The following is a 144179-nucleotide window of genomic DNA, read 5'->3' as shown; positions in this document are numbered from 1 at the left end:
CCATTGCAGAAAGACCCAAGAAATCCTCAGTCAACTGCCTTTCAAACCTGGTCTTATGGATTCGTGAACATCACAGCCACTAACAACATCAATGAGATTCAAGATTAATTACAACAGCTCACTGGATGGAGAACAGTTCCTCAGGTCTTCATAGGTAAAGAAAGACTGCATAGGCAGACACAGCGATCTGATCTACATGCAACAGAATGGGGAGCTGATGACCCAGCTGAAGCAGATTTGAGCTTTGCAGTTAGGAAAGGGATGCATGCAGAGCCCATGACGAGAGCCATCATCCAGCCATTCCGACGGCCAGTGCCCCTGAGAGATGATGTGCATCACAGAGGATGTCACTACTTTTTGGTGATGGGGATTTTCAACAAATTGGCTTTTATTTCTTCTTTTCCTCAGTGCTAAAACCTGTTGCCGTTTGCCTTTAACCATGGGGCTGAGAAGCTTAACAGACAACACTGGCTTGATTTTCCACTCTTCATGTGCTGACATGTCTCTGCCTCTAAGCCCATGTTTCCCATCCAGTTGATCTAAATCCCCATTGAATCTGTTTCTGGTTTCCTGCCATGCTGGTCAGCTCAAGTCATTTTGCAGACGTCCACTTCCTGAATGGTTATTAAATCAATGGATATTGTGAATTTGTTTATGACCCACACTCAGGCCTTTCCCTCCCTCCTGCAAGCACCGTCCCACTTCTGCCTTCACAGCTCTCAGCCAGTGTTCTCAACCTTGCCCTCCCACAACCCACAGAAGTTCACACTTGTATGAGCACGCTGTTTGAAAAATCAGATGAAGAGCTTTAGCATACTTGGTCCTCACTGTAGCCATAATAACATAGACGACAGAGCTGATGGTTCATTCATCTCTATTCGTAAAGGAGATTAAGAAAATCCCAAGAAGTTTTATGTTGATCCTAGTCAGAGTACCAGCAAAGTCAAATATGAAATGCAAAATTGCAGAGCACTCCTACCAAGAATATCTGTATAAAAACTTGTTTGCAAAACACTGTCCTAAATAATTTCCTCCATTCACACTTTGACATTTTGTTTTGATGTCTTGCTATGACACTTAAGTATCACGGAACTGTAGGTCTCTTCTCTGGTCTCCAGTGAGAAGGACACATTCCTAATAATGATGTATCTGTAGATGACTAAAAAAGAAAAAAGAAGATCAGGATTAAAGTTCTGGGTTAAAGGTGTGACTTCCTACCTCAAACATCCAGACTAGAAGTAAATTTGAATTTACATTAAATGGAAATCCCTCACAGATTTCCCCTCTACTTTTGTGGTTTGGTTAATCTCAGATGAAGACAATTCAACAACCAAGAATAACCTTTAGAATCATATTCTCCTCCGCACTAAAATACTTGAACAAATGGCACACTAAAAGATCAAAAGGAAGGAATGGTTAGAATCAAAAGCTACATCTGGGTCAGCTCTAACTCTCTTAGTCAAGGTGACTTTGGATACGCCCCTTAATGCCCATGGATTGCTCACATAGGACTCTGTAGAGTGTTGTTTCTACTTCCTCACTTTAAGCTCTAGGCAGACCAAGCTATCAAACCTGCCCAGGTCTCTTTGGATTGCACATAAAAGACACATACATTAAGATACTTTTGATGAGATGGCTCAGTGGCCAGGTTCTTCTAAGCCTCCTCCAAATAAGATGCCCTCCTTTTTACTCCCAGCTCAACACCTCTAAGTCTGCCCTCAGCGCAGTTGCTCAGTTGCCTTTAGTCATAGCTCAGAGCCCAAATCTGCTCTCAACTTATTGTGTTATAGCCTCCTGCCTGCTACGCCAAGCCCAGTCTGGGAGGCCACCAATGGCCACTCAAACCTAGATCTCAAATGGCTGGTAGCTCTTACTCCCTCTGAAGTATTAAATCCCTTCTCCTCTCCTGTGTCTCCTAGCCTGCCTGGAGGAAAACTAGAAGACATGCCTATGCCACCCAGCTGGTTGGCCAACAGCATCTTTATTGAACTATCAAGAATCAGTGTTCACAGGAAGATTCCTGATCTAAGCATCAAAACCACACCCTACAGGACTCAACGCCTGTCTCTGGTTTAAAGTGGGAGATAGAGTAGTTAGAATTGGATAATTGAAATTCAAATAATAATGATACATATGTTACTAATTATGCCTTGATAAAAGGCTCCTAGAGAGTGGAGATGGGTAACATTTAAGGCAAAAGGGAAAAAGCCCTAATGCAGCAAACACAGTGGACCTGCCAGAAATGCTGGGGTCTTTCTGCACATCTGAATTTGGACTTGAACTTCTTCAGACAACTTCTTGATCACTCCATGCATCCTGAGAAGAATAGAACAAATAGAAAAACAAAACAAAACAAAATAAAATAAAAAAAATCACCAAAATGGAAAAAAAGCAAAAGCAAAAGCAAAAAACAAAACAAAACAAAAAACAAAAAACTTAAAACAGGAGGACTGAGGGAAGATTGCTTGAGGTCTTCATTGTTAACTACAACTACAAGCTACCAATGGCTTTCAATGCAAAAATTATTTATTATTTTACTTGAAGCTTCTGTCTGGGTCAAAGAAACAGGGTTTGGAGGCAGCACCACCAGGAAACTGGAACAAATAATACTATTGAGCTCACCACTGATTATTACCGTGGTGACTGAGGGCACAGCAGAGAATACTGGTGTGAGACAATGGGTCTTTTGGTGTTCTAGATGCTTGCAATATCTATGACTCTGAAATGAGTTAGAGCCATCCTGAAATCATGACTAAATGGACTCTTCCATTTCTTTGGAGCACAAGATCTGTCATCCAATTGACTGACTATGATTAGTACTTGGGACCTACCCTCTGTAGTAAGGCTAAGACTTCTGATGGAAAATCCTTCACCAAAACAGTGACTGGGCCATGGTGGTGTCAGCCAACAACCATGCCCTGCGTCCAACCTGCAGCCTCCAGAAGAGGTTTGAAGAGGTCAAAGTTACCAGCATTTTATTTGTGGCTTTGACTTGTCACTTTTTATTTTAAATAAAGTTCGATTTCTGTCATAATTCCTTCTAATTTCTTCCTCACATGAAACTTCACTTTTGACCTCAAATTCTATTCATGAAGTGTTACTTTTATCTGGAGCAGGCTAAGGTTTGTATTTTCCTTTTATACCTTGCTGTGATGGCTAATTGTAGTTGTCTAAATGATGCATTCTGGAGCAATTGACGCCATCAGAATGGCTGGCAGGCTGTGTCTTTGGCATTTTCTTGATGGCAGTTGATGTATGGGGAATTAGCCCACTGTGGGTGGTACCAGCCCTAGTAAGGGGAGGAGAGGTCATAGAGAAAGGTAGGTGAGCAGATGAGTAAGCAGAGTTCCTCTCTGTTGTCAAGCTGCTGCCTTTTGTTCTTATCTTGTATTCCACTGATGATGAACTGTAACTTATGGGGTGAATAAAACCTTCACTTTCCCACATTGGCATTTTTATGTTTTACTATAACAATAGGAAACTAACTTGAACATTCAGAATTTTCTTGAGATCTGCTCTGATAGTCCCTCCTCCTGCAGGTATGGAACCTCAGTTTTTAAATCAATAAACACAGTTCCTGGACACTCTAAACTGTTGAAATATTCGCTCTGCCAACCGCATCACACTGCTTAGGTAACTATTAAATTTTTTCTCATGACATTTTTTCCTCCATGTTTTGTTCTCTTTAAAGCTATCTCTCTAAACATGTTAGCTCTTTGTACTTTAAAAGTTGTCCTTTGTCCCATAGTAGAATATTTATAGTCAAATTCATGAGTTTTATAAAGGGGGTGATTTATTGTAGTAAAATTTTCTAATCACTATTATATTAATTTTATTAATTCACCAAAAACTGACCTTATTATATTATCTACTTATCCATAAAGATATAAAAGCTTTGATTTATTCAAGTCTTTAATGTCTTTCAGAACATCAGCTGGAAAGTTCTTAGATGTATTCAGGATGGATCGTGGGTACTTCATATGTCTTCTTACTAATAGTATGCTTTATAAGTGTGCTTATCCAGGGTGTTTTGTTATATATTTTAAGACTATTTTGAGTAGAATATTTCCCTGATTTCTTTCCCATGGTTTGTTTTTGGTAAACAGGAAAGGTAATGAGTTTTGTGTGTTAATTTTGCATTCTACTACTTTTATGAATGTATTTTCAGCTTTAAGAAACTTAAGTTTTTAGAGACATGTTGTCTCTATTTAGGATCACCTCAAACTAATTCATATTTGTCTTTGCATTTCAAGTATTTTACTCCACATTATTTAATTTTATATTTTCAGATTATTATAAGGGGAATTTTTCCCAGATTTTTCTCATGGTATGATTTGGATTGGCATAAAGGAAGGCTAAGAAATTTTGTGTGTTCACATTGTATTGTGCTTTTATGAATGTATTTATCAGTGTTAAGAGACAGTGATACATTTTTAGAGTTTTTAAAATAGAATCAGGCCATCTGCAAATGAGAAGATTTTGACTTCTTCATTTTTCATTTGGGTTACCCAAGTTCAGCACCCACCACTGATGCTTATTGTTATTTATCCCACTTTTCCTCTGGGTTTCTCTCTTGTCTCTTTTCATTGTTGCTACTCCCCCCGCCCCTTGTCCATCCTTCCCTGCCTCTACGTAGGTCCCTCCATCCCTCTGCCTCCCATGATTATGTTGTCCCCCCTTCTAAGTGGGTTTCAAGCATCCACAATTTGGCCTTCTGACATGTTACCCTTCATGTGATCAATGAATTGTATAGTGGGTCTTCTGAACTTTTTGTGGGAGAGAGTAACCGGGTGTCAGGGGGCAGTGAGCAGCATGCAATGTGAATAAGTAAAATATGTATAAATAAAAAATAAAATAAAGTTCTTTAACAAAATGGGACACAGTGTAATGTTGTAGTAACTCTACTATGTTTACACTAGCTAACACTTTAACAACTAGAGTGACTAGACATGATAAAGTAGGATGCCTCTGTCACTTACAAATACTATTTACACAGCAAAGATAAATGCACGACTTGCAGCCCAAAGATCGATTGTTTCCAGCACATCTATGTGACTCTCCTTCCCTTTATCAGGACTCTGGAGGCCTCTGTTCATCCAGGTCTCACAGATCATCCAAAAGGCAGTCCCTTACCAGCTCTGGTCAAGTGCCCTTGTGCTCTTGGCAGACCTCTGCCTCAGGCTGCAGAGGCACTGAAGGGCAGCCTTTTCCATGCGTGGGAAGCCATTATTTCAGCCTTTCCAGACTCTCTGCTACTCAACTGGAGACTTCTGCAGAGGCCTGTCAATCTCAAAACCAGAAGCTTGGGTAATCCAAAACCCTAGGATGCCATCCTGCACTCATGATGTGTTGATTACCTGAGACCATACACGTTAACTCTCTTCTTCATTCCTGTTTTCCTTCTTTGAAAGTAAATAATGTGATCATGTGTGGTGTGGGTGGTATGAGCAAAATCTTTACCATGAAGAATAGGGCCATGAAGAGTGTGGACTTAACATTCTAGGTACAGAGCAAATAGAGGGAATTACCAAAGAAAACAACAGGAATTCTAACAACAATTGCAAAAAAAGAAGAGAAAAAAGAAAAAAAACTTTATGGGTGCTGGGATTAAACGCATGTATCAACTCTGACCAGCATTGTAGGTATTTCCGATAAAATATTAAAAAACAAAAAAACCCGATTATTCTTTTAGCAAGTGCAGCAGAGAAGACTGTGAGAGATCATGTGCTGCTACCACCATGCTATGATTCTGTAGCAACAACTTCCTTGGTGATAGGAGCCTGTATGCAGCAGGCCCCTTGGTGGGCCTGTCATCTCAAAAAAAGATGCTTCAGTCATCCAAAAGATTGGACTCCAGTATACTTCAAGCCAGGAAAGAAGCCAGCCACCAAGAGTGAAAGAACAAAGGAAAAATTACATTGGAAAAATATGTGCCTTATTTGGAAGAAATGACCCTAAACTTCTGAAGCATCCATCATCTCCACACCTCTGTTTTGAGCTTTGTATAGCGATGTTGTCCAACTCCAGGTGGGAGTCAGAGACAAAGCCCTTCCCAGAGAAGACAGACGTGTTTTTGACTCTTATGTCTGTGAGGTTAGGAGGCGTCATAGCACAGATGAGCTAACCTAGGAGAAGAACACAGAAGCCACAGATGACAATGCCAAATGGACTTTCCCCTGAACTTATGGACCCACTAAAATTGAGGTTTAACCTGACCTCAGGCCCTTCGACTCCCTGCCCATCCTGCTGATTCTTATGTTTGCTAGGAGTAAAGTATCAAGGGGCAACCCCCAATATCCTCATGCCTGGACTTGGAAATTAAGGAAGACAGATATTGGAGAAGTGATGGCTGTCGGGCTACAATGTAGGAACACGCACTCCAGGTTGACCTTTACTCACTGATGACCAATTTAATTGTCTGGCTATATTTGAGAAAGGGATGATGTCCTACTTAATATGTAAAAGAAGGTATAGAAATTTATGATTTTATATTTGCCCTGTAGTTGATCCCCTATATTCCAAAGAGAAGGGAGTTTTTATTGCAAAAAGTAGGATTATTAACATTGACTTTGTGAAATACATGGACGTGTATGTGGAAATAGTACTGGCTATCAAGGAATGCACAATAAGCTAATATTATTCAGGTTTTATAAAATTAAAATTATAGGAGAAATATATTGGCCTCTAGGAAACAGGAAAACTTTGGGAATTGGACTGTATGTATGTGCATCGTCTCAGGTGTAGATTTATTATTGATAGAAATCGTCCTCATTTGTGGTCCCTAGAGATTTAGATACTAACAAAAATCTCTTCTCCAATTCAGGGTTGTAATCAACTCTCCCCATCAAGAGCATTGATGACATCCGATGAAGCAGAGAGAAATATCTAACTCTGGAGGAGAAGTTGCCAAAGGATATTCCCTGGGTCACAGGAGAGGCTGCAGAAAAGGGCCCCATAGAAATTGGTTGCTTTTGGGAGAGCTGGGTAGCAGGTAGGCCATAGAACTTCCCAGTGACATCATCAGTAATGTCTTCCTTGGACAATCTCTTGTATCTAAGAGAGCACTAGAATCTTCTGTGATGTCACCAGTGTTGTGGTGACACCAACTGCCTGTGGGATTCCCTCAGTGCCTTTTGGGTTCACAAACAGGCATGTTTCACCAGCTGCTCAAGCTAGTTCAGAAGGAGAGGGGAGACCAAGGAGAGACCAGAACGAGGCAGAAGAAAGCTGGCCTCCTGTCTTGTAAGTACAGAAGAATGAAATCATTCTGGGGAAGGCACAGTGAGTACTGAGTAGAGTCGGGGAACTTCCTCCAGGATGTAGGTTTGAGCTGTGCCTTTCAGGAGTCGGCCTTACAAGCAGGAGCCTTGGAATTTGTCAATTGCAGACCAAGAGTCAAGAGTCCTGATGAGTAATTTGACAGAGAGCCAGGAATTGGCAGGCCTGCAGCTTCTTTTCTATGAGCTTTTTAATTTCTACTGCCAAGGAGTGCCAGGAGGAAGCCCTATGAGGATAACAATGTGCCCATTCATGGTTGGGTGCTGAAGCACTTCATCCTCTAGATTCCTGTAGGTTACTAAGTCTGTTGTGACAACAACAAGGAAGGATGAACCCCCTAGTCATGAATTGAGGTCGCAGACACTTTAAGCTTGAACACACGATTAGGGTTTGATGGTGCTGTGAACTCCAGGATTTACCTGCTCCACGTCTGATATCTGCTGACAATGTCCCAAATCTTTATGTCTGAGGTAGATTCTATCTTTCAGTATGAGGGATCATGTAATAGTGAGTGAGGCTTATGTATGGCAAAGGAGGTTGGGAAGAGGGAAATAGCTTAAGAGTCCACATTAGAGATAGCTTTTCTTCTCTTTCAGGGATTCAACAAGTCTCCAGTCTTTCCTCTTCCTCAACCTCCTTTTTGAGACTCAGAATGGTCTTTTCTGCCCATGGGCTATCCAATATGTACATTCACTTGTGTTTATCTATCTACAGGGTTTATTCGGAAGGCATCATCAGAAAATTTCATCAGTAACCATGAAAAGCGTATAAAGAAATTGGAGGAAGTAAAATCTGAAATCCAGAAGTGTAAAATCGAGGGGGATGAACTTTCTCGAATCCTGGACCTTTATGTCAATGATGGTTTGAACTACAGGTAGTCATTATGCCCTGTAACCTACTGACTGTCTGTGCTCTCTCTGCTAAGCCAAGATTTCCTCACATCCAGAAAGTGTTTCACCTCTCATCCTGGACTTTAAGGAGCCTTGGCAGGTGCTGGCCTGTGAGAGAAGCTCGGTGCTGTGTGTTTAGGGTCAACCTCTCTTGTACTTGACCCTGAGCTCCTTGGAGTTGGATTGGATTTTTTCAACAGCTGGAAGGACCTGGTCACACTTGCTGCATCTAAGTGTGTGAATGAAATGCCTGAATGTCATCACTCTTACTCTGATTTTGGTCGTTATACACTGATTCTATGGCACCACTATGATAAAGTTGGCATTCTAATTATGTTTGTATATGGGTTGGGATGTATGGATGGATGTGAAAGTATTTGTGTGTGTTTTGCTCAGGATCAGGGAGTCTGGGACCTTTGATTGGGTCTGAGGATTTGTTTGATGAACAGTTTGCAGGTCATGATAGTGATGAGTCCATGGAGGCCGTCATTGATCAACAGAGCACTTTGCTCCTTCTGTTTACCTTGCTGGCAAATAGGACTCTCCTGAGGGGAGGAGGTGTTATGAATCCTCTTCCCTGTAAAAAGTAGTTTCGGCCTCTGGGAGTCTTGTAACTAGGATTGAGAATCCCTGCATTCAAAACAAGAGAAATGTCATCACATCTTTCTGTTGGACCCAAGGCTATGACACAGACTGGAGGAAACATCTTATACTTCTTACACAACTGTTCAATTCCTTCATGCTTACCTGGCCAGATCTTGAAGGTCTGTTCCCTCCATTTGGTCCCCTGGCTCTGCCGTCCAATGCCCAGGATAATGAGTTTAACCAGCACCAATAGGAAGGAGCAAGTTTGTGTTATATACTGGGCTTAGGTAGGCCAGAGAACAGTCTGATTTCATTTATTTATTTATTTATTTATTTATTTATTTATTTATTTATTTTCCTGCTTTGAACTTTATTTTCTTTTTTTAATTATCCAAGGATGGTTTACTGTGACCTAGAAAAGGTCACTGTGGGAATAAATTCTTGGCACTTGTTATTTCCAAACATGCAGCTCTCAGAATTTCCCCCCTCCTATACAGAGGGTCTTTATAGGACCATACTTCACCAGCCTTTTAAGGATTACTTATTTCAAAACAAATGTGTGCTGACTTGCAGAGAAATATTTTCTATGGAAGAGTGATGGTTTGAGTCTCACTGTTGTGTTTTTGCTGTGGTCTTTGAGTTTTCCACTTTCTTCCCTAGCCCCCATTCCTTGAATTTGAATTTTTATTGAAAATTTTTTATTTACACTTCACCTAATTGTGAAATCATGAGTTCAGACAGTTATTTGTTCCTTGGGCCATGTTCTAACACAGGCTGAACATTGAATTGCCAATGCTTAAATCCCAACATGAGATGAGAACGATGGATATGCATAAGATGACCAACTGGATAAGTGATGCCATGGAGAAGTACAAGGAGCTCACACAAGAGAACAATTCCTACCGGTGAGTCACTGACAGAAAGGAGACCCCAGCACTAGGCGGGGAATATTTCTGTCCAGCTATGACTTTGAAAAAAGATCTGGGATCCATGAGAAACACATGGGAAGATTCTATAGCTGCTGGGTCTTCTATCACCCCTCAGAGGGGATTGGCCCTCTACCTGCCAATGACTTTAGAATACCATGAACACATAAGCACCCGTATGCACCATTTCCTCTTCTTTGATGTATATATACCCTCTAGTGTCAGGATTTTCTGAAGTACTTTGATTCCCGTGGAATGCGGACTCGGGATTTGACCTTCCTCTAATTGGTGCTAACATGCAAACTGTGGCTCTAGTCTGGCTATGCCTGGGGATGGGGCCCTTGAAGGGATGATTGTACTTGCAGGAGTGGCAGGCAAACAGAAACTGCCTGGGATTTACCATTATTTGTTTTTGATTCAGCATCAGAAACTTCCACCTCCTGAATGAACGCAATGAATTGAAGAAGAATGTAAGGATTTTGATGAATGAGAACAGAAAACTGCTGGTGGAGCAGACTGAACTGCAAGCATCCTGTGAGGAGGGAAAGAGGTTCTGTGAGGAGGCCAGCAAGACCATCTACACCGCAGATATTGAATCCTTGTGTCCTGTTACTTTTGAGTAAATCGAATGTATCCTTGTGAATCAAACAGTGATCTCGAACTCGTCACTCTTAAGAACCTTCTTTATTGAAGTGTGATGTAACCATCTGAAATCCCACAGCTCTCAGGCAGGGATGGACCTCTGCATTCTCACAGGGATTGGGCATCATAATTACTTCCCAGTCAGACTGAGATACAAAGACAATTGGACTTTCAGTGTAGACTGTGTGTCCAACTCTGAATACCAGCTTCATGATGAAAAAATTATCAATGCTGTATCCTTATCAAATATTTAGCGACCGCTAAAATATACTCTTTTGTGGATGAGAGTGTTGAACATATTAATGGAATATTCATCAGGCTTTCTGTAGTATATCCCAGGAAATAAAACAATATTATAGCGAGTATAGAAGCAGTCATGAAACAGAATTGCTTGGTTTTGGTTTCCTTCAAACATGATATCAATTATAACTGCACAGAAGAGATAATAAATTGCAAGACCTTTCAGGGGATAGGGTTTTTATGGTTGGTTGTTTTCTTGTTCTTGATTAGGATGATGACTTTTGTTCTTGACAATGTACTATGTTCCATTTGGGATTTCAACTCAAGCAGACCACATAGTTTACAATTCAGTTTCTAGATTTCTTTAAAAGCTGGACAAAATATCCAGGCAAAGGTGCCCTATGAGTTTTCTCCTTTGGTTTTCCCTCCTTTGGGTGCTTTTGTTTTTGTTTGTTGTTGTTGTTGATTTATTTTACATTTATGAGTGTTTTGCCTTCTGTAGGTCTGTGCATGCTGTTCCCCAAAGGCCAGAAGAGGTCATTGGGTTTCACCTGGAACTTAAATGACAGAGGATTGCTAGGTGCCTTTTGAGAAACAAATTCTCAAATGATGAGCCATCTCTCCAGCCCCTACCATGGACGTTTGTCCTTCATCGTGTTCCTTATTTGTGGCAATGGATCATACCTGAATAAAGTGTTTCTTGAGATATGTAGGGACACATTTATGGGGTCTGCATGCTAATTATCTAAACTTCCAGGCATCTATGTGAAGTTTTTAGTTAGGGTTTCACTGCCGAGAACAGAAACCATGACTAAGACAAATGTTATAAAGGACAGCATTTAATTGGAGCTGGCTTAAAGATTCAGATCTTCAGTTCCTTATCATCAAGGTGGGAGCCTGGCAGCATCTAAGCAGATATGGTCCTGTAGGAGCTGAGAGTTCTACATCTTCATCTGATGTTTGCTAGCAGAATCCTCAGTTTCAGGCAGCTAGGATGAGGGTCTTAAAGCCCAGACCCACAGCGAAACACCTGACCCAACAAGGAAATACCTACTCCAAAGGAGCCGTACCGTATAATAGTACCGCTCCCTGGGCCAAGCATATACAAACCTTCACATTCCACTCTGAGGCTTCCAGGGGCTTCTTCAAACATATGAGACTATGGGGGCCACATAGTGGTGTTTCTGAGACTTCCTTTTTCAATTCAATTTATCTGATTTTCTTAATCTAGGTCTTACGCAGAATCTTCAGAGAAGTGCAAAAGGTAGCCACATTCTTTACCATAAAATCTCCCCAAAGAGTCTCTAAGCAAATATTGAAATTCTTCACAAAACGCTTGGGACAGAGTCACACAATTTAAACCACTTTCAGTAACAAAGTCTTCCATATTTGTTCTAGGATAGCCCATTAAGCCCTATTTAAAGCATTTCCACAGCTTTCCAAATCCAAAGTCCCCATGAAAGAGCCCGAGTTGGAACAAATCTGAGGCCAGTGGGAAAATTCCACCACCAACCTCTGAGCACAGAAGGACCCCTCCCTTCCAGGAGGAGTAGAGCTAGTGTAGTTCCTGCAACAGCTGCAAACCAGACTGTTGAAAAAGCCTCCTGTGACTCCCCATCCGACTCCCTCAGAAAGTCCCAGAACAGCCCACTGACTGCCAGTCTATTTGGAGGTTGCCTCTCCCCCCTGATTGTACCCTATATAGTTACCTTTGTCCAAATTCTGCCCCAATTGTTTGAATTCTACCCTAATTGTAAGTATATAACTCCCTGGTAGACTCTGCTCAGGGACTTCTCTCTCTGAATGGGATGACCCCGATATTTTGGAATGACTAAACTCTTGCCTTTACATAGATTTCCTCCTCTGTGAGTGACATTTCAGGAGGTTCAGGTAGTGGTTCAATTTGTACCTCATATTTTGTGTATTGGCCAGTAAACTCACCTCTTGGAGGAGACCCACAGGAGAGTGGTGAATCGGGGAAGTGACAACTTGAGCAATGTACCACAGTTGTCTACGTCTCCTCTATCTAGCTTCCATGTGTTCTGCTTTTGGTTAGATTCATATGTGCAAGCTTAAGGAGGGCTCGGACAGCCTCAGTAACAGGACTTTGATCTGGCCAGTGGCTCGAGCAGAAGGCCTGAGTTATCCTGTCCGTGGCATGGACAGGCTGGTCTGTGTACTTCAGCTGCGAAAGAGGGCGCTTTGTGTTAGTTGTTCTTTTGTTTTCTGTGTTCTTGGACTTGGACTGATGAAATTTTTTGACATGGGACAGGTTGTTAGGACTAATGACCACTTAATGTAACTTAGAGTGGCCTGCTTTTGATGTTAAATGGCCACAGGACCCCCCCCCCCAAGGTGTCAGCAGTAGAGGATATAGTGTTTCAGAAGTTTTCCCTCCTCCTTCCTGCTAACACTTCTTTGTCAACGGGAACAAAATCTGAGTCCAGCCTAGTGGTTAGCTCCATCCTTGTTGACAGTGTTAGCTTTGGGGCTAGAGAGATGGCTCGGTGGTTAAGAACACTGACTGCTCTTCCAGATGTCCTGAGTTCAATTCTCAGCAGTCATTTGTTGAGTTTCTTTTTCCCTCAGGACCAGCTCCAGGTTTTACATTTCTCACCGGTTTATCCCCTCTTCCCCTCTCCTTCTGCCTAGGGCAGACACAGTGCAGTCTGGCATCCAGGGTCCATGACAGGAGAGGCCCCAAGTGGTCATATGTATCCATTAACAGAGTTTGCAACTGACTCCTGCTCACATCTTTTGTTCAGTAAATGAATATCCTTCTTGCCAAGAGAAATGCATGCTCCCTGTCCGAGTAAATGTGGTCTCTGAGTTTTTAAGATGAAAAAGATTTATTTTATATAAAGAAAGGGGATGCCTCTGGTAGGCTCATGTTGAGGCATCTCTTCCCCTGAGGGACCAGCCACAAGATGGCATAATGTAGAGTAAACTGTATTCAGGACATGACACCAACTCCCCCGAAAAGTTCTTACATTCTCTTCACCACAGACATAGGCCAAGAAACTGGCCCTTGGGCCCACAGGGAACCCACCCAGGTTGGTTATTTAATGGGTGTAAGGGTTAGGGATCTCCTCCAGATTTGCCACCAGGCTCTACAAGCAGGTTTAAACAATAATTGGACAGTGTTTAGATATGATATGAAATAAGAGAAAACAGAGAACTCTAGTACAGGGCGTTCTTCAATTAGTTAGTGCCAAATATTAGATAAAAGTTACAGATACAAGGTAATAAAAGTTGCAAAGATTATAGAAGAGTGCAGATTAGACAAGAAGAATGAATTAGAGCCCCTCTAGCCAACAAAGCCCTGGATCCAGGAGAAAAGACTACCATAGAAATGGCCAATGGCTTATTTATCATAGAAACTGGACTCAGTGACAGCAGGATTGCCTGCTTATTATTGTTGCCACAGCACTGTTGGATAAAGATGCAGATAAGTTAACTTTGCGACTCATCACACACACACACACACACACACACACACACACACAAAATTCTGATTGTTGTTCAGTAATGCCTACAGGCTTCATTTTCTGACTTTCTCAATTTACCATGGCTTACATATTTTCCAGCCACCTGTTTCCCCGAACCGTGCATTTCTGCTGCCCGACCCTGACTTGGACTGTCCACTCCATCAAAGTGATTCTCCTCTGCCAGAGACAGAACAGATCTGGTTTATTAACAAAAGCAGCTTTACCCATGAGGGTCAGAGGAGTGCAGGGGCAGTGGTGACACTGGAAATGGAGGTAGTCTGGACTCAGTCTGTTCCTCCAGACACTTCAATTCAAAGGGCCAAGCTAATAACATTAACACAAGCCCTCATCATGGAAAAAGAAACCAATGGCTAGAGATAACACATGGGCTAACAAGGCCGCTAAGGACATAGTCTTAAAGAAAACAGCATCTCTAGATTGGATACTGTTCTATCTGAACCACCTAGATCAACTGATATATGGAGAAAAAGTAATTAAATGGGATGGTGATGATCGACTGAATGTAAGCTAATATTATCCATCTCTTTAACAAGAACTCTTCTCAGAAAGATCCACAGAGTCACTCACTTGGGAGTAAAACGAATGACAAACTTTAAAGCTTATCAGCTGAGCAACACTCCCAGCCACCCCAAATATCCAAACTCCTGACTGAGAGGTAAGAGCCTGGAGGCCTCTACTGGGAAAATTGATTTTATAGAGATTAAGGAAGAAAGACATGGCTCAAAATACCTGCTGGTTTTTGTGGACATTTCCTCCTGGATAGACGGATAGAGATACTAGAAGAGATTTTCCCAGATTTGAAGCACCTAAAGTAATAGGACAAGATAATGGGCCTGCCTTCATATTTCAGAAATGTCAGTGACTGACTAAGATCTTGGGGACAAATTGGAAGCTTCATTATGCATATCATCCCCACAGCTAAGGGCAGGTAGAAAGGATAAATAGAACTCTAAATTAGACCTTAACTAAATTAGCCTTAGAGACTGGTGGGACTGGATGATGCTCCTTCCCTTTGCCCTATACTAGATGTATATGGCATTCTAGCCCCCGTTGTATCCAGCCTACAGTTGGCAGCTATTACAGAACTGAAAATGATAATTTAATACTTAAGGTCAGCGCTACTCAATAGGCTCATGACTATGTTTGCCCTAAATTATGTGCCCTCAACACCCTGGCAGTCCCCTACATTGGGGAAATGATCCTTCAGAGGACCGTGAAGTTAGGGTTTTACTGCTGAGAACATATAGCATGACCAAAGTAAGTTTTATAAAGGACAACATTTAATTGGGGCTGGCTTATAGGTTCAGATGTTTAGTTCAATATCTTTAGGTGGGGACGTGTCACCCTCTAAGCAGGTGTGGTGCTGTAGGAGTTGTGAGTTCTCCATCAGAAGGCTGCTAGCAGAATACTAACACTCAGGCCTTTCTCTGACCCCAGATATCTTAATCAAGCAACTGGCTTTTGAAAATGCTAGTACAGTAGAAAAACACTGTCTCAAAAACCAACCAACCAACCAAACCAACAAAGACAAATTAAAAACAGCAGCAACGGGGTTGGGGATTTAGCTCAGTGGTAGAGCACTTGCCTAACAAGCGTAAGGCCCTGGATATGGTTCTCAGCTCTCAAAAAAAAAAAAAAAAAAGACAAAATAAAAACAGGAGCAGCAGCAACAATAACAACAGCAAATGAAAGAAAGAAAACACCAATGCATACTCTTATGTGACCTTACCACCAAGTTATTTCTGAATTGTAAATTAAAATGCCTATAGTCAAAAGCTGTACAGAATTAAGACAGGTGTTCCCTGGTGTTCCCAGCTTGGGGATGGGAGGAGACCATGACAGACAGGGGTAGAAAGAAGAACATAAATAGAGGAGAAGCCACCATGAGGTAAGAATCTTTAAATAATGGCCATGTGAGTGGTCTAATTGGAGTTTAAAGCATCCCAGACAAAACCATGGCAAATTATATAACGGAATTATTGGAAAAATATGCATAATAGTATAGAGGATAGCTATCTGCCCAGCTCTTGTGCTGATTAAGGATTATCATAGATATAAAGCTAGTGTGAATCTTTTATCCAGAAACTAACTGGGCAAAGGATAGGCAGAAATCCATGGTTGGGATCAAATACTTTCTACACACAAAAGCAGATTCAGCACCTAGAATTACAATCTTCCCAAGCCCAAATAACTACAGACCAGCATAGAATCACAACCAGTAACAGCCAGGGCATTCAAATCTCTATTAGAGCCCATCAACACTATGACAGAAGGCCCTGAATATGTCAACATGACTGAAGAACAAGAATAAAAAAAAGACTGCAAAACAGCATTTGCACATATGGGAGAGGCCTTTAAAGAGAAAGTAAAGAAATGTGTGAAAACAATAACTGTGGAAGGAAATGAATAAAGAAATCCTAAACAGAGAGGTGTGGATGAGTAAAATGTAGGAACTCAAATAGTCTCTCAGAGGCAGACCTTAATAACAGACTCCAACAGATGGAATAGAGAACCTCAGGCATTGAAGAGATGATAGAAGGAATGGATACGTAGATAGAGGAAATCTTAAATCCAAAGGGAGGAAAAGAGTGGAGGGGGGAAAGGAATAAAGGAAAAGCAAAGGAAGAAAGGAAGGAAGGAAGGAGGGAAGAAGGAAGGAAGGAAGGAAGAGAATCCTGGGAGAAAACATGCAAGAAGTAGGATTTTTCTGCTAAATAACAAATATAATCATAAAATGATAAAGACAATAAAGTATATAGGAAGGATGAAAATATGGGCTGGAGAGATGGCTCAGCGGTTAAGAGCACCCGACTACACTTCCGGAGGTCCTGAGTTCAATTCCCAGCAACCACATGGTGGCTCACAACCATCTGTAAAGAGATTTGATGCCCTCTTCTGGTGTGTCTGAAGGAAGGATGAAAATAAACTTGGGTCAAAGGCAAATAAGACAAAAAAAAAACAAAAATAAAAACCAAAAACAAGAAAAAAAACCATTCTCAACCGAAATCATAGAAGAAAATGTCCTTAACTTAAGCAAGAGTCTTATCAAAGTAAAAGGAGCACACAGTATGAAACAGACTGGAGTCGCGAAGAAATTCCCCTGGGCATATATTACCTAAGACAGGAAACATGGAGAACAAATAAAGTGTAATAAAAGCTGCAAGGGTAAAAGTACTGGTAACATACACAGTCAGTCCTCCCATGAGAATTACACATCACTTCTTGCTAGAGATTCTAAAAGCCAGAAGAGCCTGGATAGATGCACTGAAGACTAAGAGACCAGACTAATAAAGTTGGATTTTAGTTGACCCAAGTGCCTCTCTTCTTTTATCACATGCAATATTATTAGATACTTCCTAAAATTGCCTTCAGAGCTTCTTTGAGGAAGCCTGAGGAGCTTAAGACCTCTGATAAAGTATTTTGTACAAAAGGACCTGCTTGCTTTTTTCTTATTTCTACTACAGCAGGATGGAGGCAAAGTTTTTTGCAAACTACTTTTAATAAGTAGCCCACATCATAGGTAATGGAAGAGAAAAGTTATTAGGATATGGGGGAAGAGGACCTGTTCAGCAATAGTTCTTCAGGAACGAGCTTGTTTTTCTTTGGCAGCAGTTCAGTACACAGCAAGCAGCAAACATGACTCCAGAGGGGATTTCACAGGGGAGGAAAGCAGGAGTGTGGTGGAAACATTGTGCAGCGGCTGTGCAGACTCAGGAGCTCCTGCAAAGCTGCAACAAAGCACCCTGTGCTCTGAAGCACAGCAGCTTAGCCAGTTAGCTGGAGACCTGGCTCTCCCACTGCCCGCCTTACCTGGAATCCGCACAGGATCCAAGAGGACAAACAACTGTGCCTAAGCTGAGCCGGCAGGGTCAAAGCGCCTGTGAAGGACCTGCAGGCACCACCTTTGTCAGCTTCATCAGAGCAGAGAGTCTTTTCCTCCTTCAAGCATGGCACCCCGCCCATTTTCTTTCACTCCCTGCCCTCATTTTGATGGCTTCTACCTCCCTTCATAAGTTTGTCGTTTAGTTTCTTTTTTCCCTCTTTTTTTTTGCTTCTTTGTTACTTTCTTTCTTTCAACTAATATAAAGGACCAGCAATTTGATATTTTTTAACATTTATTTATTTATTTATTTATTTATTTATTTATTTATTTATTTATTATGTATATATCATACAGCTTTCTGCCTGCATGTATGCACCTGCAGGCCAGAAGAGGGCACCAGACCTGATTATAGATGGTTGAAAGCCACCATGTGGTTGCTGGGAATTGAACTCAGGACCTCTGGAAGAGCAGACAGTGCTCTTAACCTCTGAGCCATCTCTCCAGCCATTTTTTTTAACATTTATTTATTATAAGTGCACTGTAGCTGTCTGCAGACACACCAGAAAGGGCATCAGAACTCATTACAGGTGGTTGTGAGCCACCATGTAGTTGCTGGGATTTGAACTCAGGACCTCTGGAAGAGCAGTCAGTGCTCTTAACCACTAAGCCATCTCTCCAGCCCGCAATTTGATATTTCTAACCTAATATTTGTTGTGGTTTATGCCATGCATACTTGCACATTAAAATTCTTTTTTCTTACATTTGCCTCACTTTAATCGGACTCATTAGCTTAGCTCAATCTCGGTTCTTGGGTTTTCTGAGGTGAGTGAATGTTGGGGTGACCTCATTTCCAACTCCTGATCCTTCTGCCTCTAAAGTCAAATGCTTATAATTTTCAAAGTTTTCTTTGTCAGTGGATATGTGTGTGTGTCTGTGCACATACGTGCTACAATTTTCAGTTCATGTTTCTACCATGGGTCCCAGGTATTGAACTCAGATAATCACACTAGTGCAGCAAGTTCTTTACCTGCTGAGTACCTTGCTGCTATTGCACGTGTGTGTGTGTGTGTGTGTGTGTGTGTGTGTGTGTCTAATTTTCATATATGTATATACCATATATTGTGCCTATCTCTGCCTCTCAATACCATTGTCCTTCCTTTCCTTACCTCTTCTATCATTTCTTTTTATCCCTCTGGACAGTTTCTCTTTGTTCACATCAGTTTAAAATGTAGGAACACACACACACTGTTTGAAACCAAATTAAAATGAAAAAATAAAAATATGCAGTCTTTTTGATCAGTACTCCTTAGCAATAGCTTTTCTTTGATTTTTTTATACAATTGATATATAATAATTAATGGGCAATCAGCTTGAAATTTTTCCTTAATGATTATATCCTTGGAATTTTCATAAATGTTTCATAAATGTTATTATACTATCTGCAGATAAAAATGTCAACTTTTCATTCCTACAGTGACAGGCCTTAAATTATCACCTTCCTCCATTCTGACCACAGCAGTCTGCTGTCTCTAAGGGCGATCACCACTTACTGCTCAATAAAAGGGGAACAGAAGAGTGGTGTTGTTCTGACCCCTTCTAGCCAAATGGCCCTTATGTGTTTGTCCTGAAGAAATGTGGATATGGATTGCTAGGTATGGGCTGCCACCTTGTGGAAGTGAGAATTCAGTGCACCTGAGGGATGTCTCCTCCCACAGTTGCCTTGGCTGGAGGAGACCTGAATCATCCCAGTCACAAGCACTCCACTCTCAAAAGAAACCCAACCTCAGCCTTAAAGGAAACGGACACTTAATTTCCAGTGAGATTCGTGCACATCCCTCACTCTGGCATAAGTCCAAAGGACTTTCAGAAAAATGATAGGGCACATAACACCATTAGAAAATTCATCGCTTCTCAGCCTTTTGGCTAAGATCAAGTGTAGAAAATTCATGCCAGAGTCTTCTGTCTAGTCCAATGGAACAATGCCTCGAAATACCCAGCTACAAGTTGTTAATCTATACGCCATGTCATGAACCATCTAAGGTGATAGCATATTTCATAATGCCCTAGTATGCCCTAGTAACAAACATAATTGCTTGTTTGTGGATTTAGGACACAAAGAAGAAAGTGCCTTTCATGGTGGTGGTCCACTGTTACTTCAAGAGTTCAAGCAGGAGGGCAGAGGCAGGGAGGAGAACATCCTTGTTTACATAGATAGTTCCATGCTAAATACAAACAAAAAGATCTTGGATTACAAAATGCAAAACCCCAAATGAACATGTCATTGCAGATGTGTGTCCCTTCTGAGTGCACAGGTTAAAATCAAACTTTATCATACCAAGAGAACATTCATAAGGAAATTACTGGAGACATCAGGCAGATTAGAATAGAAGTAATGGTGCCAGAGAGGTGGTTCCACAGTTAATACTGGCTACTGTTCCAGAGGTCTGGAGTTCAATTCCCATTAACCACACAGTGGCTCACAACCATCTAGAGTGAGATCTGGCGCCCTCTTCTGGCCTGTAAGCATGCATGCAGGCAGAATGCTGTATACGTCATAAATCTTAAACAAACTAAAATAAAAATAAATAGGTTTGGAAAGCTCTGTGTGTTTTATGTAAAAAGTGCAACTACATCTACTGCTATCCTGCATAGATATCCAGTGGCCTGCGGCGTCCTCTATTTCTGATCGTTTACTCACCACTTCAATATCTGAGACCAGTGTCACTTATGAAATACTTCATCTAAGTTATAATGCACCATTGTCATTCAAGCCTGGAAATATTAACCCTTTGAAGGAATGTATAAAGCGTTTTAGTCAGTATGTTGTCACAGGATCTGTCAGGGGTTGGAGAGATGGTTCAGGGATTAAGAGTACCAACTGCTCTCCCAGAGATCCTGAGTTCAAATCTCAACAACCACATGGCTACCTACAGCCATCTGCAATGGGACCTGACGCCCTCTTCTGGTGTGTTTGAAGATAGCTACAATATACTCACACAAGTAAAAAGTATGAAAAAAAAAAAAAAAGGGAAAAAACGGGACCTCTCAGTATAATCTGGCAGAACTAAACATCATGGACTTGCTGGGTGAAACAGGGTGGCCTTGATCCTACAGGAATCTACCTACTTCTTTATCCCAAGCACTGAAATTGGCACTTGGAGTCACTATGCCCAGTTGTGAAGAGTCCTTTCATGGTCGTGCTGAGCAACTTTGCTTATCCTTTCCCATCAGCCACTTCTTTCTATGTAAATGAGACCATTTCTGTAGTGTCTGGTTTCAGGTGAATTCTGATTGGCTGTGTGATTCTGACATTTTTGTGGCTCCAGTTGACTAAAGAGGAACCCATCCATGGTTTTCTAGGTCTCTGAGTGTTTTACCTCTTTTAAAAATATTAATCAATCATGTTTATTTAAAGTATTACCATCAGAAATTTTTAATGGTAATTAAAAAAATCAGTAAACAACCAAATCAATTTTCCTATTCTAGCCATATAAGCCAGCTGGAGGGCCCTGGCAATTCCCGAAGGCATTCTGTGTTGGTACATTAGGCCCGGGACTGCCGGAGCAGATTGATGAGTCTTCTCATAGTGCGTTCATGAGAGCAAATACATTCACAGGGATCAAATCCCCCTTCAACCATGGTTGGTTACCAGCTTGTTTTTACTCAACTCTTTAAAGCCACCCATACAAGTGGTGGTGGGGACGGTGGTGGCCTGGAGTGTTCTGGATGCCCCTGTCGCTGCCACTGCTGCTGCTGGCCGCCACCCTCCTCCCCTCCAGATTAGATAGACCATGTCACTATTAGCCACTAGACCCAGATCTGTGTTTTGCCTTTTGTATGGGTGGATGCATCACGAGGTTGTCAAGTGTGGGCAGAATCTGGGAGACAGCTTTGCCTATCGAGGTTGGTGTTAGTCTTTGTATGGTTACCAGGAACCAATTCCAGATCCTCTGGAAGAACAGTAAGTGATTTCAACTGCTGTGATATCTTCCCTGCCCCTTCCTCTATACTTTGATCTTTCTTTTTTTTTTTTCTTTTCCGGAGCTGGGGACCCGAATCCAGGGCCTTGCGGTTTCTAGGCAAGCGTCTACAACTAAGCTAAATCCCCAACCCCATACTTTGATCTTTCTGTAGTCTCTCTGACTCCATCTGCCATAATGAAGACTTCATCTCATAAAACACTGTGGACAATAGCTACTGTGAAAAATACCATAAGTTGACAGAGCCTCCATTTTCACATAAATATATAAACACATAAATACCTAAAGAAACACAGAGACACACATAAACACATGCACAGAACACACAAGACACACAGAGACACACACAGCCCAAGTCATCATATTCTTTAGTAATTCTGTCCAGAGCCAAGTGGTTATAGGGATAGAAGAAAGTACAATTCCCAGCAATTTCAACTGAATATCATGTAATGCATATTTATGAAATGCATACTTCACAGTATTTTAGGATTCGAGTACATTATACTATCTATCCTTTATTTTCAAAAGTATCGAAAGTTATGAAGAGAATTCCAGCCTAGTATCAGACTTGTGTCCATCAGAATCAGAACAGTTTGCTGTTTGAAACTTTCTTTTATTACAACTGTTTCCTAATGTCACATAGGAAAACCGGCTTCAGCCAGAAATGCCTTTAGCTACCACATGCATCTGAATCTCACCCTGGGAAAACCATGAGAATCCATGAGAGAATGTGTGTGGCTCTTTGATGTCCAGTTTTCCTGTAGGTCTCTTCTGGCTTGCACGGATACCACTCCTTGATTCCTCCCTCTAAATGGCCGTGCAACCTTCTTGCCTTGCTCTGCTGCTGGTCACTGACAACTTGAGGAAGGTAAAAATTGCCTAGTGTGTTAGTGAAGCAGGCCTTTGAATGTCACTCTGAGGGGTTTTGGGGAGAGAATCGACGTAAAGCTCACTCTGAATGGTGGTAACACCATAACTCTCAGGCCAGGTGCCTGCACTGAATGGCACAGAGAGGAAGCTAAGAGCTAGAATTTCCCTATTTCTGCTCCCTGCTCCACCCACATGGTAAGAGTCTCATTCACATCCTGCCAGCCAGTCCACTTCTACCAACTGCACCTCTCACGGCTACACTTACCCCTTCTAGGATGGAGTCTGTGCTTCCCGACTCTGAGCCAATGGAACCCTCCTTTCTTCAAATGCTTCTGTGACAGAATGGGAAACACGACCAGTGCAGTCACTGCTTCCTTCTGCCTTTTGCAGTCTCCTCCCGCCTGGTTCCCTCACAGCCTTCGCAGTCCAATGTGTCTCCAAGAAAACAGGCTAAAGATTTCACCTTAATTCTCCTTTGACTTGTCTCTGGGAAGAGCCTTTTGCTACATCAGCCCAGATAGAAGAGTGAAAGAGGAAAAAGAGAAGAAAAGACAGTAGATGGCCTAGGCAAGGGATACCTGAAGTTCTCCTTGTAACACAAGCTACTTCCCAAGATATTACCACTAATCCAGTTTCTGTGTCAATATGACCCCCAAAACCTAACCACCTATCATTAGAGCACATTTGCTGACAAAATTTTGTTGCAGTTAAATTTCTATTATATGTCTTTCAAAACACATCTAAAAGTGGAGTGGGCTTTTCCAGCTAGATTCATGACCTCCTCTCTCCCACTCAGCACCCATACTCAAATCACCTGTGACATCTTGTTTCCTAAACACAGGTATGGCTGTCACTTTTACTTTTCTCCATGGGATAGTTTAGGTAGAGTGACCTGACCACACCTGCCCATCAATGATTGGCCTTCTAGTTTTAATGACTTCGGAAAATTTATGTTTGTTGATAATGGAAATCCTCCCACAGAATAAAGTCATTTGCTCCTGCTCTCAAACAGAGGAAAAGAAAGAGAGAGAAGGTCTGCCTGCTAGGCATAGTCAAGGTAGGTCAAGGCCTGTTGGCAGATTTTTCAGCCTGCTGAGGTATGGAACCTTAAGAGAAGGTGTACTTGAGGCTTAAATTTCTATTGACCTTGGTGGTTAAAAAAGGAGTAGTTTGGGGGATGGGAACGAATGCATTGTTTATTTTAACAATTTGTTTCTGTCAGCTTGTGGTTATGCTTCCCACAGTGCTATAGTAAAATAGGGCTTTGAGAAATGTGCTTGTTGTTTCCTTGTACCCACCAGCAGCCCTTTCATAGCTGTCTCTTTCCTCTTCTTTTGGCCTTTCCTCATCTGCCCCTCAGAGAACCTTTCCACTTCCTACCAGTCAGTCCACCAAAGTATGGCCATGCCGTTTCAGGAAACTGGAATTTCTGAAAAGCCCATTGAATATGGAAAGCAATATACCCCAGGATATGTCCTGCAGCTCAGAGTAAGATGTTGCAAAAAGAGGAAAACTGACTGATCTCCCACTTTGTGCTTTCAAAAAGAACAAATACTTCAAAACCATAGTTTCTTCCGCCTCTCCTTTACAGAATCTGATTTCAGCCCTGCACACTGTGCTCTCCTGGATCCATGGATGCTAAGCTGCAGGTTCTGGAGATGCCAACCACTCAGATGAATTCAATGTCTGCTCAACTCAGTCCATTCATTCACAGTTCCTGGAGTCATTGCGTCCACCGACCCAGACGCCCATCGCCGATCGAGAGTATTCCACGCAGGGATCGAGTTCCAGCAAGAGAAGGATCTTCAGTCACAGAGCACATTGTGGAACTTTCCTGACATGCTGGACAGAACTAAGAGGTTAGTGAGAAACAAGTTTGTGAAAACGATCCTATGTCGCCATCTTCTGGGCAAATACAGAATTACATCCTATTACCTTACTTTGGAGTCTGAGGCTTCCTTCTAGCCTTGCATGGGCCTCTGTTCAAGACATAGATGCAGATATTCACAGCCAACCATTGGACTAAGCCTGGGGACCACAATGAAAGAGTTAGGGAAAAGTCTGAAGGAGATGAAGGGGATTGGAACCCAATATGAAGAACAACAATATCAATTAACTGGAGCCTTCAGAGTTCCTCGGGACTAAAGTACCAACTAAAGAGGATATATGGTCCCGGCCATGGCTCCTGATACATATAGTGTAGAGCATGTGTAGCAACAACTGGCTCATCTGACATCTATGGGAAGGGAGGCAACTGGCCCTGTAGAAACTTGATGTCCCAGAGAAGGGGGATGCTAGAGGGGTGAAGTGGAAGTGGGTGGGTAGATGGAGGAGTGCCCTCTTAGAAACAAAGAGGATTGGGAGGGTATGGGGGTTCAAAGTGGAGAGACCAATGATGGGGATGACATTTGAAATGTAAACAAATAAAATGACTAGTGTATAATAGATAGTAACAGGCGTCTCCATAAGGACTAGATATTCATTATCTGTAGCAGGTTCATTGAAAGTCAAAATCCATAATTGTTGTGACTTACTTATTATTGAAATTTCACATAGATGAACCCAAGCAACATTTTAACTTTTCTCCTTGAACCTATAATAAATCATTAGTTACCTTTATAAAACAATTTAAAAAGCAATTAGGGTTTCTACTCTCTTAGGCTTCGATACAGTGCCTCATTTTAGCTGTCCCTCTCTATGTTCCCTCCATTGCTGCCTCGCCCTGTCTCTTCACATTTCACATTCCTATCCCTGACACTGTCCCTCAGCAATCCATGAGTGAACTTGTACTTCCCTAAATGAGGACAGTCTGGCCCACGTCCCTAGACCCTCACACTAAACTGATCATACAGTCACACAGATTGAAGAATCAACAGCTAACACCCACACCCACATTTCAGTGAATATGTATCCCATTTGTCTCTTTCAGTCTGGATTGTCTCATCCAGAATGACTTTTACTAGATCCATTCATTGTCCTGCATAGTGCATGCTTCCTTTTTGCCTTTTGTAATTGTTAAGCAGCAATGCAGTGTGTAAATGCACCACGTTTTCTTTATGCATTCATCCGTTAAGGGACAACTTAAATATTTCCAAATTCTAAGCATTATAAATGAGCTTCACTGAACATGGTTGAGCAAGAGTCTGTATTCTAGGATGAATCAACATCTGGACATGAGACCTGGAGTTGTATCTTAAGGTACAACAATTTTCACCTTCCTGAAGAACCATCATACTGATCTCCGAAGTTGCTGTAGAAGTTTGCCTTTCCACCAGGAGAGTATGAATGTTCCCCTTGCTCCATAACCCAGTCAGCTTGAGTTGTCACATGTGTTATTAACCTTAGTCATACTGACAAGTGTGAAAAGTGATCTCAGAGTAATTTTGATTTGCATTTGTGTGATGTAGAAGGATGATGAATATTTCTTATGAATTTCTGTCATTTGAGTTTCTTTTATTATGAATGTTATGCTTAGATATGTAGCACATTTTAATTATTTTTCTTCATATACAGTGTTTTAGTTTTTCCAATATATATTTATATTAGCCTGTTGGGCCCTACCTTGGAGTGTTTCCCTTCACCCTCGCTGTGCCTTTCAGCCTACTATGGCCAGAAGTTGTTTACACCCTTGGCAGCTTCTCTCGGTCCCTGATTTGGGGCCAGGACCTTCCATGGCACCCATTCCTCTTGCTGAGCCTTTCAGCTTCTTCTTGTTAAGAAGTTGTTTACGCCCCTGTATTGGGGTCGGGACTTGCCACGATGCAGATTTTTCCTGTTTTCCTATTTTCCTGGTTGGGGTTTACACCTGCTTTATTGTTTTTCCACGGCTTTTGCCTCTGGTATATAAGGAGATCTCAGTAAAGCGTGGACAGCCTTCTTTTAACACGAATGACCCGAGTGTGTGTTTCTTCTTAACTCTTATAGGCCTATGCCCGGTTCTGAGTGTCCTGATGACACAGGCATCATCAAATGGAGGTCCCACCAAGATTGGAAAAGAGAGGACAACCTGACGAGATGGTCCCAGGAAGCCGGCCAGTGAAGGAGGGACGTATTGGGGAAAATGGGCCAGGAAAGGTCCCAGTAAGCAGGATACAGAAGCACCGTGGGCATTGAAAGCACGTGCAAAGAAAAATAAAGATTTGGGGTACTGGTGAGTAAACCTTGTAAAAAGGGACAAGGTAATAATGATCAAATGTTTTTGTGTACGTGTTCTTTTAGAGTTATGCTAAAATCTAGAGAAGCAAAGTTAATTCTCATAGATGCTTTTAGTCTTTGGACCCTGATTAGAGACAGTTTACACCCTAGACAAGAGAGAAAATGGTTTGAGAAAAACATTCCTCCCAGACTCTCCACAGATGCTTTGGCAAAAGAAGGAAAGTGAGATTAAGCTTTTTAAGAGCTCTCCTAGGGACATCCTGCCTCCTTGCTGGCTCCTATTGGAGAAGTGCTTATTTCTGGTTCTGTGTCCTTTAGGTAGGGTATCTGAGTCCTTTTGGTGGGACACCATCTAGCTCCTTCCCTCTATGTCTATTGTCTGTCCTTGTTGCACCAAGCTGTCCATGGATGTCAATGTATGTCTGGGTTGTGCTTCTTGTTGCTTGAATGTTTTGTGTTTCATGTTTAAAAGAAAAAATGGTGAAAACTTTAAATGCTGGTTGATTCCCCCTTGATTTAGTTTTAAGTCCTTTCAAGAAAGGAACAAATAAATAAAACAGTTTCAATTGACCTTTGGAGCCCAGCATCCTAGATAACTGGTTATCTCTGGTGTTAACTGTCATGTGTGTCTCTGACTGAATCCTGCCTCAATGGAGGAATGTAGCTAGGAGCCTAGGTCTGTCCACTGGGGAAGCTCCCCAGGGGGCTGGCTCAATGTCTACACTAGCTGGCCTTAAAGGTGCCAGCAGCTTCAAAGCTTCTATGGTAATGGAGCTGTTAGCTGTTTCTCTTAGAGAAATCTTTGACTGTGATATTTGGAATCAACAGGTAACAAGGTGCTTCTTTTAAAATGACAGCTAAAGAAGTAAAAATGGTGTTTGATCTAAGTACTAAAGATATGTGTAGTCACTTCATTTTTTTCTGTTTGGTTTTAAATGTATAATAAGCTTTACATGTCTTGGCTATAGGTGACTGGCTTTTAAGTTATTGGGTATGGTTGAAAATTTGTAATATTTGTAATAGAATGTTGGCTTAAAAAAGGAGTCATTCGAGAAAACACGTGGCATGTGCCAACCCAGGGAAACAGGTCTAGATTGGGATAATATTTTAATATAACTCTTATCATGGAAACCGGACTTGTAAAAGAATTTAGGGCAATGTCTCTTTGGTGAGGTATTAGAGCCTGCAATATCGATCCTTCATATGCAAGGCTTGGCCGTCATACTTTATAGCATGAGGAATGGACTTGGTGTTTTGGAGAGACTGGATTTTGGAGGATAGTTTGGTGGAGGGTGAGTTTTGCTTTCCAAAGATATGGCTGTGCTCTGATGTTACAAGGGAAACTTAAAGATTGTGGCTAATGATTGCCAGTGTTACATTGACTACAGTTTACAGTCTGATCCCAGACAGACTCGGGATTCTAACTCACACATATCTGTGCTTAAGAAAAAATCAAACAGGTGGAGATTGTCACAAGGGTTGATGAGGCTATGGAACTTATAAGAGCATGACAGCCTGCTTCCTCCAACTGCTATTTCAAGAAATACATATAGAATTATTATAGATTTAAAAGATTGGTCTTTTTTTCTTTCCTTTTCTTTTCTTTTTTTTTTTTTCTTTTTTTTTTTTTTTTTTTTTTTGGTGCTGGGGACCGACCCGGGGCCTTGCTCTACCACTGAGCTAAATTCCCAACCCCTAAGAGATTGTTTTTATACTGTTTCTTGCACTCTTGGGTTGTTGTGAAATATTTCATTTCTTGTGTTTCCTTGGGTTTTGTTTGACTTGACCATACATTTGTATGCCTTTTTGAAAGAAAAATGTACTAATTTTTATTTATTTTGGTGAATTGTTCTTTGGATGACTTTTGTCTGTGGTTCCTCTGAATGCAGTTCCAACGGTGGCCAGAGAGACACCAGATACTGAGTTATAAATGATGGTTAAGCACCCTGTAGGTCCTCAGAGTGAAGCCAGCAGGTTGCCCAGGTCGAACTCCAATTCTAGCTCCCAGTGCACCATGATGTGCTACAGCTTCTCTGCTTCCTCCTGCTCTTCCTTGGCCAGCAGCACCTCTGCATTCTGCCCCTCCATGGCTCTCGCTTGGGTCTCAGTTCCTCCCTCACTTTTGGGGATTTTAACTTTAAGAATGGACAGAAAGTTTACAATTTGATGTTTGTTCTATACCTGAGAAGCTTTTTTGCCAGGAAAAGGGAGTTTCCATTGCACAAAATGGGATGGTAAGACAGAGATTTCAGGAAAAAACATGGGTGAATATATTGAAACCATGACCCCTCTCAAGGCACACTCCATGAAACAACATACTCCAACTTGCATACATTTAAAGGTGAAGGAAAAAAATATTCGCCTCTGGGGAACAGTAACAACTGTAGAAATTGGACTATATGTCACATGCATGGACACTGGGTTTATACATTTCAGGAAGAAGAATATCCCTCATCCACGGTCTTTAGACCTTTGGCTGTTAACAAAGATGTTCTATCCATTTCAAGGTCTGATACAACTCTCCCTCTCCTCAGCAACTGAGTTGTAATGAAGGAGTGAGAACTCTGAAGCTCTGGAAGGAGAGTGAGCGAATGGGTGTTCCTGGCTCAAAAGTGAGTCTCTGGAAAAGCCACTGCAGAAACTGGTCAGTCTGGGTGGAGGTAGTTCGCAAGTAAGCTATGGCATTTCCCACTGACATCACCGGTAGTGTCTTCCCTGGAAATTCTCTTGTATCCAGGAGACACTAGAATGTTCTGTGATGTCAGCAGTGTTGTGGTGACACCAACTGCCTGAGCGATTTCCCTTCATTTCCTAATGGGTTCCCGAGGAGGCATGTTCTCCAGGATCCTCAGTCTCTTTCGGAGGGACAATCATATCCATGCAGGCACCAGACCAAGGCAGAGGGAGGCCAGCCTTCTATCATGTTGGAGAAGAAGACGAATGGAAAGGTCCTTGAGGAGGTCAAGTGAGTACTGGGCAGGGCAAGGGGAGCTCCCTGGAGCAGGTTGGCTTGTGTTGGTCCTTCCAGGAGTAGGACGTATGATTTAGAGCCTCAGTCTTCCTAATGGCTGACCCAGACACAATAATTTCTGATCATTAGTTTGACAGAAAACCAAGAACTGTTATATGTCAAGGGGCTTTCCTTGGATCTCTTTAGTGTCCTGGGCAGTGTCAAAGAATACCAGGATGAGCCTTTATAAGAATAACAAAGTGTCTCTTCCAGGATCGGCTGTTGAAACACTTCATTCTCAGCAGTGTCCTGTAGATTACTTGGGTAATTGATGCCAAGAGGGATACTCTCCTGGTCATATATCAAGGTCTCAGTTACTTTGTCCTTGAACACACATGATTAGGGATTCAAGATGTTAAGCAGTTTGAACTCAAGGACTTACCTGCCTCACATCAGACATTAGCTGAGAAGGTCCTCCAATTCTTCTTGTTTAGGCCAGCTTTAGAATTTCAGTGACAGAGGAATGGCTTTAGGAGGTGTGGTCTATATCTATGATGGCATATGTCATCATATGGCTCTGATGGTGGGAACAGGGAACTAGCTGAGTTCAGCTTAAAGATAGCTTTCTTGCTCTGTCAGGGATTCAAGGTATCTGTAGAACTGTTCATCCTCAGACTTCTGTTTAGAGTAAGCATAGTTTTTCTTGACACTGTGTCCACATATATGCCTGTTTACTGGTATTTATCTACCTACAGAGTTTGATCAGAAGGCATCGTCCCAACCCTCCACGACACCTGTTGAAGAGGAGAGAATGAAGCGTTTGGAGAACATCAAAATTGCTCTCCAGAAGATGCAGAAGGAGAGAGATGAACTCGGGAGAATCCTGGCCGATTACCCGGGAAAGAATTTAAATGACAGGTAGTCACAATGCAAGTTCTGTTAAATCCACATTTCCTCACATCACAGTAGGCTACAACTCCAGGGTGTCCTCATGGTCAAAAGCACTTTCCTGATTGTATCAGAATGTGAAGTTCAGATGGGAATGGGATGGTGGCACAGGCTATTTTAATTCCTACAAACGTAAATCATAGCCTGTGGCCTGATTGAATCACAGGCTGGGAGTGAGGGTAGTAGTGTGTGAGCTCTCATTGTGTGGTTTAAGGAGACTGGACAGGTGTTGGCTTGTGGGAATTTCTAGGTGCTCTGATTATGACCAATCATTGTTGCAATTGACATGGAGGTGCTTTGGGTTCAATAGGTCCTGTGAAGAGCTGGAGGGACCCAATCCCACTTGCTGCCTCACAGTGTGTGACTGGACTGACAACAGGGGATCACTGGTTTTCTCTGATTTTATTCATTGTATTTGGAGATAATGCCACATCCTTATATTTAATTGGCATTCTAATTGTATTTGAGAGAGAGAGAGAGAGAGAGAGAGAGAGAGAGAGAGAGAGTGTTTTGTGTGAGTTTGTGTGTGTGTATGCATGTGTGAGTGTGTTTTGTGTGTATCACTTAAGATCTGGGTATTCTATGTTCTGATTTGGCCTGAGAATTATCCTGTGTCAATTTCCATGGCATGATAATGATGAGGGTGAGAGCCTCACTGTGAGCAGTAGAACATTTCACATCTGCTCAGGTGGACGCACATGGGACTCTCCTGGTGCGTGTTATAAATTCTTTTCCCTGTAAATACTGTTCATGTTCCTTTGGGTTTTCATGTAGCAATAGATTCTATGATTGAGAATTGTTACCTAAGAACAGGAGAATACTCTTCATGGGCTTAAGTTGGAGCCTGGATTGTGACACAGGGTCCTCGAATGTTCTTGGCAAGCTAGTCTATTCCTTCAAACCCCCTCAGGGAGCTCAAGCAAATCAGCTCCCTCCTTCTGTTTCCTGGCACTGCTGTCTCCGTGTTCACAATAATAAACTTAATAAATATCAAATGACCCAGTACCAAGAAGCAAGGGCGTGGCATGTCCTAGGCTGGGGTAGTTCAGGATTCAGTCTGAATTCATGTAATTCTTGAATCCTTCATTCATAATGTTATTTCATCCTTGGACCATGCCTTACCACAGGAACAACTTTGAGTCTGAAATGCTCACGATGCAGCACCAGGAAGTGATGACCGACATGAAGAAAATGAGCGAGCAGGTCAATAGAGCTTTGGTCAAATGTACACACCTCACACTGGAAAATGACTGGTACTGGTGAGTAACTTACAAGGTTGTGACCCCAGCACAGGACACAGCATGTGTCAGCCCATTCTTATCTTTGAAGTAAAGTGAGGATCAGGCTTTTTAGTGTTTGAAGCAGACCAGGAAGCCTGTGTCTAAGGAAGGCTCTAGGACACACAGGACACAGAAAGATTGGCCTCCAAGCGACATTCTAATAAAATGGACAAATAAGCACACATGGGGATTAAGTCCTCTTCTGGGAAAAACTTGAATCAATGGTGTCAGGTTTTTGAGAAGTGCCCTGAGTCTTCTGGAATGTGGCTCTTTTCTCCATTTGACCTGTATCTAGGTCATGCTCCATGGCTACTGTGGACTTGGACTATAATCTGGGACTCTCTTCAGATCAGGACCCTAGAAGGAGTAATGGACTTGGAGACGTGGGAGGAAGTTGGAGACTAGCTGGGAGTCACCATTTTTTCTTTGTGTCTCAGCCGCAGCTTCTGCCCCCTCCTAACTGAGTTGTTTGAGCTGAAGAACAATGCCCAGAGAGCACGGCATGAGAACAGGGAGCTTCTATGGGAACAGATTGCACTGGAAGAGTCTATTAAGGAAACAACAAGGTTCTGTGGGGAAGCCAGTATGAAAATCCGTGTAACAAGCAGCCTCAGGTAGGATGAATGAAGCATCAAGGGCAGGTTTTCCTGATATCTAAGCATAAACCAAGTCAAACCAGTTTAACCTTTCTCCACCTTATCCAGACACTCTCCTAGGTCTCATCCAGTTGTTCATCTCTTTGAACATTTACAAAACTTTCTGTGATGTTAGCTTCATGCAAGAAACTGGAGGATTGACAACCAAATCCTCCTGCTCAACTAGAAAATGCATTTCCTTAAGGGGGATCTGTTGATCACACACTGCACACTTACATGCCATTATGCTAGTGGGATGCCATGTGGTAGCCGTCTTTGTAGTGCACAGAACTGATTAGAGTTCAGTTCAATTGCCAAAAGAATGGCTCTCATTGTCAATCATGATGGGGCTTGTGGACTTTCTCTCCTTTTCCCCGTACATTGAAAATGGTCCCTCCTGCCTGTCCAATACGTGGTTTCTAGTGACAGAGCTTGAGAAGCAGTTTGTCCGTCCTGTTTTATGTCAGTGTTTTAGTGTTCTTTCCTGTGGCTTATGTCCTGGAGCTGACTGGATGAACAGGGATGTAGGAAAGACTTCTCTCAGGGTGAGGGTTTGTGTGAGATATGTGAGGATTAGAGGGATATTTTTGTCCAGCTCTCTCAACCTCGTGTGCCCAAGAAGTGCATTCCCTACACAGGTTTACTCTATAAGGGATGGAGAGCAGTGTCTACGCTCTCACTTGACACATTTCCTTTGCCTAATCTGTATTCAGCAACTGTTCTTCCAGCCTGATGGCCTCCCCATTCTTTTCTGCTTCTCACTTATGATTTCTGTTTTCTCTCTCTCTCTCTCTCTCTCTCTCTCTCTCTCTCTCTCTCTCTCTCTCTCTCCCTCTCCCTCTCTCCATCTCTCTCTGACTCTGTGTGTGGGGGGTGTTTTTTGTGTGTTTGTGGGTACATATATGTGTGATCATGTTTATGACTATGGTGCATATTGTACTTTGGAAGTTGTTTTAATTGTTTGTGATATGGGTGTCTTATATATATAAGTGTGTGTATATGTGTGCTTTTTCACATGTGTGTGTGAAGTCATCAAGTTTCTGAACACAGACACAGACACATATATATATATTTATATATATTGTATAAGTCTATATGTGCATATTTAGAAACATGTAAAAGTATACACACACACACACACACACACACACACACCACAAACACTCTGAGAGAGAAAGAAGAAGAGAAAACATAATCTTTCCAATTACATTTTAAACTGTTCTTAATGGGGTCTTGATCACTATTCAAACTATTTACACTGGGAAAACTATTCATAAACATTGATATTACTTGGAGAAAACTTGAATAGGGTACAGGGATGTGAGGAGAGGCTGCTGTGTGAAATCTATATACCTCAGTGTCGAAACTGATGACTCAGGGCTCTTCTGCCTTCTTTGCTCTCAGTGTATAGTAACACTGGAAGGTCATGTGGCTTGTTGTGTCTTCTCAACATCCTGGTTATGTTAATCGTTACCTGCCACCACTTTCTTTCCAGATTGGCCTAAACTTGGTTGAATATACCTTGGCTTTGGAGTCTGGCCTGGAATTTGTTAATTGAAAGATTAATTTGCTTAGAGTTGAATCTGCAAGCAGAAGATGTCCAGGAGTTATGCTGAGGTGGAATCACATCTTTGCCTCAGACAGAAACTTAGGCTCAAAATCGTCCAAAGCACTCACCCTGTGTTGTGTTGTGGCACTCTTAACCATTGTTATTCAAAATCATTTGATCTGAGTGAAAATCATCTGTAAGGAGGGTTTAGAACAGTGATGACCCTCAGACATTGCTGGAGGTGTCAAATGGGTAGCCCTGTGAGAAGCTGTGTACAACTCTTGTGAAAGTTCAACCTTTTGACACAGCGATTCCAGAACAAGAAGTAGGTGTGAGCAGAGAAACTGTGGCACATTAGTGTTTAGTGGTTCACCTCAGAGCAGCCATGAAGCAAAATTACCCAGATGTCCATCAGTCAGAAAGTGAAAAGGTACAATGTTGTCCAGCCCTTCCATGGACTGCGGCTGAGTTTGATTATACCTGCCAGCATTTGGCTTTGAATTAGCCTTCTCTTACTCGAATTATATCTGATAGCATCCCAGTACAAGTTTTACCTTGGATTGTGATTATGGAGATTTCCTAGCTGTTTGTGCTGGTAGTTTGTTTCCCCTGTCAGGTACTGTATGGTAAAGGGACCTCATATTGAAAAATGCAGCTCACTTTGCATGCACTGGGAAACAGTGAGCAGAGGACTGAAGAGGCTCACCTGCCCCCCCCCCCCAGTGCTCTGTTTCCTGAAATCAGCCTCCTGTGCACGGCCTTGTGACCTTGCTAAGCAGGCTTGGCTAACAGGCCTAGATGTCACATTTCTAATTTCTGATTTTCAGGGGAATACACTTTATTGGCTGAGCTGTCTTTAGGCTATGCTCACTGTGTACTTACCCCACTCCAGGTTTTTTTTTTTCTTATGCCACAATAGTAGACTGGGTGAACCCTTCTATTACCATTAACTGGGAAACTAACCACATTCTGCAAAATACTCTGCTTGTATATGTGAACAAATATATTTGGGTGATTTCAAAAGTGTGTATGTCTGGGTGTCTGTCTGTCTGTGTCTGTATACATGTATGTCTCCATGGACAATATAATCTTCTAATGACCAGGATGAGGAGAGAATGGAGGAAAGTCTGCAGGACCCCCTGAATCAGCAAAAACTGGTCACTGAGCAAAAGGCCTTGTCTGAGAAGATGCAGCATCATTTCGGTGTCACTGAGAGGATTTGAAAGCACAGGATGAGAGGACCCAAGTAGATTCCCTGTACTTATAAACTGTCTTATTGGGTGTGTGACTTTCTCCATAGTTCTCAGCACCTGTCACCTAGGAGCAGCTCAGAATATTTTTCTTGTCCATTTTAAAAGAAATTCCGTCCATGAAGTGTATGTGATCCATAGAGATTCTGGCTATTGTGTACTGATCCCTCCAGTCTGTGCTCTCTTGTATTATCTGAGCCCAGTGCCTTTAGGTCTCCCCACAAATAGTTTTACGATACACATAAACAAAGGAGTGGTATAGTTTATTTTCTGCATGAGTATCTCCTTTAGACTTCAATGCCTACCCTCGGCAAGATTTCCATGCAGCATATTCTTGCCAAGTATAATATCACTTCAGTGTGCATATACTTCTTGAGATATTGTTTCTCTGGATCTTTGCAGATCTTGAGGTTGTCATGTGGACCCCAGGCATATTCCTGCACTGGAGGAATAATAATAGTCTTCATTTCAGTGATGGCCAGACTTCCAAGGCCTTCCTATTGTTTTCTAGTTTGTTCATATCTCTCCTCATCTGACATTGAGACATTGCTACATGATATTAAAATATAATGTATATGTATGATTGGAATTATCTGCTGTTCACTGTTTAATTTTTAGCAGTTTTAAAAGCTGGGAAAATATGCAGGCCTGTGGGATCTCTTACCCTTCTCTCTTGGGCATGAGAGAATGACCTCAGATGAAAGATCATCCTGGATTATCCTGCTGAATTGTGCTGCTGTGTATGGGATAAGTGACATGGCAGGTTCTCACCAGGCCTTTTCCACCCCTAGGTCTGAACACTGCAGCAGAAGCTTTCCCAGGGCACAGAGCAGGACTACAGCTCTCAGAGACAGAACTGTCCACCAGGAGCACTGAGGGTGCAAAGATTGACACCACCTCCCACATCTCAGTCCTTGTAACCATACCAATCTTGGGCTAAATTTGAAAGACCTTGTGATGTGGCCTGGAACACGCCTCATGTTTAACCTTTTGACGACTTGTCCATCAACAACCAACCACTCCGAGTGAGGCAGGTCTACATTCCTCTTGAGGAGATTTTTACCATCTTACCTGCCGTTCTGCTGTGTTTGCAAGGCCAGCAACAGGCTGGAGTTATATGTTGAAGAAACAGCAGTTATTGAATGCTGACTAATTTACTTGTTATATTTGTTTTTAGTTTGAAGTTTGGTTTTATGCATTTGGTTTTATTTGTTTAAGTTTGAAGTTTTGTTATTTATTTGTTAACTTTAGTTTTTTAATTAATATGCTATATTCCTAATGCTATATACATTGAGCTCATTGACTCCCCACTTTAAAATGTTCTTGAATAAATTAATGTTTGCCTAAAAATAACAATGTGACCTTTAACCCTTCACTCACAAGACCGTCCTGAGTCGTGTGTGGTTCTTCCTCCTGTAACAGCACAAGTGTAAGGCAACAGTGGTTTTCTGCAAGTCTCCTGCAGCTTAGGCTTCACCATCAGTTCACAGCCAGCCAGAGCTGCACAGGAAACTGTGCTCTTTATGTAGACAGTTTGTCGTGCTCTGTGGATCCCACATTCATGGCGAAAATTATCCTTGCTTCATCTTGTGCTCACAAATTTAGCTTCCTTTATAATGACAGACAAAGGAGAAACACAGAAGTATTTCTCTAATACATTAGAGGAAATAAAACCATTCAGTAGGGGAATATAAAAAGCGATCAGGACACATGGAGCTGTATGCCTCTGCATTCCTTGTAATATAGCATCGTTTATGTCTGCAGATTTATTGAAATCCAGCAATTTTGGAGGAACGGTATTTTTAAAATTTTTATTAGATATATTTCTTTACTTACATTTCAAACTTTATTCCCCTTCCTTGTTTCCTTCCTTAAGCCCCCATTCCCTTCCCTCTCCCTTCCCCATATGTGTATCCCCTATACATCCCCCTTATTGTTCACCACTATTCCCCTGCACTGCCCCTGGAACATTTTCTTTATTGTTTTTGTTGGTTTTTTTGTTGTTATTCTTTTTCTCCCATTTTTATTAAATTGGGCATTTCTTATTTACATTTTACATGTTATTCCTTTTCCCGGTTTCCTGTCCATCAGCCCCCTAACCCTTCCCCTTCCCGTTCTAAATGGGTGTCCCCTCCCCGTCCAACCCCCATTACTGTCCTCTTCAACATTCCCAACACTGGGGGTTCAACCTTGAAAGTACCAAGGGCTTCCCCTTCCACTGTTGCCCCAACAATGCTATTTACTGTTACCTACGCAGGGTCAGTCCATGTGTAGTCTTTGGGCAGTGGTTTGGTCCCTGGAAGCTCTGGTTGGTTTTTATGGGGTTGCAAGCCCCTTCAGCTCCTTCAGTCCTTTCCCTAATTCCTCCAATGGGTGTCCCGTTCTCAGTTCAGTGGTTCGCTTCTGGCATTTGACTCTGTATTTGACATGTTCTGGCTGTGTCTTTCAGGAGAGATCTATATCCGGTTCATGTCAGCCTGCATTTCTTAGCTTCATCCCTCTTATCTAGTTTTGGTGGATATCTATATCTATATCTATATCTATATCTATATCTATATCTATATCTACCTATATATCTATGTATATCTATATATCTATACCTATCTATCTATATCTATCTATCTATATCTATATCAATCTCTCTCTATATCTCTATATCTATATATATCTATATCTATATCTATATATATATATATATATATATGTGTGTGTGTGTGTGTGTGTGTGTAGACCACATGTGGGGTAGGTTCTGAATGGCTGTTCGTTCATTCTCTGCTCTAAAATTTGCCTCCCTATCCCCTCCTATGGATATTTTTGTTCCCCCTTTAAAGAAGGAGTGAAGCATCCCCTTTTGCTCATCCTTCCTGATTTTCATGTGGTCTGTGCCTTAGATCTTGTGTATTTCGAGTATAACCAAGAGGTAAGGATGCAAAAGAATCAAATATATAGCTTGACGCCAGAGGTTGGTGGTGAACACCAGAGGGAAAGATCATTCTTCCAGAAACAATTGGCAGGTTCTGGTAACTCAGCTTTACCAGACTACTTGTCTTGGGTCCACAGAACTCTCTGAGTTGCCAACACAAAGGTATGTTATACCCACATACACTGGACAGTGTAGAAGGAGATATCAAAGCCAGATTTCACATTTACACCTATGTAAATAAAAAACAGAGCTCATTTACCCAGAGAGGATTGCATACAGGTATCCAATGCTATGATAAATTATGAGAACCTGAATTAACTGACACATGGCCTCCTAGAGTAAGATAAAAGTACCTGCTTGTTTTTATTGATACCTTTTCTGGGTGAGTAGAAGCTCACTACATCGGACTGAAACTGATCATAGAGCAACTAGAAAGCTCTGCTAGGAACTTTCCCCCTAATTTTGCCACTTACTAGAAATGCTGCCATATAATAGCCCAGCTCTCACAGCCAAAGCCTCTGAATAACCGTCAAAGATGTATGCACAGTTTGGAGTCTCTGTTGTGCAGAATTCTGGGCAGGTGGAAATAATGAACAAGACATTAAAGGAAAGACTATGAAAACTCTCATTAGAGTCCATGAAGGGTGGAAAGGCTCTTTTCTTATTTTGGGCCTGCTGTACTCCATACAAGGAGGGATTGAGCCATATAATAATATGTTTAGAATACACCCCCCCCCATTGCTTCTAAGTCTTAGAGGTCAGCACTTGGCAGAATTCTTCAACTATTTTATTCTTGAAATCCTGTCCTTCCAGTTCTCCATAAAGTCTATGACTTTGACTATCAGAGAGACCCAGTGAACCTCCAAATCCATCAACAATATCCCCTAATTTGGACCTAGTGGTAGTGAAACTGCATGAGCCAACTGGGCATCGAAAAGGACAAAGCAATTTGCAAAGGACCTACGTGGCGATGTTTTACACTCTTACAGCTATGAGGTTAGGTGGAATTTTAACATGGATTCCTCACAACTAGGTCAAGAACGTAGAAGCCACAGATGACAATGCCAAATAGACTCCCTCCAGAACTTCTGGACCTATTAACGTTGAGCTTTCACCTGACCTCAAGCCCTTCCACTCCCTGCCCAACCTCCTGGATCTTACATTTGGCATGAATACAGGATCATGGTCCAAACTCTAACACCCTCAGGCCTGTCCCTGGGAACTCAGGAAGGTGGACACTAGAGAAGTGACGTCTAATGGAACTGCAGAGGACCAATCTCCGTCCACGTTGTCCTTTGCTCACTGATATCTGGTTATTTTTTGGAGAAAGGATTTGGAAGTTTATCATTTGAAGTAGGTGCACAACATTTAAAGTTGTATATTCACTGTGTAACTGGGTTCACTATGTTACCAAGATCATTGCAACAGAGGGATGCAAAACAGAGACTTTGTGAGTACACATCCATGAATATGTGTAAAGAAAGACACCTTGGAAGGAATGCACAATAAGAAAATGAAATCCAATATCCAATAAATTAAAGGTCTGGAGGGAAATACTGACTTTTGGGAAACAGGAAAACCTAGGAAATTGGAATGTATGTCACAGGAATGGATCTGGGAATAAAATTATTATCCAGAAGAATCTTCCACCCCATGTCCCTTGATCTTTCTCCCCATGCCAGGCCCCTGACGCAATCTGCCCTTTCAGAGCATGTAACTACTAATGGAGCAAAGAGAAATCTCTAGCTTTAGAGGGAGGAGATATGGAAAGGGTTCCATTGTGTCACTGGAGAGCCTCCTGGAGATGGCACCTCAGAATCTGGTCACCATAAGGAAAGCTGGTTAGCAGGAGGCCCTGGCAGTTCCCAGTGACGTCGTCAGTAGACCCTTCCCTAAACAATCTCTTGTATCCAGGAGAGCCCTAGCATCTTCTGTGATGCCACAAGTGTTGTGGTGGCACCAACTGCCTGTGGGATGTTCCTTCAGTGCCTCTATGGTTCACTAATTGACCTGTTGTCCAGGCTAAGCAGCCGTTTGTGAGAAAGAACAAAGAGCATGAAGAGATGAGAGTTGGGGAGAAGGAAGCTGCCCTCCTGTCTTGTTGTAAAAAAGGAAGAAATAAATGGTCCTTGGGAAAGCTCAGTGAGCTCTGGGCAATGGGTGAGGAGGTTCCTTGAGGAGAGAGCCTTGAGCTGAGGCTTCCAGGTATGGAAATCTGGAGCCGGGAGCTTATAAGAAGCAGCTGGACTTCCTGCTTGTTATGGTTCCTGGAACTCAGAGCCTTTACATCATTAATTTCTCTATTTCAGAAGCCAGTTGTTGGGAAGGGCACCACTGTTTTCCTGAGAGCTCATGGCTTTTACTCCTTTTATCTAGAAGACAAAGGTCCTTAGGAAGAAGGGCGAGACTAGTGTGGTATCCTCGGCTCAGAGCTGACTCTTCCCCCTTTGGATTGGTTCAGTTTGTGTCTGACACTAATATCTGGGAGAGAGAAGAACTTCTAGATGAGACCTCATCATCTCAGGCTTTCCACTAGAGTTATTCTGACTACCATTCCCTGATAGTGGTCCCCTTAGATTTCTGAGTCAACATGTGTGAGTGTCATGCAGTTTTCTAGTGCAGTGAAGAACTGTTAGTCAGTGAACCAGAACCGGGACTGGCTCCTTCCTGACTTCTCTAGGTGTCCTGAGCAGTAAGTGGGGGAACTAAACGATCATGTTCTACCAATACAAGGCATCTATATCTACAGTCCTGGGATCTAGAGAGATCTATCCATGATTCTGGGCATCTCCATAGCAACTGAGTGCTGATGGAGTTTTCATCCTGGCTTCTATACCTCAGACTAGGGTGTTCTGAAGCCAAGTTCCATCCTGTGCAGCTGTGAATATGCCTGAGGAGGCTGTCTCCTTGGTTTTCTGAAGTATTACTAAGGGAGCCAGAGTAAATCAGCACCCACTGCTCAACAGAGCTCTGGGGATGTTGACATCCTCAGCTTCAGCTACATATTCAGCTAGGTCAAAAGATCACCTATCAGGTCCGTTCTTAAATACCCTTCAGGGTGCTAGGGGTGGACTGTAATGAAGTAGTATGCAGGAGAGGTGCTTGCCCTCAGCTGCTACATATCAGTGAGTGTGGGAAACACCTGAACACTTCTATTACAGATCAGAGAGATGAGCTGCAATCTCATTCAATAGACTGTGTGCATTCCTGGGGTTTGGCTTTGACCATGCAGGTCTGTTGTCTCATACTTCATTGTTCATGTGGCCAAGTTGTGGGAAAGCACCACTCACAATTGTTTCCTATCCTCCGTCCTAGGGTCTTAGATTTTAGCACAACACTTCACATCTTACCTTCTAGATCCACTGTCCTAACTTTACTTCAACATGCGCGTCTCTATTATCCTTGCACCGTGTGTGTGTGTGTGTGTGTGTGTGTGTGTGTGTGTGTGTGTGTGTGTGTGTGTATACAGTTAGTTTGCATACAACTTTAGGGAAACCTTGCCACTGAAATCCTCTAGGAGTCTATGTAAGTAATCTGTAAACTGTGGATGGGGCAAAATCCAAATGCTCTCCCGAAACATGGCCTTCTAGAAAGAGTAGCATAAACTGCAATAAAAGGATACACTTGAAAGTAAAACTTGGAGGAAATGCCCTGGCTTATCTACATTATCACTGTGAACTGTGACATGGCTCTCTTGGCTTCTGTGCCCAGACATGAGGGCTCTGAAGCTATGCTGCCTCCTGTGGAACTGTGAATGAGCTTGTGTCACACGAAGCATGTGAATGGAGTGAGAAGACAGTAGGAGGACATTGTGACACTGCCCCCCAATGGAGACATGGAAGTGTTGACAATCACAGTGGGTGAGTCTCAAGCTGCACTTTGAGACCCAGCCAGGCTACGTTTCACCTGTCAGCTCACTTCCTGCACATCCACCACAGGCCAAGGGCAGGCTCAGATGAAGCTCTGTTGAAGACAGGTGCTGTCCCTTGTGAGCTGCATCCCAGGGTATGCGGAAGACCATTCAGCCTCCTGTGATGTGGGAGAGCAGAGTAGTAAGAGGCAGACAAAGGGGACAGTTCTGTGTTTGTTTTTCTGGGCTACCATAACTACATCTTCCAGGCTAAGGATTTGCTCATGGAAGTCTGCTGTGTCACATGTGTAAAGGCCAAGCTGTCTGAAGTCTCAGTAACACAACTGGCTCCAGGCTGCTTTCTCAGTCACTGGGATTTACACGCAGTCCTTCATACCTTGTCTTCTAGATCCACAAATTCTTGTCTGGCTTCATATGGACAAGGCACTTTATATGTCTTCTTACTAATAGTATGCTTTATAAGTGTGCTTATCCAGGGTGTTTTGTTATATATTTTAAGACTATTTTGAGTAGAATATTTCCCTGATTTCTTTCCCATAGTTGGTTTTTGGTATACAGGAAAGGTAATGAGTTTTGTGTGTTATTTTGCATTCTACTACTTTAATGAATGTATTTTCAGCTTTAAGAAACTTAATTTTTTAGAGACAAGTTGTCTCTATTTAGGATCACCTCTAACTAATTCATATTTGTCTTTGCATTTTAAGTATTTCAATCCACATTATTTCATTTTATATTTTCAGATGATTATGAGGGGAATTTTTCCCAGATTTTCTCATGGTATGATTTGGATTGGCATAAAGGAAGGCTAAGAAATTTTGTGTGTTCCCATTGTATTGTGCTTTTATGAATGTATTTATCAGTCTTAAGAGATGGTGATATTGGGGTTGGGGATTTAGCTCCGCGGTAGAGCGCTTGCCTAGCGAGCCCAAGGCCCTGGGTTCGGTCCCCAGCTCCGAAAAAAAAGAAAAGGAAAAAAAAAAGAGAGATGGTGATACATTTTTAGTTTTAAAAATAGTATCACGTCATCTGCAAATGAAAAGATTTTGACTTCTTCATTTTTCATTTGGGTTACCCAAGTTCACCACCCACCACTGATGCTTATTGTTATTTATCCCACTTTTCCTCTGGGTTTCTCTCTTGTCTCTTTTCATTGTTGCTACTCCCCCACCCTCCTTGTCCATCCTTCCCTGCCTCTACCTAGGTCCCTCCATCCTTCTGCCTCCCATGATTATGTTCTTCCCCTTCTAAGTGGGTTCAAGCATCCACAATTTGGCCTTCTGACATGTTACCCTTCGTGTGATCAATGAATTGTATAGTGGGTCTTCTGTACTTTTGGGCTAACATCCATTTGTCACTAAATACATCCCATGTTATGTCTTTTTCGATCTCTGTTACTTCACTATTTTCCAGTTCCATCCTTTTGCCTATAAAGTTCCTGGTGTATTCATCTTTGATACCCGAGTACTGTTCCTCTGTTTGAATAGAGCGCACTTTCTATATTCATTCCTCAGTTGAGTTGAGGTCTATCGTGGTTGTTTCCAGCATTTGACTAATATGAGTAAGGCTGCTATGAACATATTCATCCACACATCCTTGTCATTTGTGGATCATGTTTGAGTATATGCGCTGAAGTGGGTGGTAAAGCTGGGTCTTCAGGTAAAGCTATTTGCAATGTTTCCTGATCCTCCACATTGATATCCAGAGTTGATATTGATATACAGCCAGTAATCGCACCAGCTATGGAGGAGTGTTCCAGTTTCTCTACATCCTAGCCCACTCTGCTGCTGCCTCAGTTTTCTATCTTAGCCATTCTGATTGGTGTAATGAAGAATCTCAGGTTCGTTTGATTTACCTTTTTCTGATAACTAAGGATGTTGAACATTTCTTGATGAGTTTCTCAGGCATTGAGATACCTCAGTTGAGAATTCTTGGTTTAGCTCTCTATCCCAGTTTAAAAGTCGGGTTATTTGTTTGTCTGGGAGTTTACCTTTTTGAGTATTTTGTTTATTTTGAATTTTGGCACTCTCTCAGATGTAGGGTTGGTAAAACTCTTCTCCGAATCTGTAGCTTGCTGTTTTACCTATTGGCAGTGTCCTTTGCTTTAAAGAAAGTTTTCAGATTGTTGAGATTTCATACATTTACTGTTGATCTTAGAGCCTGACTCTTTGGTATTCTGTTCTGACAACTTTCTCCTGTGCAAATGTGTTCTAGGAACTTTGCGACACTTTCCCTTCTATTAGCTTCTGCATGTTTGGTTTTATGTGGATTTCCTTGATTCACTTGGACTTGAACTTTGTAGAAAGAGATAGAAATGGATCCATTGGCACTCAACTACATGCAGACCACCAGTTAGGGTAGCATCATTTCTTAAAATGCCTTCTGTTATGTTCAAAATCCTCAGTCATCAGGGAAATGCAAATCAAAACAACCCTGAGATTCCGCTTCACACCAGTCAGAAAGGCTAAGATCAAAAACTCAGGTGTCAGCAGATGCTGGCGAGAATGCGGAGAAAGAGGAACACTCCTCCACTGTTGGTAGGATTGCAAACCGGGCAACCTCTCTGGAAATCAGTCTGGAGTTTCCTCAAAAATTGAACATTGCACGGCCTGAGGACCCAGCTATACCTCTCCTGGGCATATACCCAAAAGATGCTCCAACATACAGCAAAAACACATGCTCCACTATGTTCATAGCAGCCGTATTCATAACAGCCAGAAGCTGGGTAAACCCAGATGCCCTTCAACAGAGGAATGGATACAGAAAATGGGGTACATCTACACAGTGAATACTACTCAGCTCTTAGGAACAATGACTTCATGAAAATCTTACGGCAATGGAAGGAACTAGAAAATATGATCCTGAATGAGGAAACCTAATGACAAGAAAACCCACATTGTATGCACTCACTGATAAGTGGACATTAGCCACAAATCTCAGATTACCCAAGATGCAATCCACAGACCACATGAAGCTCAAGAAGGATGACCAAAGTGTGGAAGCTTCAGTCCCTCTCAGAAGGGGGAACAAAAATACTCACAGGAGGAAGTGTGGAGATGAAGTCTGGAGCAGAGACTGGAGGAAAGGCTACCCAGGGACTGCCCTAACTGGGGATCCAGTCTATATACATCCACCAACCTCAGACAATATTGGTGATGCCAAGAAGTGTGAGCTGACAGGAGCCTGATATAGCTGTCTTCTGAAAGGCACTGCCAGAGCATGACAAATACAGAGGCGGATGTTTGGAGTCAACCATTGAACTGAGAACAATGGAGGACGCAGAGGAAGGATTGAAGGAGCTGAAGGGGTTTGCAACCCCATAACAACAATAATACCAACCAACTACAGCTCCAAGAGACTAAACCACCATTCAAATGGTACACATGGACAGACCCAGGGCTCCAGCAGCATGTGTAGAATAGGATTGGCTTGTTGGGCATCAATGAGAGAAGACGCCCTTGGTCCTGCGAAGGCTCTATGCCCCAGTGTAGGAGAATGTCAGGGCAGGGTGGCAGGAAGGGTTGGGTGGGGGGGAGAACACCCTCAGAGAAACAGGGTGAGCGGGATGGGGTAGGGGGATATGGGTGTGAAACAGAGAAAGGCTATAACATTTGAATGTAACTAAAAACAAATAAAGAATAAAAAAATTTAAAAAGGCATAACAAATGCAAAAGATTGGGTTGCCATTCCATAGTTGTGATGTGTTTCTTCTGTGAGAGCATACTGGTTGTCACTTCTCTATGACTGTCTTCTTATTTGAAAGTAAATAATGGGATCATCTGTGGAGTGGTTAGTAAGAATAAAAGCATCGCCTAACATGAATAGGTCCCTCCAGAGCGTGAGCTTAATATTCTAGGTATAGAGCAATTAGCTGGGGGGATTAAAACAATAACCAAACAAAAAAAGAACATCAACGATTAAAATAAATTTTGTATGCTGGGATTAAGGCGTGTGCCAACTTTCATCAGCTTTGTAGATGCTTCTAATAAACACACACACACGTCCTATCACAGCTCTAGCAGTCGCCAGCAGAGGGAGCTGTGAGGTAGTGTGTGCTTCTTCTTTTCCAAGATATCCAAGGCCTCAGGCCTGCATCCAGTGTGCTGGAAGGAAGAGCAGTCTGGTTGAAACTCCTGCTGCCATGGCAGATTCTGCAGGAACATTTTCCTTTGCCCACAAGGAGCCTGTGTGGAGGAGACCTCTTGGCGGGTCCTCAAGGACTCTGCATGTCCTATTCTACAGGGAGAAGCCCAGATAGGTCTTTGAGAAAGGTCAGTGAGTTATTGGGGGAAGTCTCTGATTGTGTGGCAGAGGGCCGGGAATGGCTGAAAGAATGGTTGCTTCCCTGAGGGCAAAGGATAGACCTTCTAGGGCTCTCACCTCCTACTTTATATTTTCACCTGGTGGCTTATTATTCATATTTTCTTAATGGGATACAACTATGGTCTTGGTGAGCATCTTGTTTCTCTGATTCTTAATCAGTGCTTTGTTGTCACAACTTTTTGAGCTTACTCCAGCCCCTGGGACTTATTCATACCTCCAAATTTCTCTGACTTTTGGGATTCCTAATATTAGTGGCAAACTGAGTGACAAAAGCAATGAATTAGCCTGGTGCCCAGTGCATATGGATCTGAGGGTGTATAGATATCATAAGCCTCTAGGATACACTCTAGGAAAGCAGCAGTGTGCTCTTAGGTCCCCTGTGTGACCTCACTTAACTTTGCCAATTTGTGGGCTTCTATTCTGCTGCTCTCAGAAATGGAAACTCCTGGAATAGATGTATAGTGTCCCATTACCTTTGTCATTGTTAGAATATTAGTGGGGGTAAGTTTGTTGAAATATACTCTCAAGAACATTATCCAAATCAGTGCTTCTTGTGTGCTGTCTATATGAAGTACCAAGTTCACAGACAGATCTGCATGAACTTCCCAAAGCCAGCAAATTGGAGCATGAAGAAAGCCCAAGGCGTCCATTACCAGCATCCTCAGCACCTGCCCCAGGATGGGTAAATTGGATTTGGTGGAAGAAGGGATCTACTGTGATAGCTGGCCCTCATACACCCAGAGAAGAATATACTAGGAGACTTGGGGAAGGATTGTGGGAGAGAGAAACCGGGTGTCAGGGGGCAGTGAGCAGCATGCAATGTGAATAAGTAAAATATGTATAAATAAAAAAATAAAATAAAGTTCTTTAACAAAACGGGACACAGTGTATTGTTGTACTAACTCTACTATGTTTACACTAGCAAACACTTTAACAACTAGAGTGACTAGACACGATAAAGTAGGATGCCTCTGTCACTTACAAATACTATTTACACAGCAAAGATAAATGCACGACTTGCAGCCCAAAGATCGATTGTTTCCAGCACATCTATGTGACTCTCCTTCCCTTTATCAGGACTCTGGAGGCCTCTGTTCATCCAGGTCTCACGGATCATCCAAAAGGCAGTCCCTTACCAGCTCTGGTCAAGTGCCCTTGTGCTCTTGGCAGACCTCTGCTCAGGCTGCAGAGGCACTGAAGGGCAGCCTTTTCCATGCGGGGGAAGCCATTATTTCAGCATTTCCAGACTCTCTGCTACTCAACTGGAGACTTCTGCAGAGGCCTGTCAATCTCAAAACCAGAAGCTTGTCAATCCAAAACCTTAGGATGCCATCCTGCACTCATGATGTGTTGATTACCTGAGACCATACACGTTAACTCTCTTCTTCATGCCTGTTTTCCTTCTTTGAAAGTAAATAATGTGATCATGTGTGGTGTGGGTGGTATGAGCAAAATCTTTACCATGAAGAATAGGGCCATGAAGAGTGTGGACTTAACATTCTAGGTACAGAGCAAATAGAGGGAATTACCAAAGAAAACAACAGGAATTCTAACAACAATTGCAAAAAAAAGAAGAGAAAAAAGAAAAAAAAAACTTTATGGGTGCTGGGATTAAAGCCATGTATCAACTCTGACCAGCATTGTAGGTATTTCCAATAAAATATTAAAAAACAAACAACCCTATTATTCTTTTAGCAATTGCAGCAGAGAAGACTGTGAGAGATCATGTGCTGCTACCACCATGCTATGATTCTGTAGCAACAACTTCCTTGGTGATAGGAGCCTGTATGCAGCAGGCCCCTTGGTGGGCCTGTCATCTCAAAAAAAGATGCTTCAGTCATCTAAAAGATTGGACTCCAGTATACTTCAGGCCAGGAAAGAAGCCAGCCACCATGAGTGAAAGAACAAAGGAAAAATTACATTGGAAAAATATGTGCCTTATTTGGAAGAAATGACCCTAAACTTCTGAAGCATCCATCATCTCCACTCCTCTGTTTTGAGCTTTGTATAGCGATGTTGTCCAACTCCAGGTGGGAGTCAGAGGCAGAGCCCTTCCCAGAAAAGACATACGTGTTTTAGACTCTTACGTCTGTGAGGTTAGGAGGCATCATAGCACAGATTGAGCACACCTAGGAGAAGAACACAGAAGCCACAGATGACAATGCCAAATGGACTTTCCCCTGAACTTATGGACCCACTAAAATTGAGGTTTAACCTGACCTCAGGCCATTCGACTCCCTGCCCATCCTACTGATTCTTATGTTTGTTAGGAATAAAGTATCAAGGGGCAACCCCCAATATCCTCATGCCTGGACTTGGAAATGAAGGAAGACAGATATTGGAGAAGTGATGGCTGTCGGGCCACAATGTAGGAACACGCAGTCCAGGTTGACCTTTACTCACTGATGACCAATTTAATTGGCTATATTTGAGAAGGAATGATGTCCTACTTAATATGTAAAAGAAGGGACAGAAATTTATGATTTTATATTTGCCCTGTAGTTGATCCTCTATATTCCCAAGAAAAGGGAGTTTTTATTGCAAGAAGTAGGATTATTAAAATTGACTTTGTGAAATATATGGATGTGTATGTGGAAATAGTCCTGGCTATCAAGGAATGCACAATAAGCAAATATTATTCAGGTTTTATAAAATTAAAAGTATAGGAGAAATATATTGGCCTCTAGGAAACAGGGACACTTTGGGAATTGGACTGTATGTATGTGCATCGTCTCAGGTGCAGATTTATTATTGAGAGAAATCTCCCTCATTTATGGTCCCTAGGGATTTGGGTGCTAACAAAAGTCTCTTATCCAATTCAGGGTTGTAACCAACTCTCCCCATCAAAAGCATTGATGACATCCGATGAAGCAGACAGAAATATCTAACTTTGGAGGAGAAGTTGTCAAAGGATATTCCCTGGGTCACAGGAGAGGCTGCAGAAAAGGGCCCCATAGAAATTGGTTGCTTTTGGGAGAGCTGGGTAGCAGGTAGGCCATTGAACTTCCCAGTGACGTCATCAGTAATCTCTTCCTTGGACAATCTCTTGTATCTAAGAGAGCACTAGAATCTTCTGTGATGTCACCAGTGTTGTGGTGACACCAACTGCCTGTGGGATTCCCTCAGTGCCTTTTGGGTTCACAAACAGGCATGTTTCACCAGCTGCTCAAGCTAGTTCAGAAGGAGAGGGGAGACCAAGGAGAGACCAGACTGAGGCAGAAGAAAACTGGCCTTCTGTCTTGTAAGTACGGAAGAATGAAATCATTCTGGGGAAGGCACAGTGAGTACTGGGTAGAGTCGGGGAACTTCCTCCAGGAGGGAGGTTTGAGCTGTGCCTTTCAGGAGTTGGCCTTACAAGCAGGAGCCTTGGAATTTGTCAATTGCAGACCAAGAGTCAAGAGTCCTGATGATTCATTTGACAGAGAGCCAGGAATTGGCTGGTCTGCAGCTTCTTTTCTATGAGCTTTTTAATTTCTACTGCCAAGGAATGCCAGGAGGAAGCCCTATGAGGATAACAATGTGCCCATTCATGGTTGGGTGCTGAAGCACTTCATCCTCTAGATTACTGTAGGTTACTAAGTCTGTGGTGACAACAACAAGGAAGGATGCACCCCCTAGTAATGAATTGAGGTCGCAGTCTCTTTAAGCTTGAACACACGATTAGGGTTTGATGGTGCTGTGAACTCCAGGATTGACCTGCTCCACGTCTGTTATCTGCTGACAATGTCCCAAATCTTTATGTCTGAGGTAGATTCTATCTTTCACGATGAGGGATCATGTAATAGTGAGTGAGGCTTATGTATGGCAATGGAGGTTGGGAAGAGGGAAATAGTTTGAGTCCACATTAAAGATAGCTTTTCTTCCCTTTCAGGGATTCAACAAGTCTCCAGCCTTTCCTCTTCCTCAACCTCCTTTTTGAGACTCAGAATGGTCTTTTCTACCCATTGGCTATCAAATATGTACATTCACTTGTGTTTATCTATCTACAGGGTTTATTCGGAAGGCATCATCAGAAAATTTCATCAGTAACCATGAAAAGCATATAAAGAAATTGGACGAACTAAAACTTGAAATCCAGAAGTGTAAAATCGAGCGGGATGAACTTTCTCGAATCCTGGACCTTTATGTCAATGATGGTTTGAACTACAGGTAGTCATTATGCCCTGTAACCTACTGACTGTCTTGTGCTCTCTCTGCTAAGCCAAGAGACATCAAGAAAGTGTGTCACCTCTCATTCTGGATTTTAAGGAGCCTTGGCGGGTGCTGGCCTGTGAGATAAGCTAGGTGCTGTGTATTTAGGGTCAACCTCTCTTGTACTTGACCCTGATCTCCTTGGAGTTGAATTGGATTTTTTCAACAGCTGGAAGGACCTGGTCACACTTGCTGCATCTAAGTGTGTGAATGAAATGCCTGAATGTCCTCACTCTTACTCTGATTTTGGTCGTTATACACTGATTCTATGGCACCTCCACGATAAAGTTGGCATTCTAATTATGTTTGTATATGGGTTGGGATGTATGGATGGATGTGAAAGTATTTGTGTGTGTTTTGCTCAGGATCAGGAAGTCTGGGACCTTTGATTGGGTCTGAGGATTTGTTTGATGAACAGTTTGCAGGTCATGATAGTGATGAGTCCGTGAGGCCGTCATTGATCAACAGAGCACTTTGCTCCTTCTGTTTACCTTGCTGGCACATAGGACTCTCCTGAGGGGAGGAGGTGTTATGAATCCTCTTCCCTGTAAAAAGTAATTATGGCCTCTGGGAGTCATGTAACAAGGATTGAGAATCCCTGCTTTCAAAACAAGAGAAATGTCATCACATCTTTCTGTTGGACCCAAGGCTATGGCACAGACTGGAGGAAACATCTTATACTTCTTACACAACTGTTCAATTCCTTCATGCTGACCTGGCCAGATCTTGAAGGTCAGCTCCCTCCATTTGGTCCCCTGGCTCTGCCGTCCAATGCCCAGGATAATTAGTTTAACCAGCACCAATAGGAAGGAGCAAGTTTGTGTTATATAAATGGGCTTAGGTAGTCCAGAGAGCACTCCGATTTCACTTATTTATTTATTTATTTATTTATTTATTTATTTATTTATTTATTTATTTTCCTGCTTTGAACTTTCTTTTCTTTTTTTAACTATCCAAGGATGTTTTATTGTGACCTAGAAAAGGTCACTGTGGGAATAAATTCTTGGCACTTGTTATTCCCAAACATGCAGCTCTTAGGCTTTCCCCCTCCTATACAGAGGGTCTTTATAGGACCTTATCTCACCAGCCTTTTAAGGAGCCCTTATTTCAAAACAAATGCATGCTGATTTGCAGAGAAATATTTTCTATAGGAGAGTGATGGTTTGAGTCTCACTGTTGTGTTTTTGCTGTGGTCTTTGAGTTTTCCACTTTCTTCCCTAGCCCCCATTCCTTGAATTTGAATTTTTTATTGGGTATTTTTTATTTACACTTCATCTAATTGTGAAATCATGGGTTCAGACAGTTATTTGTTCCTTGGGTCATGTTCTAACACAGGCTGAGTGTTGAATTGCCAATGCTTAAATCCCAACATGAGATGAGAATGATGGATATGCATAAGATGACCAACTGGATAAGTGATGCCATGGAGAAGTACAAGGAGCTCACGCAAGAGAACAATTCCTACCGGTGAGTCACTGACAGAAAGGAGACCACAGCACTAGGTGGGGAATACTTCTGTCCAGCTATGACTTTGAAAAAAGATCTGTGGTCCATGAGAAACACATGGGAAGATTCTATAGCTGCTGGGTCTTCTATCATCCCTCAGAGGGGATTGGCCCTCTACCTGCCAATGGTTTTAGAATACCATGAACACATAAGCACCCATATGCACCATTTCCTCTTCTTTGATGTGCACATACCCTCTTAGTGTCAGGATTTTCTGAAGTACTTTGATTCCCATGGAGTGCGGACTCGGGATTTGACCTGCCTCTAATTGGTGCTAACATGCAAACTGTGGCTCTAGTCTGGAGATGCCTGGGGATGGGGCCCTTGAAGGGATGATTGTACTTGCAGGAGTGGCAGGCAAATAGAAACTGCCTGGGATTTACCATTATTTGTTTTTGATTCAGCATCAGAAACTTCCACCTCCTGAATGAACGCAATGAATTGAAGAAGAATGTAAGGATTCTGATGAATGAGAACAGAAAACTGCTGGTGGAGCAGACTGAACTGCAAGCATCCTTTGAGGAGGGAAAGAGGTTCTGTGAGGAGGCCAGCAAGACCATCTACACCGCAGATATTGGATCCTTGTGTCCTGTTACTTTTGAGTAAATCGAATGTATCCTTGTGAATCAAACAGTGATCTCGAACTCGTCACTCTTAAGAACCTTCTTTATTGAAGTGTGATGTAACCATCTGAAATCCCACAGCTCTCAGGCAGAGATGGATCTCTGCATTCTCACAGGGATTGGGCATCATAATTACTTCCCAGTCAGACTGAGATACAAAGACAATTGTACTTTCAGTGTAGATTGTGTGTCCAACTCTGAATACCAACTTCATGATGAAAAAATTTATCAATGCTGTATCCTTATCAAATATTTAGCGACCGCTAAAATATACTCTTTTGTAGATGAGAGTGTTGAACATATTAATGGAATATCCATCAGGCTTTCTGTAGTATCTCCCAGGAAATAAAACAATATTATAGGGAGTATAGAAGCAGTCATGAAACAGAATTGCTTGCTTTTGGTTTCCTTCAAACATGATATCAATTGTAACTGCACAGAAGAGACAATAAAGACCTTTCAGGGGATAGGGTTTTTATGGTTGGTTGTTTTCTTGTTCTTGATTAGGATGATGACTTTTGTTCTTGACAATGTACTATGTTCCACTTGGGATTTCAACTCAAGCAGACCACATAGTTTACAATTCAGTTTCTAGATTTCTTTAAAAGCTGGACAAAATATCCAGGCAAAGGTGCCCTATGAGTTTTCTCCTTTGTTTTTCCCTCCTTTGGGTGCTTTTGTTTTTGTTTATTTTTGTTGTTGATTTATTTTATATTTATGAGTGTTTTGCCTTCTGTAGGTCTGTGCATGCTATTCCCCAAAGGCCAAAAGAGGTCACTGTGTTTCACCTGGAACTTAAGTGACAGAGGATTGTTAGGTGCCCTGCATGTCTTTTGAGAAACAAATTCTCAAATGATGAGCCATCTCTCCAGCCCCTACCGTGGACGTTTGTCCTTCATCGTGTTCCTTACTAGTTGCAATGGATCATACCTGAACAAAGTGTTTCTTCAGATATGTAGGGACACATTTATGGGGTCTGCATGCTAATTATCTAGACTTCCAGGCATCTATGTGAAGTTTTTAGTTAGGGTTTCACTGCTCTGAACAGATACCATGACTAAGACAAATGTTATAAAGGGCAGCATTTAATTGGAGCTACTTATAGGTTCAGATCTTCAGTTCTTTATCATCAAGGTGGGAGCCTGGCAGCATCTAAGCAGATATGGTGCTGTAGGAGCTGAGAGTTCTACATCTTCATGTGATGTTTGCTAGCAGAATACTCAGTTTGAGGCAGCTAGGATGAGGGTCTTAAAGGCCAGACCCACAGTGAAACACCTGACCCAACAAGGAAATACCTACTCCAAAGGAGCCATACCGTATAATAGTACCACTCCCTGGGCCAAGCATATACAAACCTTCACATTCCACTCTGAGGCTTCCAGAGGCTTCTTCAAACCTATGAGACTATGGGGGCCACATCTAGACATAGCACAATGCAAAATCCATTAGGTCAACTTCCAGAATTCCCATAGTTCATAGCAGTCTTAAAAATGTTCAGTGTAAAGTTGAACGTTTCATCTGAGATTGATACACTAAAGTCAGGGCTCTGTGGGCAAAGCTGCTGACTTCTGCTGCTCGGAGGTGCTGGAATTGCTCACCTCATTCTATTCCATTATCACTAGCTTCCTGTTTTCCACTCCTTCCCTGCCTCAGCTTGCCTGTCCTGGATCTTCCTGTGTAGATTGACCTTGAACTCAGATCTTCATGCCTGTCTCAACGTCCTGGCAGTCCCCTACATTGGGTAAATGATCCTTCAGAGGACGGTGAAATTAGGGTTTTACTGCTGTGAACATATAGCATGACCATTGAAAGTCTTATAAAGGACAGCATTTAATTGCAGTGGCTTACAGGTTAAGATGTTTAGTCCAATATCTTTAAGGTGGGGGCGTGTCACCCTCTAAGCAGGTGTGGTGCAGTGGGTGTTGTGAGTTCTACATCTTCATCAGAAGGCTGCTAGCAGAATACTAACATTCAGGCCTTTCTCTGACCCCAGATATCTTAATCAAGCAACTGGCTTTTGAAAATGCTAATACAGTAGTGAAACACTGTCTCAAAAACCAACCAACCAACCAAACAGGCAAAGACCAATTAAAAATAGCAACAACAACAAACGAAAGAAAGAAAACACCAATGCATACTCTTATGTGGCCTTGCCACCAAGTTATTTCTGAATTGTAAATAAAAATGCCTATAGTCAAAAGCTGTGCAGAATTAAGACAGGTGTTCCCTGGTGGTTCCAGCTTGGGGGTGGGAGGAGACCATGACAGACAGGGGTAGAAAGAAGAACGTAAATAGAGGAGAAGCCACCATGAGGTAAGAGTCTGTAAATAATTAACCTTGTGAGTGGGCTAATTGGAGTGAAAAGCAGCCCAGACAAAACCATGGCAAATTACACAATGGAACTTTTGGAGAAATATGCATAATAGTACAGAGGATAGCTATCTGCTCAGTTCTTGTGCTGATTAAGGATTATCATAAACATAAAGCTTGTGTGCACCTTTTATCCAGAAAGTAAATGGACAAAGTATGGGCAGAAATCTATGGTTGAGATCAAATACTTTCTACCACACAAAACCAGATCCAGCCCCTAGAATTACAATCTTCCCAAGCCCAGATACCTACAGACCAGCATAGAAACACAACCAGTAACAGCCATGACATTCAAATCTTTATTAGAACCCATCAACACTATCACAGAAGGCCCTGAATATGTCAACATGACTGAAGAACAAGAATAAAAAAAAAGATTGTAAAACAGCATTTGCACATATCATAGAGGTCTTTAAAGAGAAAAATAAAGAAATCTGTGAAAACACTAACTGTGGAAGGAAATGAATGAAGGAAACATAAACAGAGAGATGTGGATGAGTAAAATGTAGGAACTCAAATAGTCACTCAGAGGCAGACCTTAATAACAGACTACAACAGATGGAATAGAGAACCTCAGGCATTGAAGAGATGATAGAAGGAATGGATACGTAGATAGAGGGAAAATGTTAAATTCAAAGGGAAGAAAAGAGTGGAGGGGGAAAGGAATAAAGGAAAAGTAAAGGAAGAAAGGAAGGAAGGAAGTAAGTAAGTAAGAGAATCCTGGGAGAAAACATGCAAGAAGTAGGATTTTTCTGCTAAATAACAAATATAATAATAAAATGATAAAGACAATAAAGTATATAGGAAGGATGAAAATAAACTTGGGTCAAAGGCAAATAAGACAAAAAAAAACAAAAATAAAAACCAAAAACAAGAAAAAAAAACCATTCTCAACCGAAATCATAGAAGAAAATGTCCTTAACTTAAGCAAGAGACTTATCAAAGTAAAAGGAGCACACAGTATGAAACAGACTGGAGTCGAGAAGAAATTCCCCTGTGCGTATATTACCTAAGACAGGAAACATGGAGAACAAATAAAGTGTAATAAAAGCTGTAAGGGAAAAAGGACTGTTCACATACACAGTCAGTCCTCCCATGAGAATCACACATTACTTCTCGCTAGAGACTCTAAAAGCCAGAAGAGCCTGGATAGATGCACTGAAGACTAAGAGAGCAGACTGATAAAGTTGGATTTTAGTTGACCCAAGTGCCTCTCTTCTTTTATCACATACAATATTATTAGATACTTCCTAAAATTGCCTTCCGAGCTTCTTTGAGGAAGCCTGAGGAGCTTAAGACCTCTGATAAAGTATTTTCTACAAAAGGACCTGCTTGCTTTTTTCTTATTTCTACTACAGCAGGATGGAGGCAAAGTTTTTTGCAAACTACTTTTAATAAGTAGCCCACATCATAGGTAATGGAAGAGATAAGTTATTAGGATATGGGGAAGAGGACCTGTTCAGCAATAGTTCTTCAGGAACGAGCTTGTTTTCCTTTGGCAGCAGTTCAGTACAGGGCAAGCAGCAAACATGACTCAGGAGGGGATTTCACAGGGGAGGAAAGCAGGAGTGTGGTGGAAACATTGTGGCAGCGGCTGTGCAGACTCAGGAGCTCCTGCTCAAGCTGCAACAAAGCACCCTGTGCTCTGAAGCACAGCAGCTTAGCCAGTTAGCTGGAGACCTGGCTCTCCCACTGCCCGCCTTACCTGGAATCCGCACAGGATCCAAGAGGACAAACAACTGTGCCTAAGCTGAGCCGGCAGGGTAAAAGCGCCTGTGAAGGACCTGCAGGCACCGCCTTAGTCAGCTTCATTGGAGCAGAGAGTCTTTTCCTCCTTCAAGCATGGCACCCCGCCCATTTTCTTTCACTCCCTGCCCTCATTTTGATGGCTTCTACTTCCCTTCATAAGTTTGTCGTTTAGTTTCTTTTTTCTCTCTTTTTTTTGCTTCTTTGTTACTTTCTTTCTTTCGTTTTTTTTTTTTTTTTTGGTTCTTTTTTTTCGGAGCTGGGGACCGAACCCAGGGCCTTGCGCTTCCTAGGTAAGCGCTCTACCACTGAGCTAAATCCCCAGCCCCCTTTTTTTTTTTTTTTTTTGGTTTTTTTTTTTTTTTTTTTTTTTTTTTTTTCGGAGCTGGGGACCGAACCCAGGGCCTTGCGCTTCCTAGGTAAGCGCTCTACCACTGAGCTAAATCCCCAGCCCCCACTTTCTTTCTTTCAACTAATATAAAGGACCAGCAATTTGATATTTTTTAACATTTATTTATTTATTTATTTATTTATTTATTTATTTATTTATTTATTTATTTATTATGTATATATCATACAGCTTTCTGCCTGCATGTATGCACCTGCAGGCCAGAAGAGGGCACCAGACCTGATTATAGATGGTTGAAAGCCACCATGTGGTTGCTGGGAATTGAACTCAGGACCTCTGGAAGAGCAGACAGTGCTCTTAACCTCTGAGCCATCTCTCCAGCCATTTTTTTTAAGATTTATTTATTATAAGTGCACTGTAGCTGTCTGCAGACACACCAGAAAGGGCATCAGATCTCATTACAGGTGGTTGTGAGCCACCATGTAGTTGCTGGGATTTGAACTCAGGACCTCTGGAAGAGCAGTCAGTGCTCTTAACCACTAAGCCATCTCTCCAGCCCGCAATTTGATATTTCTAACCTAATATTTGTTGTGGTTTATGCCATGCATACTTGCACATTAAAATTCTTTTTTCTTACATTTGCCTCACTTTAATCGGACTCATTAGCTTAGCTCAATCTCGGTTCTTGGGTTTTCTGAGGTGAGTGAATGTTGGGGTGACCTCATTTCCAACTCCTGATCCTTCTGCCTCTAAAGTCAAATGCTTATAATTTTCAAAGTTTTCTTTGTCAGTGGATATGTGTGTGTGTCTGTGCACATACGTGCTACAATTTTCAGTTCATGTTTCTACCATGGGTCCCAGGTATTGAACTCAGATAATCACACTAGTGCAGCAAGTTCTTTACCTGCTGAGTACCTTGCTGCTATTGCACGTGTGTGTGTGTGTGTGTCTAATTTTCATATATGTATATACCATATATTGTGCCTATCTCTGCCTCTCAATACCATTGTCCTTCCTTTCCTTACCTCTTCTATCATTTCTTTTTATCCCTCTGGACAGTTTCTCTTTGTTCACATCAGTTTAAAATGTAGGAACACACACACACTGTTTGAAACCAAATTAAAATGAAAAAATAAAAATATGCAGTCTTTTTGATCAGTACTCCTTAGCAATAGCTTTTCTTTGATTTTTTATACAATTGATATATAATAATTAATGGGCAATCAGCTTGAAATTTTTCCTTAATGATTATATCCTTGGATTTTCATAAATGTTTCATAAATGTTATTATACTATCTGCAGATAAAAATGTCAACTTTTCATTCCTACAGTGACAGGCCTTAAATTATCACCTTCCTCCATTCTGACCACAGCAGTCTGCTGTCTCTAAGGGCGATCACCACTTACTGCTCAATAAAAGGGGAACAGAAGAGTGGTGTTGTTCTGACCCCTTCTAGCCAAATGGCCCTTATGTGTTTGTCCTGAAGAAATGTGGATATGGATTGCTAGGTATGGGCTGCCACCTTGTGGAAGTGAGAATTCAGTGCACCTGAGGGATGTCTCCTCCCACAGTTGCCTTGGCTGGAGGAGACCTGAATCATCCCAGTCACAAGCACTCCACTCTCAAAAGAAACCCAACCTCAGCCTTAAAGGAAACGGACACTTAATTTCCAGTGAGATTCGTGCACATCCCTCACTCTGGCATAAGTCCAAAGGACTTTCAGAAAAATGAAAGGGCACTTAGCGCCATTAGAAAATTCATGCCAGAGTCTTCTGTCTAGTCCAATGGAACAATGCCTCGAAATACCCAGCCATGCAGTGAACCATCTGAGGTGATAGCATATTTCATAATGCCCTAGTATGCCCTAGTAACAAACATAATTGCTTGTTTGTGGATTTAGGACACAAAGAAGAAAGTGCCTTTCATGGTGGTGGTCCACTGTTACTTCAAGAGTTCAAGCAGGAGGGCAGAGGCAGGGAGTAGAACATCCTTGTTTACATAGATAGTTCCATGCTAAATACAAACAAAAAGATCTTGGATTACAAATACAAAACCCCAAATAAACATGTCATTGCAGATGTGTGTCCCTTCTGAGCGCACAGGGTAAGACCAGACTTTATCATGCCAAGAGAACATTCATAAGAAAATTACTGGAGACATCAGGCAGATTAGAATAGACGTAATGGTGCCGGAGAGGTGGTTCCACAGTTAATACTGGCTACTGTTCCAGAGGTCCGGGGTTCAATTCCCAGTAACCACACAGTGCCTCACAACCATCTATAGTGAGATCTGGCGCCCTCTTCTGGCCTGTAAGCATGCATGCAGGCAGAATGCTGTATACGTCATAAATCTTAAACAAACTAAAAAAAAGTAAATAGGTTTGGAAAGCTCTGTGTGTTTTATGTAAAAAGTGCAACTACATCTACTGCTATCCTGCATAGATATCCAGTGGCCTGCGGCGTCTTTCTATTTCTGATCGTTTACTCACCACTTCAATATCTGAGACCAGTGTCACTTATGATATACTTCATCTAAGTTATACATGTACCATTGTCACTCAAGCCTGGAAATATTAACCCTTTGAAGGAATGTATAAAGAGTTTTAGTCAGTATGTTGTCACAGGATCTGTCAGGGGTTGGAGAGATGGTTCAGGGATTAAGAGTACCAACTGCTCTCCCAGAGATCCTGAGTTCAAATCTCAACAACCACATGGCTACCTACAGCCATCTGCAATGGGACCTGACGCCCTCTTCTGGTGTGTTTGAAGATAGCTACAATATACTCACACAAGTAAAAAGTATGAAAAAAAAAAAGGAAAAAAACGGGACCTCTCAGAATAATCTGGCAGAACTAAACATCATGGACTTGCTGGGTGAAACAGGGTGGCCTTGATCCTACAGGAATCTACCTACTTCTTTATCCCAAGCACTGAAATTGGCACTTGGAGTCACTATGCCCAGTTGTGAAGAGTCCTTTCATGGTCGTGCTGAGCAACTTTGCTTATCCTTTCCCATCAGCCACTTCTTTCTATGTAAATGAGACCATTTCTGTAGTGTCTGGTTTCAGGTGAATTCTGATTGGCTGTGTGATTCTGACATTTTTGTGGCTCCAGTTGACTAAAGAGGAACCCATCCATGGTTTTCTAGGTCTCTGAGTGTTTTACCTCTTTTAAAAATATTAATCAATCATGTTTATTTAAAGTATTACCATCAGAAATTTTTAATGGTAATTAAAAAAAATCAGTAAACAACCAAATCAATTTTCCTATTCTAGCCATATAAGCCAGCTGGACTTTGTAAGGAAAATGATCTAAAGTATCAGTGTCAAGGACTACAGAAAACTGCCACCCATAGGTAATCTGCCACAGTAAAGTGACTACAGCATGGCTCTGTCACTCATACCAGACAACCAGAATATACCTTATGAAAAGAATTAAAATCTATCCAAACCACTTAAAATACTTAAATGCAGAAACCTTAATTTTCCTTCAGTTGGGCCAGAAACCACCACAGACGCTATGGTCAGGTTTCCAGGGAGAACGAGTGGAAAGTTTAAGCTTAGGCCAACCAACACAGCCCTCGACTTTTCAAAGAAATCATTTACTGGGGTATACTGTAAACAAGGACTGTGGCAACACAGGAAACAAAGGCAGTTGGCAAGTGCAACTTCTAGAAGCTCATGAAAACAATACCATCCACACTGCAGATGGAAAAGGAGAGACAGGTAATGCCATGTTCTCTTCAGTCGTTCGGTCGTGCAGGGCATCAAACAATCGCTCTTTCCCACACCAGGATGTTAGCCCACAGGAGGGGCTGGCGGGACCTGTCCACTGTGAGGACTGGAGGGCTTTCCAGGAAGGCTGAAGCCTCTCAGGTTAGGAGGCCTCAGTAGAAAGAGGAGCACAGCGATCACCATCCAGGCCATCAAGATCACAGTGATGCTGATGCCACTGTCGCCTGAGGGCCCTGGCAATTCCCGAAGGCATTCTGTGTTGGTGCAATAGGACTGGGACTGCTGGAGCAGATTGATGAATTTTCTCATAGCGCGTTCATGAGAGCAAATACATTCACAGGGATCAAATCCCCCTTCAACCATGGTTGGTTACCAGCTTGTTTTTACTCAACTCTTTAAAGCCACCCATACAAGTGGTGGTGGGGACGGTGGTGGCCTGGAGTGTTCTGGATGCCCCTGTCGCTGCCACTGCTGCTGCTGGCCGCCACCCTCCTCCCCTCCAGATTAGATAGACCATGTCACTATTAGCCACTAGACCCAGATCTGTGTTTTGCCTTTTGTATGGGTGGATGCATCACGAGGTTGTCAAGTGTGGGCAGAATCTGGGAGACAGCTTTGCCTATCGAGGTTGGTGTTAGTCTTTGTATGGTTACCAGGGACCAATTCCAGATCCTCTGGAAGAACAATAAGTGATTTCAACTGCTGTGATATCTTCCCTGCCCCTTCCTCTATACCTTGATCTTTCTTTTTCTCCCCCCCCCCACCCCCGGAGCTGGGGACCGAACCCAGGGCTTTGCGGTTGCCAGGCAACCGCTCTTCCACTGAGCTAAATCCCCAGCCCCATACTTTGATCTTTCTGTAGTCTCTCTGACTCCATCTGCCATAACGAACACTTCATCTCATAAAGCACGGTGGACATTAGCTACTGTGAAAAATACCATAAGTTGACAGAGCCTCCATTTTCACATAAATATATAAACACATAAATACACATACCTACCTAAAGAAACACAGAGACACACATAAACACACGCACAGAACACACAAAGACACACACAGACACACACAGCCCAAGTCATCATATTCTTTAGTAATTCTGTCCAGAGCAGAGCAGTTATAGATAGAAGAAAGTACAATTCCCAGCAATTTCAACTGAATATCATGTAATGCATATTTATGAAATACATATTTCACAGTATTTTAGGATTAGAGTACATTATACTATCTATCCTTTATTTTCAACAGTATCGAAAGTTATGAAGAGAATTCCAGCCTAGTATCAGACTTGTGTCCATCAGAGTCAGAACAGGTTGCTGTTTGAAACTTTCTTTTATTACAACTGTTTCCTAATGTCACATAGGAAAACCGGCTTCAGCCAGAAATGCCTGTAACTACCACATGCATCTGAATCTCACCCTGGGAAAACCATGAGAATCCATGAGAGAATGTGTGTGGCTCTTTGATGTCCAGCTTTCCTGTAGGTCTCTTCTGGCTTGCACGGATACCACTCCTTGATTCCTCCCTCTAAATGGCCGTGCAACCTTCTTGCCTTGCTCTGCTGCTGGTCATTGACAATTTGAGGAAGGTAAAAATTGCCTAGTGTGTTAGTGAAGCAGGCCTTTGAATGTCGCACTGAGGGGTTTTGGGGAGAGAATCGACGTAAAGCTCACTCTAAATGGTGGTAACACCATAACTCTCAGGCCAGGTGCCTGCACTAAATGGCACAGAGAGGAAGCTAAGAGCTAGAATTTCCCTATTTCTGCTCCCTGCTCCACCCACATGGAAAGAGTCTCATTCACATCCTGCCAGCCAGTCCACTTCTACCAACTGCACCTCTCACGGCTACACTCACCCCTTCTAGGATGGAGTCTGTGCTTCCCGACTCTGAGCCAATGGAACCCTCCTTTCTTAAAAGGCTTCTGCGACAGAATGGGAAACACGACCAGTGCAGTCACTGCTTCGTTCTGCCCTTTGCAGTCTCCTCCCGCCTGGTTCCCTCACAGCCTTTCCAGTCCAATGTGTCTCCAAGAAAACAGGCTAAAGATTTCACCTTAATTCTCCTTTGACTTGTCTCTGGTAAGAGCCTTTTGCTATATCAGCCCAGGTAGAAGAGTGAAAGAGGAAAAAGAGAAGAGAAGACAGTAGATGGTCTAGGCAAGGGATAACTGAAGTTCTCCTTGTAACACAAGCTACTTACCAAGATATTACCACTAATCCAGTTTCTGTGTCAATATGGCCCCCAAAACCTAATCACCTATCATTAGAGCACATTTGCTGACACACTTTTATTGCAGTTCAATTTCTATTGCATGCCTTTTGAAAACACATCTAGGGGCTGGGGATTTGGCTCAGTGGTAGAGCGCTTGCCTAGGAAGCGCAAGGCCCTGAGTTCAGTCCCCAGCTCTGAAAAAAAGAAAAGTAAAAAAAAAAAGAAAGAAAAGAAAGAAAACACATCTAAAAGTGGGGTGGGCTTTTCCAGCTAGATTCATGACCTCTTCTCTCCCACTCAGCACCCATACTCAAATCACCTGCGGACATCTCGTTTCCTAAACACAGGTGTGGCTGTCTCTTTTACTTTTCCCCATGGGATAGTTTAGTTAGAATGATCTTACCGCACCAGCCCATCAATGACTGGCTTTCTAGCTTTAATGACTTAGGAAAATTTCTGTTTGTTGATAATGGAAATCGCCCACTGTATAAAGTCATTTGCTCCTGCTCTCAAACAGAGGAAAAGAAAGAGAGAAAAGGTCTGCCTGCGGGCATACTCAAGGTAGGTCAAGGCCTGTTGGCAGATTTTTCAGCCTGCTGAGGTATGGAACCATAAGAGAAGGTGTACTTGAGGTTTAAATTTCTATTGACCTTGGTGGAAAAAAACGGAGAAGTTTGGGGAACGGGAACGAATGCATTGTTTATTTTAACAATTTGTTTCTGTTAGCTTGTGGTTATGCTTCCCACAGTACTACAGTAAAACAGGGCTTTGAGAAATATGCTTGTTGTTGCCTTGTACCCACCAGCATTCCTTTCATAACTGTGTCTTTCGTCTTCTTTTGGCCTTTCATATTCTGATCCTCATCTGCCCCTCAGAGGACCTTTCCACTTCCTACCACTCAGTCCACCAAAGTAGGGCCATGCCGTTTCAGGAAACTGGAATTTCTGAAAAGCCCATTGAATCTGGAAAGCAATATACCCCAGGATATGTCCTATAGGTCAGAGTAAGATGTTGCAAAAAGAGGAAAACTGACTGATCTCCCACTTTGTGCTTTCAAAAAGAACAAATACTTCAAAAACTTAGTTTCTCCCTCCTCCCCATTACAGAATCTGATTTCAGCCCTGCACACTGTGCTCTCCTGGATCCATGGATGCTAAGCTGCAGGTTCTGGAGATGCCAACCCCTCAATGTCTGCTCAACTCAGTCCATTCATTCTCAGTTCCTGGAGTGATTGCGTCCACCGACCCAGACGCCCATCGCCGATCGAGAGTATTCCACGCAGCAGATCGAGTTCCAGCAAGCAGAAGGAATCTTCACTCACAGAACACATTGCCGACCTTACCTGACACGCTGAACAGAACTAAGAGGTTAGTGAGAAACAAGTGTGTGTGAATACCATCCTATGTCGCCATCTTCTGGGCACATACAGAATTACATCCTATTACCTTACTTGGGAGTCCGAGGCTTCCTTCTACCCTCTCAAGTTCAAGTCACAGATGCAGATATTCACAGCCAACCACTGGACTAAGCCTGGGGACCACAATGAAAGAGTTAGGGAAAAGCCTGAAGGAGATGAAGGGGATTGGAACTCAATATGAAGAACAACAATATCAATTAACTGGAGCCTTCAGAGTTCCTCGGGACTAAACTACCAACTAAAGAGGATATATGGTCCTGGCCACGGCTCCTGATACATAAAGTGTAGAGCATGTGTAGCAACAACTGGCTCATCTGACATCTATGGGAAGGGAGACAACTGGCCCTGTAGAAACTTGATGTCCCAGAGAAGGGGGATGCTAGAGGGGTGAAGTGGAAGTGGGTGGGTAGATGGAGGAGTGCCCTCTTAGAAACAAAGAGGACTGGGAGGGTATGGGGGTTCAAAGTGGAGAGATCAATGATGGGGATGACATTTGAAATGTAAACAAATAAAATGACTAGTGTATAATAGATGGTAACAGACGTCTCCATAAGGACTAGATATTCATTATCTGTAGCAGGTTCATTGAAAGTCAAAATCCATAATTGTTGTGACTTACTTATTATTGAAATTTCACATAGATGAACCCAAGCAACATTTTAACTTTTCTCCTTGAACCTATAATAAATCATTAGTTACCTTTATAAAACAATTTAGAAAGCAATTAGGGTTTCTACTCTCTTAGGCTTCGATACAGTGCCTCATTTTAGCTGTCCCTCTCTATGTTCCCTCCATTGCTGCCTCGCCCTGTCTCTTCACATTTCACATTCCTGATCCTGACAGTGTCCCTCAGCAATCCATGAGTAAACTTGTACTTCCCTAAATGAGGACAGTCTGGCCCACGTCCCTAGACCCTCACACTAAACTGATCATACAGTCACACAGATTGAAGAATCAACAGCTAACATCCACATTTAAGTGAATATGTATCCCATTTGTCTTTTTCAGCCTGGATTACCGCATCCAGAATGACTTTTACTAGATCCATTCATTGTCCTGCATAGTGCATGATTCCCTTTGCCTTTTGTAATTGTTAAGCAGCAATGCAGTCTGTAAATGCACCACGTTTTCTTTATGCATTCATCCGTTAAGGGACAACTTAAATATTTCCAAATTCTAAGTATTACAAACGAGCTTCACTGAACATGGTTGAGCAAAGGTCTGTATTCTATGATGAATCAACATCTGGACATGAGACCTGGAGTTGTATCTTAAGGTACAACAATTTTCACCTTCCTGAAGAACCATCATACTGATCTCCGAAGTTGCTGTAGAAGTTTGCCTTTCCACCAGGAGACTATGAATGTTCCCCTTGCTCCATAACCCAGTCAGCTTGAGTTGTCACACGTGTTATTAACCTTAGTCATACTGACAAATATGAAAAGTGATCTCAGAGTAATTTTAATTTGCATTTGTGTGATGTACTAGGATGTTGAATATTTCTTATGAATTTCTCAGTCATTTAAGTTTCTTCTATTATGAATGTTATGCTTAGATAAGTAGCACATTTTAATTATTTTTCTTGAAATATAGTGTTTTAGTTTTTCAATTACATTTTTATATTAGCCTGTTGGGCCATACCTTGGAGTGTTTCCCTTCCCCCTCGCTGTGCCTTTCAGCCTGCTATGGCAAGAAGTTGTTTACACCTTTGGCAGCTGCTCTAGGCCCCTAATTTGGGGCCAGTACCTTCCATGGCACCCAGTCCTCTTGCTGAGCCTTTCAGCTTATTGATGTTAAGAAGTTGTTTACGCCCCTGTGTTGGGGCCAGAACTTGCCACGATGCAGATTTTTCCCCTTTTCCTATTTTCCTGGTTGGGGATTTTCGCCTGCTTTATTGTTTTTCCACGGCTTTTGCCTCTGGTATATAAGGAGATCTCAGTAAAGCCCGGATAGCATTCTTTTAACACGAATGACCCGAGTGTGTGTTCCTTCGAGTCCTATGCCCGAATCTCAGTGTCTGGATGACACAGGCATCATCAAATGGAGGTCCCACCAAGATCGGGAAAGAGAGGACAACCTGACGAGATGGTCCCAGGAAACCAGCCAGTGAAGGAGGGATGCATTGGGGAAAATGGGCCAGGAAAGGTCCCAGTAAGCAGGATACAGAAGCACTGTGGGCATTGAAAACACATGCAAAGAAAAATAAAGATTTGGGTTAGTGGTGAGTAAACCTTGTAAAAAGGGACAAGGTAATAATGGTAAAATGTTTTTGTGTATGTGTTCTTTTAGAGTTATGCTAAAATCTAGAGAAGCAAAGTCAATTCTCATTGATGCTTTTAGGCTTTGGAATCTGATTAGAGACAGTTTACACCCCAGACAAGAGAGAAAATGGTTTGAGAAAACCAGTCCTCCCAGACTCTCCACAGATGCTTTGGCAAAAGAAGGAAAATGAGATTAAGCTTTTTAAGAGCTCTCCTAGGGACATCCTGCCTCCTTGCTGGCTCCTATTGGAGAAGTGCTCATTTCTGGTTCTGGGTCCTTTAGGTAGGATATCTGGGTCCCTTTGGTGGGACACCATCTAGCTCCTTCCCTCTATGTCTATTGTCTGTCCTTGGTGCACCAAGCTGTCCACGGGTGTCAGTTTATGTCTGGGTTTTGCTTCTCGTTGCTTGAATGTTTTGTGTTTCATGTTTAAAAGAAAAAATGGTGAAAACTTTAAATGCTGGTTGATTATCCCCTTGATTAAGTTTTAAGTCCTTTCAAGAAATAACAAATAAATAAAAACCGTTTCAATTGACCTTTGGAGCCCTGCATCCTAGATAACTGGTTATCTCTGGTGTTAACTATTATGCATGTCCCTGACTGGATCAGGCCTCAATGGAGGAATGTAGCTAGGAGCCTAGGTCTGTCCACTGGGGAAGCTCCCCAGGGGGCTGGCTAAATAGATTAAATAGACTAAATACACTAGCTGGTCTTAAAGGTGCCAGCAGCTTCAAAACTTCTATGGTAAGGGAGCTGGTGTCTGTTTCTCTTAGAGAAATCTGTGACTGTGATTATTGGATTCAACAGGTAACAAGGTTCTTCTTTTAAAATGACAGCTAAAAAAGTAAAAATTGTGTTTGATCTAAATAGTAAAGATATGTGTAGTCACTTTATTTTTTTTCTGTTTGGTTTTAAATGTATAATACGCTTTACGTGTCTTGGCTATAGGTTACTGGCTTTTAAGTTATTGGGTATGGTTAAAAATTTGTAACATTGGTAACAGAAAGTTGCCTTAAAAAGGAGTCATTCTAGACAACACGTGGCATGAGGCAACCCAGGGAAACAGGTCTAGGTTGGGTAATACTTTACTATAACTCTTATCATGGAAACCGGACTTATAAAAGAATTTAGGGAAATGTCTCTTTGCTGAGGTATTAGAGCCTGCACCATCGTTCCTTCATATGCAAGGCTTGGCCGTCATACTTTATAGCATGAGGAATGGACTTGGTGTTATGAAGAGACTGGATTTTGGAGGATAGATAGTTTGCTGGAGGGTGAGTTTTGCTTTCCAAAGTTATGGCTGTGCTCTGGGGTTAGGAGGGAAACTTAAAGATTGTGGCTAATGATTGCCAGTGATACATTGACTACAGTTTACAGTCTGATCACAGACAGACTCGCGATTCTAACTCATACATATTTGTAATTAAGAAAAAATCAAACAGGTGGAGATTGTGACAAGGGTTGATGAGGCTATGGAACTCATAAGAGCATTACAGCCCGGTTGCTTACTGCAACTGCTATTTCAAGAAATACATATAGAATTATTATAGGTTTAAGAGATTGTTTTTATGCTGTTTCTTGCACTCTTGGGTTGTTGTGAAATATTTCATTTCTTGTGTTTCCTTGGGTTTTGTTTGACTTGACCATACATTTGTATGCCTTTTTGAAAGAAAAATGTATTCATTTTTATTTATTTTGGTGAATTGTTCTTGGCTGACTTTTGTCTGTGGTTCCTCTGAATGCAATTCCCTCGGTGGCCAGAGGAGGCACCAGATACCGAGTTCTAAATGATGGTTAAGCACCCTGTAGGTCCTCTGAGTGAAGACAGCAGGTTGCCCAGGTGTGCACCATGATGTCCTACAGCTTCTCTGCTTCCTCCTGCTCTTCCTTGGCCAGCAGCACTTTGCGTTCTGCCCCTCCATGGCTCTCACTTGGGTCTCAGTTCCCTCACTTTTGGGGATTTTAAATTTTCAGAATGTACAGAAAGATTACAATTTGATGTTTGACCTATACCTGAGAAGCTTTTTTGCCAGGAAAAGGGAGTTTCCATTGCATAAAATGGGATGGTAAGGCCAAGATTTCAGGAAAAAACATGGGTGAATATATTGAAACCATGACCCCTCTCAAGGCACAATCCATGAAACAACGTACTCCAACTTGCATACATTTAAAGGTGTAGGAAAAAAAATATTGGACTCTAGGGAACAGTAAAAATTGTGGATATTGGATTATATGTCACATGCGTGGACCCTGGGTTTATACATTTCAGGGAGAAGAATATCCATCATCCACGGTCTTTAGATCTTTGACTGTTAACAAAGATGTTCTCTCCATTTCAAGACCGGATACAACTCTCCCTCTCCTCAGCAACTGAGTTGTAATGAAGGAGTGAGAACTCTGAAGCTCTAGAAGGAGAGTGTGCGAATGGGTGTTCCTGGCTCAAAAGTGAGTCTCTGGAAAAGCCACTGCAGAAACTGGCCAGTCTGGTAGAGGTAGTTAGCAAGTAAGCTATGGCATTTCCCAGTGACATCACCAGTAGTGTCTTCCCTGGAAATTCTCTTGTATCCAGGAGACACTAGAATCTTCTGTGATGTTACCAGTGTTGTGGTGACACCAACTTCCTCACGATTTCCCTTCAGTTTCTAATGGGTTCCCGAGGAGGCATGTTCTCCAGGATCCTCAGTCTCTTTTGGAGAGACAATCATATCCATGCAGAGACCAGACCAAGGCAGAGGGAGGCCAGCCCTCCATCACGTTGGAGAAGAAGACGAATGGAAAGGTCCTGGAGGAGGTCAAGTGAGTACTGGGCAGGGCAAGGGGGATTCCTGGAGGAGGTTGGCTTGAGCTGGTCCTTCCAGGAGTAGGACGTATGATTTAGAGCCCCAGTCTTCCTAAGGGCTGACGCAGACACAACAATTTCTGATCGTTAGTTTGACAGAAAACCAAGAACTGTTATATGTCAAGGGGCTTTCCTTGGATCTCTTTAACATCATGGGCAGTGTCAAAGAATACCAGGATGAGCCTCTGTAAGAATAACAAAGTGTCTCTCTCAGGATCGGCTGTTGAAGCACTTCATTCTCAGCAGTGTCCTGTAGATTACGTGGGTAATCGATGCCAAGAGGGATACTCTCCTGGTCATATATCAAGGTCTCAGTCACTTTGTCCTTGAACACACAGACTAGGGATTCAAGATGTTAAGCAGCTTGGACTCAAGGACTTACCTGCCTCACATCAGACATTAGCTGAGAAGGTCCTCCAATTCTTCTTGTTTAGGCCAGCTTTAGAATTTCAGTGACAGAGGAATGGCTTTAGGAGGTGTGGTCTATATCTATGATGGCATATGTCATCATATGGCTCTGATGGTGGACACAGGGAACTAGCTGAGTTCAGCTTAAAGATAGCTTTCTTGCTCTGTCAGGGATTCACTGTATCTGTAGAACTGTTCATCCTCAGACTTCTGTTTAGAGTAAGCATAGTTTTTCTTGACACTGTGTCCACATATATGCCTGTTCACTGTTGTTTATCTACCTAAAGAGTTTGATCAGAAGGCATCATCCCAACCCTCCACAACACCTGTTGAAGAGGAGAGAATGAAGCGTTTGGAGAACCTCAAAATTGCTCTCCACAAGATGCAGAAGGAGAGAGATGAACTCAGGAGAATCCTGGCGGATTACCCGGGAAAGAATTTAAATGACAGGTAGTCACAATGCAAGTTCTGTTAAATCCACATGTCCTCACATCGCAGTAGGCTACAACTCCAGGGTGTCCTCATGGTCAAAAGCACTTTCCTGATTGGATGAGAATGTGAAGTTCAGATGGGAATGGGATGGTGGCACAGGCTATTTTAATTCCTACAAACGTAAATCATAGCCTGTGGCCTGATTGAATCACAGTCTGGGAGTGAGGGTAGTAGTGTGTGAGCTCTCATTGTGTGATTTAAGTAGCCTAGACAGGTGTTGGCTTGTGGGAATTTCTAGGTGCTCTGATTATGACCAATCATTGTTGCAATTGACGTGGAGGTGCTTTGGGTTCAATAGGTCCTGTGAAGAGCTGGAGGGGCCCAATCCCACTTGGTGCCTCACAGTGTGTGACTGGACTGACAACAGGGTATCATTGGTTTTCTCTGATTTTATTCATTGTATTTGGAGATAATGCCACATCCTTATATTTAATTGGCATTCTAATTGTATTTGAGAGAGAGAGAGAGAGAGAGAGAGTGTTTTGTGTGAGTTTGTGTGTGTGTGTGTATGCATGTGTGAGTGTGTCTGTGTGTATCACTTAAGATCTGGGTATTCTATGTACTGATTTGGCCTGAGAATTATCCTGTGTCAATTTCCATGGCATGATGATGAGGGTGAGAGCCTCACTGTGAGCAGTAGAACATTTCACATCTGCTCAGGTGGACGCACATGGGAATCTCCTGGTGCGTGTTATAAATTCTTTTCCCTGTAAATACTGTTCATGTTCCTTTGGGTTTTCATGTAGCAATAGATTCTATGATTGAGAATTGTTACCTAAGAACAGGAGAATAGTCTTCATGGGCTTAAGTTGGAGCCTGGATTGTGACACAGGGTCCTCAAATGTTCTTGGCAAGCTAGTCTATTCCTTCAAACCCCCTCAGGGAGCTCAAGCAAATCAGCTCCCTCCTTTTGTTTGCCTGGACTGCTGTCTCCGTGTTCATAATAATAAACTTAATAAATACCAAATGGACCCAGTACCAAGAAGCAAGGGCTTGGCATGTCCTAGGCTGGGGTAGTTCAGGATTCAGTCTGAATTCATGTAATTCTTGAATCCTTCATTCATAATGTTATTTCATCCTTGGACCATGCCTTACCACAGGAACAACTTTGAGTCCGAGATGCTCATGAAGCAGCACCAGGAAGTGATGACCGACATGAAGAAAATGAGCGAGCAGGTCAATAGAGCTTTGGTCAAATGTACACACCTCACACTGGAAAATGACTGGTACTGGTGAGTAACTTACAAGGTTGTGACCCCAGCACAGGGCACAGCATGTGTCAGCCCATTCTTATCTTTGAAGTAAAGTGAGGATCAGGCTTTATAGTGTTTGAAGCAGACCAGGAAGCCTGTGTCTAAGGAAGGCTCTAGGACACACAGGACACAGAAAGATTGGCCTCCAAGCGACATTCTAATAAAATGGACAAATAAATCCCTATGGACACATGGGGATTAAGTCCTCTTCTGGGAAAAACTTGAATCAATGGTGTCAGGTTTTTGAGAAGTGCCCTGAGTCTTCTGGAATGTGGCTCTTTTCTCCATTTGACCTGTCTCTAGGTCATGCTCCATGGCTACTGTGGACTTGGACTATAATCTGGGGCTCTTTGGATCAGGACCCAAGAAGGAGTAATGGACTTGGAGACGTGGGAGGAAGTTGGAGACTGGCTAGGAGTCACCATTTTTTCTTTGTGTCTCAGCCGCAGCTTCTGCCCCCTCCTAACTGAGTTGTTTGAGCTGAAGAACAATGCCCAGAGAGCACGGCATGAGAACAGGGAGCTTCTATGGGAACAGATTGCACTGGAAGAGTCCATTAAGGAAACAACAAGGATCTGTGGGGAAGCCAGTATGAAAATCCGTGTATCAAGCAGCCTCAGGTAGGATGAATGAAGCATCAAGGGCAGGTTTTCCTGATATCTAAGCATAAACCAAGTCAAACCAGTTTAACCTTTTCCAACTTATCCAGACACTCTCCTAGGTCTCATCCAGTTGTTCATCTCTTTGAACATTTACAAAACTTTCTGTGATGTTAGCTTCATGCAAGAAACTGGAGGATTGACAACCAAATCCTCCTGCTCAACTAGAAAATGCATTTCCTTAAGGGGGATCTGTTGATCACACACTGCACACTTACATGCCATTATGCTAGCGGGATGCCATATGGTAGCCGTCTTTGTAGTGCACAGAACTGATTAGAGTTCAGTTCAATTGCCAAAAGAATGGCTCCCATTGTCAGTCATGATGGGGCTTGTGGACTTTCTCTCCTTTTCCCTGTACATTGAAAATGGTCCCTTCTGCCTGTCCAAATCGTGGTTTACAGTGACAGAGCTTGAGAAGCAGTTTGTCCGTCCTGTTTTATGTCAGTGTTTTAGTGGTCTTTCCTGTGGCTTATGTCCTGGAGCTGACTGGATGAACAGGGATGTAAGAAAGGCTTCTCTCAGGGTGAGGGTTTGTGTGAGATATGTGAGGATTAGAGGGAAATTTTTCTCCAGCTCTCTCAACCTAGTGTGCCCAAGAAGTGCATTCCCTACACAGGTTTACTCTATAAGGGATGGATAGCAGTGTCTAAGCTCTCACTTGACACATTTCCTTTGCCTAATCTGTATTCAACAACTGTTCTTCCAGCCTGATGGCCTCCCCATTCTTTTCTGCTTCTCACTTATGATTTCTGTTCTCTCTCTCTCTCTCTCTCTCTCTCTCTCTCTCTCTCTCTCTCTCTCCCTCTCTCCCTCTCTCCATCTCTCTCTGACTCTGTGTGTGGGGGTGTTTTTTTGTGTGTTTGTGGGTACATATATGTGTGATCATGTTTATGACTATGGTGCATATTGTACTTTGGAAGTTGTTTGTTTTAATTGTTTGTGATATGGGGGTCTTATATATGTAAGTGTGTGTATATGTGTGCTTTTTCACATGTGTGTGTGAAGTCATCAAGTTTCTGAACACAGACACATATATATATTTATATATATATATATATTGTATAAGTCTATATGTGCATATTTAGAAACATGTAAAAGTATACACACACACACACACACACACACACACACACACAAACAAACAAACAAACACTCCGAGAGAGAAAGAAGAAGAGAAAACATAATCTTTCCAATTACATTTTAAACTGTTCTTAATGGGGTCTTGATCACTATTCAAACTATTTACACTGGGAAAACTATTCATAAACATTGATATTACTTGGAGAAAATTCAGGAATAGGGTACAGGGATGTGAGGAGAGGCTGCTGTGTGATATCCATGTACCTGAGTGTAGAAACTGATGACTCAGAGCTCTTCTGCCTTCTTTGCTCTCGGTGTATAGTAACACTGGAAGGTCATGTGGCTTGTTGTGTCTTCTCAACATCCTGGTTATGTTAATCGTTACCTGCCACCACTTTCTCTCCAGATTGGCCTAATTGGTTGAATATACCTTGGCTTTGGAGTTTGGCCTGGAATTTGTTAATTGAAAGATTAATTTGCTTAGAGTTGAATCTGCAAGCAGAAGATGTCCAGGAGTTATGCTGAGGTGGAATCACATCTTTGCCTCAGACAGAAACTTAGGCTCAAAATCGTCCAAAGCACTCACCCTGTGCTGTGTTGTGGCACTCTTAACCATTGTTATTCAAAATCATTTGATCTGAGTGAAAATCATCTGTAAGGAGGGTTTAGAACAGTGATGACCCTCAGACATTGCTGGAGGTGTCAAATGGGTAGCCCTGTGAGAAGCCATGTACAACTCTTGTGAAAGTTCAACCTTTTGACACAGCGATTCCAGAACAAGAAGTAGGTGTGAGCAGAGAAACTGTGGCACATTAGTGTTTAGTGGTTCACCTCAGAGCAGCCAAGAAGCAAAATTATCCAGAAGTCCATCAGTCAGAAAGTGAAAAGGTACAATGTTGTCCAGCCCTTCCATGGACTGTGGCTGAGTTTGATTATACCTGCCAGCATTTGGCTTTGAATTAGTCAGCCTTATCTTACTGGAATTATATCTGATAGCATCCCAGTCCAAGTTTTACCTTGGATTGTGGTTATGGAGATTTCCTAGCTGTTTGTGCTGGTAGTTTGTTTCCCCTGTCAGGTACTGTATGGTAAAGGGACCTCATATTGGAAAATGCAGCTCACTTTGCATGCACTGGGAAACAGTGGGCCAGAGGACTGAAGAGGCTCAGCTGCCCCCCCCCCCCAGTGCTCTGTTCCCTGAAATCAGCCTCCTGTGCACAGCCTTGTGACCTTGCTAAGCAGGCTTGCCTAACAGGCCTAGATGTCACATTTCTAATTTCTGATTTTCATGGGAATACACTTTATTGGCTGAGCTGTCTTTAGGCTATGCTCACTGTGTACTTACCCCACTCCAGGTTTTTTTTTTTTTTTATGCCACAATAGTAGACTGGGTGAACCCTTCTATTACCATTAACTGGGAAACTAACCACATTCTGCAAAATACTCTGCTTGTATATGTGAACAAATATATTTGGGTGAGTTCAAAAGTGTGTATGTCTGGGTGTCTGTCTGTCTGTGTCTGTATACATGTATGTCTCCATGGACAATATAATCTTCTAATGACCAGGATGAGGAGAGAATGGAGGAAAGTCTGCAGGACCCCCTGAATCAGCAAAAACTGGTCACTGAGCAAAAGGCCTTGCCTGAGAAGATGCAGCATCATTTCAGTGTCACTGAGAGGATTTGAAAGCACAGGATGAGAGGACCCAAGTAGATTCCCTGTACTTATAAACTGTCTTATTGGGTGTGTGACTTTCTCCATAGTTCTCAGCACCTGTCAGCTAGGAGCAGCTCAGAATATTTTTCTTGTCCATTTTAAAAGAAATTCCGTCCATGAAGTGTATTTGATCCATAGAGATTCTGGCTATTGTGTACTGATCCCTCCAGTCTGTGCTCTCTTGTGTTATCTGAGCCCAGTGCCTTTAAGTCTCCCCACAAATAGTTTTACGATACCCATAAACAAAGGAGTGGTATAGTTTATTTTCTGCATGAGTATCTCCTTTGGACTTCAATGCCTACCCTCGGCAAGATTTCCATGCAGCATATTCTTGCCAAGTATAATATCACTTCAGTGTGCATGTACTTCTTGAGATATTGTTTCTCTGGGTCTTTGCAGATATTGAGGTTGTCATGTGGACCCCAGGCAAACTCCTGCACTGGAGGAATAATAATAGTCTTCATTTCAGTGATGACCAGGCTTCCAAGGCCTTCCTATTGTTTTCTAGTTTGTTCATATCTCTCCTCATCTGACATTGAGACATTGCTACATGATATTAAAATATAATGTATACGTATGATTGGAATTATCTGCTGTTCACTGTTTAATTTTTAGCAGTTTTAAAAGCTGGGAAAATATGCAGGCCTGTGGGATCTCTTACCCTTCTCTCTTGGGCATGAGAGAATGACCTCAGATGAAAGATCATCCTAGATTATCCTGCTGAATTGTGCTGCTGTGTATGGGATAAGTGACATGGCAGGTCCTCACCAGGTCTTTTCCACCCCTAGGTCTGAACACTGCAGCAGAAGCTTTCCCAGGGCACAGACCAGGACTACAGCTCTCAGAGACAGAACTGTCCACCAGGAGCACTGAGGGTGCAAAGATTGACACCACCTCCCACATCTCAGTCCTTGTAACCATACCAATCTTGGGCTAAATTTGAAAGACCTTGAGATGTGGCCTGGAACACGCCTCACGTTTAACCTTTTGACGACTTGTCCATCAACAACCAACCACTCCCAGTGAGGCAGGTCTACATTCATCTTGAGGAGATTTTTACCATCTTACCTGCCGTTCTGCTGTGTTTGCAAGGCCAGCAACAGGCTGGAGTTATATGTTGAAGAATCAGCAGGAATTGAATGCTGACTAATTTACTTGTTATATTTGTTTTTAGTTTGAAGTTTGGTTTTATGCATTTGGTTTTATTTGTTTACGTTTGAAGTTTTGGTATTTATTTGTTAACTTTAGTTTTTTAATTAATATGCTATATTCTTAAGGCTATATACATTGAACTCATTGACTCCCCACTTTAAAATTTTCTTGAATAAATTAATGTTTGTCTATAAATAAAAATGTGACCTTTAACCCTTCACTCACAAGGCCGTCCTGAGTCGTGTGCGGTTCTTCCTCCTGTAACAGCACAAGTGTAAGGCAACAGTGGTTTTCTGCAAGTCTCATGCAGCTTAGGCTTCACCATCAGTTCACAGCCAGCCAGAGCTGCACAGGAAACTGTGCTCTTGATGTAGACAGTTTGTCATGCTCTGTGGATCCCACATTCATGACGAAAATTATCCTTGCTGTATCCTTGTGCTCACAAATTTAGCTTCCTTTACAATGACAAACAAAGGAGGAATACAGAAGTATTTCTCTAATACATTAGAGGAAATAAAACCATTCAGTATGGGAATATAAAAAGCAATCAGGACACACGGAGCTGTATGCCTCTGCATTCCTTGTAATAAAGCATCGGTTATAACTGCAAATTTATTGAATTCCAGCAATTTTGGAGGAACAATATTTTTAAAATTTTTTATTATATATATTTCTTTACTTACATTTCAAACGTTATTCCCCATCCTTGTTTCCTTCCTTAAGCCCCCATTCCCTTCCCTCTCCCTTCCCCATATGTGTATCCCCCTGTACATCCCCCTTATTGTTCAACCATATTCCTTTGCACTACCCCTGGAACATTTTCTTTATTGTTTTTGTTGGTCTGTTTGTTGTTATTCTTTTTCTCCCATTTTTATTAAATTGGGCATTTCTTATTTACATTTCAAATGTTATTCCTTTTCCCGGTTTCCTGTCCATCAGCCCCCTAACCCCTCCTCTTCCCGTTCTAAATGGGTGTACCCTCCCCATCCAACCCCTGTTACTGCCCTCTCCAAAATTCCCTTCACTGGGGGTTCAACCTTGGTAGTACCAAAGGCTTCCCCTTCCAGTGTTGCCCCAACAATGCTATTTACTGCTACCTACGCAGGGTCAGTCCATGTGTAGTCTTTGGGTAGTGGTTTGGTCCCTGGAAGCTCTGGTTGGTTCTTATGGGGTTGCAAACCCCTTCAGCTCCTTCAGTCCTTTCCCTAGTTCCTCCAATAGGTGTCCCGTTCTCAGTTCAGTGGTTTGCTTCTGGCATTTGACTCTGTATTTGACATGTTCTGGCTGTGTCTTTCAGGAGAGATCTATAACCGGTTCATGTCAGCCTGCACTTCTTAGCTTCATCCCTCTTATCTAGTTTTGGTGGACATAGATAGATAGATAGATAGATAGATAGATAGATAGATAGATAGATAGAAAGAAAGATAGGTGTGGACCACATGTGGGGCAGGCTCTGAATGGCATTCCTTCATTCTCTGCTCTAAAATTTGCCTCCCTATCCCCTCCTGTGGATATTTTTGTTCCCCCTTTAAAGAAGGAGTGAAGCCTCCTCCTTTAAAAGGGGAACAAGAATACCCTTGGCAGGGAAGAGAGAGGCAAAGATTAAAACAGAGACTGAAGGAACACCCATTCAGAGCCTGCCCCACATGTGGCCCATATATATACAGCCACCCAATTAGACAAGATGGATGAAGCAAAGAAGTGCAGACCGACAGGAGCCGGATGTAGATCGCTCCTGAGAGACACAGCCAGAATACAGCAAATACAGAGGCAAATGCCAGCAGCAAACCGCTGAACTGAGAATAGGAGCCCTGTTGAAGGAATCAGAGAAAGAACTGGAAGAGCTTGAAGGGGCTCGAGACCCCATATGTACAACAATGCCAAGCAACCAGAGCTTCCAGGGACTAAGCCACTACCTAAAGACTATACATGGACTGACCCTGGACTCTGACCTCATAGGTAGCAATGAATATTCTAGTAAGAGCACCAGTGGAAGGGGAAGCCCTGGGTCCTGCTAAGACTGAACCCCCAGTGAACTAGATTGTTGGGGGGAGGGCGGCAATGGGGGGAGGATAGGGAGGGGAACACCCATAAAGAAAGGGAGGGGGAGGGATTAGGGGGATGTTTGCCCGGAAACTGGGAAAGGGAATAACACTCGAAATGTATATAAGAAATACTCAAGTTAATAAAAAAAAAAGGAGTGAAGCATCCACATTTTCGTCATCCTTCTTGAGTTTTATGTGGTCTGTGCCTTAGATCTTGTGTATTTTGAGTATAACCAAGAGGCGAGGATGCAAAAGAATCAAATGGATAGCTTGACGCCAGAGGTTGCTGGTGAACACCAGAGGGAAAGATCATTCTTCCAGCGACAATTGGCAGGTTTCTGGTAAGTCAGCTTTGCCAGACTACTTGTCTTGGGTCCACAGAACTCTCTGAGTTGCCAAGAACAAGGTATGTTATGCCCACATACACTGGACAGTGTAGAAGATGTCAAAGCCAGATGTCACATTTACACCTATGTAAATAAAAAACAGAGATCATTTACCCAGAGAGGATTGCATACAGGTAGCCAATGCTATAATAAATTATGGGATCCTGAGTTAACTGACACATGGTCTCCTAGAGTAAGGTAAAAGTGCCTGCTTGTTTTTATTGATTCCTTTTCTGGGTGAGTAGAAGCTCACTACATCGGACTGAAACTGATCATAGAGCAACTAGAAAGCTCTGCTAGGAACTTTCACCCTAATTTTGCCACTCACTAGGAATGCTGTCATATAATAGCCCAGCTCTCACTGCCAAAGCCTCTGAATAACAGTCAAAGATGTATGCATAGTTTGGAGTCTTTGTTGTGCAGAATTCTGGGCAGGTGGAAATAATGAACAAGACATTAAAGGAAACACTATGAAAACTCTCATTAGAGTCCAGGAAGGGTGGATAGGCACTTTTCTTACTTTGGGCCTGCTGTACTCCATACAAGGAGGGAGTGAACCATAGAATATTATGTTTAGAATATACCCCCCCCATTGCTTCTAAATCTTAGAGATCAGCAGTTGGCAGAATTCTTCAGCTATTTTATTCTTGAAATCCTATCCGTCCAGTTCTCCGTAAAGTCTATTACCTTGACTATCAGAGAGACCCAGTGAACCTCTAAATCTACCAACAATATCCCCTAATTTGGACCTAGTGGTAGCGAACCTGCATGAGCCAACTGGGCATCGAAAAGGACAAAGCAATTTGCAAAGGACCTACGTGGCGATGTTTTACACTCTTACAGCTATGAGGTTAGGTGGAATTTTAACATGGATTCCTCACAACTAGGTCAAGAACGTAGAAGCCACAGATGACAATGCCAAATAGACTCCCTCCAGAACTTCTGGACCTATTAAAGTTTAGCTTTCACCTGACCTCAAGCCCTTCCACTCCCTGCCCAACCTCCTGGATCTTACATTTGGCATGAATACAGGATCATGGTCCAAACTCTAACACCCTCAGGCCTGTCCCTGGGAACTCAGGAAGGTGGACACTAGAGAAGTGACGTCTAATGGAACTGCAGAGGACCAATCTCCGTCCACGTTGTCCTTTGCTCACTGATATCTGGTTATTTTTTTGAGAAAGGATTCGGAAGTTTATCATTTGAAGTAGGTGCACAACATTTAAAGTTGTATATTCACTGTGTAACTGGGTTCACTATGTTACCAAGATCATTGCAACAGAGGGATGCGAAACAGAGACTTCGTGAGTACACATCCATGAATATATAAAAAGAAAGCCCCCTTTGAAGGAATGCACAATAAGAAAATGAAATCCAATATCCAATAAATTAAAGGTCTGGAGGGAAATACTGACTTTTGGGAAACAGGAAAACCTAGGAAATTGGAATGTATGTCAAAGGACTGGATCTGGGAATAAAATTATTATCCAGAAGAATCTTCCACCCCATGTCCCTTGATCTTTTCTCCCCATGCCAAGCCCTGACGCAATCTGCCCTTTCAGAGCAGGTAACTACTAATGAAGCAAAGAGAAATCTCTAGCTTTAGAGGGAGGAGATATGGAAAGGGTTCCATTGTGTCACTGGAGAGCCTCCTGGAGATGGCACCTCAGAATCTGGTCACCATAAGGAAAGCTGGTTAGCAGGAGGCCCTGGCAGTTCCCAGTGACGTCGTCAGTAGACCCTTCCCTGAACAATCTCTTGTATCCAGGAGAGCCCTGGCATCTTCTGTGGTGTCACAAGTGTTGTGGTGCCACCAAATGCCTGTGGGATGTTCCTTCAGTGTCTCTATGGTTCACTGATTGACCTGTTGTCCAGGCTAAGCAGGCCGTTTGGGAGAAAGAGCAAAGAGCATGAATCGGTGAGAGTTGGGGAGAAGGAAGCTGGCCTTCTGTCTTGTTGTAAAAAAGGAAGAAATTAATGGTCCTTGGGAAAGCTCAGTGAGCTCTGGGCGAAGGGTGAGAAGGTTCCTTGAGGAGATGGCCTTGAGCTGAGCCTTCTGGAAACCCAGAGCTGGGAGCCTATAAGAAGCAGCTGGACTTCCCTGCTTGTTATGGTTCCTGGAAGTCAGAGACTTTACATCATTAATTTCTCTGTTTCAGAAGCCAGTTGTTGGGAAGGGCACCACTGTTTTCCTGAGAGCTCATGGCTTTTACTCCTTTTACTTAGAAGACAAAGGTCCTTAGGAAGAAGGGAGAGACTAGTGTGGTATCCTCAGGGCTGACTGTTTCCCCTTTGGATTGGTTCAGTTTGTGTCTGACACTAATATCTGGGAGAGAGAAGAACTTCTAGATGAGACCTCATCATCTCAGGCTTTCCACTAGAGTTATTCTGACTGCCATTCCCTGATAGTGGTCCCCTTAGATTTCTGAGTCAACACGTGTGAGTGTCATGCAGTTTTCTAGTGCAGTGAAGAACTGTTAGTCAGTGAACCAGAACCAGGACTGGCTCCTTCCTGACTTCTCTAGGTGTCCTGAGCAGTAAGTAGGGGAACTAAACGACCATGTTCTACCAATACAAGGCATCTATTACTACAGTCCTGGGATCTAGAGAGATCTATCCATGATTCTGGGCATCTCCATAGCAACTGAATGCTGATGGAGTTTTCATCCTGGCTTCTATACCTCAGACTAGGGTGTTCTGAAGCCAAGTTCCGGGGCTGGGGATTTAGCTCAGTGGTAGAGCGCTTACCTAGGAAGCGCAAGGCCCTGGGTTCGGTCCCCATCTCCGAAGGAAAAAAAAAGTCTCCTGAAGCCAAGTTCCATCCTGTGCAGCTGTGAATATGCCTGAGGAGGCTGTCTCCTTGGTTTTCTGAAGCATTGCTAAGGGAGCCAGAGGAAATCAGCACCTGCTGCTCAACAGAGCTCTGGGAATGTTGACATTCTCAGCTTCAGCTACATATTAAACTGGGTCAAAAGATCACCTATCAGGTCCATTCTTATATATCCTACAGGGTGCTAGGGGTGGACTGTAATGAAGTAGTATGCAGGAGAGGTGCTGGCCCTCAGCTGCTACAGTGTGTGTGTGGGAAACACCTGAACTCTTCTATTACAGATCAGAGAGATGAGCTGCAATCAAATTCAATAGACTGTGTATATTCCTGGGGTTTGGCTTTGACCATGCAGGTCTGTTGTCTCATACTTCATTGTTCATGTGGCCAAGTTGTGGGAAAGCACCACTCACAATTGTTTCCTATCCTCCGTCCTAGGGTCTTAGATTTTAGCACAACACTTCACATCTTACCTTCTAGATCCACTGTCCTAACTTTACTTCAACATGCACATCTCTATTATCCTTGCACCGTGTGTGTGTGTGTGTGTGTGTGTGTGTGTGTGTGTGTGTGTGTGTGTGGTTAGTTGGCATACAACTTTAGGGAAACCTTGCCACTGAAATCCTCTAGGAGTCTATGTAAGTAATCTGTAAACTGTGGATGGGGCAAAATCCAAATGCTCTCCCGAAACGTGGCCTTCTAGAAAGAGTATCGTAAACTGCAATAAAAGGATGCACTTGAAAGTAAAACTTGGAGGAAATGCCCTGGCATATCTACATTACCACTGTGAACTGTGACATTGCTCTCTTGGCTTCTGTGGCCAGACATGAGGGCTCTGAAGCTGTGCTGCCTCCTGTGAACTGTGAATGAGCTTGTGTCACACGAAGCATGTGAATGGAGTGAGAAGACAGTAGGAGGACCTTGTGACACTGCCCTCCCAATGGAGACATGGAAGTGTTGACAATCACAGTGGGTGAGTCTCAAGCTGCACTTTGAGACCCAGCAAGGCTACGTTTCACCTGTCAGCTCACTTCCTGCACATCCACCACAGGCCAAGGGCAGGCTCAGATGAAGCTCAGATGAAGACAGGCGCTGTCCCTTGTGAGCTGCGTCTCAGGGTATGCAGAAGACCATTCAGCCTCCTGTGATGTGGGAGATCAGAGTAGTAAGAGGCAGGCAAAGGGGACAGTTCTGTGTTAGTAGTTCTTGGCTACCATAACTACATCTTCCAGGCTAAGGATTTGCTCATGGAAGTCTGCTGTGTCACATGTGTAAAGGCCAAGCTGTCTGAAGTCTCAATAACACAACTGGCTCCAGGCTGCTTTCTCAGTCACTGGGATTTACACGCAGTCCTTCGTACCTTGTCTTCTAGATCCAAAAATTCTTTTCTGCCTTCATATGGACAAGGCATATTTTCTCACTGTCTCTTTCTAGGGACCAGGAGGAACACATATATTGGACAGCCATGCTTATTGTCTAAACTGTCAGGCGTCCATGTAGGACATTAGTGGATACAACATCATCTATCAGCATCTCTTACTGTAAGGGTTGGAGCAGAACTCCCCCATCTCATCCTGGGTGACGATGTAGATTAGACCCATCAGATTAAATAAAGAATTGAAAAACTCTCCTGGGGGTGAAGTGTTGAGGAAATGATGTTGCCGTCCCATAAATGCACAGCTATGAGCAAGCTTCAGACAGCCTGGGGGGTGCAGCCTGCAGCAGAGACCACAGGCCTTTGGTGAAGAATGATTCAGTTCAAAACTGGGAAGGGAGAAGGATGGTTGATATTGTTCCAGTACATCTCACTGCCTATAAAAAGAGTTTCTTCCAGATCATGTGAGTGATTCTTGTAAAGCAGCTCCTGGACTGGACGACTGAGACCAACCATGAGCCCTCCAGACTGGTCTTTCCAACCAACAGACAAAAGTATCCACTCTACGAATGATACACAGATATATACACAGAATACCAGGATGGATACAGAGTTTCTTCAGTTCCATGAATGAGGGATTCAGCAGATGAGATGGCTCAGCAGATAAAGGTAATTGTTGCCAACTCCCTACACCTGAGCTCCTTCCCTAGGACCTACATGATTGGAGGAAAGAACAAACCCCTCACAACTTGTCCTCAGATTTTTATGTAGTTGGGTTTTTCCAGTCTTAGTCCACAGAAGCAAAGACATCAGGTTTTCCAATTCCATTTGACACGGGACCAGTACCTTCAACCGAATGTTCCTTCCTGGAAAGCTGCAGCCTGTCAGCGTGGCTCAGTGGTTTATGAACTGCAAGTGTCCGTCTGGGAAGGTGGTCGTGTTCATCCAGCCCACCTGCCCCTATTGCAGAAAGACCCAAGAAATCCTCAGTCAACTGCCTTTCAAACCTAGTCTTCTGGATTCGTGAACATCACAGCCACTAACAACACCAATGACATTCAAGATTACTTACTACAGCTCACTGGATGGAGAACAGTTCCTCGGGTCTTCATAGGTAAAGAAAGACTGCATAGGCAGACGCAGCGATCTGATCTCCATGCAACAGAATGGAGAGCTGATGACCCAGCTGAAGCAGATTTGAGCTCTGCAGTTAGGAAAGGGGTGCAGGCAGAGCCCATGCCAAGAGCCATCATCCAGGCATTCCGACGGCCAGTGCCCCTGAGAGATGATGTGCATCACAGAGGATGTCACTACTTTTTGGTGATGGGGATTTTCAACAAATTGGCTTTTATTTCTTCTTTTCCTCAGTGCTAAAACCTGTTGCCGTTTGCCTTTAACCATGGGGGTGAGCAGCTTAACAGACAACACTGTCTTTTCCACTCTTCATGTGCTGACACGTCTCTGCCTCTAAGCCCATGTTTCCCATCCATTTGATCTAAATCCCCATTGAATCTGTCTCTGGTTTCCTGCCATGCTGGTCAGCTGAAGTCATTTTGCAGAAGTCCACTTCCTGAATGGTTATTAAATCAATGGATATTGTGAATTTGTTTATGAGCCACACACAGGCCTTTCCCTCCCTCCTGCATGCACCATCCCACTTCTCCATTCACAGCTCTCAGCCAGTGTTCTCAACCTTGCCCTCCCACAACCCACAGAAGTCCACACTCGTATGAAGATGCTGTTTGGAAAATCAGATGAAGAGCTTTAGCATACTAGATCCTCACTGTAGCCATAGTAACATAGACGACAGAGCAGATGGTACATTCATCTCTATTCGTAAAGGAGATTAAGAAAATCCCAAGAAGTTTTATGTTGGTCCTAGTCAGAGTACCAGCAAAGTCAAATATGACTTTAGTCAAGGTGACTTTGGATTCGCTCCTTAATGCCCATGGATTGCTCACATAGGACTCTGTAGAGTGTTGTTTCTACTGCCTCACTTTAAGCTCTAGGCAGACCAAGCTATCAGGTTTCTTTGGATTGCACATAAAAGACACACACATTAAGATACTTTTGATGAGATGGCTCAGTGGCCAGGTTCTTCTAAGTCTCCTCCAAATAGGATGCCCTCCTTTTTACTCCCAGCTCAGCACCTCTAAATCTGCCCTCAGCTCACTCAGGTGCCTTTAGTCATAGCTCAGCTCCCCAAATCAGCTTATTGTGTTTCTAACCTCCTGCCTGCTACACCAAGCCCAGTCTGGGAGGCCACCAATTGCCACTCAGCCCTAGATCTCAAATGGCTGGTAGCTCTTACTCCCTCTGAAGTATTAAATCCCTTCTCCTCTCCTGTGTCTCCTAGCCTGCCTGGAGGAAAACTAGAAGACCTGCCTATGCCACCCAGCTGGTTGGCCAACAGCATCTTTATTGAACTCTCAAGAATCAGTGTTCACAGGAAGATTCCTGATCTAAGCATCAAAACCACACCCTACAGGACTCAACGCCTGTCTCTGGTTTAAAGTGGGAGATAGAGTAGTTAGAATTGGATAATTGAAATTCAAATAATAATGATATTTATGTTACTAATTATGCCTTGATAAAAGGCTCCTAGAGAGTGGAGATGGGTAACATTTAAGGCAAAAGGGAAAAAGCCCTAATGCAGCAAACACAGTGGACCTGCCAGAAATGCTGGGGTCTTTCTGCACATCTGAATTTGGACTTGAACTTCTTCAGACAACTTCTTGATCACTCCATGCATCCTGAGAAGAATAGAAAAAATAGAAAAACAAAACAAAACAAAATAAAATAAAAAATCACCAAAATGGAAAAAAAGCAAAAGCAAAAGCAAAAAACAAAACAAAACAAAAAACAAAAAACTTAAAACAGGAGGACTGAGGGAAGATTGCTTGAGGTCTTCATTGTTAACTACAACTACAAGCTACCAATGGCTTTCAATGCAAAAATTATTTATTATTTTACTTGAAGCTTCTGTCTGGGTCAAAGAAACAGTATTTGGAAGCAGCACCACCAGGAAACTGGAACAAATAATACTATAGAGCTCACCACTGATTATTACCGTGGTGACTGACGGCACAGCAGAGAATACTGGTGTGAGACAATGGGTCTTTTGGTGTCCTAGATGCTTGCAATATCTATGACTCTGAAATGAGTTACAGCCATCCTGAAATCATGACTAAATGGACTCTTCCATTTCTTTGGAGCACAAGATCTGTCATCCAATTGACTGACTATGATTAGTACTTGGGACCTGGCCTCTGTACTAAGGCTAAGGCTTCTGATGGAAAATCCTTCACCAAAACAGTGAATGGGCCATGGTGGTGCCAGCCAACAACCATGCCCTGCGTCCACCCTGCAGCCTCCAGAAGAGGTTTGAAGAGGTCAAAGTTACCAACATTTTATTTGTGGCTTTGACTTGTTGTCACTTTTTATTTTAAATAAAGTTCGATTTCTGTCATAATTCCTTCTAATTTCTTCCTCACACGAAACTTCACTTGTGACCTCAAATTCTATTCATGAAGTGTTACTTTTCTCTGGAGTAGGCTAAGGTTTGTATTTTCCTTTTATACCTTGCTGTGATGGCTAATTGTAGCTGTCTAAATGGTGCACTCTTGAGCAATTGACGCCATCAGAATGGCTGGCAGGCTGTGTCTTTGGCATTTTCTTGATGGCAATTGATGTATGGGGACTTAGCCCACTGTGGGTGGTACCAGCCCTAGTAAGGGGAGGAGAGGTCATAGAGAAAGGTAGCTGAGCAGATGAGTAAGCAGAGTTCCTCTCTGTTGTCAAGCTGCTGCCTTCTGTTCTTATCTCGTATTCCATTGATGATGAACTGTAACTTATGGGGTGAATAAAACCTTCACTTTCCCACAGTGGCATTTTTATGTTTCCTATAACAATAGGAAACTAATTTGAACATTCGGAATTTTCTTGAGATCTGCTCTGATAATCCCTCCTCCTGAAGGTTTTTAAATCAATAAACACAGTTCCTGGACACTCTAATCTGTTGAAATATTCGCTCTGCCAACCGCATGACACTGCTTAAGTAACTATCACATTTTTTTCTCATGACAATTTTCTTCCTCTTTTTTTCTCTTTAAAATTATATTTCTAAACATGTTAGCTCTTTGTACTTTAAAAGTTGTCCTTTTTCCCATAGTAGAATATTTATATTCAAATTCATGCGTTTCATAAAAGTGGGTGATTTATTGTAGTAAAATTTTCTAATCACTATTTATTGTATTAATTTTATTAATTCATCAAAAACTGACCTTATTATATTATCTACTTATCCATAAAGATATAAAAGCTTTGATTTATTCAAGTCTTTAAGGTCTTTCAGAACATCAGCTGGAAAGTTCTTATATGTATTCAGGATGGATCATGGGTACTTCCTATGTCTTCTTACTAATAGTATGCTTTATAAGTGTGCTTATCCAGGGTGTTTTGTTATATATTTTAAGAGTATTTTGAGTAGAATATTTCCCTGATTTCTTTCCCATGGTTTGTTTTTGGTATACAGGAAAGATAATGAGTTTTGTGTGTTATTTTGCATTCTACTACTTTAATGAATGTATTTTCAGCTTTAAGAAACTTAATTTTTTAGAGACAACTTGTCTGTTTAGCATCACCTCTAGCTAGTTCATAGTTGTCTTTGCATTAAATATTTTAATCCACATCATTTTATTTTATATTTTCAAATTATTATGAGGGGAATTTTTCCCAGATTTTCTCATGGTATGAATTGGATTGGCATAAAGGAAGGCTAAGAAATTTTGTGTGTTCACATTGTATTGTGTTTTTATGAATGTATTTATCAGTCTTAAAAGACGGTGATACATTTTTAGAGTTTTTAAAATAGAATCAGGTCATCTGTAAACGAGGACATTTTGACTTCTTCATTTTTCATTTGGGTTACCCAAGTTCACCACCCACCACTGATGCTTATTGTCATTTATTCCACTTTTCCTCTGGGTTTCTCTCTTGTCTCTTTTCATTGTTGCTACTCCCCCCGCCCCTTGTCCATCCTTCCATGCCTCTACCTAGGTCCCTCCATCCCTCTGCCTCCCATGATTATGTTGTCCCCCCTTCTAAGTGGGTTTCAAGCATCCACAATTTGGCCTTCTGACATGTTACCCTTCATGTGATCAATGATTTGTATAGTGGGTCTTCTGAACTTTTGGGTAACATCCATTTGTCACTAAATACATCCCATGTTATGTCCTTTTCGATCTCTGCTACTTCACTATTTTCCAGTTCCATCCCTTTGCCTACAAAGGTGCTGGTATTCATTTTTGATACCCGAGTACTGTTCCTCTCTTTGAATAGAGCGCACTTTCTACATTCATTCCTCAGTTGAGTTGAGGTCTATCGCGGTTGTTTCCAGCATTTGACTAATATAAGTAAGGCTGCTATGAACATATTCAACCACACGTCCTTGTCATATGTGGATCAGGTTTGAGTATATGCGCTGAAGTGAGTGGTAAAGCTGGGTCTTCAGGTAAAGCTATTTGCAATGTTTCCTGATCCTCCACATTGATATCCAGAGTGGCTATACAGCTAGTAATCGCACCAACAATGGAGGAGTGTTCCACTTTCTCTACATCCTAGCCCAATCTGCTACTGCCTCAGTTTTCTATCTTAGCCATTCTGATTGGTGTAATGAAGGATCTCAGGTTCGTTTTGATTTGCCTTTTTCTGATAACTAAGGATGTCGAACGTTTCTTGATGAGTTTCTCAGGCATTGAGATACCTCAGGTGAGAATTCTTAGTTTAGCTCTCTATCCCAGTTTAAAAGTCGGGTTATTTGGTTGTCTGGGAGTTTACCTATTTGAGTACTTTGTATATTTGGAATGTTGGCACTCTCTCAGATGTAGGGTTGGTAAAACTCTTTTCTGAATCTGTAGCTTGCTGATTTGTCCTATTGGTAGTGTCCTTTGCTCCAAAGAAAGTTTTCAGATTGTTGAGATTTCATACATTTACTGTTGATCTTAGAGCCTGACCCTTTGGTATTCTGTTCTGACAACTTTCTCCTGTGCAAATGTGTTCTAGGCAATTTGTGACACTTTCCCTTCTATTAGCTTCTGCATGTTTGGTTTTATGTGGATTTCCTTGATTCACTTGGATTTGAAATGTGTAGAAAGAGATAGAAATGGATCCATTGGCACTCAACTACATGCAGACCACCAGTTAGGGTAGCATCATTTCTTAAAATGTCTTCTGTTATGTTCAAAGTCCTCAGTCATCAGGGAAATGCAAATCAAAACAACCCTGAGATTCCACATCATACCAATCAGAATGGCTAACACCAAAAACTCAGGTGTTAGCAGATGCTGGCGAGAATGCGGAGAAAGAGGAACACTCCTCCACTGTTGGTAGGATTGCAAACTGGATTACCTCTCTGGAAATCAGTCTGGAGTTTCTTCAAAAATTGAACATTGCACTGCCTGAGCACCCAGTATACCCCTCCTGGGCATATAACCAAAAGATGCTCCAACATACAATGAAGGCACATGGTCCACTAAGTTCATAGCAGCCGTAATCATAACAGCCAGAAGCTGGGAAAAACGCAGATGCCCTTCAACAGAGGAATGGATATAGAAAATGGGGCACATCTACACAGTGGAGTACTACTCAGCTATTAAGAACAATGACTTCATGGAAATTTTACGTCAATGGAAGGAACTAGAAAATATCATCCTGAGTGAGGAAACCCAATCACAAGAAAACACACATCGTATGCACTCACTGATAAGTGGACATTAGCACAAATCTACCCAAGATGCAATCCACAGACCACATGAAGCTCAAGAAGGATGACCAAAGTGTGGAAGCTTCAGTCCTTCTCAGAAGGGGAAACAAAAATATTCACATGAGGAAGTGTGGAGATGAAGTCTGGAGCAGAGACTGAGGAAAGGCTACCCAGGGACTGCCCTAACTGGGGATCCAGTCTATATACATCCACCAACCTCAGACAATATTGGTGATGCCAAGAAGTGCGAGCTGACAGGAGCCTGATATAGCTGTCTTCTGAAAGACACTGCCAGAGCATGACAAATACAGAGGCGGATGTTTGAAGTCAACCTTTGAACTGAGAACAATGGAGGAGGCAGAGAAAGGATTGAAGGAGCTGAAAGGGTTTGCAATCCCATAACAACAATAATACCAACCAACTACAGCTCCAAGAGACTAAACCACCATTCAAATGGTACACATGGACAGACCCAGGGCTCCAGCAGCATGTGTAGAAAAGGAGTGGCTTGTTGGGCTTCAATGAGAGAAGAAGCCCTTGTTCCTGCGAAGGCTCTATGCCCCAGTGTAGGAGAATGTCAGGGCAGGGTGGCAGGAAGGGTTGGGTGGGTAGAAAAACACCCTCAGAGAAACAGGTTGAGGGGGATGAGGTAGGGGGATATGGGTGTGAAACAGAGAAAGGCTTTAACATTTGAATGTAACTAAAAACAAATAAAGAATAAAAAAATTTAAAAGGCATAACAAATGCAAAAGATTGGGGTGCCATTCCATACTCGTGATGTGTTTCTTCTGTGAGAGCATACTGGTTAACTCACTTCTCTATGACTGTCTTCTTATTTGAAAGGAAATAATGGGATCATCTGTGGAGTGGTTAGTAAGAATAAAAGCATCGCCTAACATGAATAGGTCCCTCCAGAGCGTGAGCTTAATATTCTAGGTATAGAGCAATTAGCTGGGGGGATTAAAAACAAAAAACAAACAGAAAAACAACATCAACGATTAAAATAAATTTTGAATGCTGGGATTAAGGCGTGTGCCAACAAACACAGGTCCTGTCACAATTCTAGCAGTCGCCAGCAGAGAGAGCTGTGAGGTAGTGTGTGCTTCTTCCTTTCCAAGATACCCCATGGCCTCAGGCCTGCATCCAGTGAGCTGGAACGTAGAGCAGCCTAGTTGAAAGTCCTGTTGTGTTGATTACCTGAGACCATATGAGTTAACTCTCTTCTTCATGCCTTTTTTTCTTATTTGAAAGTAAATAATGTGATCATGTGTGGTGTGGATGGTGAGAGTAAAATCTTTAACATGAAGAATAGGGCCATGAAGAGTGTGGGTAACATTCTAGGTACAGAGCAAATAGAGGGAATTACCAAAGAAAACAATGGGAATTCTAACAACAATTGCAAAAAAAGAAGAGAAAAAAAAAAGAGAAAAAAACCCTTATGGGTGCTGGGATTAAAGGCATGTATCAACTCTGACCAGCATTGTAGGTATTTCCAATAAAATATTTAAAAATACAAACAACCCTATTATTATTTTAGCAATTGCAGCAGAGAAGACTGAGAGATCGTGTGCTGCTGCCGCCATGCCATGATCCTGTAACAACAACTGCCTTGGTGATAGGAGCCTGTATGCAGCAGGCCCATTGGTGGGCCTGTCATCTCACAAACAGATGCTTCAGTCGTCTAAAAGATTGGACTCCAGTATACTTCAGGCCAGGAAAGAAGCCAGCCACCATGAGTGAAAGAACAAAGGAAAAATTACATTGGAAAAATGTGTGCCTTATTTGGAAGAAATGACCCTAAACTTTTGAGGCGTCCACCATCTCCACCCCTCCTTTTTGAGTTTTGCATAGCGATGTTGTCCAACTCCAGGTGGGAGTCAGAGGCAGAGCCCTTCCCAGAAAAGACAAACGTGATTTTCACTCTTACATCTGTGAGGTTAGGAGGCGTCATAGCACAGATTGAGCGCACCTAGGATAAGAACACAGAAGCCACAGATGACAATGCCAAATGGACTTTCCCCTGAACTTAGGGACCCACTAAAATTGAGGTTTAACCTGACCACAGGCCATTCGACTCCCTCCCCATCCTGCTGATTCTTATGTTTGCTAGGAGTAAAGTATCAAGGGGCAACCCCCGATATCCTCGTGCCTGGACTTGGAAATGAAGGAAGACAAATATTGGAGAAGTGATGGCTGTCGGGCTACAATGTAGGAACACACAGTCCAGGTTGACCTTTGCTCACTGATGACCAATTTAATTGTCTGGCTATATTTGAGAAAGGGATGATGTCCAACTTAATATGTAAAAGAAGGGACAGAAATTTATGATTTTATATTTGCCCTGTAGTTAATCCCCCTATATTCCCAAGAAAAGGAAGTTTTTATTGCAAAAAGTAGGATTATAAACCATTGACTTTGTGAAGTACATAGACGTTTATGTGGAAATAGTCCTGGCTATCAAGGAATGCCCAGTAAGCAAATATTATTCAGGTTTTATAAAATTAAAAGTATAAGAGAAATATATTGGCCTCTAGGAAACAGGGACACTTTGGGAATTGGACTGTATGTATGTGCATTGTCTCAGGTGTAGATTTATTATTAAGAGAAATCTCCCTCATTTATGGTCCCTAGGGATTTGGGTGCTAACAAAAATCTCTTATCCAATTCAGGGTTGTAACCAACTCTCCCCATCAAAAGCATTGATGACATCCGATGAAGCAGAGAGAAATATCTAACTCTAGAGGAGAAGTTGCCAAAGGATATTCCCTGGGTCACAGGAGAGGCTGCAGAAAAGGGCCCCATAGACATTGGTTGCTTTTGGGAGAGCTGGGTAGCAGGGAGCCATAGAACTTCCGAGTGACGTCATCAGTAATCTCTTCCTTGGACAATCTCTTGTATCTAAGAGAGCACTAGAATCTTCTGTGATGTCACCAGTGTTGTGGTGACACCAACTGCCTTTGGGGTTCCATCAGTGCCTTTTGGGTTCACAAATAGGCATGTTTCACCAGCTGCTCAAGCTCGTTCAGAAGGAGGGGGGAGACCAAGGAGAGACCAGACCGAGGCAGAAGAAAGCTGGCCTTCTGTATTGTAAGTACGGAAGAATGAAATCATTCTGGGGAAGGCACAGTGAGTACTGGGTAGAGTCGGGGAACTTCCTCCAGGAGGTAGGTTTGAGCTGAGCCTTTCAGGAGGCGGCCTTACAAGCAGGAGCCTTGGAATTTGTCAATGGCAGACCAAGAGTCAAGAGTCCTGATGATTAATTTGACAGAGAGCCAGGAATTGGCAGGCCTGCAGTTTCTTTTCTATGAGCTTTTTAATTTCTACTGCCAAGGAATGCCAGGAGGAAGCCCTATGAGGATAAAATGTGCCCATTCATGGTTGGGAGTTGAAGCACTTCATCCTCTAGATTACTGTAGGTTACTAAGTCTGTGATGACAAGAACAAGGAAGGATGCATCCCCTAGTCATGAATTGAGGTCTCAGACACTTTAAGCTTGAACACACGATTAGGGTTTGATGGTGCTGTGAACTCCAGGATTTACCTGCTCCACGTCTGATATCTGCTGACAATGTCCCAAATCTTTATGTCTGAGGTAGATTCTATCTTTCACGATGAGGGATCATGTAATAGTGAGTGAGGCTTATGTATGGCAATGGAGGTTGGGAAGAGGGAAATAGCTTAAGAGTCCACATTAAGGATAGCGTTTCTTCTCTTTCAGGGATTCAACAAATCTCCAGCCTTTCCGCTTCCTCAACCTCCCTTTTGAGACTCAGAATGGTCTTTTCTACCCACGGGCTATCCAATATGTACATTCACTTGTGTTTATCTATCTACAGGGTTTATTAGGAAGGCATCATCAGAAAATTTCATCAGTAACCATGAAAAGCGTATAAAGAAATTGGAGGAACTAAAACTTGAAATCCAGAAGTGTAAATCTGAGCGGGATGAACTTTCTCAAATCCTGGACCTTTATGTCAATGATGGTTTGAACTACAGGTAGTCATTATGCCCTGTAACCTACTGACTGTCTTGTGCTCTTTCTGCTAAGCCAAGAGACATCAAGAAAGTGTTTCACCTCTCATCCTGGACTTTAAGGAGCCTTGGCAGGTGCTGGCCTGTGAGAGAAGCTAGGTGCTGTGTGTTTAGGGTCAACCTCTCTTGTACTTGACCCTGAGCTCCTTGGAGTTGGATTGGTCTTTTTCAACAGCTGGATGGACCTGGTCACACTTGCTGCATCTAAGTGTGGGAATGAAATGCCTGAATGTCCTCACTCTTACTCTGATTTAGGTCGTTATACACTGATTCTATGGCACCTCCACGATAAAGTTGGCATTCTAATTATGTTTGTATATGGGTTGGCATGTACGTATTGATGCGAAAGTATTTGTGTGTGTTTTGCTCAGGATCAGGGAGTCTGGGACCTTTGATTGGGTCTGAGGATTTGTTTGATGAACAGTTTGCAGGTCATGATAGTGATGAGTCCATGGAGGCCATCATTGATCAACAGAGCACTTTGCTCCTTCTGTTTACCTTGCTGTCATATAGGGCTCTCCTGAGGGGAGGAGGTGTTATGAATCCTCTTCCCTGTAAAAAGTAGTTATGGCCTCTGGGAGTCATGTAACAAGGATTGAGAATCTCTGCTTTCAAAACAAGAGAAATGTCATCACATCTTTCTGTTGGACCCAAGGCTATGGCACAGACTGGAGGAAACATCTTATACTTCGTACACAACTGTTCAATTCCTTCATGCTGACCTGGCCAGATCTTGAAGGTCTGCTCCCTCCATTTGGTCCCCTAGCTCTGTCGTCCAATGCCCAGGATAATGAATTTAACCAGAACCAATAGGAAGGAGCAAGTTTGTGTTATATACTGGGCTTAGGTAGTCCAGAAAACAGTCTGATTTCACTTATTTATTTATTTATTTATTTATTTTCCTGCTTTGAACTTTATTTTCTTTTTTTAATTATCCAAGGATGGTTTACTGTGACCTAGAAAAGGTCTGTGGGAATAAATTCTTGGCACTTGTTATTCCCAAACATGCAGCTCTCAGACTTTCCCCCTCCTATACAGAGGGTCTTTATAGGACCATATCTCACCAGCCTTTTAAGGATTACTTATTTCAAAACAAATGTGTGCTGATTTGCAGAGAAATATTTTCTATGGGAGAGTGATGGTTTGAGTCTCCCTGTTGTGTTTTTGCTGTGGTCTTTGAGTTTTCCACTTTCTTCCCTAGCCCCCATTCCTTGAATTTGAATTTTTATTGGCTATTTTTTATTTACACTTCATCTAATTCTGAAATAATGAGTTCAGACAGTTATTTGTTCCTTGGGCCATGTTCTAACACAGGCTAAACATTGAATTGCCAATGCTTAAATCCCAACATGAGATGAGAACGATGGATATGCATAAGATGACCAACTGGATAAGTGATGCCATGGAGAAGTACAAGGAGCTCACACAAGAGAACAATTCCTACCGGTGAGTCACTGACAGAAAGGAGACCCCAGCACTAGGTGGGGAATACTTCTGTCCAGCTATGACTTTGAAAAAAGATCTGGGATCCATGAGAAACACATGGGAAGATTGTATAGCTGCTGGGTCTTCTATCAGCCCTCAGAGGGGATTGGCCCTCCACCTGCCAATGGCTTTAGAATACCATGAACACATAAGCACCCATATGCACCATTTCCTCTGCTTTGATGTATATATACACTCTAGTGTCAGGATTTTCTGATGTACTTTGATTCCCGTGGAGTGCGGACTAGGGATTTGACCTGCCTCTAATTCGTGCTAACATGTAAACTGTGGCTCTAGTCTGGAGATGCCTGGGGATGGGGCCCTTGAAGGGATGATTGTACTTGCAGGAGTGGCAGGCAAACAGAAACTGCCTGGGATTTACCATTATTTGTTTTTGATTCAGCATCAGAAACTTCCACCTCCTGAATGAATGCAATGAATTGAAGAAGAATGTAAGGATTTTGATGAATGAGAACAGAAAACTGCTGGTGGAGCAGACTGAACTGCAAGCATCCTGTGAGGAGGGAAAGAGGTTCTGTGAGGAGGCCAGCAAGACCATCTACACTGCAGATATTGAATCCTTGTGTCCTGTTACTTTTGAGTAAATCGAATGTATCCTTGTGAATCAAACAGTGATCTCGAACTCGTCACTCTTAAGAACCTTCTTTATTGAAGTGTGATGTAACCATCTGAAATCCCACAGCTCTCAGGCAGAGATGGATCTCTGCATTCTCACAGGGATTGGGCATCATAATTACTTCCCAGTCAGACTGAGATACAAAGACAATTGGACTTTCAGTGTAGATTCCAACTCTGAATACCAACTTCATGATGAAAAAAAATCAATGCTGTATCCTTATCAAATATTTAGTGACCCCTAAAATATACTCTTTTGTGGATGAGAGTGTTGAACATATTAATGGAATATTCATCAGGTGTTCTATAGTACCTCACAGGAAATAAAACAATATTATAGGGAGTATAGAAGCAGTCATGAAACAGAATTGCTTGCTTTTGGTTTCCTTCAAACATGATATCAATTGTAACTGCACAGAGGAGATAATAAATTGCAAGAGCTTTCAGGGGATAGGGTTTTTATGGTTGGTTGTTTTCTTGTTCTTCTTGTTTAGGATGATGACTTTTGTTCTTGACAATGTACTGTGTTACATTTGGGATTTCAACTCAAGCCGACCACATAGTTTACAATTCAGTTACTAGATTTCTTTAAAAGCTGGACAAAATATCCAGGCAAAGGTGCCCTATGAGTTTTCTCCTTTGGTTTTCCCTCCTTTGGGTGCTTTTGTTTTTGTTTGTTGTTGTCGTTGATTTATTTTATATTTATGAGTGTTTTGCCTTCTGTAGGTCTGTGCATGCTGTTCCCCAAAGGCCAGAAGAGGTCACTGTGTTTCACCTGGAACTTAAGTGACAGAGGATTGTTAGGTGCCCTGCATGTCTTTTGAGAAACAAATTCTCAAATGATGAGCCATCTCTCCAGCCCCTACCGTGGACGTTTGTCCTTCATCGTGTTCCTTACTAGTTGCAATGGATCATACCTGAACAAAGTGTTTCTTCAGATATGTAGGGACACATTTATGGGGTCTGCATGCTAATTATCTAGACTTCCAGGCATCTATGTGAAGTTTTTAGTTAGGGTTTCACTGCTCTGAACAGATACCATGACTAAGACAAATGTTATAAAGGGCAGCATTTAATTGGAGCTACTTAAAGGTTCAGATCTTCAGTTCTTTATCATCAAGGTGGGAGCCTGGCAGCATCTAAGCAGATATGGTGCTGGAGGAGCTGAGAGTTCTACATCTTCATCTGGTGTTTGCTAGCAGAATACTCAGTTTCAGGCAGCTAGGATGAGGGTCTTAAAGCCCAGACCCACAGCGAAACACCTGACCCAACAAGGAAATACCTACTCCAAAGAGCCGTACCGTATAATAGTACCACTCCCTGGGCCAAGCATATACAAACCTGCACATTCCACTCTGAGGCTTCCAGAGGCTTCTTCAAACATATGAGACGATGGGGGCCACATAGTGGTGTTTCTGAGACTTCCTTTTTCAATCCAATTTATCTGATTCTCTTAATCTAGGTCTCACGCAGATTCTTCAGACAAGTGCAAAAGGTAGCCACATTCTTTACCATAAAATCTCCCCAAAGAGTCTCTAAGCAAATATTGAAATTCTTCACAGAAGGCTTGGGACAGAGTCACACAATTTAAACCACTTTCAGTAACAAAGTCTTCCATATTTGTTCTAGGATAGCCCATTAAGCCCTATTTAAAGCATTCCCACAGCTTTCCAAATCCAAAGTCCCCATGAAAGAGCCCGAGTTGGAACAAATCTGAGGCCAGCGGGAAAATTCCACCACCAACCTCTGAGCACAGAAGGACCCCTCCCTTCCAGGAGGAGTAGAGCTAGTGTAGTTCCTGCAACAGCTGCAAACCAGACTGTTGAAAAAGCCTCCTGTGACTCCCCATCCGACTCCCTCAGAAAGTCCCAGAACAGCCCACTGACTGCCAGTCTATTTGGAGGTTGCCTCTCCCCCCTGATTGTACCCTATATAGTTACCTTTGTCCAAATTCTGCCCCAATTGTTTGAATTCTACCTTAATTGCAAGTATATAACTCCCTTCTAGACTCTGCTCAGGGACTTCTCTCTTTGAAATGGGATGACCCCGATATTTTGGAATGACTAACCTCTTGCCTTTACATAGATTTCCTCCTCTGTGAGTGACATTTCAGGAGGTTCAGGTAGTGGTTCAATTTGCACCTCATATTTTGTGTATTGGCCAGTAAACTCACCTCTTGGAGGAGACCCACAGGAGAGTGGTGAATCGGGGAAGTGACAGCTTGAGCGATGTACCACAGTTGTCTATGTCTCCTCTATCTAGCTTCTCTGTGTTCTGCTTTTGGTTAGATTCATATGTGCAAGCTTAAGGAGGGCTCGGACAGCCTCAGTAACAGGACTTTGATCTGGCCAGTGGCTGGAGCAGAAGGCCTGAGTTATCCTGTCCGTGGCATGGACAGGCTGGTCTGTGTACTTCAGCTGCCAAGGAAGGCACTTTGTGTTAGTTGTTCTTTTGTTTTCTGTGTTCTTGGACTTGGACTGATGAAATTTTTTGACATGGGACAGGTTGTTAGGACTAATGACCACTTAATGTAACTTAGAGTGGCCTGCTTTTGATGTTAAATGGCCACAGGACCCCCCCCCAAGGTGTCAGCAGTAGAGGATATAGTGTTTCAGAAGTTTTCCCTCCTCCTCCCTGCTAACACTTCTTTGTCAACGGGAACAAAATCTGAGTCCAGCCTAGCAGTTAGCTCCATCCTTGATGACAGTGTTAGCTTTGGGGCTGGAGAGATGGCTCGGTGGTTAAGAACACTGACTGCTCTTCCAGATGTCCTGAGTTCAATTCTCAGCAGTCATTTGTTGAGTTTCTTTTTCCCTCAGGACCAGCTCCAGGTTTTACCTTTCACACCGATTTATCCCCTCTTCCCCTCTCCTTCTGCCTAGGGCAGACACAGTGCAGTCTGGCATCCAGGGTCCATGACAGGAGAGGCCCCAAGTGGTCATATGTATCCATTAACAGAGTTTGCAATTGACTCCTGCTCACATCTTTTGTTCAGTAAATGAATATCCTTCTTGCCAAGAGAAATGCATGCTCCCTGTCCGAGTAAATGTGGTCTCTGAGTTTTTAAGATGAAAAAGATTTATTTTATATAAAGAAAGGGGATGCCTCTGGTAGGCTCATGTTGAGGCATCTCTTCCCCTGAGGGACCAGCCACCGGATGGCATAATGTAGAGTAAACTGTATTCAGGACATGACACCAACTCCCCCGCAAAGTTCTTACAGGTTCTCTTCACCACAGACATAGGCCAAGAAACTGGCCCTTGGGCCCACAGGGAACCCACCCAGATTGGTTATTTAATGGGTGTAAGGGTTAGGGATCTCCTCCAGATTTGCCACCAGGCTCTGCAAGCAGGTTTAAACAATAATTGGCCAGTGTTTAGATATGATATTAAATAAGAGAAAACAGAGAACTCTAGTACAGGGCGTTCTTCAATTAGTTAGTGCCAAATATTAGATAAAAGTTACAGATACAAGCTAATAAAAGTTGCAAAGATTATAGAAGAGTGCAGATTAGACAAGAAGAATGAATTAGAGCCCCTCTAGCCAACAAAGCCCTGGATCCAGGAGAAAAGACTACCATAGAAATGGCCAATGGCTTATTTATCATAGAAACTGGACTCAGTGACAGCAGGATTGCCTGCTTATTATTGTTGCCACAGCACTGTTGGATAAAGATACAGATAAGTTAACTTTGCGACTCATCACACACACACACACACACACACACACACACACACACACACACACACACACAAAATTCTGATTGTTGTTAAGTAATGCCTACAGGCTTCATTTTCAGACTTTCTCAATTTACCATGGCTTACATATTTTCCAGCCACCTGTTTCCCCGAACCGTGCATTTCTGCTGCCCGACCCTGACTTGGACTGTCCACTCCATCAAAGTGATTCTCCTCTGCCAGAGACAGAACAGATCTGGTTTATTAACAAAAGCAGCTTTACCCATGAGGGTCAGAGGAGAGCAGGGGCAGTGGTGACACTGGAAATGGAGTTAGTCTGGACTCAGTCTGTTCCTCCAGACACTTCAATTCAAAGGGCCAAGCTAATAACATTAACACAAGCCCTCATCATGGAAAAAGAAACCAATGGCTAGAGATAACACATGGGCTAACAAGGCCGCTAAGGACATAGTCTTAAAGAAAACAGCATCTCTAGATTGGATACTGTTCTATCTGAACCACCTAGATCAACTGATATGGAGAAAAAGAAATTAAATGGGATGGTGATGATTGACTGAATGTAAGCTAATATTATCCATCTCTTTAACAAGAACTCTTCTCAGAAAGATCCACAGGGTCACTCACTTGGGAGTAAAACGAATGACAAACTTTAAAGCTTATCAGCTGAGCAACACTCCCAGTCACCCCAAATATCCAAACTCCTGACTGAGAGGTAAGAGCCTGGAGGCCTCTACTGGGAAAATTGATTTTATAGAGATTAAGGAAGAAAGACATGGCTCAAAATACCTGCTGGTTTTTGTGGACATTTCCTCCTGGATAGACGGATAGAGATACTAGAAGAGATTTTCCCAGATTTGAAGCACCCAAAGTAATAGGACCAGATAATGGGCCTGCCTTCATATTTCAGAAATGTCAGTGACTAACTAAGATCTTGGGGACAAATTGGAAGCTTCATTATGCATATCATCCCCACAGTTAAGGGCAGGTAGAAAGGATAAATAGAACTCTAAATTAGACCTTAACTAAATTAGCCTTAGAGACTGGTGGGACTGGATGATGCTCCTTCCCTTTGCCCTATACTAGATGTATATGGCATTCTAGCCCCCGTTGTATCCAGCCTACAGTTGGCAGCTATTACAGAACTGAAAATGATAATTTAATACTTAAGGTCAGCGCTACTCAATAGGCTCATGACTATGTTTGCCCTAAATTATGTGCCCTCAACACCCTGGCAGTCCCCTACATTGGGGAAATTATCCTTCACAGGACCATGAAGTTAGGGTTTTACTGCTGAGAACATATAGCATGACCAAAGTAAGTTTTATAAAGGACAACATTTAATTGGGGCTGGCTTATAGGTTCAGATGTTTAGTTCAATATCTTTAAGGTGGGGACGTGTCACCCTCTAAGCAGGTGTGGTGCTGTAGGAGTTGTGAGTTCTCCATCAGAAGGCTGCTAGCAGAATACTAACACTCAGGCCTTTCTCTGACCCCAGATATCTTAATCAAGCAACTGGCTTTTGAAAATGCTAGTACAGTAGAAAAACACTGTCTCAAAAACCAACCAACCAACCAAACCAACAAAGACAAATTAAAAACAGCAGCAACGGAGTTGGGGATTTAGCTCAGTGGTAGAGCACTTGCCTAACAAGCATAAGGCCCTGGATATGGTTCTCAGCTCTGAAAAAAAAAAAAAGACAAAATAAAAACAGGAGCAGCAGCAACAATAACAACAACAAACGAAAGAAAGAAAACACCAATGCATACTCTTATGTGACCTTACCTCCAAGTTATTTCTGAATTGTAAATTAAAATGCCTATAGTCAAAAGCTGTGCAGAATTAAGATAGGTGTTCCCTGGTGGTTCCAATTGGGAGTGGGAGACCATGACAGACGGGGTAGAAAGAAGAACATGAATAGAGGAGAAGCCACCATGAGGTAAGAATCTTTAAATAATGGCCATGTGAGTGGGCTAATTGGAGTGAAAAGCATCCCAGACAAAACCATGGCAAATTATACAACAGAATTATTGGAAAAATATGCATAATAGTATAGAGGATAGCTATCTGCCCAGTTCTTGTGCTAATTAAGGATTATCATAGATATAAAGCTAGTGTGAATCTTTTATCCAGAAACTAACTGAGCAAAGGATGGGCAGAAATCCATGGTTGGGATCTAATACTTTCTACACACAAAACCAGATTCAGCACCTAGAATTACAATCTTCCCAACCCCAGATAACTACAGACCAGCATAGAAACACAACCAGTAACAGCCATGACATTCAAATCTCTATTAGAGCCCATCAACACTATGACAGAAGGCCCTGAATATGTCAACATGATTGAAGAACAAGAATAAAATAGACTGTAAAACAGCATTTGCACATATGGGAGAGGCCTTTAAAGAGAAAGTAAAGAAATGTGTGAAAACAATAACTGTGGAAGGAAATGAATAAAGAAATCCTAAACAGAGAGATGTGGATGAGTAAAATGTAGGAACTCAAATAGTCTCTCAGAGGCAGACCTTAATAACAGACTCCAACAGATGGAATAGAGAACCTCAGGCATTGAAGAGATGATAGAAGGAATGGATACATAGATAGAGGAAATCTTAAATCCAAAGGGAGGAAAAGAGTGGAGGGGGAAAGGAATAAAGGAAAAGCAAAGGAAGGAAGGAAGGAAGGAAGTCAATCCTGGAAGAAAACATCCAAGAAATAGACAGGATTTTTCTGCAAAATAACAAATATAATAATGATAAAGACAATAAAGTATATAGGAAGGATGAAAATAAACTTGGGTCAAAGGCAAATAAAACAAAAAACAAAAACAAAAACAAACAAACAAACAAAAATTCTCAACAAAATCATAGAAGAAAATGTCCTTAACTTAAACAAGAGACTCATCAAAGTAAAAGGAGCACACAGTATGAAATAGACTGGAGTGGAAAAGAAATTCCCCTGGGCATATATTACCTAAGACAGTAAACATGGAGAACAAATAAGTGTAATAAAAGCTGCAAGGGAAAAAGTACTGGTAACATACAAAGTCAGTCCTCCTATGAGAATCACACATTACTTCTCCCAGAGACTCTAAAAGCCAGAAGAGCCTGGATAGATTCACCGAAGACTAAGAGACCAGACTAATAAAGTTGGATTTTTGTTGACCCAAGGGCCTCCCTTCTTTTATCACATACAATATTATTAGATACTTCCTAAAATTGCCTTCAGAGCTTCTTTGAGGAAGCCTGAGGAGCTTAAGACCTCTGATAAAGTATTTTGTACAAAAGGACCTGCTTCCTTTTTCCTTATTTCTACTACAGCAGGATGGAGGCAAAGTTTTTTGCAAACTACTTTTAATAAGTAGCCCACATCATAGGTAATGGAAGAGAAAAGTTATTAGGATGTGGGGGAAGAGGACCTGTTCAGCAATAGTTCTTCAGGAACGAGCTTGTTTTCCTTTGGCAGCAGTTCAGGACAACAGCAAGCAGCAAACCTGACTCCGGAGGGGATTTCACAGGGGAGGAAAGCAGGAGTGTGGTGGAAACATTGTGGCAGCGGCTGTGCAGACTCAGGAGCTCCTGCTCAAGCTGCAACAAAGCACCCTGTGCTCTGAAGCACAGCAGCTTAGCCAGTTAGCTGGAGACCTGGCTCTCCCACTGCCTGCCTTACCTGGAATCTGCACAGAATACAAGAGGACAAACAACTGTGCCCAAGCTGAGCAGGCAGCGCAAAAGCACCTGTGAAGGACCCGCAGACACCACCTTAGTCAGCTTCATCAGAGCAGAGAGTCTAAAGTCTTTTCTTCCTTCAAGCATGGCACCCCAGCCCATTTTCTTTCATTCCCTGCCTTTATTTTGATGGCTTCTACTTCCCTTCATAAGTTTGTCGTTTAGTTTCTTTTCTCTCTTTTTTCTTTCTTTGTTACTTTCTTTCTATCAACTAATATAAAGGACCAGCAATTTGATATTTCTAACCTAATATTTGTTGTGGTTTATGCCGTGCATATTTGCACATTAAAACTCTTTTTTCTTGCATTTGCCACACTTTAATCGGACTCATTAGCTTAGCTCAATTTCAGTTCTTGGGTTTTCTGAGGTGAGTGAATGTTGGGGTGACCTCATTCCCAACTCCTGATCCCTGTGCCTCTAAAGTCAAATGCTTATGAATTTTCAAAGTTTTCTTTGCCAGTGGATATGTGTGTGTCTGTGCATATATATGCCACAATATTCAGTCCATGTTTGTACCATGGGTCCCAGGTATTGAACTCAGATAATCATACTAGTGTAGCAAGTTCTTTTACCTGCTAAGGACCTTGCTGCTATTGCACAAGTGTGTGTGTGTGTGTCTGTGTGTTTGTGTGTGTGTCTAATTTTCATATATGTATACACCATATATTGCGCCAATCTCTGCCTCTCAATACCATTGTCCTTCCTTTCCTCACCTCTTCTATCATTTCTTTTTATCCCTCTGGACAGTTTCTCGTTGTTGACATCAATATAAAATGTAGGAACACACACACGCCATTTGAAACCAAGTTAAAATGAAAAAATAAAAATATGCAGTCTTTTTGATCAGTACTCCTTAGCAATAGCTTTTCTTTGATTTTTTTATACAATTGATATATAATAATTAATGGGCAATCAGCTTGCAAATTTTCCTTAATGATTATATCCTTGGAATTTTCATAAATGTTAGTATACTATCTGTGGATAAAAATGTCAACTTTTAATTCCTACTAGTGACGGGCCTTAAATTATCACCTTCCTCCATTCTGACCACAGCAGTCTGCTGTCTATAAGGGTGATCACCACTTAATAAATAAAAGGGAAACAGAAGAGTGGTCTTGTTCTGACCCCTTCTACCCAAATGGTGTTACATGTTTGTCCTGAAGAAATGAGGATATGTTTTGCTAGGTATGGGGTGCCAGCTTGTGGAAGTGAGAATTTAGTGCACCTGAGTGATGTCTTCTCCCACAGTTGCCTTGGCTGGAGGAGACCTGAATCATCCCAGTCACAAGCACTCCTCTCTCGAAAGAAACCCAACCTCAGCTTTAAAGGAAATGGACACTTAATATCCAGTGAGATTCGTGCACATCCCTCACTCTGGCATAAGTCCAAAAGACTTTCAGAAAAATGAAAGGGCACTTAGCGCCATTAGAAAATTCATGCCAGAGTCTTCTGTCTAGTCCAATGGAACAATGCCTCGAAGTACCCAGCTACAAGTTGTTAATCTATACGCCATGCCGTGAATCATCTAAGGTGATAGTATATTTCATAACGCCCTAGTAGGTACTTAATTGCTTTTTTGTGGATTTTTTGTGATTTTTCATGGTGGTGGTCCACTGTTACTTCAAGAGTTCAAGCAGGAGGGCAGAGGCAGGGAGTAGAACATCCTTGTTTACATAGATAGTTCCATGCTAAATACAAATAAAAAGATCTTGGATTACAAATACAAAACCCCAAATGAACATGTCATTGCAGATGTGTGTCCCTTCTGAGCGCACAGGTTAAAATCAAACTTTATCATGCCAAGAGAACATTCATGAGAAAATTGCTGGAGACACCAGGCAGATTAGAATAGAAGTAATGGTGCCGGAGAGGTGGTTCCACAGTTAATACTGGCTACTCTTCCAGAGGTCGGAGTTCAATTCCCAGCAACCACATAGTGGCTCACAACCATCTACAGTGAGATCTGGCGCCCTCTTCTGGTCTGCAAGCATGCATGCAGGCAGAATGCTCTATACGTCATGAATCTTAAACAAACTAAAATAAAAATAAATAGGTTTGGAAAGCTATGTGTATTATATATAAAAAGTGCAATTACATCTACTGCTATCCTGCATAGATTTACAGGGGCCTGCAGCATCCTTCTATGTCTGATAGTTCACCCACCACTTCAATATCTGAGACCAGTGTCACTTATGAAATACTTCATTTAAGTTATAAATGTATCATTGTCATTCAAGCCTGGAAATATTAACTCTTTGAAGGAATGTACAAAGAATTTTAGTCAGTATGTTGCTACAGGATCTGTTAGGGGTTGGAGAGATGGTTCACGGATTAAGACTACCAATTGCTCTCCCAGAGATCCTGAGTTCAAATCCCAACAACCACATGGCTACTTACAGAACTCTGCAATGGGATTTGATACACTCTTCTGGTGTGTCTGAAGATAGCTACAATGTACTCACAAGTAGAAAATATATACTAAAAAAAAGGAAAAATAGGACTTCTCAGTTTAATCTGGCAGACCTAAATGTCATGGACTTGCTAGACGGAGCAGGGTGGGCTTGATCCTGTAGGAATGTACCCAAGCACTGAAATTAGCACTTTGAGTCCCTATGCCCAGTTGTGAAGAGTCCTTTCATGGTTGTGGTGAGCAACTTTGCTTATCCTTTCCCATCAGCCAATTCTTTCTATGTAAATGAGACCATTTCTGTAGTGTCTGGTTTCAGGTGAATTCTGATTGGCTGTGTGATTCTGACATTTTTGTGGCTCCAGTTGACTAAAGAGGAAGCCATCCATGGTTTTCTAGGTCTCTGAGGGTTTTAGCTCTTTTAAAAATATTAATCAATCATGTTTATTTAAAGTATTAACATCAGAAAATTTTAATGGGAATTATTTTTAAAAATCAGTAAACAACCGAATCGATTTTCCTATTCTAGCCATATAAGCCAGCTGGACTTTGTAAGAAAAATGATCTAAAGCATCAGTGTCAAGAACTACAGAAAACTGCCACCCACAGGTAAACTGCCACAGTAAAGTGACTACAGCACGGCTCTGTCACTCATACCAGAGAACCCAAAATAAATACCTTATGAAAAGAATTAAAATCTATCCAAACCACTTAAAATACTTAAATGCAGAAACCTTAAGTTTCCTTCAGTTGGGCCAGAAACCACCACAGACGCTATGGTCAGGGTTCCAGGGAGAAGGAGTGGAAAGTTTAAGCTTAGGCCAACCAACATAGCCCTCGACTTTTCAAAGAAATCGTTTACTCAGGTATACTGTAAATAAGGACTGTGGCAACACAGGAAACAAAGGCAGTTGGCAAGTGAAACTTCTAGAAGCTCATGAAACTGCAGATGGAAAAGGAGAGACAGGTAGTGCCAGGTTCTCTGCAGTCGTTCGGTCGTGCAGGGTGTCAAACAATCGCTGCTTCCCACACCAGGATGTTAGCCCACAGGAGGGGCTGGCGGGACCTGTCCACTGTGAGGACTGGAGGGCTTTCCAGGAAGGCTGAAGCCTCTCAGGTTAGGAGGCCTCAGTAGAAAGAGGAGCACAGCGATCACCATCCAGGCCATCAAGATCACAGTGATGCTGATGCCACTGTCACCGGAGGGCCCTGGCAATTCCCGAAGGCATTCTGTGTTGGTACAATAGGACTGGGACTGCCGGAGCAGATTGATGAGTCTTCTCATAGCGCGTTCATGAGAGTAAATACATTCACAGGGATCAAATCCTCCTTCAGTCATGGTTGGTTACCAGCTTGATTTTACTCAACTCTTTAAGGCCGCCCAAACAAGTGGTGGGTGGGGAGGGAGGTGGCCTGGAGTGTTCTGGACGCCCCTGTCGCTGCCCTGCTGCTGGCCGCCACCCTCCTCCCCTCCGGATTAGATAGTCAATGTCACTCTTAGCCGCTAGACCCGGATCTGCGTTTTGCCTTTTGTATGGGTGGATCACGAGGTTGTCAAGTGTGGGCAGAATCTGGGAGACAGCTTTGCCTATCGAGGTTGGTGTTAGTCTTTGTATGGTTACCAGGGACCAATTCCAGATCCTCTGGAAGAACAGTAAGTGATTTCAACTGCTGTGATATCTTCCCTGCCCCTTCCTCTATACTTTGATCTTTCTTTCTTTTTTTTTTTCTTTTCCGGAGCTGGGGACCCGAATCCAGGGCCTTGCGGTTTCTAGGCAAGCGTCTACAACTGAGCTAAATCCCCAACCCCATACTTTGATCTTTCTGTAGTCTCTCTGACTCCATCTGCCATAATGAAGACTTCATCTCATAAAACACTGTGGACAATAGCTACTGTGAAAAATACCATAAGTTGACAGAGCCTCCATTTTCACATAAATATATAAACACATAAATACCTAAAGAAACACAGAGACACACATAAACACACGCACAGAACACACAAAGACACACAGAGACACACACAGCCCAAGTCATCATATTCTTTAGTAATTCTGTCCAGAGCCAAGTGGTTATAGGGATAGAAGAAAGTACAATTCCCAGCAATTTCAACTGAATATCATGTAATGCATATTTATGAAATGCATACTTCACAGTATTTTAGGATTCGAGTACATTATACTATCTATCCTTTATTTTCAAAAGTATCGAAAGTTATGAAGAGAATTCCAGCCTAGTATCAGACTTGTGTCCATCAGAATCAGAACAGTTTGCTGTTTGAAACTTTCTTTTATTACAACTGTTTCCTAATGTCACATAGGAAAACCGGCTTCAGCCAGAAATGCCTCTAGCTACCACATGCATCTGAATCTCACTCTGGGAAAACCATGAGAATCCATGAGAGAATGTGTGTGGCTCTTTGATGTCCAGCTTTCCTGTAGGTCTCTTCTGGCTTGCACGGATACCACTCCTTGATTCCTCCCTCTAAATGGCCGTGCAACCTTCTTGCCTTGCTCTGCTGCTGGTCACTGACAACTTGAGGAAGGTAAAAATTGCCTAGTGTGTTAGTGAAGCAGGCCTTTGAATGTCGCTCTGAGGGGTTTTGGGGAGAGAATCGACGTAAAGCTCACTCTGAATGGTGGTAACACCATAACTCTCAGGCCAGGTGCCTGCACTGAATGGCACAGAGAGGAAGCTAAGAGCTAGAATTTCCCTATTTCTGCTCCCTGCTCCACCCACATGGAAAGAGTCTCATTCACATCCTGCCAGCCAGTCCACTTCTACCAACTGCACCTCTCACGGCTACACTCACCCCTTCTAGGATGGAGTCTGTGCTTTCCGACTCTGAGCCAATGGAACCCTCCTTTCTTAAAATGCTTCTGTGACAGAATGGGAAACACGACCAGTGCAGTCACTGCTTCCTTCTGCCTTTTGCACACTCCTCCCGCCTGGTTCCCTCACAGCCTTCGCAGTCCAATGTGTCTATAAGAAAACAGGCTAAAGATGTCACCTTAATTCTCCTTTGACTTGTCTCTGGGAAGAGCCTTTTGCTACATCAGCCCAGATAGAAGAGTGAACGAGGAAAAAAGAGAAGAGAAGACAGTAGATGGCCTAGGCAAGGGATAACTGAAGTTCTCCTTGTAACACAAGCTACTTCCCAAGATATTACCACTAATCCAGTTTCTGTGTCAATATGACCCCCAAACCTAACCACCTATCATTAGAGCACATTTGCTGACAAAATTTTGTTGCAGTTAAATTTCTATTATATGTCTTTCAAAACACATCTAAAAGTGGAGTGGGCTTTTCCAGCTAGATTCATGACCTCCTCTCTCCCACACAGCACCCATACTCAAATCACCTGTGACATCTTGTTTCCTAAACACAGGTATGGCTGTCACTTTTACTTTTCTCCATGGGATAGTTTAGGTAGAATGACCTGACCACACCTGTCCATCAATGATTGGCCTTCTAGCTTTAATGACTTCGAAAAATTTATGTTTGTTGATAATGGAAATCCTCCCACAGTATAAAGTCATTTGCTCCTGCTCTCAAACAGAGGAAAAGAAAGAGAGAGAAGGTCTGCCTGCTAGGCATAGTCAAGGTAGGTCAAGGCCTGTTGGCAGATTTTTCAGCCTGCTGAGGTATGGAACCTTAAGAGAAGGTGTACTTGAGGCTTAAATTTCTATTGACATTGGTGGATAAAAACGGAGTAGTTTGGGGGATGGGAACGAATGCATTGTTTATTTTAACAATTTGTTTCTGTCAGCTTGTGGTTATGCTTCCCACAGTGCTATAGTAAAATAGGGCTTTGAGAAATGTGCTTGTTGTTTCCTTGTACCCACCAGCAGCCCTTTCATAGCTGTCTCTTTCCTCTTCTTTTGGCCTTTCCTCATCTGCCCCTCAGAGAACCTTTCCACTTCCTACCAGTCAGTCCACCAAAGTAGGGCCATGCCGTTTCAGGAAACTGGAATTTCTGAAAAGCCCATTGAATATGGAAAGCAATATCCCCCAGGATATGTCCTGCAGCTCAGAGTAAGATGTTGCAAAAAGAGGATAACTGACTGATCTCCCCCTTTGTGCTTTCAAAAAGAACAAATACTTCAAAACCATAGTTTCTTCTGCCTCTCCATTACAGAATCTGATTTCAGCCCTGCACACTGTGCTCTCCTGGATCCATGGATGCTAAGCTGCAGGTTCTGGAGATGCCAACCACTCAGATGAATTCAATGTCTGCTCAACTCAGTCCATTCATTCACAGTTCCTGGAGTCATTGCGTCCACCGACCCAGACGCCCATCGCCGATCGAGAGTATTCCACGCAGCGGATCGAGTTCCAGCAAGCAGAAGGATCTTCAGTCACAGAGCACATTGCGGAACTTTCCTGACATGCTGGACAGAACTAAGAGGTTAGTGAGAAACAAGTTTGTGAAAAGGATCCTATGTCGCCATCTTCTGGGCAAATACAGAATTACATCCTATTACCTTACTTTGGAGTCTGAGGCTTCCTTCTAGCCTCCCATGTGCCTCTGTTCAAGACATAGATGCAGATATTCACAGCCAACCATTGGACTAAGCCTGGGGACCACAATGAAAGAGTTAGGGAAAAGCCTGAAGGAGATGAAGGGGATTGGAACCCAATATGAAGAACAACAATATCAATTAACTGGAGCCTTCAGAGTTCCTCGGGACTAAACTACCAACTAAAGAGGATATGTGGTCCCGGCCATGGCTCCTGATACATATAGTGTAGAGCATGTGTAGCAACAACTGGCTCATCTGACATCTCTGGGATGGGAGGCAACTGGCCCTGTAGAAACTTGATGTCCCAGAGAAGGGGGATGCTAGAGGGGTGAAGTGGAAGTGGGTAGGTAGGTGGAGGAGTGCCCTCTTAGAAACAAAGAGGATTGGGAGGGTATGGGGGTTCAAAGTGGAGAGACCAATGATGGGGATGACATTTGAAATGGAAACAAATAAAATGACTAGTGTATAATAGATGGTGACAGATGTCTCCATAAGGACTAGATATTCATTATCTGTAACAGGTTCATTGAAAGTCAAAATCCATAACTTTTGTGACTTACTTATTATTGAAATTTCACATAGATGAACACAATCAACATTTTAACTTCTCTCCTTGCACCCATAATAAATCATTAGTTACCTTTATAAAACAATTTAAAAAGCAATTAGGGTTTCTACTCTCTTAGGCTTCGATACAGCGCCTCATTTTACTGTCCCTCTCTATGTTCCCTCCATTGCTGCCCTCTCCCTGTCTCTTCACATTTCACATTCCTATCCCTGACAGTGTCCCTCAGCAATCCATGAGTGAACTTGTACTTCCCTAAATGAGGACAGTCTGGCCCACGTCCCTAGACCCTCACACTAAACTGATCATACAGTCACACAGATTGAAGAATCAACAGCTAACACCCACACCCACATTTCAGTGAATATGTATCCCATTTGTCTCTTTCAGTCTGGATTGCCTCATCCAGAATGACTTTTACTAGATCCATTCATTGTCCTGCATAGTGCATGCTTCCTTTTTGCCTTTTGTAATTGTTAAGCAGCAATGCAGTCTGTAAATGCACCACGTTTTCTTTATGCATTCATCCGTTAAGGGACAACTTAAATATTTCCAAATTCTAAGCATTATAAATGAGCTTCACTGAACATGGTTGAGCAAGGGTCTGTATTCTAGGATGAATCAACATCTGGACATGAGACCTGGAGTTGTATCTTAAGGTACAACAATTTTCACCTTCCTGAAGAACCATCATACTGATCTCCGAAGTTGCTGTAGAAGTTTGCCTTTCCACCAGGAGAGTATGAATGTTCCCCTTGCTCCATAACCCAGTCAGCTTGAGTTGTCACATGTGTTATTAACCTTAGTCATACTGACAAGTGTGAAAAGTGATCTCAGAGTAATTTTGATTTGCATTTGCGTGATGTAGAAGGATGATGAATATTTCTTATGAATTTCTGTCATTTGAGTTTCTTTTATTATGAATGTTATGCTTAGATATGTAGCACTTTTTAATTATTTTTCTTCATATACAGTGTTTTAGTTTTTCCAATATATATTTATATTAGCCTGTTGGGCCCTACCTTGGAGTGTTTCCCTTCCCCCTCGCTGTGCCTTTCAGCCTACTATGGCCAGAAGTTGTTTACACCCTTGGCAGCTTCTCTCGGTCCCTGATTTGGGGCCAGGACCTTCCATGGCACCCATTCCTCTTGCTGAGCCTTTCAGCTTCTTATTGTTAAGAAGTTGTTTACACCCCTGTGTTGGGGTCGGGACTTGCCACGATGCAGATTTTTCCTGTTTTCCTATTTTCCTGGTTGGGGTTTTCACCTGCTTTATTGCTTTTCCACGGCTTTTGCCTCTGGTATATAAGGAGATCTCAGTAAAGCGTGGACAGCCTTCTTTTAACACGAATGACCCGAGTGTGTGTTTCTTCTTAACTCTTATAGGCCTATGCCCGGTTCTGAGTGTCCTGATGACACAGGCATCATCAAATGGAGGTCCCACCAAGATTGGAAAAGAGAGGACAACCTGACGAGATGGTCCCAGGAAGCCGGCCAGTGAAGGAGGGACGTATTGGGGAAAATGGGCCAGGAAAGGTCCCAGTAAGCAGGATACAGAAGCACCGTGGGCATTGAAAGCACGTGCAAAGAAAAATAAAGATTTGGGGTACTGGTGAGTAAACCTTGTAAAAAGGGACAAGGTAATAATGGTCAAATGTTTTTGTGTACGTGTTCTTTTAGAGTTATGCTAAAATCTAGAGAAGCAAAGTTAATTTTCATAGATGCTTTTAGTCTTTGGACCCTGATTAGAGACATTTTACACCCTAGACAAGAGAGAAAATGGTTTGAGAAAAACATTCCTCCCAGACTCTCCACAGATGCTTTGGCAAAAGAAGGAAAGTGAGATTAAGCTTTTTAATAGCTCTCCTAGGCACATCCTGCCTCCTTGCTGGCTCCTATTGGAGATGTGCTTATTTCTGGTTCTATGTCCTTTAGGTAGGGTATCTGAGTCCTTTTGGTGGGACACCATCTAGCTCCTCCCTCTATGTCTATTGTCTGTCCTTGTTGCACCAAGCTGTCCATGGATGTCAATGTATGTCTGGGTTGTGCTTCTTGTTGCTTGAATGTTTTGTGTTTCATGTTTAAAAGAAAAAATGGTGAAAACTTTAAATGCTGGTTGATTCCCCCTTGATTTAGTTTTAAGTCCTTTCAAGAAAGGAACAAATAAATAAAACAGTTTCAATTGACCTTTGGAGCCCAGCATCCTAGATAACTGGTTATCTCTGGTGTTAACTGTCATGTGTGTCTCTGACTGAATCCTGCCTCAATGGAGGAATGTAGCTAGGAACCTAGGTCTGTCCACTGGGGAAGCTCCCCAGGGGGCTGGCTCAATGTCTACACTAGCTGGCCTTAAAGGTGCCAGCAGCTTCAAAGCTTCTATGGTAATGGAGCTGTTAGCTGTTTCTCTTAGAGAAATCTTTGACTGTGATATTTGGAATCAACAGGTAACAAGGTGCTTCTTTTAAAATGACAGCTAAAGAAGTAAAAATGGTGTTTGATCTAAGTACTAAAGATATGTGTAGTCACTTCATTTTTTTCTGTTTGGTTTTAAATGTATAATAAGCTTTACATGTCTTGGCTATAGGTGACTGGCTTTTAAGTTATTGGGTATGGTTGAAAATTTGTAATATTTGTAATAGAATGTTGGCTTAAAAAAGGAGTCATTCGAGAAAACACGTGGCATGTGCCAACCCAGGGAAACAGGTCTAGATTGGGATAATATTTTAATATAACTCTTATCATGGAAACTGGACTTGTAAAAGAATTTAGGGCAATGTCTCTTTGGTGAGGTATTAGAGCCTGCAATATCGATCCTTCATATGCAAGGCTTGGCCGTCATACTTTATAGCATGAGGAATGGACTTGGTGTTTTGGAGAGACTGGATTTTGGAGGATAGTTTGGTGGAGGGTGAGTTTTGCTTTCCAAAGATATGGCTGTGCTCTGATGTTACAAGGGAAACTTAAAGATTGTGGCTAATGGGGCCCGCAGCAGCTCTCTGCTCCCAGACCCGGTGAGAGAGAGACCCAACCGCCTGGTCAGGTGGGCACTCCTGAGGCTGCAGAGCGGAAGAGACCACCAACACTGCTCACCCCTGCCCACATCCCTGGCCCAAGAGGAAACTGTATAAGGCCTCTGGGCTCCCGTGGGGGAGGGCCCAGGAGCGGCAGGACCCCTGCCGGAGACACCGCCGGACCCTGAAGGAAACAGACCGGATAAACAGTTCTCTGCACCCAAATCCCGTGGGAGGGAGAGCTAAACCTTCAGAGAGGCAGACAGGCCTGGGAAACCAGAAGAGACTGCTCCCTGCACACACATCTCGGACGCCAGAGGAAAAAGCCAAAGACCATCTGGAACCCTGGTGCACTGAAGCTCCCGGAAGGGGCGGCACAGGTCTTCCTGGTTGCTGCCGCTGCAGAGAGCCCCTGAACAGCACCCCACGAGCAAACCTGAGCCTCGGGACCACAGGTAAGACCAAATTTTCTGCTGCAAGAAAGCTGCCTGGTGAACTCAAGACACAGGCCCACAGGAACAGCTGAAGACCTGTAGAGAGGAAAAACTACACGCCCGAAAGCAGAACACTCTGTCCCCATAACTGACTGAAAGAGAGGAAAACAGGTATACAGCACTCCTGACACACAGGCTTATAGGACAGTCTAGCCACTGTCAGAAATAGCAGAACAAAGTAACACTAGAGATAATCTGATGGCGAGAGGCAAGCGCAGGAACCCAAGCAACAGAAACCAAGACTACATGCCATCATCGGAGCCCAATTCTCCCACCAAAACAAACATGGAATATCCAAACACACCAGAAAAGCAAGATCTAGTTTCAAAATCATATTTGATCATGATGCTGGAGGACTTCAGGAAAGACCTGAACACACTTAGGGAAGCACAGGAAAACATTAATAAACAAGTAAAAGCCTACAGAGAGGAATCGCAAAAATCCCTGAAAGAATTCCAGGAAAACACAATCAAACAGTTGAAGGAATTAAAAATGGAAATAGAAGCAATCAAGAAAGAACACATGGAAACAACCCTGGATATAGAAAACCAAAAGAAGAGACAAGGAGCTGTAGATACAAGCTTCACCAACAGAATACAAGAGATGGAAGAGAGAATCTCAGGAGCAGAAGATTCCATAGAAATCATTGACTCAACTGTCAAAGATAATGTAAAGCGGAAAAAGCTACTGGTCCAAAACATACAGGAAATCCAGGACTCAATGAGAAGATCAAACCTAAGGATAATAGGTATAGAAGAGAGTGAAGACTCCCAGCTCAAAGGACCAGTAAATATCTTCAACAAAATCATAGAAGAAAACTTCCCTAACCTAAAAAAAGAGATACCCATAGACATACAGGAAGCCTACAGAACTCCAAATAGATTGGACCAGAAAAGAAACACCTCCCGTCACATAATTGTCAAAACACCAAACGCACAAAATAAAGAAAGAATATTAAAAGCAGTAAGGGAAAAAGGTCAAGTAACATATAAAGGCAGACCTATCAGAATCACACCAGACTTCTCGCCAGAAACTATGAAGGCCAGAAGATCCTGGACTGATGTTATACAGACCCTAAGAGAACACAAATGCCAGCCCAGATTACTGTATCCAGCAAAACTCTCAATTAACATTGATGGAGAAACCAAGATATTCCATGACAAAACCAAATTTACACAATATCTTTCTACAAATCCAGCACTACAAAGGATAATAAATGGTAAAGCCCAACATAAGGAGGCAAGCTATACCCTAGAAGAAGCAAGAAACTAATCGTCTTGGCAACAAAACAAAGAGAACGAAAGCACACAAACATAACCTCACATCAAATATGAATATAACGGGAAGCAATAATCACTATTCCTTAATATCTCTCAATATCAATGGCCTCAACTCCCCAATAAAAAGACATAGATTAACAAACTGGATACGCAACGAGGACCCTGCATTCTGCTGCCTACAGGAAACACACCTCAGAGACAAAGACAGACACTACCTCAGAGTGAAAGGCTGGAAAACAACTTTCCAAGCAAATGGTCAGAAGAAGCAAGCTGGAGTAGCCATTCTAATATCAAATAAAATCAATTTCCAACTAAAAGTCATCAAAAAAGATAAGGAAGGACACTTCATATTCATCAAAGGAAAAATCAACCAAGATGAACTCTCAATCCTAAATATCTATGCCCCAAATACAAGGGCACCTACATATGTAAAAGAAACCTTACTAAAGCTCAAAACACACATTGCACCTCACACAATAATAGTGGGAGATTTCAACACCCCACTCTCATCAATGGACAGATCATGGAAACAGAAATTAAACAGTGATGTAGACAGACTAAGAGAAGTCATGAGCCAAATGGACTTAACGGATATTTATAGAACATTCTATCCTAAAGCAAAAGGATATACCTTCTTCTCAGCTCCTCATGGTACTTTCTCCAAAATTGACCATATAATTGGTCAAAAAACGGGCCTCAACAGGTACAGAAAGATAGAAATAATCCCATGCGTGCTATCGGACCACCACGGCCTAAAACTGGTCTTCAATAACAATAAGGGAAGAATGCCCACATATACGTGGAAATTGAACAATGCTCTACTCAATGATAACCTGGTCAAGGAAGAAATAAAGAAAGAAATTAAAAACTTTTTAGAATTTAATGAAAATGAAGATACAACATACTCAAACTTATGGGACACAATGAAAGCTGTGCTAAGAGGAAAACTCATAGCGCTGAGTGCCTGCAGAAAGAAACAGGAAAGAGCATATGTCAGCAGCTTGACAGCACACCTAAAAGCTCTAGAACAAAAAGAAGCAAATACACCCAGGAGGAGTAGAAGGCAGGAAATAATCAAACTCAGAGCTGAAATCAACCAAGTAGAAACAAAAAGGACCATAGAAAGAATCAACAGAACCAAAAGTTGGTTCTTTGAGAAAATCAACAAGATAGATAAACCCTTAGCCAGACTAACGAGAGGACACAGAGAGTGTGTCCAAATTAACAAAATCAGAAATGAAAAGGGAGACATAACTACAGATTCGGAGGAAATTCAAAAAATCTTCAGATCTTACTATAAAAACCTATATTCAACAAAATTTGAAAATCTTCAGGAAATGGACAATTTCCTAGACAGATACCAGGTATCGAAGTTAAATCAGGAACAGATAAACCAGTTAAACAACCCCATAACTCCTAAGGAAATAGAAGCAGTCATTAAAGGTCTCCCAACCAAAAAGAGCCCAGGTCCAGACGGGTTTAGTGCAGAATTCTATCAAACCTTCATAGAAGACCTCATACCAATATTATCCAAACTATTCCACAAAATTGAAACAGATGGAGCCCTACCGAATTCCTTCTACGAAGCCACAATTACTCTTATACCTAAACCACACAAAGACACAACAAAGAAAGAGAACTTCAGACCAATTTCCCTTATGAATATCGACGCAAAAATACTCAATAAAATTCTGGCAAACCGAATTCAAGAGCACATCAAAACAATCATCCACCATGATCAAGTAGGCTTCATCCCAGGCATGCAGGGATGGTTTAATATACGGAAAACCATCAACGTGATCCATTATATAAACAAACTGAAAGAACAGAACCACATGATCATTTCATTAGATGCTGAGAAAGCATTTGACAAAATTCAACACCCCTTCATGATAAAAGTCCTGGAAAGAATAGGAATTCAAGGCCCATACCTAAACATAGTAAAAGCCATATACAGCAAACCAGTTGCTAACATTAAACTAAATGGAGAGAAACTTGAAGCAATCCCACTAAAATCAGGGACTAGACAAGGCTGCCCACTCTCTCCCTACTTATTCAATATAGTTCTTGAAGTTCTAGCCAGAGCAATAGACAACAAAAGGAGATCAAAGGGATACAGATCGGAAAAGAAGAGGTCAAAATATCACTATTTGCAGATGACATGATAGTATATTTAAGTGATCCCAAAAGTTCCACCAGAGAACTACTAAAGCTGATAAACAACTTCAGCAAAGTGGCTGGGTATAAAATTAACTCAAATAAATCAGTTGCCTTCCTCTATACAAAAGAGAAACAAGCCGAGAAAGAAATTAGGGAAACGACACCCTTCATAATAGACCCAAATAATATAAAATACCTCGGTGTGACTTTAACCAAGCAAGTAAAAGATCTGTACAATAAGAACTTCAAGACACTGAGGAAAGAAATTGAAGAAGACCTCAGAAGATGGAAAGATCTCCCATGCTCATGGATTGGCAGGATTAATATGGTAAAAATGGCCATTTTACCAAAAGCAATCTACAGATTCAATGCAATCCCCATCAAAATACCAATCCAATTCTTCAAAGAGTTAGACAGAACAATTTGCAAATTCATCTGGAATAACAAAAAACCCAGGATAGCTAAAGCTATCCTCAACAATAAAAGGACTTCAGGGGGAATCACTATCCCTGAACTCAAGCAGTATTACAGAGCAATAGTGATAAAAACTGCATGGTATTGGTACAGAGACAGACAGATAGACCAATGGAATAGAATTGAAGACCCAGAAATGAACCCACACACCTATGGTCACTTGATTTTTGACAAAGGAGCCAAAACCATCCAATGGAAAAAAGATAGTATTTTCAGCAAATGGTGCTGGTTCAACTGGAGGGCAACATGTAGAAGAATGCAGATCGATCCATCCTTATCACCCTGTACAAAGCTTAAGTCCAAGTGGATCAAGGACCTCCACATCAAACCAGACACACTCAAACTAATAGAAGAAAAACTAGGGAAGCATCTGGAACACATGGGCACTGTAAAAAATTTCCTGAACAAAACACCAATGGCTTATGCTCTAAGATCAAGAATCGACAAATGGGATCTCATAAAACTGCAAAGCTTCTGTAAGGCAAAGGACACTGTGGTTAGGACAAAACGGCAACCAACAGATTGGGAAAAGATCTTTACCAATCCTACAACAGATAGAGGCCTTATTTCCAAAATATACAAAGAACTCAAGAAGTTAGACCGCAGGGAAACAAATAACCCTATTAAAAAATGGGGTTCAGAGCTAAACAAAGAATTCACAGCTGAGGAATGCCGAATGGCTGAGAAACACCTAAAGAAATGTTCAACATCTTTAGTCATAAGGGAAATGCAAATCAAAACAACCCTGAGATTTCACCTCACACCAGTGCGATTGGCTAAGATCAAAAACTCAGGTGACAGCAGATGCTGGCGAGGATGTGGAGAAAGAGGAACACTCCTCCATTGTTGGTGGGATTGCAGACTGGTAAAACCATTCTGGAAATCAGTCTGGAGGTTCCTCAGAAAATTGGACATTGAACTGCCTGAGGATCCAGCTATACCTCTCTTGGGCATATACCCAAAAGATGCCTCAACATATAAAAGAGACACGTGCTCCACTATGTTCATCGCAGCCTTATTTATAATAGCCAGAAGCTGGAAAGAACCCAGATGCCCTTCAACAGAGGAATGGATACAGAAAATGTGGTACATCTACACAATGGAATATTACTCAGCTATCAAAAACAACGAGTTTATGAAATTCGTAGGCAAATGGTTGGAACTGGAAAATATCATCCTGAGTGAGCTAACCCAATCACAGAAAGACATACATGGTATGCACTCATTGATAAGTGGCTATTAGCCCAAATGCTTGAATTACCCTAGATCCCTAGAACAAACGAAACTCAAGACGGATGATCAAAATGTGAATGCTTCACTCCTTCTTTAAATGAGGAAAAAGAATACCCTTGGCAGGGAAGGGAGAGGCAAAGATTAAAACAGAGACTGAAGGAACACCCATTCAGAGCCTGCCCCACATGTGGCCCATACATATACAGCCACCCAATTAGACAAGATGGATGAAGCAAAGAAGTGCAGACCGACAGGAGCCGGATGTAGATCGCTCCTGAGAGACACAGCCAGAATACAGCAAATATAGAGGCGAATGCCAGCAGCAAACCACTGAACTGAGAATAGGTCCCCTATTGAAGGAATCAGAGAAAGAACTGGAAGAGCTTGAAGGGGCTCGAGACCCCAAAAGTACAACAATGCCAAGCAACCAGAGCTTCCAGGGACTAAGCCACTACCTAAAGACTATACATGGACTGACCCTGGACTCTGACCCCATAGGTAGCAATGAATATCCTAGTAAGAGCACCAGTGGAAGGGGAAGCCCTGGGTCCTGCTAAGACTGAACCCACAGTGAACTAGTCTATGGGGGAGGGCGGCAATGGGGGGAGGGTTGGGAGGGGAACACCCATAAGGAAGGGGAGGGGGGAGGGGGATGTTTGCCCGGAAACCGGGAAAGGGAATAACACTCGAAATGTATATAAGAAATACTCAAGTTAATAAAAAAAAAAAAAATTGTGGCTAATGATTGCCAGTGTTACATTGACTACAGTTTACAGTCTGATCCCAGACAGACTCGGGATTCTAACTCACACATATCTGTGCTTAAGAAAAAATCAAACAGGTGGAGATTGTCACAAGGGTTGATGAGGCTATGGAACTTATAAGAGCATGACAGCCTGCTTCCTCCAACTGCTATTTCAAGAAATACATATAGAATTATTATAGATTTAAAAGATTGGTCTTTTTTTTCTTTCCTTTTCTTTTCTTTTCTTTTTTTTTTTTTTTTTTGGTGCTGGGGACCGACCCAGGGCCTTGCTCTACCACTGAGCTAAATTCCCAACCCCTAAGAGATTGTTTTTATACTGTTTCTTGCACTCTTGGGTTGTTGTGAAATATTTCATTTCTTGTGTTTCCTTGGGTTTTGTTTGACTTGACCATACATTTGTATGCCTTTTTGAAAGAAAAATGTACTAATTTTTATTTATTTTGGTGAATTGTTCTTTGGATGACTTTTGTCTGTGGTTCCTCTGAATGCAGTTCCAACGGTGGCCAGAGAGACACCAGATACTGAGTTATAAATGATGGTTAAGCACCCTGTAGGTCCTCAGAGTGAAGCCAGCAGGTTGCCCAGGTCAAACTCCAATTCTAGCTCCCAGTGCACCATGATGTGCTACAGCTTCTCTGCTTCCTCCTGCTCTTCCTTGGCCAGCAGCACCTCTGCATTCTGCCCCTCCATGGCTCTCGCTTGGGTCTCAGTTCCTCCCTCACTTTTGGGGATTTTAACTTTAAGAATGGACAGAAAGTTTACAATTTGATGTTTGTTCTATACCTGAGAAGCTTTTTTGCCAGGAAAAGGGAGTTTCCATTGCACAAAATGGGATGGTAAGACAGAGATTTCAGGAAAAAACATGGGTGAATATATTGAAACCATGACCCCTCTCAAGGCACACTCCAAGAAACAACATACTCCAACTTGCATACATTTAAAGGTGAAGGAAAAAAATATTGGCCTCTGGGGAACAGTAACAACTGTAGAAATTGGACTATATGTCACATGCATGGACACTGGGTTTATACATTTCAGGAAGAAGAATATCCCTCATCCACGGTCTTTAGACCTTTGGCTGTTAACAAAGATGTTCTATCCATTTCAAGGTCTGATACAACTCTCCCTCTCCTCAGCAACTGAGTTGTAATGAAGGAGTGAGAACTCTGAAGCTCTGGAAGGAGAGTGAGCGAATGGGTGTTCCTGGCTCAAAAGTGAGTCTCTGGAAAAGCCACTGCAGAAACTGGTCAGTCTGGGTGGAGGTAGTTAGCAAGTAAGCTATGGCATTTCCCACTGACATCACCGGTAGTGTCTTCCCTGGAAATTCTCTTGTATCCAGGAGACACTAGAATGTTCTGTGATGTCAGCAGTGTTGTGGTGACACCAACTGCCTGAGCGATTTCCCTTCATTTCCTAATGGGTTCCCGAGGAGGCATGTTCTCCAGGATCCTCAGTCTCTTTCGGAGGGACAATCATATCCATGCAGGCACCAGACCAAGGCAGAGGGAGGCCAGCCTTCTATCATGTTGGAGAAGAAGACGAATGGAAAGGTCCTTGAGGAGGTCAAGTGAGTACTGGGCAGGGCAAGGGGAGCTCCCTGGAGCAGGTTGGCTTGTGTTGGTCCTTCCAGGAGTAGGACATATGATTTAGAGCCTCAGTCTTCCTAATGGCTGACCCAGACACAATAATTTCTGATCATTAGTTTGACAGAAAACCAAGAACTGTTATATGTCAAGGGGCTTTCCTTGGATCTCTTTAGTGTCCTGGGCAGTGTCAAAGAATACCAGGATGAGCCTTTATAAGAATAACAAAGTGTCTCTTCCAGGATCGGCTGTTGAAACACTTCATTCTCAGCAGTGTCCTGTAGATTACTTGGGTAATTGATGCCAAGAGGGATACTCTCCTGGTCATATATCAAGGTCTCAGTTACTTTGTCCTTGAACACACATGATTAGGGATTCAAGATGTTAAGCAGTTTGAACTCAAGGACTTACCTGCCTCACATCAGACATTAGCTGAGAAGGTCCTCCAATTCTTCTTGTTTAGGCCAGCTTTAGAATTTCAGTGACAGAGGAATGGCTTTAGGAGGTGTGGTCTATATCTATGATGGCATATGTCATCATATGGCTATGATGGTGGGAACAGGGAACTAGCTGAGTTCAGCTTAAAGATAGCTTTCTTGCTCTGTCAGGGATTCACTGTATCTGTAGAACTGTTCATCCTCAGACTTCTGTTTAGAGTAAGCATAGTTTTCCTTGACACTGTGTCCACATATATGCCTGTTTACTGGTGTTTATCTACCTACAGAGTTTGATCAGAAGGCATCGTCCCAACCCTCGACGACACCTGTTGAAGAGGAGAGAATGAAGCGTTTGGAGAACCTCAAAATTGCTCTCCAGAAGATGCAGAAGGAGAGAGATGAACTCAGGAGTATCCTGGCCGATTACCCGGGAAAGAATTTAAATGACAGGTAGTCACAATGCAAGTTCTGTTAAATCCACATTTCCTCACATCACAGTAGGCTACAACTCCAGGGTGTCCTCATGGTCAAAATCACTTTCCTGATTGCATCAGAATGTGAAGTTCAGATGGGAATGGGATGGTGGCACAGGCTATTTTAATTCCTACAAACGTAAATCATAGCCTGTGGCCTGATTGAATCACAGTCTGGGAGTGAGGGTAGTAGTGTGTGAGCTCTCATTGTGTGGTTTAAGGAGACTGGACAGGTGTTGGCTTGTGGGAATTTCTAGGTGCTCTGATTATGACCAATCATTGTTGTAATTGACGTGGAGGTGCTTTGGGTTCAATAGGTCCTGTGAAGAGCTGGAGGGACCCAATCCCACTTGCTGCCTCACAGTGTGTGACTGGACTGACAACAGGGGATCACTGGTTTTCTCTGATTTTATTCATTGTATTTGGAGATAATGCCACATCCTTATATTTAATTGGCATTCTAATTGTATTTGAGAGAGAGAGAGAGAGAGAGAGAGAGAGAGAGAGAGTGTTTTGTGTGAGTTTGTGTGTGTGTATGCATGTGTGATTGTGTTTGTGTGTATCACTTAAGATCTGGGTATTCTATGTACTGATTTGGCCTGAGAATTATCCTGTGTCAATTTCCATGGCATGATAATGATGAGGGTGAGAGCCTCACTGTGAGCAGTAGAACATTTCACATCTGCTCAGGTGGACGCACATGGGAATCTCCTGGTGCGTGTTATAAATTCTTTTCCCTGTAAATACTGTTCATGTTCCTTTGGGTTTTCATGTAGCAATAGATTCTATGATTGAGAATTGTTACCTAAGAACAGGAGAATAGTCTTCATGGGCTTAAGTTGGAGCCTGGATTGTGACACAGGGTCCTCGAATGTTCTTGGCAAGCTAGTCTATTCCTTCAAACCCCCTCAGGGAGCTCAAGCAAATCAGCTCCCTCCTTCTGTTTCCTGGCACTGCTGTCTCCGTGTTCACAATAATAAACTTAATAAATATCAAATGACCCAGTACCAAGAAGCAAGGGCGTGGCATGTCCTAGGCTGGGGTAGTTCAGGATTCAGTCTGAATTCATGTAATTCTTGAATCCTTCATTCATAATGTTATTTCATCCTTGGACCATGCCTTACCACAGGAACAACTTTGAGTCTGAGATGCTCACGATGCAGCACCAGTAAGTGATGACCGACATGAAGAAAATGAGCGAGCAGGTCAATAGAGCTTTGGTCAAATGTACACACCTCACACTGGAAAATGACTGGTACTGGTGAGTAACTTACAAGGTTGTGACCCCAGCACAGGGCACAGCATGTGTCAGCCCATTCTTATCTTCGAAGTAAAGTGAGGATCAGGCTTTTTAGTGTTTGAAGCAGACCAGGAAGCCTGTGTCTAAGGAAGGCTCTAGGACACACAGGACACAGAAAGATTGGCCTCCAAGCGACATTCTAATAAAATGGACAAATAAGCACACATGGGGATTAAGTCCTCTTCCGGGAAAAACTTGAATCAATGGTGTCAGTTTTTGAGAAGTGCCCTGAGTCTTCTGGAATGTGGCTCTTTTCTCCATTTGACCTGTCTCTAGGTCATGCTCCACGGCTACTGTGGACTTGGACTATAATCTGGGACTCTCTTCAGATCAGGACCCTAGAAGGAGTAATGGACTTGGAGACGTGGGAGGAAGTTGGAGACTGGCTGGGAGTCACCATTTTTATTTTGTGTCTCAGCCACAGCTTCTGCCCCCTCCTAACTGAGTTGTTTGAGCTGAAGAACAATGCCCAGAGAGCAGGGCATGAGAACAGGGAGCTTCTATGGGAACAGATTGCACTGGAAGAGTCTATTAAGGAAACAACAAGGTTCTGTGGGGAAGCCAGTATGAAAATCCGTGTAACAAGCATCCTCAGGTAGGATGAATGAAGCATCAAGGGCAGGTTTTCCTGATATCTAAGCATAAACCAAGTCAAACCAGTTTAACCTTTCTCCACCTTATCCAGACACTCTCCTAGGTCTCATCCAGTTGTTCATCTCTTTGAACATTTACAAAACTTTCTGTGATGTTAGCTTCATGCAAGAAACTGGAGGATTGACAACCAAATCCTCCTGCTCAACTAGAAAATGCATTTCCTTAAGGGGGATCTGTTGATCACACACTGCACACTTACATGCCATTATGCTAGAGGGATGCCATGAGGTAGCCGTCTTTGTAGTGCACAGAACTGATTAGAGTTCAGTTCAATTGCCAAAAGAATGGCTCTCATTGTCAATTATAATGGGGCTTGTGGACTTTCTCTCCTTTTCCCCGTACATTGAAAATGGTCCCTCCCGCCTGTCCAAATCGTGGTTTCTAGTGACAGTGCTTGAGAAGCAGTTTGTCCGTCCTGTTCTATGTCAGTGTTTTAGTGTTCTTTCCTGTGGCTTATGTCCTGGAGCTGACTGGATGAACAGGGATGTAGGAAAGACTTCTCTCAGGGTGAGGGTTTGTGTGAGATATGTGAGGATTAGAGGGATATTTTTGTCCAGCTCTCTCAACCTAGTGTGCCCAAGAAGTGCATTCCCTACACAGGTTTACTCTATAAGGGATGGAGAGCAGTGTCTAAGCTCTCACTTGACACATTTCCTTTGCCTAATCTGTATTCAACAACTGTTGTTCTAGCATGATGGCCTCCCCATTCTTTTCTGCTTCTCAGTTATGATTTCTGTTCTCTCCCTCTCCCTCTCCCTCTCCCTCTCCCTTCCCCTCTCCATCTCTCTCTGACTCTGTGTGTGTGTTTGTGGGCGTGTTTTTTTGTGTGTTTTTTGTCTGTGGGCACATATATGTGTGATCATGTTTATGACTATGGTGCATATTGTACTTTGGAAGTTGTTTGTTTTAATTGTTTGTGATATGGGGGTCTTATATATATAAGTGTGTGTATATGTGTGCTTTTTCACATGTGTGTGTGAAGTCATCAAGTTTCTGAACACAGACACATATATATTTATATATATTGTATAAGTCTATATGTGCATATTTAGAAACATGTAAAAGTATACACACACACACACACACACACACACACACACACACACACACACCACAAACACTCTGAGAGAGAAAGAAGAAGAGAAAACATAATCTTTCCAATTACATTTTAAACTGTTCTTAATGGGGTCTTGATCACTATTCAAACTATTTACACTGGGAAAACTATTCATAAACATTGATATTACTTGGAGAAAACTTGAATAGGGTACAGGGATGTGAGGAGAGGCTGCTGTGTGAAATCTATATACCTCAGTATAGAAACTGATGACTCAGAGCTCTTCTGCCTTCTTTGCTCTCAGTGTATAGTAACACTGGAAGGTCATGTGGCTTGTTGTGTCTTCTCAGCATCCTGGTTATGTTAATCGTTACCTGCCACCACTTTCTTTCCAGATTGGCCTAAACTTGGTTGAATATACCTTGGCTTTGGAGTTTGGCCTGGAATTTGTTAATTGAAAGATTAATTTGCTTAGAGTTGAATCTGCAAGCAGAAGATGTCCAGGAGTTATGCTGAGGTGGAATCACATCTTTGCCTCAGACAGAAACTTAGGCTCAAAATCGTCCAAAGCACTCACCCTGTGTTGTGTTGTGGCAATCTTAACCATTGTTATTCAAAATCATTTGATCTGAGTGAAAATCATCTGTAAGGAGGGTTTAGAACAGTGATGACCCTCAGACATTGCTGGAGGTGTCAAATGGGTAGCCCTGTGAGAAGCTGTGTACAACTCTTGTGAAAGTTCAACCTTTTGACACAGCGATTCCAGAACAAGAAGTAGGTGTGAGCAGAGAAACTGTGGCACATTAGTGTTGTAGTGGTTCACCTCAGAGCAGCCATGAAGCAAAATTACCCAGATATCCATCAGTCAGAAAGTGAAAACGTACAATGTTGTACAGCCCTTCCAATGACTGCGGCTGAGTTTGATTATACCTGCCAGCATTTGGCTTTGAATTAGCCTTCTCTTACTCGAATTATATCTGATAGCATCCCAGTACAAGTTTTACCTTGGATTGTGGTTATGGAGAAATCCTAGCTGTTTGTGCTGGTAGTTTGTTTCCCCTGTCAGGTATTGTATGGTAAAGGGACCTCATATTGAAAAATGCAGCTCACTTTGCATGCACTGGGAAACAGTGAGCAGAGGACTGAAGAGGCTCACCTCCCCCCCCCCCCCCCCAGTGCTCTGTTTCCTGAAATCAGCCTCCTGTGCACAGCCTTGTGACCTTGCTAAGCAGGCTTGGCTAACAGGCCTAGATGTCACATTTCTAATTTCTGATTTTCAGGGGAATACACTTTATTGGCTGAGCTGTCTTTAGGCTATGCTCACTGTGTACTTACTCCACTCCAGGTTTTTTTTTTTTTTCTTATGCCACAATAGTAGACTGGGTGATCCCTTCTATTACCATTAACTGGGAAACTAACCACATTCTGCAAAATACTCTGCTTGTATATGTGAACAAATATATTTGGGTGAGTTCAAAAGTGTGTATGTCTGGGTGTCTGTCTGTCTGTGTCTGTATATATGTATGTCTCCATGGACAATATAATCTTCTAATGACCAGGATGAGGAGAGAATGGAGGAAAGTCTGCAGGACCCCCTGAATCAGCAAAAACTGGTCACTGAGCAAAAGGCCTTGTCTGAGAAGATGCAGCATCATTTCGGTGTCACTGAGAGGATTTGAAAGCACAGGATGAGAGGACCCAAGTAGATTCCCTGTACTTATAAACTGTCTTATTGGGTGTGTGACTTTCTCCATAGTTCTCAGCACCTGTCACCTCGGAGCAGCTCAGAATATTTTTCTTGTCCATTTTAAAAGAAATTCCGTCCATGAAGTGTATGTGATCCATAGAGATTCTGGCTAGTGTGTACTGATCCCTCCAGTCTGTGCTCTCTTGTATTATCTGAGCCCAGTGCCTTTAGGTCTCCCCACAAATAGTTTTATGATACACATAAACAAAGGAGTGGTATAGTTTATTTTCTGCATGAGTATCTCCTTTGGACTTCAATGCCTACCCTCGGCAAGATTTCCATGCAGCATATTCTTGCCAAGTATAATATCACTTCAGTGTGCATGTACTTCTTGAGATATTGTTTCTCTGGGTCTTTGCAGATATTGAGGTTGTCATGTGGACCCCAGGCATATTCCTGCACTGGAGGAATAATAATAGTCTTCATTTCAGTGATGGCCAGACTTCCAAGGCCTTCCTATTGTTTTCTAGTTTGTTCATATCTCTCCTCACCTGACATTGAGACATTGCTACATGATATTAAAATATAATGTATACGTATGATTGGAATTATCTGCTGTTCACTGTTTAATTTTTAGCAGTTTTGAAAGCTGGGAAAATATGCAGGCCTGTGGGATCTCTTACCCTTCTCTCTTGGGCATGAGAGAATGACCTCAGATGAAAGATCATCCTGGATTATCCTGCTGAATTGTGCTGCTGTGTATGGGATAAGTGACATGGCAGGTTCTCACCAGGCCTTTTCCACCCCTAGGTCTGAACACTGTAGCAGAAGCTTTCCCAGGGCACAGAGCAGGATTACAACTCTCAGAGACAGAACTGTCCACCAGGAGCACTGAGGGTGCAAAGATTAACACCACCTCCCGCATCTCAGTCCTTGTAACCATACCAATCTTGGGCTAAATTTGAAAGACCTTGAGATGTGGCCTGGAACACGCCTCACGTTTAACCTTTTGACGACTTGTCCATCAACAACCAACCACTCCGAGTGAGGCAGGTCTACATTCATCTTGAGGAGATTTTTACCATCTTACCTGCCGTTCTGCTGTGTTTGCAAGGCCAGCAACAGGCTGGAGTTATATGTTGAAGAATCAGCAGGAATTGAATGCTGACTAATTTACTTGTTATATTTGTTTTTAGTTTGAAGTTTGGTTTTATGCATTTGGTTTTATTTGTTTACGTTTGAAGTTTTGTTATTTATTTGTTAACTTTAGTTTTTTAATTAATATGCTATATTCTTAAGGCTATATACATTGAACTCATTGACTCCCCACTTTAAAATGTTCTCGAATAAATTAATTTTTGCCAATAAATAAAAATGTGACCTTTAACCCTTCACTCACAAGACCGTCCTGAGTCGTGTGTGGTTCTTCCTCCTGTAACAGCACAAGTGTAAGGCAACAGTGGTTTTCTGCAAGTCTCATGCAGCTTAGGCTTCACCATCAGTTCACAGCAGCCAGAGCTGCACAGGAAACTGTGCTCTTGATGTAGACAGTGTATCGTGCTCTGTGGATCCCACATACATGATGAAAATTATCCTTGCTTTATCCCTGTGCTCACAAATTTAGCTTCCTTTATAGTGACAAACAAAGGAGAAACACAAGTATTTCTCTAATACATTAGAGGAAATAAAAACATTCAGTATAGGAATATAAAAAGCGACCAGGACACACAGAGCTGTATGCCTCTGCATTCCTTATAATAAAGCATCGGTTATAACTGCACATTTATTGAATTCCAGCAATTTTGGAGGAACGATATTTTTAAATTTTTTATTAGGTATATTTCTTTACTTACATTTCAAACGTTATTCCCCTTCCTTATTTCCATCCTTAAGCCCCCATTCCCTTCCCTCTCCCTTCCCCATATGTGTATCCCCTATACATCCCCCTTATTGTTCACCACTATTCCCCTGCACTGCCCCTGGAACATTTTCTTTATTGTTCTGTTGGTTTGTTTGTTGTTATTCTTTTTCTCCCATTTTTATTAAATTGGGCATTTCTTATTTACATTTCAAATGTTATTCCTTTTCCTGGTTTCCTGTCCATCAGCCCCCTAACCCCTCCCCTTCCCGTTCTAAATGGGTGTCCCCTCCCTGTCCAACCCCCATTACTGCCCTCTCCAACATTCCCTACGCTGGGGGTTCAACCTTGGTAGTACCAAGGGCTTCTCCTTCCAGTGTTGCCCCAACAATGTTATTTACTGCTACCTACGCAGGGTCAGTCCATGTGTAGTCTTTGGGCAGTGGTTTGGTCCCTGGAAGCTCTGGTTGGTTCTTATGGGGTTGCAAGCCCCTTCAGCTCCTTCAGTCCTTTCCCTAGTTCCTCCAATGGGTGTCCCGTTCTCAGTTCAGTGGTTCGCTTCAGGCATTTGACTCTGTATTTGACATGTTCTGGCTGTGTCTTTCAGGAGAGAGCTATATCCGGTTCATGTCAGCATGCACTTCTTAGCTTCATCCATCTTATCTAGTTTTGGTGGATATATATCCATATCTATATCTATATCTATATCTATATCTATATATCTATATATCTATATATCTATATATCTATATATCTATATATCTATATATCTATATATCTATATATCTATATATCTATATCTATATCTATATCTATCTATCTATCATCTATCTATCTATCTATCCATCTATCTATCTATATGGACCACATGTGGGGCAGGCTCTGAATGGCCGTTCCTTCATTCTCTGCCCTAAAATTTTCCTCCCTATCCCCTCCTGTGAATATTTTTGTTCCCCCCTTAAAGAAGGAGTGAAGCATCCACATTTTCGTCATCCTTCTTGAGTTTCATGTGGTTTGTGCCTTAGATCTTGTGTATTTTGAGTATAACTAAGAGGCGAGGATGCAAAAGAATCAAATGGATAGCTTGAGGCCAGAGGTTAGTGGTGAACACCAGAGGGAAAGATCATTCTTCCAGAAAGAATTGGCAGGTTTCTGGTAACTCAGCTTTACCAAACTACTTGTCTTGGGTCCACAGAACTCTCTGAGTTGCCAACACCAAGGTATGTTACGCCTACATACACTGGACAGTGTAGAAGGAGATGTCAAAGCCAGATGTCACATTTACACCTATGTAAATAAAAAACAGAGATCATTTACCCAGAAAGGATTGCATACAGGTAGCCAACGCTAGGATAAATTATGGGAACCTGAATTAACTGACACATGGCCTCCTAGAGTCAGATAAAAGTACCTGCTTGTTTTTATTGATACCCTTTCTGGGTGAGTAGAAGCTCACTACATCGGACTGAAACTGATCATAGAGCAACTAGAAAGCTCTGCTAGGAACTTTCCTCCTAATTTTGCCACTGACTAGGAATGCTGTCCTATAATAGCCCAGCTCTCATGGCCAAAGCCTATGAATAACAGTCAAAGATGTATGAATAGTTTGGAGTCTTTGTTGTGCAGAATTCTGGGTAGGTGGAAATAATGAACAAGACATTAAAGGAGACACTAAGAAAACTCTCATTAGAGTCCAGGAAAGGTGGAAAGGCTCTTTTCTTATTTTGGGACTGCTGTACTCCATACAAGGAGGGATTGAACCCTATAATATTATGTTTAGAATACACGCCCCATTGCTTCTAAGTCTTAGAGATCAGAGGTTGGCAGAATTCTTCAACTATTTTATTCTTGAAATCCTGTCTGTCCAGTTCTCTGTAAAGTCTATTACTTTGACTATCAGAGAGACCCAGTGAACCTCTAAATCTATCTACAATATCCCCTATATTGGACCTGGTGGTAGTGGGCAACGAAAGGACAATGAAAGCAATTTGCAATGAACTTACGTGGCGATGTTTTACACTCTTACAGCTATGAGGTTAGGTGGAATTTTAACATGGATTCCTCACAACTAGGTCAAGAACGTAGAAGCCACAGATGACAAGGCCAAATAGACTCCCTCCAGAACTTCTGGACCTATTAAAGTTGAGCTTTCACCTGACCTCAAGCCCTTCCACTCCCTGCCCAACCTCCTGGATCTTACATTTGGCATGAATACAGGATCATGGTCCAAACTCTAACACCCTCAGGCCTGGCCCTGGGAACTCAGGAAGGTGGACACTAGAGAAGTGACGTCTAATGGAACTGCAGAGGACCAATCTCCGTCCACGTTGTCCTTTGCTCACTGATATCTGGTTATTTTTTGGAGAAAGGATTTGGAAGTTTATCATCTGAAGTAGGTGCACAACATTTAAAGTTGTATATTCACTGTGTAACTGGATTAACTATGTTACCAAGATCATTGCAACAGAGGGATGCAAAACAGAGACTTTGTGAGTACACATCCATGAATATATGTAAAGAAAGACACCTTGGAAGGAATGCACAATAAGAAAATGAAATCCAATATCCAATAAATTAAAGGTCTGGAGGGAAATACTGACTTTTGGGAAACAGGAAAACCTAGGAAATGGGAATGTATTTCACAGGAATGGATCTGGGAATAAAATTATTATGCAGAAGAATGTCTTCCATCCCATGTCCCGTGATCTTTCTCCCCATGCCAAGCCCCTGACGCAATCTGCCCTTTCAGAGCATGTAACTACTAATGGAGCAAAGAGAAATCTCTAGCTTTAGAGGGAGGAGATATGGAAAGGGTTCCATTGTGTCACTGGAGAGCCTCCTGGAGATGGCACCTCAGAATCTGGTCACCATAAGGAAAGCTGGTTAGCAGGAGGCCCTGGCAGTTCCCAGTGACGTCATCCAAATGCTCTCCCCCAACCTGGCCTTCTAGACAGAGTAGCGTAAACTGCAATAAAAGGATACACTTGAAAGTAAAACTTGGAGGAAATGCACTGGCATATTTACATTGTCACTGTGAACTGTAACATTCTTCTCTTGGCTTCTGTGGCCAGACATGAGGGCTCTGAAGCTATGCTGCCTCCTGTGAACTGTGAATGAGCTTGTGTCACACGAAGCATGTGAATGGAGTGAGAAGACAGTAGGAGGACCTTGTGACACTGCCCTCCCAATGGAGACATGGAAGTGTTGACAATCACAGTGGGTGAGTCTCAAGCTGCACTTTGAGACCCAGCCAGGCTACGTTTCACCTGTCAGCTCACTTCCTGCACATCCACCACAGGCCAAGGGCAGGCTCAGATGAAGCTCTGTTGAAGACAGGTGCTGTCCCTTGTGAGCTGTGTCTCAGGGTATGCGGAAGACCATTCACCCTCCTGTGATGTGGGACATCAGAGTAGTAAGAGGCAGGCAAAGGGGACAGTTCTGTGTTTGTTTTTCTTGGCTACCATAACTACATCTTCTAGGCTAAGGATTTGCTCATGGAAGTCTGCTGTGTCACATGTGTAAAGGCCAAGCTGTCTGAAGTCTCAGTAACACAACTGGCTCCAGGCTGCTTTCTCAGTCACTGGGATTTACACGCAGTCCTTCATACCTTGTCTTCTAGATCCACAAATTCTTGTCTGGCTTCATATGGACAAGGTACTTTATATGTCTTCTTACTAATAGTATGCTTTATAAGTGTGCTTATCCAGGGTGTTTTGTTATATATTTTAAGACTATTTTGAGTAGAATATTTCCCTGATTTCTTTCCCATAGTTGGTTTTTGGTATACAGGAAAGATAATGAGTTTTGTGTGTTATTTTGCATTCTACTACTTTAATGAATGTATTTTCAGCTTTAAGAAACTTAATTTTTTAGAGACAAGTTGTCTCTATTTAGGATCACCTCTAACTAATTCATATTTGTCTTTGCATTTTAAGTATTTCAATCCACATTATTTCATTTTATATTTTCAGATGATTATGAGGGGAATTTTTCCCAGATTTTCTCATGGTATGATTTGGATTGGCATAAAGGAAGGCTAAGAAATTTTGTGTGTTCCCATTGTATTGTGCTTTTATGAATGTATTTATCAGTCTTAAGAGATGGTGATATTGGGGTTGGGGATTTAGCTCCGCGGTAGAGCGCTTGCCTAGCGAGCCCAAGGCCCTGGGTTCGGTCCCCAGCTCCGAAAAAAAAGAAAAGGAAAAAAAAAAGAGAGATGGTGATACATTTTTTAGTTTTAAAAATAGTATCACGTCATCTGCAAATGAAAAGATTTTGACTTCTTCATTTTCATTTGGGTTACCCAAGTTCGCCACCCACCACTGATGCTTATTGTTATTTATTCCACTTTTCCTCTGGGTTTCTCTCTTGTCTCTTTTCATTGTTGCTACTCCCCCCACCCTTTGTCCATCCTTCCCTGCCTCTACCTAGGTCCTTCCATCCTTCTGCCTCCCATGATTATGTTCTTCCCCTTCTAAGTGGGTTCAAGCATCCACAATTTGGCCTTCTGACATGTTACACTTCGTGTGATCAATGAATTGTATAGTGGGTCTTCTGAACTTTTGGGCTAACATCCATTTGTCACTAAATACATCCCATGTTATGTCTTTTTCGATCTCTGTTACTTCACTATTTTCCAGTTCCATCCCTTTGCCTACAAAGTTCTTGGTGTATTCATCTTTGATACCCGAGTACTGTTCCTCTATTTGAATAGAGCGCACTTTCTATATTCATTCCTCAGTTGAGTTGAGGTCTATCGTGGTTGTTTCCAGCATTTGACTAATATGAGTAAGGCTGCTATGAACATATTCATCCACACGTCCTTGTCATATGTGGATCAGGTTTGAGTATATGCGCTGAAGTGGGTGGTAAAGCTGGGTCTTCAGGTAAAGCTATTTGCATTGTTCCCATTATCCTCCACATTGATATCCAGAGTGGCTATACAGCTAGTAATCACACCAACAATGGAGGAGTGTTCCACTTTCTCTACATCCCAGCCCACTCTGCTGCTGCCTCAGTTTTCTATCTTAGCCATTCTGATTGGTGTAATGAAGGATCTCAGGTTCGTTTTGATTTTCCTTTTTCTGATAACTAAGGATGTTGAACATTTCTTGATGAGTTTCTCAGGCATTGAGATACCTCAGTTGAGAATTCTTGGTTTAGCTCTCTATCCCAGTTTAAAAGTCGGGTTATTTGGTTGTCTGGGAGTTTACCTTTTTGAGTATTTTGTTTATTTTTAATTTTGGCACACTCTCACATGTAGGGTTGGTAAAACTCTTCTCCGAATCTGTAGCTTGCTGATTTGTCCTATTGGCAGTGTCCTTTGCTTTAAAGAAAGTTTTCAGATTGTTGAGATTTCATACATTTACTGTTGATCTTAGAGCCTGACCCTTTGGTATTCTGTTCTGACAACTTTCTCCTGTGCAAATGTGTTCTAGGAACTTTGTGACACTTTCCCTTCTATTAGCTTCTGCATGTTTGGTTTTATGTGGATTTCTTTGATTCACTTGGATTTGAACTTTGTAGAAAGAGATAGAAATGGATCAATTGGCACTCAACTACATGCAGACCACCAGTTAGGGTAGCATCATTTCTTAAAATGCTTTCTGTTATGTTCAAAGTCCTCAGTCATCAGGGAAATGCAAATCAAAACAACCCTGAGATTCCACCTCACACCAGTCAGAATGGCTGAGACCAAAAACTCAGGTGTTAGCAGATGCTGGTGAGAATGCGGAGAAAGAGGAACACTCCTCCACTGTTGGTAGGATTGCAAACTGGACAACCTCTCTGGAAATCAGTCTGGAGTTTCTTCAAAAATTGAACATTGCACTGCCTGAGCACCCAGCTATACCTCTCCTGGGCAATACCCAAAAGATGCTCCAACATACAGCAAAAACACATGCTCCACTATGTTCATAGCAGCCGTATTCATAACAGCCAGAAGCTGGGAAAAACCCAGATGCCCTTCAACAGAGGAATGGATACAGAAAATGGGGTACATCTACACAGTGGAGTAGTACTCAGCTATTAGGAACAATGACTTCATGGAAATCTTACAGCAATGGAAGGAACTAGAAAATATGATCCTGAATGAGGTAACCTAATGACAAGAAAACCCACATCGTATGCACTCACTGATAAGTGGACATTAGCCACAAATCTCAGATTACCCAAGATGCAATCCACAGACCACATGAAGCTCAAGAAGGATGACCAAAGTGTGGAAGCTTCAGTCCCTCTCAGAAGGGGAAACAAAAATATTCACAGGAGGAAGTGTGGAGATGAAATCTGGAGCAGAGACTGGAGGAAAGGCTACCCGTCCCAGGGACTGCCCTAACTGGGGATCCAGCCTATATACATCCACCAACCTCAGACAATATTGGTGATACCAAGAAGTGCAAGCTGACAGGAGCCTGATATAGCTGTCTTCTGAAAGGCACTGCCAGAGCATGACAAATACAGAGGCGGATGTTTGGAGTTAACTATTGAACTGAGAACAATGGAGGAGGCAGAGAAAGGATTGAAGGAGCTGAAGGGGTTTGCAACCCCATAACAACAATAATACCAACCAACTACAGCTCCAAGAGACTAAACCACCATTCAAATGGTACACATGGACAGATCCAGGGCTCCGGCAGCATGTGTAGAATAGGATTGGCTTGTTGGGCATCAATGAGAGAAGAAGCCCTTGGTCCTGCGAGGCTCTATGCCCCAGTGTAGGAGAATGTCAGGGCAGGGTGGCAGGAAGTGTTGGGTGGGGGGGAGAACACCCTCAGAGAAACAGGGTGAGGGGGATGGGGTAGGGGGATATGGGTGTGAAACAGAGAAAGGCTATAACATTTGAATGTAACTAAAAACAAATAAAGAATGAAAAAAATTAAAAGGCATAACAAATGCAAAAGATTGGGGTGCCATTCCATAGTCGTGATGTGTTTCTTCTGTGAGAACATACTGGTTGTCACTTCTCTATGACTGTCTTCTTATTTGAAAGTAAATAATGGGATCATCTGTGGAGTGGTTAGTAAGAAAAAAAGCATTGCCTAACATGAATAGGTCCCTCCAGAGCATATGCTTAATATTCTAGGTATAGAGCAATTAGCTGTGGAGGGGGGATTAAAAACAAAAACCAAACAAAAAACAAGAACATCAACGATTAACATAAATTTTGAATCCTGGGATTAATGCGTGTGCTGACTTTGATCAGCTTTGTGGATGCTTCTAATAAACACACACGTCCTATCACAGTTCTAGCAGTCGCCAGCAGAGGGAGCTGTGAGGTAGTGTGTGCTTCTTCCTTTCCAAGACACCCCATGGCCTCAGGCCTGCATCCAGTGAGCTGGAACTAAGAGCAGCCTGGTTGAAACTCCTGCTGCCATGGCAGATTCCGCAGGAACATTTTCCTTTGCCCACAAGGAGCCTGTGTGGAGGAGACCTCTTGGCGGGGTCCTCAAGGACTCTGCATGTCCTATTCTACAGGGAGAAGCCCAGATAGGTCTTTGAGAAAGGTCAGTGAGTTGTTGGGGGAAGTCTCTGATTGTGTGGCCGAGGGCCTGGAATGGCTGAGATAATGGCTGCTTCCCTGAGGGCAAAGGATCGACCTTCTAGGGCTCTGACCTCCTACTTTATATTTTCACCTGGTGGCTTATTATTCATATTTTCTTAATGGGATACGACTATGGTCTTGGTGAGCATCTTGTCTCTCTGATTCTCATTCAGTTCTTTGTTGTCACAGACTTTTTGAGCTTACTCCAGCCCCTGGGACTTATTCATACCTCCAAAATTCTCTGACTTTTGGGATTTCTAATATTTGTGGCAAACTGAGTGACAAAAGCAATGAATAGCCTGGTGTTCAGTGCATATGGATCTGTGGGTGTATAGATACCATAAGCCTCTAGGATACACTCTAGGAAAGCAGCAGTGTGCTCTTAGGTCCCCTGTGTGACCTCACTTAACTTTGCCAATTTGTGGGCTTCTATTCTGCTGCTCTCAGAAATGGAAACTCCTGGAATAGATGTATAGTGTCCCATTACCTTTGTCATTCTTAGGGTATTAGTGGGAGTAAGTTTGATTGAAATATACTCTCAAGAACATTATCCAAATCAGTGCTTCTTGTGTGCTGTCTATATGAAGTACCAAGTTCACAGACAGATCTGCATGAACTTCCCAAAGCCAGCAAATTGGAGCATGAAGAAAGCCCAAGGCATCCATTACCAGCATCCTCAGCACCTGCCCCAGGACAGGGTAAATTGGCTTTGGTGGAAGAAGGGATCTACTGTGATAGCTGGCCCTCATACACCCAGAGAAGAATATACTAGGAGAGTTGGGGAAGGATTGTGGGAGAGAGTAACCGGGTGTCAGGGGGCAGTGAGCAGCTTGCAATGTGAATAAGTAAAATATGTATAAATAAAAAATAAAATAAAGTTCTTTAACAAAATGGGACACAGTGTAATGTTGTAGTAACTCTACTATGTTTACACTAGCTAACACTTTAACAACTAGAGTGACTAGACATGATAAAGTAGGATGCCTCTGTCACTTACAAATACTATTTACACAGCAAAGATAAATGCACGACTTGCAGCCCAAAGATCGATTGTTTCCAGCACATCTATGTGACTCTCCTTCCCTTTATCAGGACTCTGGAGGCCTCTGTTCATCCAGGTCTCACAGATCATCCAAAAGGCAGTCCCTTACCAGCTCTGGTCAAGTGCCCTTGTGCTCTTGGTAGACCTCTGCTCAGGCTGCAGAGGCACTGAAGGGCAGCCTTTTCCATGCGTGGGAAGCCATTATTTCAGCCTTTCCAGACTCTCTGCTACTCAACTGGAGACTTCTGCAGAGGCCTGTCAATCTCAAAACCAGAAGCTTGGGTAATCCAAAACCCTAGGATGCCATCCTGCACTCATGATGTGTTGATTACCTGAGACCATACACGTTAACTCTCTTCTTCATGCCTGTTTTCCTTCTTTGAAAGTAAATAATGTGATCATGTGTGGTGTGGGTGGTATGAGCAAAATCTTTACCATGAAGAATAGGGCCATGAAGAGTGTGGACTTAACATTCTAGGTACAGAGCAAATAGAGGGAATTACCAAAGAAAACAACAGGAATTCTAACAACAATTGCAAAAAAAAGAAGAGAAAAAAGAAAAAAAACTTTATGGGTGCTGGGATTAAAGGCATGTATCAACTCTGACCAGCATTGTAGGTATTTCCAATAAAATATTAAAAAACAAAAAAACCCGATTATTCTTTTAGCAAGTGCAGCAGAGAAGACTGTGAGAGATCATGTGCTGCTACCACCATGCTATGATTCTGTAGCAACAACTTCCTTGGTGATAGGAGCCTGTATGCAGCAGGCCCCTTGGTGGACCTGTCATCTCAAAAAAAGATGCTTCAGTCATCCAAAAGATTGGACTCCAGTATACTTCAGGCCAGGAAAGAAGCCAGCCACCAAGAGTGAAAGAACAAAGGAAAAATTACATTGGAAAAATATGTGCCTTATTTGGAAGAAATGACCCTAAACTTCTGAAGCATCCATCATCTCCACTCCTCTGTTTTGAGCTTTGTATAGCGATGTTGTCCAACTCCAGGTGGGAGTCAGAGGCAAAGCCCTTCCCAGAGAAGACAGACGTGTTTTTGACTCTTACGTCTGTGAGCTTAGGAGGCGTCATAGCACAGATTGAGCTAACCTAGGAGAAGAACACAGAAGCCACAGATGACAATGCCAAATGGACTTTCCCCTGAACTTATGGACCCACTAAAATTGAGGTTTAACCTGACCTCAGGCCCTTCGACTCCCTGCCCATCCTGCTGATTCTTATGTTTGCTAGGAGTAAAGTATCAAGGGGCAACCCCCAATATCCTCATGCCTGGACTTGGAAATTAAGGAAGACAGATATTGGAGAAGTGATGGCTGTCGGGCTACAATGTAGGAACACGCAGTCCAGGTTGACCTTTACTCACTGATGACCAATTTAATTGTCTGGCTATATTTGAGAAAGGGATGATGCCATGGAGAAGTACAAGGAGCTCACACAAGAGAACAATTCCTACCGGTGAGTCACTGACAGAAAGGAGACCCCAGCACTAGGCGGGAAATACTTCTGTCCAGCTATGACTTTGAAAAAAGATCTGTGGTCCATGAGAAACACATGGAAAGTTTGTATAGCTGCTGGGTCTTCTATCATCCCTCAGAGGGGATTGGCCCTCCACCTGCCAATGGTTTTAGAATACCATGAACACATAAGCACCCATATGCACCATGTCCTCTGCTTTGATGTATATATACCCTCTAGTGTCAAGATTTTCTGAAGTACTTTGATTCCCATGGAGTTCGGACTCGGGATTTGACCTGCCTCTAATTGGTGCTAACATGCAAACCGTGGCTCTATTCTGGAGATGCCTGGGGATGGGGCCCTTGAAGGGATGATTGTACTTGCAGGAGTGGCAGGCAAATAGAAACTGCCTGGGATTTACCATTATTTGTTTTTGATTCAGCATCAGAAACTTCCACCTCCTGAATGAATGCAATGAATTGAAGAAGAATGTAAGGATTTTGATGAATGAGAACAGAAAACTGCTGGTGGAGCAGACTGAACTGCAAGCATCCTGTGAGGAGGGAAAGAGGTTGTGTGAGGAGGCCAGCAAGACCATCTACACCGCAGATATTGAATCCTTGTGTCCTGTTACTTTTGAGTAAATCGAATGTATCCTTGTGAATCAAACAGTGATCTCGAACTCGTCACTCTTAAGAACCTTCTTTATTGAAGTGTGATGTAACCATCTGAAATCCCACAGCTCTCAGGCAGAGATGGATCTCTGCATTCTCACAGGGATTGGGCATCATAATTACTTCCCAGTCAGACTGAGATACAAAGACAATTGTACTTTCAGTGTAGATTGTGTGTCCAACTCTGAATACCAACTTCATGATGAAAAAATTATCAATGCTGTATCCTTATCAAATATTTAGTGACCACTAAAATATACTCTTTTGTGGATGAGAGTGTTGAACATATTAATGGAATATTCATCAGGCTTTCTCTAGTATCTCCCAGGAAATAAAACAATATTATTATAGGGAGTATAGAAGCAGTCATGAAACAGAATTGCTTGCTTTGGTTTCCTTCAAACATGATATCAATTGTAACTGCACTGAGGAGATAATAAATTGCAAGACCTTTCAGGGGATAGGGTTTTTATGGTTGGTTGTTTTCTTGTTCTTCTTGATTAGGATGATGACTTTTGTTCTTGACAATGTACTATGTTCCATTTGGGATTTCAACTCAAGCAGACCACATAGTTTATAATTCAGTTTCTAGATTTCTTTAAAATTTGGACAAAATATCCAGGCAAAGGTGCCATATGAGTTTTCTCCTTTGGTTTTCCCTCCTTTGGGTGCTTTTGTTTTTGTTTGTTGCTGTGGTTGATTTATTTTACATTTATGAGTGTTTTGACTTCTGTAGGTCTGTGCGTGCTGTTCCCCAAAGGCCAGAAGAGGTCACTGTGTTTCACCTGGAACTTAAGTGACAGAGGATTGTTAGGTGCCCTGCAGGTCTTTTGAGAAACAAATTCTCAAATGATGAGCCATCTCTCCAGCCCCTACCATGGACGTTTGTCCTTCATCGTGTTCCTTATTTGTGGCAATGGATCATACCTGAACAAAGTGTTTCTTGAGATATGTAGGGATACATTTATGGGGTCTGCATGCTAATTATCTAAACTTCCAGGCATCTATGTGAAGTTTTTAAGTTAGGGTTTCACTGCCGAGAACAGATACCATGACTAAGACAAATGTTATAAAGGACAGCATTTAATTGGAGCTGGCTTAAAGATTCAGATCTTCAGTTCCTTATCATCAAGGTGGGAGCCTGGCAGCATCTAAGCAGATATGGTGCTGTAGGAGCTGAGAGTTCTACATCTTCATCTGATGTTTGCTAGCAGAATACTCAGTTTCAGGCAGCTAGGATGAGGGTCTTAAAGCCCAGACCCACAGCGAAACACCTGACCCAACAAGGAAATACCTACTCCAAAGGAGCCGTACCGTATAATAGTACCGCTCCCTGGGCCAAGCATATACAAACCTGCACATTCCACTCTGAGGCTTCCAGAGGCTTCTTCAAACCTATGAGACTATGGGGGCCACATAGTGGTGTTTCTGAGACTTCCTTTTTCAATTCAATTTATCTGATTCTCATAACCTTGGTCTCAGGCAGATTCTTCAGACAAGTGCAAAAGGTAGCCACATTCTTTACCATAAAACCTCCCCAAAGAGTCTCTAGGCAAATATTGAAATTCTTCACAGAAGGCTTGGGACAGATTCACACAATTTAAACCACTTTCAGTAACAAAGTCTTCCATATTTGTTCTAGGATAGCCCATTAAGCCCTATTTAAAGCATTCCCACAGCTTTCCAGATCCAAAGTCCCCATGAAAGAGTCAGAGTTGGGGCCAAGCTGAGGCCAGTGGGAAAATTCCACCACCAACCTCTGAGCACAGAAGGACCCCTCCCTTCCAGGAGGAGTAGAGCTAGTGTAGTTCCTGCAACAGCTGCAAACCAGACTGTTGAAAAAGCCTCCTGTGACTCCCCATCCGACTCCCTCAGAAAGTCCCAGAACAGCCCACTGACTGCCAGTCTATTTGGAGGTTGCCTCTCCCCCCTGATTGTACCCTATCTAGTTACCTTTGTACAAATTCTGCCCCAATTGTTTGAATTCTACCTTAATTGCAAGTATATAACACCCTGGTAGACTCTGCTCAGGGACTTCTCTCTCTGAAATGGGATGACCCTGATATTTGGAATGACTAAACTCTTGCCTTTACATAGATTTCCTCCTCTGTGAGTGACATTTCAGGAAGTTCAGGTAGTGGTTCAATTTGTACCTCGTATTTTGTGTATTGGCCAGTAAACTCACCTCTTGGAGGAGACCCACAGGAGAGTGGTGAATCGGGGAAGTGACAGCTTGAGCAATGTCCCACAGTTGTCTATGTTGCCTCTATCTAGCTTCTTTGTGTTCTGCTTTTGGTTAGATTCATATGTGCAAGCTTAAGGAGGGCTCGGACAGCCTCAGTAATAGGACTTTGATCTGGCCAGTGGCTGGAGCAGATAGCCTGAGTTATCCTGTCCGTGGCATGGACAGGCTGGTCTGTGTACTTCAGCTGTGAAAGAGGGCACTTTGTGTTAGTTGTTCTTTTTTCTGTGTTCTTGGACTTGGACTGACGAAATTTTTTGACATGGGACAGGTTGTTAGGACTAATGACCACTTAATGTAACTTAGAGTGGCCTGCTTTTGATGTTAAATGGCCACAGGACACCCCCCCCCAAGGTGTCAGCAGTAGAGGATATAGTGTTTCAGAAGTTTTCCCTCCTCCTCCCTGCTAACACTTCTTTGTCAACGGGAACAAAATCTGAGTCCAGCCTAGCAGTTAGCTCCATCCTTGTTGACAGTGTTAGCTTTGGGGCTGGAGAGATGGCTCGGTGGTTAAGAACACTGACTGCTCTTCCAGATGTCCTGAGTTCAATTCTCAGCAGTCATTTGTTGAGTTTCTTTTTCCCTCAGGACCAGCTCCAGGTTTTACATTTCTCACCGGTTTATCCCCTCTTCCCCTCTCCTTCTGCCTAGGGCAGACACAGTGCAGTCTGGCATCCAGGGTCCATGACAGGAGAGGCCCCAAGTGGTCATATGTATCCATTAACAGAGTTTGCAACTGACTCCTGCTCACATCTTTTGTTCAGTAAATGAATATCCTTCTTGCCAAGAGAAATGCATGCTCCCTGTCCGAGTAAATGTGGTCTCTGAGTTTTTAAGATGAAAAAGATTTATTTTATATAAAGAAAGGGGATGCCTCTGGTAGGCTCATGTTGAGGCATCTCTTCCCCTGAGGGACCAGCCACCGGATGGCATAATGTAGAATAAACTGTATTCAGGACATGACACCAACTCCCCCGAAAAGTTCTTAGAGGTTCTCTTCACCACAGACATAGGCCAAGAAACTGGCCCTTGGGCCCACAGGGAACCCACCCAGATTGGTTATTTAATGGGTGTAAGGGTTAGGGATCTCCTCCAGATTTGCCACCAGGCTCTGTAAGCAGGTTTAAACAATAATTGGCCAGTGTTTAGATATGATATGAAATAAGAGAAAACAGAGAACTCTAGTACAGGGCTTTCTTCAATTAGTTAGTGCCAAATATTAGATAAAGTTACAGATACAAGCTAATAAAAGTTGCAGAGAGTATAGAAGAGTACAAATTAGACAAGAAGAATGAATTAGAGCCCCTCTAGCCAACAAAGCCCTGGATCCAGGAGAAAAGACTACCATAGAAATGGCCAATGTCTTATTTATCATAGAAACTGGACTAAGCGACAGCACGATTGCCTGCTTATTATTGTTGCCACAGCACTGTTGGATGTTGGATAAAGATGCGGATAAGTTAACTTTGGGACTCATCACACACACACACACACACACACACACACACACACACACAATCCTGATTGCTGTTCAGTAATGCCTACAGGCTTCATTATCAGACTTTATTAATCTATCTTGGCTTACATATTTTCCAGCCACCTGTTTCCCCGAACCGTGCAATTCTGCTGCCTGACCCTGAC

At 42.4% G+C, this 144179-nt stretch overlaps 5 protein-coding genes and 2 pseudogenes across 7 annotated transcripts; 5 read left to right on the top strand and 2 right to left on the bottom strand.

Moving 5' to 3' along the window:
• Positions 1 to 7151: 7151 nt before the first annotated feature.
• Positions 7152 to 10302, top strand: Spetex2b (Spetex-2B protein). The gene is made up of 4 exons (NM_001011697.1): positions 7152 to 7242; positions 7993 to 8152; positions 9527 to 9658; positions 10101 to 10302. Exons 1-4 carry the CDS (start codon positions 7152 to 7154, stop codon positions 10300 to 10302), a joined length of 585 nt encoding a protein of 194 aa, NP_001011697.1.
• Positions 10303 to 29721: 19419 nt separating this feature from the next.
• LOC148000702 (disks large homolog 5-like) lies at positions 29722 to 36863 on the top strand. Its single transcript, XM_087586949.1, has 5 exons — positions 29722 to 29863; positions 30604 to 30766; positions 31924 to 32055; positions 32514 to 32690; positions 36302 to 36863. The coding sequence occupies exons 1-5, from the start codon at positions 29731 to 29733 to the stop codon at positions 36384 to 36386; spliced, it is 690 nt and encodes a 229-aa protein (XP_087443075.1). The 5' UTR covers positions 29722 to 29730; the 3' UTR covers positions 36387 to 36863.
• A 12836-nt stretch (positions 36864 to 49699) lies between these two features.
• On the top strand, positions 49700 to 140647 carry LOC148000697 (disks large homolog 5-like). 2 transcript variants are annotated; one of them, XM_087586950.1, is made up of 4 exons: positions 49700 to 49865; positions 50614 to 50773; positions 52151 to 52282; positions 52726 to 53422. In XM_087586950.1, exons 1-4 carry the CDS (start codon positions 49775 to 49777, stop codon positions 52925 to 52927), a joined length of 585 nt encoding a protein of 194 aa, XP_087443076.1. In that variant the 5' UTR covers positions 49700 to 49774; the 3' UTR covers positions 52928 to 53422. The 2 variants fall into 2 exon arrangements, with proteins under 2 accessions (XP_087443076.1, XP_087443077.1); XM_087586951.1 differs by lacking the exon at positions 52726 to 53422 and adding an exon at positions 140065 to 140647 and having other exon boundaries at positions 49709 to 49865.
• LOC148000701 (small integral membrane protein 14 pseudogene) lies at positions 61207 to 61506 on the bottom strand (annotated as a pseudogene).
• LOC148000700 (disks large homolog 5-like) lies at positions 92944 to 96177 on the top strand. The gene is made up of 4 exons (XM_087586952.1): positions 92944 to 93117; positions 93867 to 94026; positions 95377 to 95508; positions 95951 to 96177. The coding sequence occupies exons 1-4, from the start codon at positions 93027 to 93029 to the stop codon at positions 96150 to 96152; spliced, it is 585 nt and encodes a 194-aa protein (XP_087443078.1). The 5' UTR covers positions 92944 to 93026; the 3' UTR covers positions 96153 to 96177.
• Positions 107055 to 107354, bottom strand: LOC148000699 (small integral membrane protein 14 pseudogene; annotated as a pseudogene).
• LOC148000698 (uncharacterized) lies at positions 121860 to 129115 on the top strand. 2 transcript variants are annotated; one of them, XM_087586954.1, is made up of 5 exons: positions 121860 to 122087; positions 122828 to 122990; positions 124143 to 124274; positions 124732 to 124908; positions 128522 to 129111. In XM_087586954.1, exons 1-3 carry the CDS (start codon positions 121937 to 121939, stop codon positions 124183 to 124185), a joined length of 357 nt encoding a protein of 118 aa, XP_087443080.1. In that variant the 5' UTR covers positions 121860 to 121936; the 3' UTR covers positions 124186 to 124274; positions 124732 to 124908; positions 128522 to 129111. The 2 variants fall into 2 exon arrangements, with proteins under 2 accessions (XP_087443080.1, XP_087443079.1); XM_087586953.1 differs by lacking the exon at positions 124732 to 124908 and having other exon boundaries at positions 121944 to 122087; positions 128522 to 129115.
• Positions 140648 to 144179: the final 3532 nt, after the last annotated feature.

This window comes from Rattus norvegicus, chromosome 15 (genome assembly GCF_021556685.1).
Source record: "Rattus norvegicus strain SHRSP/BbbUtx chromosome 15, alternate assembly SHRSP_T2T, whole genome shotgun sequence".
NCBI classification, from domain to species: domain Eukaryota; kingdom Metazoa; phylum Chordata; class Mammalia; order Rodentia; family Muridae; genus Rattus; species Rattus norvegicus.
This window is presented reverse-complemented; position numbering and strand designations above follow the sequence as displayed.

What these genes read in the sequence shown, in the direction of transcription:
- LOC148000702 (XM_087586949.1), top strand. Translation starts at nt 29,731, where the DNA reads ATGTTCTCCAGGATCCTCAGTCTCTTTCGGAGGGACAATCATATCCAT. An exon ending in AAGGTCCTTGAGGAGGTCAA is followed by an intron (nt 29,864 to 30,603) that starts GTGAGTACTGGG and finishes ATCTACCTACAG; the next exon opens with AGTTTGATCAGAAGGCATCG. An exon ending in CTGGAAAATGACTGGTACTG is followed by an intron (nt 32,056 to 32,513) that starts GTGAGTAACTTA and finishes TTTGTGTCTCAG; the next exon opens with CCGCAGCTTCTGCCCCCTCC.
- LOC148000697 (XM_087586951.1), top strand. Translation starts at nt 49,775, where the DNA reads ATGTTTCACCAGCTGCTCAAGCTAGTTCAGAAGGAGAGGGGAGACCAA. An exon ending in GAAAACTGGCCTTCTGTCTT is followed by an intron (nt 49,866 to 50,613) that starts GTAAGTACGGAA and finishes ATCTATCTACAG; the next exon opens with GGTTTATTCGGAAGGCATCA. An exon ending in AATGATGGTTTGAACTACAG is followed by an intron (nt 50,774 to 52,150) that starts GTAGTCATTATG and finishes GTTCTAACACAG; the next exon opens with GCTGAGTGTTGAATTGCCAA.
- Spetex2b (NM_001011697.1), top strand. Translation starts at nt 7,152, where the DNA reads ATGTTTCACCAGCTGCTCAAGCTAGTTCAGAAGGAGAGGGGAGACCAA. An exon ending in GAAAGCTGGCCTCCTGTCTT is followed by an intron (nt 7,243 to 7,992) that starts GTAAGTACAGAA and finishes ATCTATCTACAG; the next exon opens with GGTTTATTCGGAAGGCATCA. An exon ending in CAAGAGAACAATTCCTACCG is followed by an intron (nt 9,659 to 10,100) that starts GTGAGTCACTGA and finishes TTTTTGATTCAG; the next exon opens with CATCAGAAACTTCCACCTCC.
- LOC148000700 (XM_087586952.1), top strand. Translation starts at nt 93,027, where the DNA reads ATGTTTCACCAGCTGCTCAAGCTCGTTCAGAAGGAGGGGGGAGACCAA. An exon ending in GAAAGCTGGCCTTCTGTATT is followed by an intron (nt 93,118 to 93,866) that starts GTAAGTACGGAA and finishes ATCTATCTACAG; the next exon opens with GGTTTATTAGGAAGGCATCA. An exon ending in CAAGAGAACAATTCCTACCG is followed by an intron (nt 95,509 to 95,950) that starts GTGAGTCACTGA and finishes TTTTTGATTCAG; the next exon opens with CATCAGAAACTTCCACCTCC.
- LOC148000698 (XM_087586954.1), top strand. Translation starts at nt 121,937, where the DNA reads ATGGGTTCCCGAGGAGGCATGTTCTCCAGGATCCTCAGTCTCTTTCGG. An exon ending in AAGGTCCTTGAGGAGGTCAA is followed by an intron (nt 122,088 to 122,827) that starts GTGAGTACTGGG and finishes ATCTACCTACAG; the next exon opens with AGTTTGATCAGAAGGCATCG. An exon ending in GGAAAGAATTTAAATGACAG is followed by an intron (nt 122,991 to 124,142) that starts GTAGTCACAATG and finishes GCCTTACCACAG; the next exon opens with GAACAACTTTGAGTCTGAGA.